This window comes from Jaculus jaculus, chromosome 20, assembly GCF_020740685.1.
Source record: "Jaculus jaculus isolate mJacJac1 chromosome 20, mJacJac1.mat.Y.cur, whole genome shotgun sequence".
NCBI classification, from domain to species: domain Eukaryota; kingdom Metazoa; phylum Chordata; class Mammalia; order Rodentia; family Dipodidae; genus Jaculus; species Jaculus jaculus.
The window spans coordinates 4,054,689-4,198,867 of record NC_059121.1 but is presented as its reverse complement, the minus strand read 5'-3'; the positions used below and the strand labels follow the sequence as shown (position 1 = coordinate 4,198,867).

Here is a 144,179-nt window from a genome sequence, read left to right as displayed (position 1 = left end):
GCGCCTTAATAGCTAAGCCATCCCTCCAACCCTTCAAGTTCATTTTTGCCAGCAGACGTTTTCCACAGTGTCAAGCTGTACCTGCATTCTGGGGATTCAAACTCAAGTATTCACTCTTACAGGGCAAGTGCTTGATCCACTGAGCCCCATGATCTTTCACTGCAAGTGTGTCTATGCCAAGTGCTGTGATTACAAATAGGCCCTGGTAAGTTAGGGAAAATTTGTCCCTCAATCATTAGAATTTTAGGCATTGATTGTATAGTTTTGACAAGTGACAAGTGTCTTTAAATATTTATTTATTTTAGAGAGAGAGACAGAGACAGAGGAAGAGGCAGAGAGAATGGGCACACCAGGGCCTCCAGCCACTTCAAATGAACTCCAGATGTGTGCACCCCCATGTGTATCTGGCTAATGTGGGTCCTGGGGAATCGGACCAGGGTCCTTAGGCTTCGCAGGCAAATGCCTTAACGGCCAAGCCATTTCCCCAGCCCCCGACAAGTGTCTTTAGTGTGGATGTCTGCTATAGAAAAATGTAGCTTTTGGAAGGAAATGTCATATATTCTTGAGGTCTTTTGCTTCACACCCAAAGCCCTGGACTGGAAGGAAGGCCCAGGTTCTATAGGTGACACTAGCTATAAGCCCCTTTTGGGCCTCAGTTTCTTTTGTGAAGTGGGTTCCTGGGAGGCAGACCAGGAACGGCTTCCCTAACATCCCCTAATCATAATGTGTGGACCCCAGGGCATTGTCTTTGCTTTCTTTGTTGAGGAATCTAGAGATTACATGGCAGATGGGGAGATGTTCATAGTCTTATTAATTTCTTCCCTTTCTTCTAACTGCATGTGCGCAATGTGTGTGATGGGGTATGTGGTGTACACACGTGTGTGTGTGCAAATGCACGTGCCCAAGGTGTGCCTGTACACAAGCTAGAGAAAGCTGGGTGTCCTTTTCGTTTTGTTTCCTTGAGATGGAGTCATGGCACCCAGAGCTGCTGTTTTCAGCCAGACTGGCTGTCCAGTTCGCCGCAGCAACGCGCCAGTCTCTGCTCCCCACGGGAGAGCCACGGCCAGCTGGAGAGTTGAGCTCAGTGTGAATCAGGCCCTCGCGGGTCTTCAGGCACACACGACAAGGGCTCTTGCCAGCCGGGCCATCTCTCCAGCCCCAGTTTACCTGGGGACATCGTGGTTCTCTCTACTAAGGGTGGTCGTGCGTACCTGCAGATGTGGTCGAAAGGGATGCTGCACATCTAGCGTAGAGCTCATATTCTGAATGTGCCAGGGGGGTTTTGGCAACGTGGCATCCTGGTAGCTGTCTTTAGTCACAGGTCTCAGGCAGCCTTGTCTTTGCCAATGATTTGTGACCTTCACCGAATAGAGAATCTTCCTCACCTCGCCTCAAACCAACAATGCGCAATCAGGAGGCAGATTTAACACTTGTGTGTGGCCCTGTGGGGACCATTCATTGCGTGGCGCTCATAAGTATCTGATTTGCCTAAACTTAGACTTTTCTCTGTAAGCTCCTCACCCATCAGCTCTCCCCTTCTCGGTGTTCCTCATGAGACCATGGGATTTTAGCCACAGCTTGTTCACCTAGGAGACAACTGCTCCCAGGAGAAGCAGTGTTATATTGGGCTGCCCAGTGGGATTTTTCTCTCTTGGGAACTCGTCCTTAAGGCTTAAGAGAAGCACGCTGGAAATAGCAGAGATGGGCCTGACAGGACCGGGCTAATGCGTACATGTGGCCATGGAACGCAGTAGAAAGATGACGCCTCAAGTCCATCCGGGTCCCCAGCTGCCTCCTTGTAACTTCCTCTGAGATCACTTTCTCTTTCGCCCTCATTCATTAGAGTCTGTTCCTATCTGAAAACCTCTTTCCAATTAAGATTTTATTTTATTTTTTAGGTTTTTCGAGGTAGGGCTTCACTCAAGTCCAGGCTGACCTGGAATCCACTACGTCGTTTCAGGGTGGCCTCGAACTCATGGCGATCCTCCTACCTCTGCCTCCCGAGTGCTTATTTAAAGGCATGAGTCCATTAAGATTTTACACAACATTCCTACTGCCCTTACCTTATCTCTTTTGCTAAAACGTGAGCTGAAAATTTCTTACAGATATGGTCTGCCTGTTGGTTTCTTTCCTATTTGTGAGGAAGTCCATTTGAATATTATTGGTACATGGTGCTAACCAGCGAGATAGATTTTCATCTCTTGGTGATCACACCATTCTTCAAACGTATGCTGGGTAATACCCGAGGATGAAGGTAGCAAAAAGAGGGAAGTTAGAAGTTAGGCATCTTTCCAAACACCTGCAGAGATTGGCGATCAAGTGGCCTTTGGACCACTGACTCTAGCTGCCTTGAATCACAAAATCGAATGCAGAGGTTAGGCTATTTGGGGAATAAAGAAGACGTGAGCATTTAAGAGTTTTTCTCACAGGAGTCTGTCATACACTATCTCTCACCCAAGGACAATTTGGTTTTCTGCCAAACATTCGAATCACTTTGGCTTTAAGCCAGGTTCACTGGAGGGGTGGGTGGCAGGGAGAAGAGCGTAGCTTTTGGCTTGGTCCCTAAGGGACACAGATTTGCCAGAGGGTCGTGAGACACTGCTTTGAGGAACTTCAGCACCTGGGCGTAAGTGAGCTGGGTCACAAGCACCTGAAGAGACTGCGTCACAAGGCACAAAAATGAAGATCTGAATCTAGGACGGTGCTGTCTCAGGCCCCAGGGATGAATTGCATGAGTAGGTGTCCTGGCTGTGGTGTTACAGCAAAGATCTGAGATCATATTTGGGCTTACCACCCCCGCCCCCTTCAGCATGCTTTGAAGAAATCGTGAAAAACAAATGCTTAGGCATTTGAGCTCGTATTAATGATAAAAGAGGCACTGTATATGTTTTTTTTTCTAAGTTCCTGGAAGCTGCATTTATCAGTTGGCTGGATAAGCGGTGGTAGCTCTTTTGTTCCTTTATAATAATAATTATTATTTTTAGATTAAGTAGGATTTTTTTGTGTGTGTTTTTATTAATTTATTTGAGAGCAACAGACAGAGAAAGAAAGGCAGATAGAGAGAGAGTGAGAATGGGTGCTCCAGGGCCTTCAGCCACTGCAAACGAACTCCAGATGCGTGCGCCCCCTTGTGCATCTGGCTAACGTGGGTCCTGGGGAATCGAGCCTCGAACGGGGGTCCTTAGGCTTCACAGGCAAGTGCTTAACTGCTAAGCCATCTCTTTGTACCCTAAGTAGGTTTTTTTTTTTTTTTTAAGATAGGCACTAAAGTTTTAAGAGATGAGAATTTGGCTGAAGTCTTGATTGTCAATCCTGTAGCAATTTCACTCACATCTTTGCAACTCTGTGTTGGTGCGTGATCCATTTGGTTCTGTAAGGAACCTATGCAAGATACTGGGGTCAAACTTGGGGCTTCATGGAGTCCTACTACTGAGCATTATCCCCAGATTGCATATTGTTTTAAATATCTTGATTTGCAAGCATCACCAACTGAAGGGAAAGGGGAGAAGCTAGAAAGGACATCTACAAAAGTTCCCTCAGTTTATACTTGTAATCTAAAATTTACAAACCTTGGCGGTCGCTGAGAACCATGGAAGTGGAAATCACATTTTAGTGAGGTGACAGCATGACTTTGCATGTTACTGATACACCCACCCATCACATATGCTCGGCATTATTGACATCTACGTCTTAGTGTTCATAGTGTAACTGGTGAAATGCCGCTGTTGGTGGTGGAGAGCATGCACGCCCAAACCGTTCCCTAATGTTTGACATATACTTCCATACTGAGCTCTGCAGTAATTCCTCTTTCTAGTTAGTCTTGTTTTACACTGATCCAAACTACAAAACAAAAGCAAACAAGAGGGCTGGAGGGACAGCTTAGCAGTCAAGGCATTTGTCTGCAAAGCCAAAGGACCAAGGTTCGATTCCCCAGGACCCATGTTAGCCAGATGCCCAAGATGGCACATGTGTATGGAGTTTTCAGTGGCTGGAGGCCCTGGAGCACCCATTCTCTCTCTATCATTCTCTCTCTCTCTCTGCTCTTTCTCTCTGTCAAATAAACAAATAAAAATAAAACATTTCTGGTCCAGAAAAACCAAGCGTCACATGTTCTCTCTCACATGTGGATCCTAGCTACAGATGATTGGACTTCTGTGTGAGTAGGAAGAAAACTCAGTAGCAAAGGCCAGTAAACTAGAAAAGATATAAAGGGAAGAGAAAGGAAGGGAGAGGGGGTACTTTGTAGGATGGTATTGTACATATGTAAGTAGAAGAATAGATTAATGGGGGTGAAAAGGCCCAAAGTGAGGTCAGGGGAAGAGATTGAGTAAAGGAAAGGTGGAGGGAGAGCTAATCAAAATCTAAGAGGATATAAATAAATCATATGGAACCCTACTTTTTGGACAATGGAACACTCAGGAGCCGTAGATTGTCACTAGAAAACTTTCAGTGCCAGGGATGGGATAACCTCCAGTGAGTTGTTGGCCAGGGAGGTCCCTGATGCCCCCCAAACATTACAGGCCACTGCCGAGGCCCTTAGTTTCCCACCAGGAATAGATGGTAAGACCCTATTGCTGAAGACTCCACATATTTGGGCAGCAAGGCCACTGAGAAATCCTGCTGGAACTGAGCTGATAACCTCCTTCATGTAGACCAGCTGACAGAAAGCTGGAAGAAGCCATTCTGGATGCAGTTCAATGGGAGAGAGAGAAATCACCAGTGAAGATACTCAACAATGGACACTGCAAGCCTTGTATTTTGCCAGCCAGCCCAAATGAGCCAACGGTGCAATAGTGGCACGTCTGTCATGGTGGAAACCAACTATCCTCTAATTGGACGGGAGGCCCACTCCATGGGAGGGAATACATCCCTGATACTGGAAACTTAAAACACGGGTAGTCATGACCCCTAGGGGTGTAATGTCGGCTGCTGTCTGGCTAAATGTATATACTATGCTCACCAAACTGCCCAGTAAGCACTTCTCTTACTGTTCATACACTTATATTAATGCTACTCTCACTTTAGGTTAGAGAGGCTTCTCTTTTCAGATGGCAGTGACCTTGGGATGACTCAGAAGGCACCATAGTGCTGAGAAGTGACAGAGGAGTGCTCAGCACTGAAATATCTTTATTACATCTTCCAAGGCTCAGGGTCCACTGTGGAAGAGGTGGTGGAAAGAATGTACGAGTCAAAGGAAGGGTAGGACTCCTTACAACATGCTCCTCCAGACTGCTTTCTTCTTCTTACACCCCTAGCCTGATACCCCTCATTTTCTGACTTGTGCCATATGATTTTGGTCACCCGATTCCAACCCTGACTTAGTCCTCAGTCTAGGGCTTCAGGGTCGACTTGTGACCCGATCGGGGCCTCTGACACCTTTATCACGAACCGGGGGCTCTCGCTCTTGTGTCCGGAACCTGTCTTCCAACGGGCTGAGAAGCCCATAACGCCTTGTGGAAAGTGAGATTGGAGAACGCATAACTAATTGACGGGGAATAAAACACTACCCCACCCGGCCATTAGCCTGTCAGCATGCTGGCCCTGGCCAGCTGGCTATGGAGAGCTGTTTCTCAAACCGGAGTCTGTATAGAGAATGGACTCCTTAAAGAGGGAGAGGAGGAGGGAGGGGGGAAGGAGAAAGAAAGGAAGGAAGTGAGGGAAAAGATAGAGGACAGAGAAGCAAGCCCTAATTCTATTATTTGAGTCCTGAATTCATCTATGAACTAAGGCAGATCCACTACAAATTTTTTGTTAGCATATGCCCGTAAGTTGGCTTTTGGTCTGTTTGCTGACTTCCAAAGAAAGCATCTTGATGGAACGTCTTTCTCTGGACGAGAAGATATGAGGACACATGATTTCCATCCAGTATCCTCCCAACAAGATTAAGGAAAACTACCATGGGGAGATAGACTGTGTTTTTCCCCAGGCCCATCCACCCTGTCAGACTGAAGTGTTCGGGGTGAAATAACTTTTGGCGCGGTTTCAATCTTCCCTCCTAGAGGAACCAACAGATTCTTAATATCTGCTAATGAGGTCATGGAAGATGTGGCTAATGTGGCATCACTTCTGCCCTGATGGAAGGGGTGGGTAGCTGGGCAGTGAAGGTTTTGTGACTCACCTCTGCGGCCGAGCTGCTTCTCTCCCTTTCTAGAATTGCTGTTTGGGAGGCATTCTCCGTTATGGGCTGGGCACTGAATCTACGCTAAGATAACGCACTCCCCGGCATCAATGGTGATCAGGTGAAGAATCCATGTTCTAGAACCTATCATACTCTGCACTGCAAATTTCCTCTTCTTTACTCATTTTTATTTTGAGTTATCCAAACCCATGGCCTTCTTCCCGAATCTAAGCTAGCGTCTTTTGAAAATCGGTCTCTTCGGGTGAAAGAGGGCTTGGATTTAGACCAGTTTCAGCAGGCATCTTTCCTTAGGGGATAGTGGCTAACTACCCCCCCACCCCCCGCCACACTCTGTTCCTATTCCTACAAGCCAATCCATTTCTAACCTACCCAAGACCCAAGACTGAGCTGAAGTTAAGAACTCTCAGGCAAAGAGTTTTCCAGCCTCAAGATAGGCCGAGCTATTGAACATTTCCCAGGAAGCTGCCTAAATCCCCAGAGCTTGTTTGGTGCTCAAATTGCCTCAAACTCCATATCAAAGCCTCTCTTCCTCTTGTATCTGAAAACTCATTTCAGTCTTTGTCTTCAGAGCCTTTTCTCCATAGACAGCTGCACTCTGCAGTTTTCTTGGCTCTCTGAGATGATGGCTGGAGAAGAGGTGCCCAGAGTCACCCCGGAACAAATGGGAGGGCCTGGGGCAGACTTGAGGACAGACACCCTGGTAGGAAGAAAGATGCCAGGCTGTGGAAGGGTCTGTTTGTTACAGCAGGCTACCTGATGGATGTCTTTCACCTCACAGACAAGTACCCATCTGATCACATGGGTCCCATGTTTGGATCTCACAGCTTTGTTTTGAGAAAGTCTCATCATGTGTGACATCAGGGTTTCCTTTCTGTTTGGCCAAGGGCTGGTGGACCAGTCTTCAGGACAGGGCGTACCTATATGTACCTTTGAATGACTGCTAACTTCTCCATACAGGCACAGGAGTGAGGTGGCCAGTTGTGAAGTTCTTAGAGTATAGCTAAAGATACAAGAATCCTGATTTTGCTTATTAATATTTGGACCCTACTTTGGGGCTCAGAGGATGGACTCTTGCTGAAGAAGCCAGCTGACCAGCCACGGGAGGAAGGAAGTCACTTCTGATTCATTGGAGGTTTGCGGTTGAGGTAGTGCATCCTGGCAGGATATTCTGCAGAAGGGGCAGAGGCAGGAGGATCAGGAGTTTGAGGCCAGCCTGGGCTACACTTATTCACTGGAGGCTTGGGCACATTCCATGCTTCAGGTGAACTCTGTGTTAGTTATTTTTCTTTACTGTTATCAAACTATCTGAAACAAAATACTTTAAAGAAGAAAAGATTCATTTTGGCTCACAATTTCAGATGGTTTAGCCTAGGGTTTGTTGGCCCCATGTGCTTGGGAAGAACATCAGAGGGGCAGATGTTGTGGGAGTGTGTGACAAGGCTGCTTACACTGAGATGGACAGGAAACAGTGAGTGAGGCAGGGACTGGGCGCCATGTATATGACCTTCAATGTCATGCTGCAATGACCTCCTTCTTCCAGTGAGGCCCCATCAGTGTCTGAAGTCTCCACAACCTTCCAACATAAGGTCACGTGCTGGGGGCCAAACACTGAATATAGCAGCCTATGGAGATACTTCAAAATTTTATATATTTATTTATTTTATTAGACAGAGAGAGAAAGAAGTAGACACACAGAGAGAGAGAGAGAATGGGTACACCAGGGCCTCCAGCCACTGCAAACAAACTCCAGACTCATGAGCCACCTTGTGCATCTGGCTTTCGTGGGTCCTAGGGAATCGATCCTGGGTTCTTTGGCTTTGCAGGCTAGCACCTGCTAAGCCATCCCCTATGGAGACATTTTATATTCAAGCCAGTACAGGCTCTATCAGTCACAATGATGAACCTTCTTCCTTCCCCCAGATCCTATTTTACCTAGGACTATCTATAAGGTCCCTGTTTAGGACCTGGTCAGATTTTGCATGCTCCCTGCTTTATTATAAACCAACAGAATTGTAAAGTTACTGGAAAATAATTCTCCACTAGCACCCTGATCCATTCCTCAGGCATTGCAGGTTCTCCTAAGCCAAAGGTCCTGGGGTGGTATTAGGGATTTCCTGGATAGCTTGTCCATTTGAGTGGCTCAGCACCACAACACATCCTCCATGAGCTTCCCTTGGTCTTCTTGTCGAGATTCCAAAGTTGCTGGTGGAATATTGTGAATGCTTGTATGTGTACTATATAGCCCTCAGCATTTCTGGACAGCATGGAAGAGGATAAAGAGAAAGGTCTCCGTCTCCCAATACATTTTGACTGGGGGGAATCCAGGTCACAAAACAGACAAAACTGAACAATGAAAAGTGTTATGTAGGAACGCAAGACCACAGTCCCAGAGATGTTCCTCAGCAGCTCGTGATTAGTAATTGGGTTTCCACAATAGAATTAGCCTTTCCTAGGAAAACAACTCCCTATTAGTATTTCGCATAACCTTAATATTCATCCTCACTCAAAGACAGTTGCAGATTTCCCGTCTAGAGGTGTACAGCACATGGTTTATTTTTGCGGCCAGAATGCAGAAACAAAGATGCTCTTGTTATTTTATTTATCTAAACTAAGAGTTGATGGAACTAGATTGGACATTTTTATGGCTTAGGAAATGTTTTGAGTCACTGAGTTATGTAGGGTAACACTGCTACATGTCTTAAGTCAAACAACATGTGTTTGTGAAAAAAAGAAAAAAAAAACTGGCACGAGACAGGACTGGCTGAACATCTGAGGTTTCTCTTGACCAACTGTGAACTTAGCTAATTTATTTCACCTCTATAATGTTCTCATTACGCACTGGGAAAGAAGGGATAATCATGTTTCTTTCAGTGACTCCAAGGGGAAAAATGATTTAATATACATACACCTAAATATGTAATGCCAGTAGGCATTCAAAATTCGTGGCTCTCAGACTGACATAAAGTATAAATGTGAAGCACCTCTCATTTGGAGTGATTCAGCATGGAGACATATGCAGGGGAGTTTATCTGGGCACCATCTTGACATGAGCTTTTGCAATTTTGACCTCCAGATATATAACTGTAAGACCTTAGGGTGCTATTGGTCTTGATACAATTTTAAAAAATCTAGATTTTATTCTTATTCATTGGTAATTTATAACTGTAAAAATAGCATCCATACTTTTTCTTTTTTGTCTATTTTTACTTACTATTTGAGAGTGACAGACAGACAAAGAAAAAGAGACAGAGAGAAAGAAAGAGAGAGAGAGAGAGAGAGAGAGAGAGAGAGAGAGAGAGAGAGAGAGAGAGGGAGAGGGAGAATGGCCACACCAGGGCCTCTAGCCACTGTAAACAAACTCCAGATGCTTGCATCACCTTGTGCATCTGGCTAACGTGGGTCCTAGGGAATTGAGCCTTGAACCGGGGTCCTTAGGGTTCACAGGCAAGAGCTTAACAGCTAAGTCATCTCTCCAGCCCACTTTTTCTTTTATAAACAAAAGCTGGGAACTATAATAAAATTGATGTTTATTATTTGAATATCATGTTTTATTTGAATAAAACTATGGTTCAGTCACAGAAAGCCTTGTCTACGTCATCAGAGATGGATAATGCAGAAATATTTGGGAAAAAGAAAACCCAGAAGTTCTCCACTCCTGATTTCAGGGTCAGGGAGGTCTATTTATCTCATATAACACAGACAATATAGGAAAGTACGTTGTTAGGCTATAGCTGTGAACTAAACTGTGCCTTGCCAAAATTGTTATGTTGAAGTCTGACTCTCAAGCACCTCAGAATGTAACTGTCTTTGAAGAAAGGGTCTTCAAAGAGATGATTAAAGTAATAAAGTCATATGCATGGGCCCTAATACAATACGGTTGGTATATTAACGGAAGAGGAAGTTAGATACCACCGTAGAGAAAAGACACAGGAGAGCAATGTTTACCTGAAAGCCCAGGTGGAGGGGCTGCAGGAGAAACCACCCCGACACGGTCATGAGCTGAGCTCAGCCTTCGAAAGTGAGAGCTCACGTCTCGACGGCTGATGCTTACAAGCTGTAGGTCTTTGTTCATGGCAAATGAACACAGATGCCAACAGCTTGTCTCAAGGGGTTGCGTGTCCTATCTAGGGGCCAGGGTCATTTTACCCAGATGCAGGAATTAACCATTTTTTTGTACAGGAAAAAGAATGAAACGGAATTTCAGTGTTGATTCCTGAACCACTCACTTCTGCTTATTGGCCACACCACACCCAGGATGGGAAGTTAAACACAGAAGCATGAAAAAAAAAAAACACCATAAACTGAGTTTTCCGCAGGAGTCATTTAAATGTGTGAAAAATCACCTCGACTAGCTGGGGGAAGGAGAAGTCATCACTGAAACAAAGTTTGAAGCCCTTAGCATTCAAAGTTTGGATGACAAGCAACATGGAAGAACTTTGGGGTAAGTAGAAAGACACGAACTTGAATTAAATTCTACAACTCATAAGGGGTGCGGTTTTAGTCAACTGGAATGGCTTTGTTTCTCTCATTTTGAAAAGGGGATGTTTCATTCTGTTATAAGAGTTAATGATAGACCGGTATGTAAATGTATAATAAATACTGTTAGTATTAATGCTAAAATATTAAAAACTTGCTGTAGGAACACTTTCGGGAGAACTTACAATGGCCTTATGATGATTTATGCAAATGGCTTTCAAATGGCATGGTGTGATGTGTTGTTTTCTATTAGTCATACAAACAGCTGGTGTGGAGGACTCTGCTGTTTCTAGAAGTTTCAAGTGCTACGGTGACAAGTTACCTTACATAGGAATATCCTTATTGCAAGCCGTGCGTAGTGGCATGTGCCTTTAATCCCAGGAGGATGGCCGTGAGTTTGAGGCCACCCTGAGACTACATAATTAATTCCAGATCAGCCTGGGCCAGAGTGAAACCCTACCTAAAAGAAAAGAAAAAAAGAAAAGAAAAGAAATATCCTCATTGCTTGAAAGATAACTTCTTTTGGCTGGAGTGGGCTGTGGTTAATGGCAATGCTCTTATTGATTCCTTGGAACTGTGGGTGGTTTTCTAGGTACCTGTATATTAGAGGAGATAGGATATAGTTAGTGACTTATTTTTAGCTCTTATACACCCCTTAGCATTGCCTTTGTCTATTATTGCAATTGCAAAGCTTCCTTGGTTGCAAATACCTCAATAGCTCCCTTTGCGTATTTATGGTAAATGTGGTAAATCAGTTGGTCATTGAAGCTTAACAGAATAAACCATGCAACATGCAAAGCTCATGGCTGAGAAATAGATGTCTTCCACACACTTTAAAGAAGGGCGGGGACTCAGATCTGGGCTGACACAAAGTCACCCAGGATATCTAAACCCAGGATCTCTTAAAATATTCTCCCTGGATTAGTTCTGCAGGCCTAGGAGTTTCTTTGAGGCCCCCCACGGCATTGTGTGGGCCCCTGCCCCGTTCTGGAGGAGTTCAGGGCCCTCTGTCACCAGGCACACACTTCCTGCCCACCTGTTAGAGTTGAGCTTCATGAAAGGGCCACAAGACAAGCCCTGAGGGGGAGGAGAAGAAAGGATAGCCGCACTTTCCCAAGCAACAAATCCCTGAGAAACCGATGGAAATACCGTGTAGCCCTAGGGGAATTTATCTTAGTAGGGCAAAGCGTCCTTTACCTAGCTTCAAGATGGCATACCACTGCCTCTCTTTAGTCCATAAAGTCTTTGCTGGGTCAGAGGCTATTTGCCTTGTAGTCAACGTTCTCTAGAAAATGACTGGAAGTTGTAACAGAGTATAAAAATTCTAAATATTTTATTTATTTATTTTAGAGCGAGAGAGAATGGGTGTGTCAGGGCTTCCAGCCATTGCAAATGAAGTCCAGTCTTATGTGTTGCCTTAAGAATCTGGCCTCGTGGTTACTTGGGAACCGAACCTGGGTCCTTAGGCTTCACAGGCAAGCACCTTTACCACTAAGCCATGTCTCCAGCCCTTGCTTGATTTTTTTTTTTTTTCCCCTGTTGTTGATTTTCCAGTCTAGAATGGAAGGCCTCATAACAGCCCTTTTGGTAGAAAAATGAATGAAGACTTTGGGGCCTCTTCTCACCAAGGGAGATATGAACGCATATTCTTCCTGGGAGTGCTAATTCTGGCCTATTCATGTAGAGAGGAAAAAAAAAAAAAAGTCTTGAGAAACCTGTATGGTTTAAGAGGAAGAGGAGAAACCTGGAAAGCAATGATGTCAAAGGGGAGCTGGTGTGATGGTGGTGGAAAGCTCACAGGGGAATGAAACTGCGGACAAGAGAAGGCAACCCAGAAGGCCAGGCCTATTTTGGGACATAGACCATGAATCATAGAGTCCTGGAGACCAGCAATGACAGCTGGCCTATCGGCTCCTCACTGAACAAGCACCTGGACCGAAGGCTCTGGGCTGAAGGGCGGAGAGCCGTGAGAGATTTGGAGGAAGAGGAATTGGAAGAGAGAAGGGTTCAGGAATGGGAGCAGAGGAAGGGTCAAAGGAGTTAAATAAGAATGACTAACGGAGGGGCTGGTGGTTGGCAATAGTTTACTAGTTCCTAACACCCTAGAAGCAAACACTTATTTTTATAACAGGAGGTACTATAAACAGAAGCTGGGCAGTGCAAGAAAAAGCTCTGGTTAATTCAATTAGTTGATACACTAGAGTCGCTTCCTCCCATGGATGGTGTGGTAGTTTGGGTGGACGTCCCCCAATAGACTCAGGTGTTTATTAAGGCTTGTAACTTATTAGATTTCTAGCTGCCTGGCTGGAAGAGGTGTCACTGTGGGTGGATCCTGGGGTCCAACCCTAAGGTGTTCCTGGGGGTGGGTCTGAATTCCACCCCGAGGTTCCTGGAGTGTGCTTGCTTCTTAGTGGTATTTCTCTTTCTGTGTGGACCTGTGAAAGGGGCCATCTGCCTTCACCATTATGAAACTTCCCCTGGATCTATAAGCTTCAAATAAATCCCCTTCGTCCCATAACCTGTGTCTGGTTTGGAGCTTTATCCCAGCAATATAAGGCTGACCATGACAGACAGCTAGTTTGTATGTGTGTGTGTGTGTGTGTGTGTACCCTATTACTTAAGATATTTGAAACAAATTTTTCAGTACCCATAGCACTGTAAGCTTCTCTTGACCAGGCACCATTATAGTACAAGATGAGCTAATCCAAAGAGCCCCAAGAACAGGTCCTACGTGAATATTTTATTTCATTCCTTGATCAATGTTGAGTTATGTCTGTGGTCACCTAACCTCTAAACTTGGCAACCAGAATCTATGTGCAGCTTAAATCTTGGCTTCTAGAATCTAGGGACTTAAAAAATTAATCTCAAAATATTCCTCTAAAAGTCAAACATCTTTGACAAGATATTGATTTGATTTTTAGGGTCCATTCTGTAATGAGAAAAGGAATCCTGCCAGGGCCAAGCAGTAGATGCTCAGCTCCTATTTTTTTTTTTTTTTTTTCTGAAGGTCTAAGAATGTGGAAGGTCAGGACCATTCTCTAGTTAAAAAAAAATCATCAATAACTTTGATAAATGACTCCTAGAGAACGCTTGTGGCACACAGGGCTCTTGTTACATGTTCCTGGGAACCTGGGTAAATTGTTGCAAGTCCATGGAGACACTACATGCCCACATAAGCATGGGTTTTGATTTGATGGAAACCAGCCTCCCTTTTCTTAATTTCAGTGCAGGGGAGCGTTCACCATAAGGTTTGGAGGACAGCTAGGAAAGGGCCTTTGGAACTGGATCCATACATGCCTTCTTAGACATCGGCGGCTATGACGGGCCAGACACTTTTGCTGCTCACTTTTATTTATAAGTAAGCCCTACCTGCCAGGTGCTGCAAATCTAATCCAGGCTGACAGATCTTGCTTGGGTGCACTGGCTCACAGTGGCCTAAGTCACTACTATTAATAGCAAACTGTATTCTTTTTTTAAAAATTTTTTTTTCTTTATTTATTTGAGAGTGACAGACAGAGAGAGAAAGAGGCAGAGAGAGAGAGAGAGAATGGGCATGCCAGGGCTTCCAGCCACTGCAAAGGAACTCCAGACACGTGTGCCCCCTTGTGCATCTGGCTAACATGGGTCCTGGGGAATTGAGCCTTGAACCGGGGTCCTCAGGCTTCATAGGCAAGCACTTAACCGCTAAGCCATCTCTCCAGCCCAAACTCTGTATTCTTAAAGAGCTTTCCTTTTTGGCTCTGCCTGTCCCGGGCAGACATCGGTAGGAAAGATCAAACTGGGATAAGGTTGGAGGAAGACAACAAAAGGGTGGCTAACCCAGGCATATTGGTACATGCCTTTAATCCCAGCACTCGGAAGGCAGAGGTAGGAGGATCACCGTGAGTCCGAGGCTACCTTGAGATCTTATAGTGAATTCCACGTCAGTTTGGGCTAGAGTGAAACCCTACCTTGAGACAACAACAACAACAAAATGTGGACAGAGAGATACTGAGAGAAGAAAATCTAGGAATTTCTTGAAAGAAAAATAATCTTAGGGCTGGAGAGATGGCTTAGCGGTTAAGCGCTTGCCTGTGAAGCCTAAGAACCCCGGTTCAAGGCTCTGTTCCCCAGGTCCCACGTTAGCCAGATGCACAAGGGGGCGCATGCATCTGGAGTTTGTTTACAGAGGCTGTAAGCCCTGGCGTGTCCATTCTCTCTCTCTCCCTCTACCTGTCTTTCTCTCTGTGTCTGTTGCTCTCAAATAAATAAATAAATTAATTAATTAAAAATATTTTTTTTAAAAAAGAAAATAACCTTAAGCTGGCTTTGTGATCAAAAGCAGCTTGTGGGAGGAAAGCGTTTATTTTGGCTTGCAGACTCAAGGGAAGCTCCATGATGGCATGAGCAGAGGGTGGACATCAGCTCCTGGCCAACATCACGTGGACAACAGCAGCAGGAGAGTGTGCCAAACACTGGCAAGGGGGAACTGGCTATAACACCCATAAGCCCTTCCCCAGCAATACACTGCCTACAGGAGGCTCCAATTCCCAAATTACCACCATCTGGGGACCTAGCATTCAGAGCACATGAGTTTATGGGGGTCACCTAATTCAAACCACCATGGAGAATGTCTTTGAGACATTCTTCTAGTGATTGGTTTTAAGGTCCACGTGGCAGGAGGAATGAAAGAGCTCAGAACAACACAGGGGTCGATGGAAAACTGACCCTCTCTTCCAGATGAGCTAAGGGACGGGGGGAGGGGGGAGTTGGTAGAACTGAAGAGATGATCTAGTCTAACCTCATCTGGCTCCCTCTCACTTAAACAAATACAAAAATAGTCCCTTCAGGTCTGGGGCTATGGCTCAGCAGTGGATGTCGCTTGCTTGCAAAACCTGATGGCTGGAGTTTGATTCTCCAGTGCCCATGTAAAGCCAGATGCACAAAGTGGCACATGCATCTGGGGTTTGTTTATAGTGTCAGGAGGCCCTGGAGAGGCCATATTCTCTCTCTCTCTCTCTGTCTGTCTCTTTCTCTCTCAAATAAATTTTAAAATAATTTAAAATATAAAAAACAGTCCTTTTGTATCCTCTTGCTAGGCTTGTCATTTGGTTTTCAAAATACCTTGTATGTTTGGAGAGAAATTTCAGTTAATTGTGGTGTTTTGTTTGTCTTATGTGTTTTTGAGGTAGGGTTTCACTCTAGCCCAGACTCACCTGGAATTCACTCTGCAGCCTCAGAGTGGCCTCCAACTCACAGCGATCCTCCTAACCTATGCCTTCCAGACTGATGGGGTTAAAAACGTGTGCCACCATGCCTGGCCTGTGGTGTTTCTAATGTCTTGATTATTTGTCTTATTGTGACAAATATCCAACAAGGAATACTTGATCCCCAAACACTTCACAAATAAAAATCTTTATTGTTGGAATTCTGGGAAAATAGAATTGTCACTCAGCTAAGTATAACCTTCCCCTCTTTGATCCTCAAACACTGTGTTTGCTTTTCTGCGTATGCATAGTCCCTGACATGACCTAATCTTGCTTTGATGTCTTGGTGCCTTGTAGTCCCTCAGTTCTATAGACATAGCATGATAGGGGTTCTGGGTGCAGTGGATTGAAATGGGCATAAGCCTGAGCTGGGAATTCCCTTTTGTGCAGTATTGTTGAACTCTTGAGACAGAGCGGGATACCTGGTTCTGTTCTAAGTTTCTGCAGACGGTAGGTAATCCCGAATGTTGCTACTCTCCTAGCTGGTGCAGAATAGCCCTTTGCTTCCAAGTTACACCCTCCTGAGAGTTACAAAACTCTGATGATCAACGTTACTGGGAAAGCTGTATCTATAAACATGACAACATCCTCAGAGCACTGTTGTCCTGGGACATGACTGAGGTCGGCCTTCCCTTTTGGGTTGAGGCTACGTGACCTTGAGGTTCTGCTCTACAAGAAACCTGCATGGCCCACAAGAACACAGGGGGCTGTCATTCTTTCTCAGCGCAGGCAGCTGCTGAGGTGCCAGTGGATTCGTGCACGTGGGGTAGAAGAGCCACGCTGCCATCTGTCTTGGTTCTCTTTGGGTTCAAGGAAAAATACTCGACAGAAACACATAATTAGGCCATCCAAAGACAAGCTTGTAAAAAATAAAATTAAATTAAATAAAAAACCAACAACTCTTGGTCTCACTCTTTCCATCTTAGCTACCACAGCGATGGTCACGTGAATCCTGTAAGAAGAAGACGGACGTGGTAGAGGGTCAGGATTCCTGTCTGCCTTGGCTGCATTCTCAGAGCCCATGGCTGGGAGGCTCTGCATTAACTGCTTTCAGCTGCAGGACTTACCACGTCTATGAAGTCGATGGCCAAAGAAATCAGAGCTGGGTCAAGGACATGAGGATGTAGCCAAGGGAGCCCTGTGGTTCCCGGCTTGTCATAAATGATGTATAGAATGAGGTAATGCGACCAAAATTAAGTGAGAGCTGCAGATTCACTTTTCACACAGCTGGATCTGAAGCCTTTTGATGACCGTGTGATTTTTTTAAAAAAAAAAATGTCCCGGAGCGTCAGAATCACATTACTTCACAGCCTTATGTCACAGGTCTAAGTGGCCCTGGGGAAGGAAGGGCTTTGCCCACGGGAAACTGCTTCGGCCGGTTCAGTGTCGACAGGTTTGGAATAACCTCTCATTCAATAGCTCTTTTCTTCCTACCTGTAGTCAGAGCCTCCCCCCGCCCCCCTAGCCTAGGGAATCGGAACAATTGCTGCTGGCATCTTGGGGGACGGAGAGCAGTGGTTAGGGAGGATAAGAAATACAAACTTGAAATGGAGCAGGATGCTCACAGGGTACTGATGGATTGAAGCAGTTTTGTAACAAGAGCAGCCTCCACGGTCCACTGAGGAAGAGAACTTTACCCACTGTGAGCTCTCCTCTACTTGTGGCTGTATTTCAGGGTCACCAGGGACTCTCTTTTCTGGCATGGCTCTCCCTCCTGAGGGTTATACCTTGCTCTGGTTACGTGGCCCTAGTCCTCATCTGAAGATTGATGGGGAAACATCTGCTGCTTAAAAAAAAAAAAAAGTGGTTTTGAAGATTGATGAATTATCACGTGATTTACCATTTTTTCCCCCTTTCCTTCTGTCTTTTCCTTCCTTGCTGTTTTTCTTCATTAAAATGCTGGTAGATGTCTGTCTAGCTCGAAGCAGATAAAAACCCTGCTTCTCAAGTGGGCTGCGGGTCTGCTTTTTTATTTTGAAATTCTGCTTCACCAAATAGGTCCCTTTGAGGTAAAGCATTCTAAGTATCGCTACAGGAGGAAAACCAGCCACTATGCAGGTAATCATTTGAGGTGCATACAAGAATGAGAAAAGTTGTAACAAAGGGCATAATTTCTTCACCATGAATAAAAATAGGATCTGATTCCATAATTCACTCGCCTTCAATGGAGTCCTGAACTAGCAAGATATGGCTTGAAAGACAAGGAAAAGGATGCGTTGGGACTGTGCTTGCCTGCCGCTTGATTTTGTTTTGCGTACTTTATTTGGACAGTTCCCCAGACAAGAAATTCTTACAGAATCACTATTGACTTGGGGGTCTGACAGAAGCAAAGCTAACCCTGTCGTGGTGGGAGAGACCCTCAGTGAAGGTCTCACAGGAGTCCCAGAGATGAGTTGCTTGACGGACAGAAGCTTCATAATGCAGAGGTGCAAAACACACAACATAAGCTGCCGTGAACATACATCAGTATGCATGAAAGTGCATCAGAATTAGCCCCCAACAATTTAAAGAGGATAGAGCCATTTTGTATTTTAAATTATTGTCATATTTGAAGATATCTATGTGTATTGAAGTAGAAAATAGTTCAATAGCATCTTAAGTGGTTAAAGACAGAATTTAAAACAAGAAGCTGTTTTAAAAATAATGAAAGTCATACTTTAAAAGAACTAAGTGGAATGTTCCGGGACTTCTAGAATGGAATGAAAATTAATCAAAATGGGAAATAAATCTAAAAAGATCATCCAGAAGTTGACATTGAGGAGGAAGAGGTTAGAATATGTAAGACAGGGGAGACTACGTGCAGAATAAATTGTAAAAGGCTTGTATATGCTAATTATAGTGCTTAAAGGACAGAATAAAAGAGGTTGGAAAAAGGCAGTAGTTGGTAAGATAATTATTAGAATTTTTGTGAGCTAGAGGTACACTTATTTTTTTCATATTTGGGAAGCACATTCTAAGTTAAAAGTCAGAATCTCACTTAAAAGTCAGAAGAGGGGGTGGAGAGATGGCTTAGTGGTTAAGATGTTTGCCTGCAAAGCCAAAGGATCATGGTTTGATCCTCCAGGACCCACGTTAGCCAGATGCACAAGGGGGCACATTTATCTGGAGTTTGTTTGCAGTGGCTGAAGGCCCTGGAGTGCCCATTCTCTCTCCCTCTCTCTCTCTCTCTCTCTCTCTCCCTCTTTCTCTCTCAAATAAATAAATAAATAAATAAATAAATAAATAAATAAATAAAACATACTTTAAAAAAGTGAGAAGAAATTCTAGAAACTATATAAAGGATGTATACTGCTTACAGTAACTGACAACAGACTTTTCAATACAATGAAAGAAAATGTTTACAAAGTTCAAGATAAAATTCTGCTTATTACACCCCTATTCTTTTTCTTTTAAAATAATGCAGGTGTGGTGAGCATGCATTTGAAGTTCTAGCTCCATTCCTATTTTAAAATTCATTTTGTTTTACTTATTTATTTATTATAGAGTTTTTTAAAATTTATTTTTTATTAGATATGGACATATTTTGTATGTAAACATCACACGTTGGTACCATCCTTCCCCTCCTCCCTGCCCCTTTTCTGAAGAGGCCTTTCTCACTGGGGACGCAGGTCAACTTCATGGGGATTGTGGGTCATGCATTATGGGGGCAACAGTCATGGGGTGGAGAGGCAATGCCTCTGTGCAAAATGTCCCAACTTGTGACTCTAACAATCTTTCCATCCCCTCTTCCACAAAATTCCCTGAGCCCTGTTGGGAGCATTTTAAGTCTACTTCAGTGATGGGCACTTAGGAGCTTCTGGATGTCTGGTCTGGTAGGTGTTGCGTGTCCTCAGTGTCTGTCTTCATCACTCTTGTGCTGATACCAGCTTAACTGAGAGCACAGCATTCTTGCTCATTTCCTCAGTTCCTCTGTGATTTCAGCTGGGGCCGGGGTGGAGTGCACTGGGTCATTTATCTCCAAATCCAGTTCCCATCTGAAAAAGAGAAGCAGATTCTCTTCAGACAGCCACGCCTGCCCACACACTGGCCATGCAAGGAACTCAGACCTGGGCTGTAGGAGGGGACCAGAAATGGGTCTGGTCTACTCACTCCAGATGACCGCACTCCCATTTTTTTAAAAAATATGTTTATTTATTTCTGAGAGAGAGAGAGAGAGAGAGAGAATGGATACACCAGGGCCTTCAGCTGCTACAAACAAGCTCTGGACACATGCACCACCTTTTGTGCATCTGGCTCACGTGGGTCCTGGGGGATCGAACCTGGGTCCTTTAGCTTTGCCAACAGCCACCTTAACCTCTAAGCCATCGCTCCAGCCCTACACCCCTATTCTTGAACACTGGTTTGGTTGAACATGGTATTTGTCACTGAGTCCAGGATCTCACAATGAGACGGACAAAGAAATCACAACTGAATACTGTAATAAGCGGGGTGGGGAATCTAAATTAGAAGCGTCTATACAATAACAGTGTTCACAATGGCATGGCTTGGAGGTAAATAAACAAGGGGAAATCATCTAATTAATTTATTTATTTGAGAGAGACAGAGAGAGAGAGAGTAAGAGGCAGATAGAGCAAGAAAGAATGGGCATGCCAGGGCATTTCGCCACTGTAGATGAATTCCAGACTCATGTGCTACCTTATGCATCTGGCTTTGCGTGGGTACTGGGGATTGAACCTAGGTCCTTTGGCTTTGCAGGCAAGTGCCTTAAGCATTAAGCCATCTCTTCAGATCAACAAGGGAAAATTAAAATCTGCACAACAGTAATATGCAAAGCAGGAGGGAACTAGATGGATTTAAAGTGTTCGAAGTTTAATGCATTTTAAGTATTATTGTTTTGGTGAAAGGTGGGCAAACACTTACATGTTTGCTTCTCTGAGTCCTAAACACTTCCTTTACTGTGTGCCTTGGCAATTCAGGCATTCCTAACTTCACCTAGCAAGGTGAAGCCAACTTAAATATTTTAGACTTTGTGGATCACAAACAAATTTATTTGTATATCCTTTTGTTCCTCTTTTATACTCCTTTAAAAAAAAAGTGTTAGAAACATTCTTAGCTTGAGGGATAAGAAGAGGCCATGGGCCAGATTTGTCCAGAAGACTATGGTTTATGGATCTCTGGGCTATAACTTTTACATGCTCTGAGAACCATCTGAGGAAGGAGTTTGCGTAGTCTCCCAGGGTCTTTAAAAGGCCCTCAGTTAAAATCCCACGTCTTACCAAAGTGCCCCTAAATCAATAGCCTCTCTCTTTAACTGCATATTCTGCGTCCCGTGAACCATCGCCCTCCCACTGCAGCCCAACTCTCCTGACACCGAGATCTTATAGTTTCTTTTTTTGTTGTTGTTTATCATTTATTTATTTGAAAGTGACAGACAGAGAGAGAAAGAGGCAGATAGAGAAATAGAGAGAATGGGCGCGCCAGGACCTCCAGCCTCTGCAAACGAACTCCAGACGCGTGCGCCCCCTTGTGCACCTGGCTAACGTGGGTCCTGGGGAATTGAGCCTCGAACCAGGGTCCTTAGGCTTCACAGGCAAGCGCTTAACTGCTAAGCCATCTCTCCAGCCCTTTGCTTTTCCTTTTACAGTTTATTTTTATTTTTTACTCTCTCTGCCTCTGCGTGTGCGCACGCCTGTGTGCTTTGTGGCATGTATGTGGTCAGAGGACAACGTTGGGTTGTTGGATCTCATTTTCCGCCACGAGATGAGGTCTCTCTTGTTTGCTGCTACGAATACCTGACTAGCTGGCCTGCGAGCTTCAAGATTCTCCCAGTTCCACCTCCACAAGGCATGTTGGGGTTACAGATGTGTGTGCTGCTTGAGTCGAACTTTACATGAACTCTGGGGATCTATAGTCCCATTGGCAGGCTTTCACAGCAAGTGCTTTTGACCACTGAGCCATCTCTCCACTCCACAGGCTCTGTTATTCCTCTAGCTAAGTCCTGGGCCTGATGTTCAGAATTTCTTCTTCGTGCAAGATGTGGGAGCCACATTCTATGATGCCACGGGTATCCTTTGGGTTGTTTTGTTGTTGTTGTTTGTTTTGATATTTGATTAACAATCATTTTCTCATCACTTTCTTATATCCTGTTCCAAGGATTGATAACTCTTAGGTGTAGCCCAGTTTTGCTGCTTTTTATATTTATTGCTTGTCCTATACTGCTCAAATGCCCGACAAATCACATGGTCTGGTGCCTTCATTCTTACCAGAACATTCTTTTAGTTTATCACTATTGGCAGTTTATTTTATTTTATTTATTTATTTTTGAATTTTATTTATTTATTTGAGAGCGACAGAGAGAGAGAGAGAGAGAGAGAAAGAGGTAGATAGAGAGAGAGAATGGGCGCGCTAGGGCCTCCAGCCACTGCAAACGAACTCCAGATGCGTGCACCCCTTGTGCATCTGGCTAACGTGGGTCCTGGGGAGTCGAGCCTCGAACTGGGGTCCTTAGGCTTCACAGGCAAGCGCTTAACTGCTAAGCCATCTCTCCAGCCCTGATTTTATTTTTTTAAAATTAGTTATGTGCACAGTGTGTATACAGCCATGTTGGCACCATCGTTACCTCCTCCCTGTCCTCCCCCCTCCTCAGGGACCCTCCTCATTGGGGACTGTGGGTTGTGCATTTTGGGGGTAGCCATCAGTTATGGGGGAGAGACAATACCTCTGTGCATAATGCCCCAACATATGGATCTAACAATCTTTCTACCCCCTTTCTGTGAATTTTCCTGAGCCATGTTGGGTTCGTTTTAGGTCTACTTCAGTGATGAGGTCTTGGGAGCCTCTGTGTGTCTGGATCTCTGGTTTGGTAGGAGCTGAGTGTTCTCTGTGTCTCTCTCCTTCACCCTTGTGCTGGTACCAGGTTCCCCAAGAAAGCAGCACTCTTGCTCCTTTCCCCTGTCACTCTGTGGTTTCAGCTGGGGCCCTGGAGAGGTGCCATGGGCTGGTTCTCGCCTCAAGATCTGTGTCCATTGGCTCTAGCGGGAAGCTCCATGATGGCAGGGAGAATGATGGCATGAGCAAAGGGTGGACATCATCCCCTGGCCAATATCAGGTGGACAGTAGCAACAGGAGAGTGTGCCCACTGTTGGCAGTTTTAACGATGTCACCCCTACATTGTTCCAGTGGCGAGCCTTCATTTTCAGTGAGACAGAGAGCAAAGCAACCTCAAAATCTCATCTTAGGGCTGGAAGGGCGGCTTAGCTTTTAAGGCACCAGCCTGCAACACTAAAGGACCCAGGTTCGGTTCCCCAGGACCCAAGTAAGCCAGATGTATAAGGTAGCACATGCTTCTGGAGATTGCAGCAGCTGAAGGCCCTGGCACACCCATTCTCTCTGTCTCTCTCTCTCTCTCGTCAAATAAAAATAAAAATAAAAATTTTAAAAACTCACATTTGCTTCCATGGACCAACACTCTTGGACTAAGCTCTCCAAGGAGCAGCCTCTGAGACAGAGACGAATGAAGGTTACTGGAGCATGCACTTGACATTTGTGGATGGGTCTAAAGAGGTCACAAGCGAATAGAGGAGGATTATGATGTGATCTTAGTGAAGCCACGCAGCTCTGACCTGGGGAGAGCCTTTGGCAGTCTCAAGTGGGTAGGAAGGTACCGAGTCTATTTCCTGTCAATCATTCTTTGTACGTGGGGTTTCCACAGAGAAATATGTGACCCTTAAGTAAGGCACTTAGTAAAGGGGGCCAAAACTGGTGTGTTGGGAGGTGGTATGAGTGCCAGGTTCCCATAGACTTATGCATGTGAATGCTTGGTCCCCGGGGGAGGGGAGATTGTTGTTTGGGAAGGTTGTGGAACTTTTAGGAGATGGAGCCTTGCTGGAGGAAGTGTGTCCATTGGAGCAGGCCGTGAGGGGGTACAGCCTAGCGAGGCTTGCTCTCTCTCTCTGTTTCCTGTGTGCTGATGTGATGATGTCATACTGGAACCCTGCTCTGTCCCGACCCGCGGGACCTCGTTATTCGTGGGGGCGAGGAGGACCCTAACCTGAAATAAGATGGGCGAGAGAGAGGAAGAGACTCAAGCAAATGTACACTTGTCAAGAGTCCAATTTTATTGAGCCACAGCGGCCTTTTTAAGGGTTAGGGTTAGGGTCTTGGGTGGGGGGGGGGGCTGGAGGAGGCAGGTGGTGGAAAGTTACAGAATCTTCTTGGCCTTTGGCCTAGGACAGTTTGCAGTTATTCCAAGAATTCACGGTATAGTTCTCAGGTCTCTGCAGTCACCAGGCAGGATGTTAATTAGTTAGGTGTGGCGGGGTGAGGGGATGGAATCAGTTAGGTATGGCAGGGTGGGGGGATGAGGAAAGGTCGGAAGTTGCTCAGGGCAGAAGTTATCTCAGGGCAGAGGTTATCTCAGGGCAAAGATCTGTTCAGGGCTCATCTCCTCGTCTCCAACACTGCTCTGTCAGGCTTTCTCTGTCATCGTGGACTCTACCCTCTGGAATTGTGAGCTGAAGCCAACGCTCTCTTTCCCTATGTGGCTTCCGGTGAGATATTGCTACTTGTCTATGGTGTATCCCGAGGCTGAGCAAGAAATCTTTAAGTATTAAAAGCATATCTGGGCATCTCATAGCACTCTTAAGATACCAATTCATTGGCCATGAAGTTAGAAAAATTATTCTTCTAGGGCTGGAGAGATGGCTTAGCAGTTAAGGCGTTTGCCTGCAAAGCCAAAGGACCTCAGTTCGATTCCCCAGGACCCACGTGAGCCAGATGCACAAGGGGGAGCACGCGTCTGGAGTTCATTTGCAGTGGCCGGAGGCCCTGGTGCACTCATCCTCTCTCTCCCTCCCTCTCTCTCTCAGATAAATAAATAAAAATAAATTTAAAAATATCTTCTAATTCTGATAATGTAGTGTGTTTGAGTTTCCTAGGTTATAGGAAATCCCGTCTCAAAATGAAAAACAAAAATGGAAAAAAAAACCAAAACTCATCACAGCAGAAAATCAGAGGCTGCTGAGATCTCAACTCTAAAGGAGGGTTATATCACATCCACCAAAGCTCAGGAAACATTCTGGAAGAGGGTGTGAAGAGACTATGAAACCTCCAGGGTGGGAAGGAGCATCCAGGGGCCTTCCTCCTCCCCCGCAGGGGTTCAATGCTGTATTCCTGACCCCACAGTGAAAATACCACAGCCTCGAAGAGGAGGAAGGACAGGAATGTGACCCGATGGGCCCATGACCAATGTGCAGCATATTCCTACTGTCATATTTATAATCATAAAATCAACGAAACATGCCCTTCAAGTGGTGATAGCTTTTAACAAAAGTAATAATACTTCTTTTTCTTTTTTTTTTGATTTTTCGAGGTAGGGTCTCACTCTAGCCCAGGCTGACCTGGAATTCACCATGGAGTCGCAGGGTGGCCTCGAACTCAGGGCAATCCTCCTACTTCTGCTTCCCGAGTGCTGGGATTAAAGGCGTGCATCACCACGCCCAGCTAATAATCCTTCTTGAAGCAAATCTAACACGTGTGTCAGACATTTGAAAACTCTAAAACTTTACTGAAAGCCATGAAAGTAGACCTAAAGAAATACATGTAGTCTCTCTCTCTTTCTCTGCCTCTTTCTCTCTTTCCCTCTCTCAAATAAATGTTTTTTTCTTTCTCACTTTTTTTTTGTTATTAACAACTTCCGTGATTATAAAAAGTATCCCATGGTAATTCCCTCCCTCCCCCCACTTTCCCCTTTGAAACTGCACTCTCCATCATATCCCCTCCCCCTCTCAATCAGTCTCTCTTTTATTTTGATGTCATGATCTTTTCCTCCTCTTATGATGGTCTTGTGTAGGTAGTGTCAGGCACTGTGAGGTCATGGATATCCAGGCCATTTTGTGTCTGGAAGAGCATGTTGTAAGGAATCCTACCCTTCCTTTGGCTCTTACATTCTTTCTGCTACCTCTTCCGCATTAGACCCTGAGCCTTGGAAGGTGTGATCGAGATATTGCAGTACTGAGAGTATTCCTGTCACTTTTTTTTTTTTTTTTTTGGTTTTTCAATTTTTTGAGGTAGGGGTCTCCCTCTAGCCCAGCCTGACCTGGAATTCACTATGTAGTCTCAGGGTGGCCTCGAACTCACAGCAATCCTCCTACCTCTGCCTCCCAAGTGCTGGGATTAAAGGCGTGCGCCACCATGCCCAGTTCCTGTCACTTCTTTCTAGCACCATGATGCCTTCTGAGTCATCCTAAGGTCACTGCCATCTGAAAAGAGAAGATTCTCTACCAAAGGTGAGAGTAGCATTAATATAAGTGTATGAACAGTAAGAGAAGTGCTTACTGGGCAGTTTGGTGAGCATAGTATATACATTTAGCCAGACAGCAGCCGACATTACACCCCTAGGGGTCATGACTACCCGTGTTTTAAGTTTTCAGTATCAGGGATGTATTCCCTCCCATGGAGCGGGCCTCCAGTCCAGTTAGAGGGCAGTTGGTTTCCACCATGACAAACGTTGCTAAAGACTCCACATACTTGGGCTTGCAAGGCCACTGAAAAATCCTGCTGGAACTGAGCTGATAGCCTCCTCCATGTAGATGAGCTGACAGAAAGCTAGAAGAAGCCATTCTACATGTAGTTCAATGGGAGAAAGAGAAATCACCAGTGAAGATACTCAACAGTGGACACTGTAAATTAGTATTTTTAAAAATAGGGATGGAAAGATGGCTTAGCCATTGAGGCACTTAACCTGCTAGGCCTAAGGACCCAGGTTCAATTCCCCAGTATCCATGTAAGCCAGATATATGCACAGGGTGGCACATGCATCTGGAGTTTGTTTGCAATGGCAAGAGGCCTTGACATGGCCATTCTCTCTCTATCTGATTCTCTCTCTCTCTCTTTCTCTCAAATAAATAAAATATAAAAGAAAAGAAATAGATGTGGGATATTTGGGTGGTAGCATAAGCCTCTTTTCCTTATAACACACTCAGTGTGTGGTGTGGTGTTATTAACAACAGTCTAGACTAGTATAGTAAGTCAACAAATGAATAGACAAAGGAGAAGAGACGAGATGATGCTCGAAAGATGAAACACAAATGAGTAACAAGCTTTTTTAAAACTTAATTTTAGTTTTATTTATTTATTAGAGAGAGAGAGAGATAGATTGGGAATGGGTGCTCCAGGGCCTCTAGCCACTACAAATGAACTCCAGATGCGTGCACAGTGTGCATCTGGTTTTTCATGGGTTCTGGGGAGTTGAACCTCACTAGGTCCTTATGCTTGGCAGGCAAGTACTTTAACTGCTAAGCCATCTCTCTAGCCTCAGTAATAAGTTTTTTATATTTTCGAGGTAGGGTCTCACTCTAGCCCAGGCTGACCTGGAATTCACTATGTAGTCTCAGGAGGCTGGCCTCGAACTCACAGCGATCCTCCTACCTCTGCCTCCTGAGTGCTGGGATCAAAGGTGTGCGCCACCATGCCCAGCCCCAGTAATAAGCTGTTTTTTAAAAAATATATTTTTATTTATTTATTTACAAGAAGAAAGAGAGAGAGAGAGAAGAGAAATAGAGAGAAGAGAATGGGCATGCCAGGGCCTCTAGCCACTGCAAACAAACTCCAGGTGCATGCACCACTTTGTGCATCTGGCTCTGTGTGGGTACTAGGAAATCGAACCTGGGTTGTTAGGCTTTTCAGGCAAGCACCTTAACTGCCGAGCCATATCTGCAGTCCCGAGCTTTTATGAACTGTTCAGTGACTAGGGAAAGTTAGTTGAAGATAATGTATTTTTACGTTTATCATGTTGCAAAAATGGAGGAGTCTGCCATTTCTAAGTGTTGACGAGGGGATATTTGTACTTGATTGGTGGGGATTTTGAGGGGAACATGTATTTTGAAAGTCATTCAATCATTGCTAAGTTAAAATGAGCTTAATTTTTACTCACAGAATTCTCTCAGTGTTAGAAAACTGTTTTGTATGTATGCAAGTGTTTGATACAGTGTCATTTGTAAAGGAGAGAGTGCCTTAATTTCATTCACTGTTGAATTATCTTTAAAAGTAGACATATTGTACTGTGGTTAATATTTTCTTGAGAATATTGCTCAATGTGAGTGGACCTTAAAATAAAAATCATGAATAATAATAACAACAAAAGAGCAAAGCAAAGACACTAGGTTATAAAATAATGTTGCATTTGTTTATAAATAAATGCATGTTGCAGGCAGAATATATAAACAGAAAAGGAAGTGAAAAATGACCAAATGGAAGGCGATAGTCTCTTCAGCAGAGGAGACTATAATAAACAGAAAATGGGGGTGGAGGGGGCAAACACAGTTTTTTTTTTTCTTTTGTGATTTGTACTTTTTTTCCCTTCTGGAAAAACCACCATAAACTTTAAAGATGGGGGGCTAACAAAACTGATTGGTGGGTACATGAATGCTTGTTATCTTACTTTCTATAATCCCCCCCTTTGGTATGCATTAACTACTTGAGAATTTAATAAAAGAAAAACATTTCAGGAATTTGTATAAATAGTCTGTCTAAAGAAGACTCCAGGATTTTGTGCTTTGATGAAAATTAAAGTTGCAAATCTTCGTTGCTGACCAACCAAACCCAATTTTATACAGGCCCTGGCATTTAGCCTGATAAATGCCACCTCAGACTCCGCGGGGGCCCTGCAAAAGGACAGTGAGGCAAACAGGCATGAATCAAGAGTACCGAGCATAATCAGATTCCGCCTCTCACCCATTCTTCTCTCAGAATCTCAGGGGTAGGAGAGAGCTGGTTTAGAAAAAAAAGCTTTCTGGGTCATTCTTTCTACCCACAGGACACTGTCTCCACTTGCGCATCTCTGTAGGGCTCATTTGCAGGATGCGCCAGGGGTTCTGAGCTAGGAAGTCATTCCTGGTTTCTAAGACCATGATGGTAGACCCAGGGAATTGACCATGCCCCTGGGTGTTCAGTGGAAAAGACATACAGGTTGGACTGGGAGAGCCATATGAGGAGTATGTTGGAGAGAAGGCCCCTGGAGGCTATTGCTTTTAACTTTTTTGCCTTTGTTTTTTTATTTCTATGCAGAGCATGGTGGTGCATGCCTTTGATCCCAGCACTTGGGAGGCAGAGGTAGGAGGATCATCGCCATGAGTTAAAGGCCAGCCTGAGACTACAGAGTGAATTTCAGACCAGCCTGAGCTAGAGTGAGACCCAATCTCAAAAAACCAAATATATATAATTTTTATTTGTTTAGGAGAGACAGAGGGAGAGAATATGGACACACCAGATCTTCCTGCCACTGCAAATGAACTCCAGATGCATGTGCTACCTTGTGCATCTGGCTTACGTGGGTCCTGGGGAATCAAACCTGGGTCCTTTGGCTTTGCAGGGAAGTGCCTTAACCACTAAGCCATCTCTCCAGCCCCCCCCTTTTTTTTTGCCTTTTTGATAAAAACTTTTATTGAAAAGTAGGTAAACCGTGATTGCGAAACTGCAATGATTAAAGCAACTCTCTGGGTCTACCATCATGAGACCCTGATCCTGCCAGGGACTCGTCATTCCTCTGGATGCCTGCAGGTGCTGTCCCCACAGCGTGTTTGCGCACAAAGGAGGCCTCGATGATTTCTGACAGTGGCTCCCCCAACCCCAGGTTCCCAAGAAAAGGATTTTTACAACTCACTCACTTTTTTTTTTTTTTTTTAATGACTGTTGAAATAAAAGACTTGATACTGGGGACTGGAGATGGCTTAGCGGTTAAGGTGTTTGCCTGCAAAGCCAAAGGACCCAGGTTCGATTCCCCAGGACCCACTTAAGCCAGATGCACAAGGGGGCACATGCATCTGGAGTTTGTTTGCAGTGGCTGGAAACCCTGGCATGCCCATTCTCTCCCTCCCTCTCTCTCTCTCCTTACCTATTTCTCTCTCTCTCTCAAGTAAATTAAATAAATAAATTTTTGAAAAGACCTGATGCTGACCAAAAAAAGAAAAGAAAAGAAAAATCCAGTGTCCTAGCTGATCATCTAAGACCTGGTTGATTTCACTTACATTAACTTCTCTGAATTCTTGACTGGCCCCATTCCTATGAAAAAGTCGTTGCTATTGATTTTCCTCTATGCCTGGAAAGTTTCTTTCTTAATCCTTCATGGGTTTTTAGTTTAAATGCCGCCTCCCTCAGAGGCGTCCTTTGGTTATCCCTTCCTAAGTAGTTTGGCAGCTACCATGGATTGGCTACTTAAACATCCATTCAAGCCGTCTTTGCTTAGGCCAAGAATGTGAAGCAAAAAAAATAAAAATAAAATAAAAAAAGAAAAAAGAAAACATTTTCCAGATTCTCTTAGAGCTTGGATCCTAGAAATGATTTAGTTTTCTACCAACAAAATGCAAAGCATCCTTTCTGTAGTTCAGAGGGCTTCCATTTGGATGGGAGCAAGCGTCACCCCACGGACAGGGGTTGTGTAAGGAGCCTGATGTGGGTGATGGCAACTGAGGCCATGACTGGACCAGGCAGCAGCAGCTTCCTGACGCAGTGGCTTTGCAACAGCGGCAGAAATGGTTCCTGGCATGGCACTGGGGTGTCGGAACGGATCAGCAGGGCAGCCGGGGTGTTCCACCTAACAACCAAAAAAGCTTCGTGTAACAGATTGTGCAAAACTGGAAATGGCTCTCAACAGGCCTTCCTAAAGTTTCCCCCGCCGTCTTTTCAGACATCTTATCATTACTGACCTCCCTGCGGCATCATCTCTTGGTATTCTTTGCAAAACCTTGGGCAGATAGAAAAATCTATGGATGCTCAAGTTCTTTATATGAAATGGCATAGGCCACACGTGGTTGTGCGTGACTTTAACCCCAGCACGCAGGAGGCTGAGGTTGGAGGATCACTGTGAGTCAGAGGCAAGACTGAGACTACACAGTGAATTCCAGGTCAGGCTGGGCTAGAGTGAGACCCTACCTTAAAAAAGTAAAAAAAAGGACTGGAGAAATGGCTTAGCAGTTAAGGCACTTGCCTGTGAAGCCTAAGGACACATGTTCAACTATCCAGGTCCTATGTAAGCCAGACGCACAAAGGTGAGGCAAGCGCAAGGTCGCACATGCCCACTAGGTGGCAGAAGCGTTTGGAGTTTGATTTCGGTGGCTGAGGCCCTGGTGTGCAAATTCTGTGTGTGTGTGTGTCTCTCAAAAATAAATAAATAAATAAATAAATAAATAAAAAGAATAAAAAATAATTTAAAAAAACCCAAAATTAATGAATGAAAATGGCCTAGTACTTGTCTATAACTTAGGCACATTTCCCCCTGTACTTTAGATCATCTCTAGATTAGTAGACTACTTAACACAAGGTAAGTAGTCATTTACTGTATCTGCTGTAGGGAAAATGACATGAGAAGAAATCTGTATGTGTTCAGATACATTCCCCCCGCCCCCAAGTACTTTGGATTATCAGATGTGGAAACTATTCTGCTTTCTGTGTCAACAAGATAGAGCGGATTCTATTGTCTGCAAGTAACTCAGGTCAGTGTGCTTTGTGTAAGTTACTCTTTGGTTGACTTGCCAAGTTTTTCTTCACCTTGATGGTAATCTAAGTTACACTGTTTCTATATTTTTGCTGTCCACTATAACAATGCTGTGGTAGACTATCTGTCTGTTTCACTGTTCTGTCCCTGACCTTAGGATAGTTCTAAAACAATGAGTGAATGGCCAGGCGTGGTGGCACACGCCTTTAATCCCAGCACTCAGGAGGCAGAGGTAGGAGGATCTCCATGAGTTCAAGGCCACCCTGAGATGACATAGTGGATTCTAGGTCAGCCTGGGCTACAGTGAGACCCTACCTCAAAAAAAAAAAAAAAAAAAAAAAAAAAAAAAAAAAGGAAAAGAAAAGAAAAAACACCAAACAAAAGGAAAATGAATGAACGGACCACAGGCGTATGTCGAGGTCCTGCGCATCACACTCCAGCGATGTGGCAGATAGGGTTGGCTCTGCGGCAGCAGCCTTTCATTTGGCTCACTCATTTGAAACGGGTCCAGCTCCAATTGCATTCTCCGGAGCCAGCACTGGAAACACGCAGTTCTGATGGTGATGACCGAGCGAGTCCTTGAGGCCCCCCAAGCTCTGCGTCAGGCGCCCTCTGCTACAAGGAACGGCGCCTTGCACTGCTAATCGGTGGCACGTGGCTCCGCTGAATCTCGCCATCGGCAGTGTCAGAGAGTGGACAAGAGAGGCCCAGCCCAGCTTGGCCACTGCAAGCTTTCCTCGCTTGCAGAATGATTTCACCAACAACGGCAGGTCTGAGCAATCTCCTGAACGACTGCTGGGGGTCATTGCATCCATGCTGGTTGCTTGCAAGTCTCCTTTCCCATAACCCAGCATGGTTTTATTTTGCCTTTCTCAGAGCTGTCATGAATTCAAGGCATGCCCTAGACAATTTCACACTATTTACTCTTTCGAAGGGCCCCACCTTCCAGATTGCCTATTCAAAAACGAGGCAAAGGCTCTCTGAAATGCAAGTCGTCTTTTTTTTTTGCTTTGTTGAATAAACCAAGTCGGTTCTCACCCTCAAACGCCGAATAATAAATTATTCACCTAAAATGATATATGCCTCATTCAATGTTTTGTCCTCAGTGCTGTGTTCAGAGTCTGGTACAATAGCAGGTGCTTGATAAATGTTTGAAGAACGATTGAATGAGCGAATCATCCTACTTTGGTATATTCTAATGTTTTTTTTTTTATTTTTCAAGCTGACGAAAGGTTAATATATGCTGAGAAGTTTTAGTATACGAGAACAAAAAAATTCCACATACGACTTCAATTCTATTCAAATGTGCTCCAGCAGTTAGCCAGGCTTTCATTAACATTTCCTCCGCAAGGTTTACAGTTGACAAGTGTCACTCTGGAGCCACATCACTGGGCCCAAGCAAGTATCTCTCCACGTGAGGTGTCTTTGTCTCCATCCAGACACAAGCAGGACAGCCAAATGTCAAGTGCTTGAGCTCAGAATTCACACACACAATGTTGGGTCTGCCAAGGTCAGCGTGAGCACCCAGTTCACGCTCCTGTGCAGGAATGCTGGGGACAGGTAACCTTCAAAGAAGTAGCCTGTCATGGCAGGAAGGGTGAAGGCTGAGAATTGAATCCACCTAAAAAAAAAAAATAATAATAAGTCACATCTGTTGCTGGCAGGAGAAGAGACTCATGTCAGGGCAGGAGGCTCACTGGCAACTGAAGCTTCCTGGTTACTGATTAAGCTGGGCAAGTCTTTTCAAGGTGAAAAAGCGCCTCTGAGTTCAGACCCGCAGGCTCTTGCAGGCCCTCCACGGGGAGGTGAGAGAAAGGACAGGGGATGGGTGCCCTTCCCCTGGAGGGAGACTTCTCCCCTGCAGGTGTGAGCAGGTAACAACCAGCTGGAGGGCAGATAGTCCTGCCCCCCAGGTTGGGACACCTCAGGGCTTTTTGCCAGCTGTCTCAAAGAGCAACGCGACATTCTCAGATGCAAATGGCACCCCACTCTCGTGAACGGTACACACACCGTGCACAGTTACCTTTGAATACCTTTGGAAGGCCAACTATTGCCACTCCGAAATGTCTGGAAACGGCTGCTGCCATTGCCTATTCCACAACAAACCTGGAGTTGCATGATCTGCAAACATTCTGCAGTGATTCAACCGAATCCTTCCAAACTGGTGACACGGATGTACTTATCCGGATTCTACAGCTGAATCACGGGAGGATCCAAGAGTCCAGGCGACTTGTCCCAAGTCACAGAGCTGGAAAGTGGCCAGATATATTCAATCTTGCCCCTTTCTAGGGGATGAGTCACTGAACAGTGGCTCTTTGTCAACTGTAGAAGATTAGGAGAGCTTGGGCTATTTTCCATAGTTGAGAATTAACTTTGTTGCTGCCTTTGTAACCTTCAAATGGTTTGTTTTATTAACCTAAGATCAGATTTTTTTTTATAGATTTAATTGAATGAAGCCAAGTGTGATTTGGTTGTAGGATGGGCACCAAGTCTCCAAGGAATGTGAAGTCGGCTTATGAATGGAGGAGAGGAAAAAGTCGCAGCTTGTCCATCTCTTCTTATTGCCCTGCCAGCCTTTCCTGATGGCCCCAAATGAAGCCGTTAGACTGATGTTCTTTTAAAAAATATAGCTTTTATTTTTACTTGTGTGTGTGTGAGAGAGAGAATGGTTGCATTAGGGTCTCTTGCCACTGCAAATGAGTTCCAGATGCGTGCAACACTTTGTACCTCTGTCTTTATGTGGGTACTGGGCAATCGAACCCAGGCTGTTAGGCTTTGCAGGCAAGCACCTTTAAACCACTGATCAATCTCTCCAACCCTAGACTGATGTTCTTAAAGTCTCTACTAAACTGCCAGTTTGTGTAGATCGATATGGTGGTAAAAAATAATAGGAACAGGGCTGGAGAGATGGCTTAGTGGTTAAGCGCTTGCCCATGAAGCCTAAGGACCCCGGTTCAAGGCTCGATTCCTCAGGACCCACGTTAGCCAGATGCACAAGGGGCGCACACGTCTGGAGTTCATCTGCAGTGCCTGGAGGCCCTGGCACGCCCATTCTCTCTCTCTATTTGCCTCTTTTTCTCTCTGTCTGTCACTCTCAAATAACTGAATAAATAAAAATAATAGGAACATTTCACCCATGCCAATTGCTTTATTTCACTTGATTCTGTTAGGCATTAACCCATGTTTTCCTTTGGGTATGGGTTAGTTTGTCAGGATGGACTGGTCAGCTTTGGTGGTGAGGAGAGGTGAGGGGTCAGTGTAAAGATGTGAGAATCCTGGGAGGTAAGGATGAGACTATGGAAAGCCAAGAAGCTAAGATGTGAGGGGTGTTTGGATATAGAGAAGAGCCTGTCTCTGGCATTGTGTATCAAATAAGTGTTAGGTAGGCTTTATCAAATTAGTATGGAATAATTATATTTTAGAGAAGAAACCATCTCTTTTAAAGTACAGTTTATTTATTTATTAGAGAGAGAGAGAGAAGAAGGGGGAGGGAGGGAGAGAGAGAGAGAATGGGCAGAGCGGGGCCTCTAGCAACTGCAAACAAACGCTAGATGCATGTGTCACCTTGTACATCTGGCTTACATGGGGACTGGGGAATCAAACGTCCATCCTTAGGCTTGACAGGCAAGCACCCTAACCACTGAGCAATCTCTCCAGCCCAAGAAACCATATCTTTTCATAATTCTGTCTTGGGAGTCCCACAGGGAGCAGGGAAGAGAAGCTGAGAAAGAAAAGGAGAAAGAACAAGGGGTGTGGAGAAAGTTGGTTGACGGCCAGTCAGTACAAGGACATCTGTGTCCCCAGCTCTTTTTTCCTTTCCTTTGAGGAGGCTCCTCCCAGAAGCTCAGCCACAGCTGCCACTGTGCCATGCACACCTGCCTCCCCAGGATAAGGGCCAGACGTGGGTGCCCAGTGGGACTTCTCAGGCCCCTGAGACACTCCATTCTCCTCACCTGGGGAAGCCAATGACTCCCACACCTTTGCTCTCATCCTGTCCTGCCCCTCACACTGTCAGCCTCTCAGCTCGTGTGTGTGTGTGTGTGTGTGTGTGTGTGTGTGTGTGTGTGTGTGTGTGTAAACGATGGTTCCTCTGAGGTGAGGGCATGAGAGATATCACCTTCAAAAAGTCACCCCCCCCCCCACGACTGGTCTCCCTTCTGGGAAGCAGAACTGGCCTCAGGCACTTTTATAAATCTAGCCAAGTCTGGTTTTCATTTCCTCTGTTCTTCTTGCTCCATTTCAAAAGCAGCCAAGTGTCTAGTGTCTGCCCCCCACCCCGTCTCGTCCCCCCTCAGCACTGACCCCCCTTAACTGGTTTTCTCCTGCTGCAAACAAGTCCATACTTCGGATCGTTCTCCTCCTCCTTCTTGGTCCACTTCTCCAAACTCGCCCGTCCCAGACCTACTTGTTTGCAAGCTGTTCGTTCTGTGGGTGACTCCAGGTCATGCATAGAAAGAGAAACTAATTAATATGTTAGCTAAGTCATATGTTACCTCTGTGAAGCAATAGCTCCAGGACTTCAACATAGGCTTTGTCTGTATCCGAAAGACCCGGGAGACACAAGCCCAGTGGAAAACTCCAGAGCTGTCACAGACCGAATGGGAGCCATTCAGCCACTGCCCACCTCACTGCAGGAGTCAGCTGTCCCTGGGGGTCTGCAGGAGACAGGCCCTGGGGTAGAGGTCTGCACTCAGGCTTCAGGTCTCCTCCAAGAAGACCTTGGCAATGAGCCGGAGGTCTCAGTAGAGCCCCGAGGGTCTTTCTGCAAAGTCGGTGTTAACCAAGAGGAGTAATTTCCTTTCTGTAAGTGGTGACCAGACTCATACCCCAAGATTTGGCCACTAAGTTATAGCAAAGTCCCCTGGAAAATACTGAGCGTCTGAAGAAGGCTTAAAAGATCTGGATGAAATTTCTCCAGTCGTAGGATGGGATCTGGAGGTGGGGATACTTGGCCCGGGTCGAAGGCTGAAAAGCGGACTTCTTGCAATGCATTTTTTAAAAACAGGGCTAAATGAAGTATTCATGGCCATTCGATGCTTTCTGCCCTGAAAAAAAAACAAAATTAAAAAAATAAAAAACACATCATGCCTGGCAAGTTTGAAAGCTAATTGCCATTGTCCAAGTTTGTGACGCAACCTTAAGGCAGTTTGGGGCCCAGTGTCCTGTGAAGGTCTTGGGCTGATGGGTGCACGACAGCCCCTCCCCCTTCTTCCACAGAGCTAATTGGACACACCATGCATGCACGCACAAGGTGGCTCAGAGATCCTGACCACTTGTCTTTTTCCAGAAACTTCCTAGAAGCAGATCTTAGTAGTTTTGACAGGCAGGAGAGAGGGTCCTGATTTAAAGACACCAAAGCTCTCATGAAGGCATTCGCATTTTTGTGTTTTCTCAGAACCTGGGTCCGAGACCATCACAGGTGATGGTCATTGCTCTGGTGTATATGGAAAAGCACCATTTTTATCCAGACCTTAAGGGTCACCTCTGCAAAGAGGCATTGGCTAAGCTGCACAGCAGCTAGGTCTGTATATCTCAGAGCAAAATCTATCCCACTTTTGGCAAATGGGTTCCAAAATTTTAACCAACAGGAGGTTTGGAGTTGAGGAAGAAATGCTAAAATGAGAACGCCTGAAGTGCTTTGCTTAGTATAAAATGAGCAGAATTGACTTTTCTTTTAATGTTTAAAAGTATTTTATTTATTTATTTGAGAGAAAGAGACAGAGAGAGACAGAATGGGTGCGCCAGGGCCTTCAGCCATTGCAAATGAACTCCAGACACATGAGCCACCTTGGGCATCTGGCTTATGTGGGTTCGAGGAAATGAACCTGGGTCCTCTGGTTTTATCCAGCAAGTGACTTAACTGCTAAGCCATTTCTCCAGCCCAGAATAGGCTTTTTGTTTTTTTAAAGAGGTTTCTTCATGTCTTGTGTCTGTATATCAAGACACAGAAAGGGAAGGCCAAGCGTTTGACCAGCAATTTGCCCTTCCCCTCTCCACCACCTTCTCTTGCTCAAGTTTCTCTGCTGAACTCTTCTATGGCTGTTCCTGACCTATGATTGTCACTTCTGGAGTGGGGGAGGGGAAGACTGTGACTTCTAGGTTCCCTGCAGAAGTAGATAGGAACTAGGACCTTACATCGGTGATAGGATGAATGTCTCATGCTCAGGGAAATTTGCAACAGGAGACTGTATATTTGGAAAATCTACTAAGCCTTGTTCCTAGAGTTGATGATTTTTGGCATGTACTTATTTTATTATTATTATTATTTGTTTTTTCAAGGTAGGGTCTCACTCTAACTCAGGCTGAATTCACTATGGAGTCTCAGGGTGGCCTTGAGCTCACGGCGATTCTCCTACCTCTGCCTCCCAGGTGGTGGGATTAAAGGTGTGTGCCACCACGCCTGGCGACCTGTATTTTATTTTTAATGTGTGTGTGTGTGTGTGTGTGTGCACGTGCATGCATGTGCATGCCTTTGAATCTTTCCAGTTTCTTTTCAGAAACCCTCTTTAGGGTCTTTTCATATTCAAATATGTTTCAGTCATCTCTCTTTTTTTAATTTGCTTATTTTTATTTATTTATTTGAGAGCAACAGATAGAGAGAGAAAGAAGCAGAGAGAGACAGAGAGATTGGGTGCTCCAGGGCCTCCAGCCACTGCAAACAATGAACTCCAGATGCCTGCACCACCTTGTGCAACCGGCTTTCGTGGGTCCTGGGGAATCAAGCCTTGAACCAGGGTCCTTAGGCTTCACAGGCAAGTGCTTAACCACTAAGCCATCTCCCCAGCCACTTCAGTCATCTCTTTAAGGAAGAGTTGGCCATGCTCCAAGAATAGGAAGTGACACGTAGGGAAAGAAACAGAGGTTATATTGGAATTGAAGTTTTGGTGATAAAATTGGATTGGGAAAAATATATGCATAGGAGAGAAAAGGAACAGTCAAAACTCAAGTCTCTGACTGGAGAGATGCTTAGTGGTTAAGGTGCTTGCCTGCAAAACCTAAGGACCCATGTTCGGCTCTCCAGATCCCACGCAAGCCATACGCACAAAGGTGAGGCAAGCGCAAGGTCGCACATACCCACTAGGTGGCGCAAGCGTCTGGAGCACAATTGCAGTGGCTGAGGCCCTGGATCGCCAAGTCCTCTCTCTCCTCTCGAAAAAGTACAAAAGAAAAAGAAAAGCCCTCAAATCTCTGTGAACTAGGACAGCACTTTTCAGTCTTAGAAATAGTACCTGTCCAGTGTTGGTGTCTGTTTCGATTGCTGTAGCAAAACGCCATAGGTTGGGCAGCTTACGAACAATAGAAATTTGTTTCTTACAGTTCTGGAAGCTGGGAAGTCCAGGGTCAGAGCGCTTCCAGCCCCAGGTTCGCGGAGGACTCACTTCCTGGCTTGTGGGTGGCCGCCTTCTCGGGTGCTCTCACGGAGCTGAGGTGCTAAGAGAGCCTCTCTGGAGTCTCCTCTGGTCTAATCCTGTCCATGACCTAATCATCTCCTAAAATATCATGAAATACCATCACATTGGGGGCTGGTTTTAACATGTGAATTCAGTCTGCAGTAGCTGGTTAATAAAATGAGCCCTTGATAAATAGCTGTGGATTTATCAGTAACATCTGTTATACACTGAGCCTTTTTTATTGTGTTCCTTCTTATTGTACTCCTTATCATTTTTATTGTATTCCTTTTTATTGTATTCTTTATCATTTTATTTAAGTTCATGTTCAAAAAGATTTAGAAGAATCAGAAGTGAGGCATGTAGTTACACCATCATGTGTAAATGTTTGGGAAATAATTTTTTTCCCCCCCACGAACCCAGTGATATTGAACCCTCTTTCCTCTGCTCTCGGAGCTTAATTGTTTTATTAATTAAAAGCGGCTCCTTCCGGGTGTAGGGAGAGGCTGTTTAGGCAAGAACAGTGGAATTTCCAGATTTTCTCATGGATGATTATGGCTGAGACGTGGAGGACAAGACCAAGCCTGACTAACTTGCTGTGAGCGAAGCCAGGTAGTATTCAAGTTTAGAAGGAAAAGCAGGACACAAGAGAGAACTTAGCCCCAAAGTCAAATTCTTCCCTGATGTACCACTTAATCCTTGTCTCCCAACCTTACTTCTGCGCACACAAGAGAGACGTGCAGACAGAGGAAGAAGCAAACGTTCACACGTGTGGTTTTGTTGCTTTTAATTTCCAAGGTGGTTTAACATCACCATGAAAGAACCCTTTTAAAAACTGGAAATATTTATAGTGATTTCTTCAGTCTCAGCTCATCCTGAATTCTGTAAAAATGTCTCTAATAATATGTACCATTAAAAAAATAAAACCAGATTAAAACATGTACATCTGTTTGGAGGTATTTTCTCTTTCTGTGTTTGTTAGATAAGCAAGCGTGGCGTTAGCATATTTAAACATTTAAAAATCTTTTTATTTATTTATATGAGACAGAAAGAAACAGAGATAAGGAATGAGGGAGGAAGAGAGAGAGAGAGAGAGAGAGGGAGAGAGAGAGAGAAAGAGAGAGAATATAAGTGTGGGCATGCCAAGGCCTCCTGCCATTATAAGCGAACCCTAGATGCATGTGCCACTTTGTGCATCTGGCTTTATATGGGTACTGGGGAATCGAACCTGAGAGCTCAATCTTTGTAAAGAGCCTTTAAAAGCTGAGCCATCTCTCCAGCCCCTATTTCAACATTTTTTAAAAAATACTTTTTGTTTTTATTTATTTATTTGAGATAGAGATAGAGAGACACAGAGAGAATCGGTACATCAGGGCCTCCAGCCACTGCAAACTAACTCCAGACACATGTGCCTCCTATGCATCTGGCTCACGTGGGTCCTGGGGAATTGAACCTAGGTCCTTTGGCTTTGTAGGCAAACGCCTTAACTGCTAAGCCATCTCCTTAGCCCCCTATTTCAACATTTGGATTGAGGTGATCTTGGAGTAGGTCCTGTACTTCAGCCTGGCCTGTATTCTCATGGTTTGTTCTTACAACTGGAAAGGAGGAGGAGAGAGGGTGTCCAGAGAAGCCCGTAGGGCCTCGTAACTTAAGGACTGGGAGGGGAAAGGCAAGATTATTGGCAGGTTGGACCTGCCTGCTATAGCTGACCTCGTGAATTATGCTGTGGGCACGGGGGAGGATGGCAGGTGGAATTCGCATTCTCTCAAGCTTGTCACCATTGGCACCCAGTGCTGGATACTCCCGTGTAATGGGGGTGCTGCCTTGGGTCCAGTATGTTTCATAGCTTTCCTGATGTCACTAGGAAACTAGCCCCTCTAGGTGCCAGTAACATTTTTACGACACCCAGAGACAGTGTGGGAACAAAATCTCTCCTGCTTGAGAACCACTAGACAAAGTAAATAAATAATCAGACCTTTTTTTTTTTTTAAAAAAAAAAAAGGGCTGGAGAGATGGCTTAGTGGTTAAGCGCTTGCCTGTGAAGCTAAGGACCCCGGTTCGAGGCTTGTTTCCCCAGGTCCCACATTAGCCAGATGCACAAGGGGGTGCACGCGTCTGGAGTTCGTTTGCAGAGGCTGGAAGCCCTGGCGCGCCCATTCTCTCTCTCCCTCTATCTGTCTTTCTCTCTGTGTCTGTCGCTCTCAAATAAATAAATAAAAATAAAAATAAAAAAAGAAAAGAAAAAAAAACAACTTATCAGTGGATGTCATTAGTGGGCAGATATTTAAAAGTGAGTGTTTATTGTGGTATCGCTCTGTGTCAGGCACTAGCATTTTCATTCATTTATTGCTCTGCAAAATAATTTTAGTGGGCTGGAGAGATGGCTTAGTGGTTAAGCACTTGCCTGTGAAGCATAAGGACCCCGGTTTGAGGCTCGATTCCTCAGGACCCACGTTAGCCAGATGTACAAGGGGGTGTGTGCGTCTGGAGATCCTTTGCGGTGGCTGGAGGCCCTGGTGCGTCCATTCTCTCTCTCTGCCTCTTTCTCTCTCTGTCTTAAATAAATAAATAAATAAATAAATAAATAAATAAATAAGTAACAAAAAATAATAATTTTAGTGTCCATCCTACTAGGAACAAATTCTATAGTGTGGACCAAAACTAGACCCAGCCCAGGAAGCTTCCCTTCTAGTGGGGGAGACACGTGTGTTAAAAGTAACTGCACAAGCATGAAATGGCAAGTGTGGGGTGTGCTGGTTTGAACCAGGTGTCCCCCATGAAATCACATGTTCCGAGTGCTTGGTCCTCAGTTGATGGCAATGTGGGGGTGGAGCCTTGCTGGCAGAGGTGTGTTGCTGGAGGTGGGCTTTGCCCTGTTATAGCCAGCTTCCCCCTGGCAGACCTGGGCTCCGTTTCCTGCTGCTCTTTTCCGCCTGTCGTGGCAGAGGTGATGTCCAGCTTCTGCTCATGCCATGCTTTTTTTTTTTTTATCTGCCATTTATGAAGCTTCCCCTCAAAGCTGTAAGTCAAAATAAATTCTCGCCTCCTATCACATGCTTTTTTAAAAATTTTTTAAATTTTATTTGAGAGCGACAGACACAGAGAGAAAGACAGATAGATGGAGAGGGAGAGAATGGGCGCGCCAGGTCTTCCAGCCTCTGCAAACGAACTCCAGATGCGTGCGCCCCCTTGTGCATCTGGCTAACGTGGGACCTGGGGAACCGAGCCTCGAACCGGGGTCCTTAGGCTTCACAGGCAAGCGCTTAACCGCTAAGCCATCTCTCCAGCCCTGATATGTTATTTTTTTTAAAAAAAATTTTTATTATTTTTATTTATTTATTTATTTGAGAGCGACAGACACAGAGAAAGACAGATAGAGGAAGAGAGAGAGAATGGGTGCGTCAGGGCTTCCAGCCTCTGCAAACGAACTCCAGACGCGTGCACCCCCTTGTGCATCTGGCTAACATGGGACCTGGGGAACCGAGCCTCGAACCGGGGTCCTTAGGCTTCACAGGCAAGCGCTTAACAGCTAAGCCATCTCTCCAGCCCCTATCGCATGCTTTAAGTCAGGCGTTTTATTCCTACAACAAGAAAGGACCTGCGACATAGCGCTCGTGTGGTCGCTCATTGGCCTTTGTTACAAGACCTGAGGATACCAGTTTGATCCTTCCCAGCAGCCATACAAAGTGGCATGCATGATCCCAAGACACCCATGACATTGGGGTAAAGAGCCAGGAGAATCTGGCTGAAGCTTATGGGCAAGATTTGGTATTCATTTACAGCAGCCAGAGATCCTAGCTCAAAGAAGAAAGAAGAACACAGATGTGTTGAGGTTGTCCTCTGACCTACACACACACACACACACACACACACACACACACACACACACAAACTGCATGTCCATCTCTATATACATACATGCATACACAAGCAAATTAATAATTAAAAAATTACAAGTGGGGCAAATGATATGGAGATGTGTTACTGTAAAAAAAAAAAAGGCCCAGGCTGGAGAGATGGCTTAGAGGTTAAGGCACTTGCCTGTGAAGCCTCAGGACCCAGGTTCGATTCCCCAGAACCCAGGTAAGCCAGATGCACAAGGAGGCACATGCATCTGGAGCTCGTTTGCAATGGCTAGAGGCCATGGTGGGCCCATTCTCCCTTTCTTTCTCTACCTCTGTCTCTCAAATAAATAATTTTTTTTTTAGAGAGGGCTGGAGAGATGGCTTAGTGGTTAAGTGCTTGCCTGTGAAGTCTAAGGACCTCGGTTCAAGGCTTGATTTCCCAGGACCCATGTTAGCCAGATGCACAAGGGGGCGCAGGCATCTGGAGTTCATTTGCAGTGGCTGGAGGCCCTGTTGCACCCATTCTCTCTCTCTTTCTCTCTCTGTGTGTCACTTTCAAATAAAATAAATAAAAATAAACAAAATTTTTAAAAAAATAGACCCAAGAGGGCAAGGAGATAGCTCAGTGGGTGAAGTGTTTGTCACACAAGCCAGAGGACCCGAGTTTGAACCACCAGCACGCATGTAAAGTCTGAGTACGGAAATCCATACTGTAATGCCGGGGCTGGGGAGGCCGAGGCAGGAGAATCCTTGGGGGTCCCTGGCTATCTTGTTCTCGCTGTGTTGCTGGGCTTCAGGTTCAAAGTGAGACCTTGTCTTTCTAAATACAAGGTGAGAGACAACTGAGGAAGCCACATGGCTTTTACACACATGCACGTGTTCACCCCCCCCACACACGTACCCACGTTCTTATGAAAATGCACACACACACACGCACACGCAATCACCTTACAAAGATCAAAGGTTTATTGCAGCTCACGGTTTCGGAGGTTTCCATCTGCCGACGGTTGGCTCCACTTCCCCAGGGCCTGGTGTCAAGCGGCACATCACCGCAGGAGCACGCCCCAGGACTGAGAAAAGAAAAGCCCAGATGCATCAGAAGGCGCTGGGAGTGCTTCAAGGGAACACTGCACGAAGACCTAAGCCCTCCACTCGGGCACACCTCTTAAAGGTGTTCTGCTGCCCCCCCAAGACGAAGACCAAGTGTTCAACCCATTGGCCTTTAAGGGGCAGTCTAGATTCCAACGGTAACAGGAGGCCTTCGGTGTCTATGATAAGGGCAGTTTTCCAGGGCTCCCTTACTAACTGGGCTCTGCCCTGAGACCATGCCATGCGCTGACGCGTGGGCTGCTGCAGCCATTCCATGCCGGAAGTCCTGCGTTCACCCCCACTCTGTAGAAACAGAGGGTGCATCCGAGGTGCGCCCAAGGGAAACCAACTGCAGGGGGCTTTGAATGCAGATGAATATCCACCAAGCCTGTGCTTAAAACCGGCACCTATGATAGCTTGAGCGTTGCCCTGAGGCCATGTCGGTTGAAAGTGGCGTTCAAGTGTTCCAACAGAGGGAGAAGCAAACTTGATGGGCTTTGGGGTAGGAAAGGGGGACCGATTAAAGCCATCGCGGGCAGAGCAGAGATGGTGTTTGGATGGGGGAACAAGAGAAGGTGGGTGAGGTGTGGGCGGGGAGGCGTCATGACATCACGAGACCTCACAGGCCACCATGGTGAGGCCATTTGTTACCCCCAAAGCAACGGTGACCAAGTGAGGGGCCCTAGGTAGGGAAGCAATAGGGTTAGGCTTTGCCTGTTATATTTATTTATTTTATTTAAAAAAAATTTTTTTTTTAAAATTTTTATTTATTTATTTGAGAGCGACAGACACAGAGAGAAGACAGCTAGAGGGAGAGAGAGAGAATGGGCGCGCCAGGGCTTCCAGCCTCTGCAAACGAACTCCAGACGCGTGCGCCCCCTTGTGCATCTGGCTAACGTGGGACCTGGGGAACCGAGCCTCGAACCGGGGTCCTTAGGCTTCACAGGCAAGCGCTTAACCGCTAAGCCATCTCTCCAGCCCCTATGGTTTATTTTTGATTTTTATTTATTTATTTATTTTTAGACAGAGGGAGAGGGAGAAAGAGAGAGAGACAGAGAATGAGAGAAAGAGAGAGGATTGGCACACCAGGGCCTCAAGCACTGCCATCAAACTCCAGAGGCCTACGCCACCTACTGGGCATGTGCGGCCTTGTGCTTATCTCCCTTGTGTGCGTCCGGCTTACATGGGATCTGGAGAGTTGAACATGGGTCCTTAGGCTTTGCAGGCAAACACCTTAACCGCTAAGTCATCTCTCCAGCCCCGTCTGGTGTGTATTGATCTCTCTGTGTGTGGACACAGACACCATCCCATGTACCTTCCACAAGCCTTGTTAACTCTGGAATTTGCTGGTCTCTGTTTGTTGTCTCTCATGTACACTCCAATTCACCCTTCTCTCCCATGCCCATCTCCCAGCCGTGTGTGTGTGTGTGTGTGTGTGTGCATTTTTATTTATTTATTTGAGAGAGACAGACACAGAGAGAAAGAGGCAGAGAGAAAGAGAGAGAGTGAGTGGGCGCGCCAGGGCCTCCAGCCACTGCAAACTCCAGATGCGTTTGCCCCCTTGTGCATCTGGCTAACGTGGGTCCTGGAGAATGGAGCCTCGAACCGAGGTCCTTAGGCTTCACAGGCAAGCGCTTAACCGTTAAGCCATCTCTCCAGCCCCGAGCCCTGCCACTTCTGTGCTTTGGGATATTGTATGTGTGGACTCTGATAAGAATCGCTCCTTTCAGAATAGCTGGCAGGTAGCTGCCCTGTTTGCTCGGCCCTGGGTGAAGGTTTCCACTACCCAGGTGCCCCTGTGCGGGGCTCTGGGACTGCAGTTTGGCCTTCCCGAGTGCTTTTCTTTTTTCCTTCCAGGAGGACATCCAAAGGAATGCTCATTGAGTATGAGCATGCGCATGTACAAGGCTTCCTGGGCTCTGCCCCCACTCTCTGGGGCTTGGCTGAGCTAGCCTTCCAGCTCACTGGGTTCACATGTTTCAACCACTCCAGGGCTCGCAGTGACGTCGGATGCTTCCTTTGCTGCCTTCCAGAACGTGCTGCAGAGCTAACCAAATTGAAATGGGCCCCCTCCATCTTACACACGGGTAATTAAACTTCAAGCACTGTTTATCTCTGTCCCCCAATCCTCAAAATGCAGAGGCAAATTAATTTTCAATCTATATCTGCTTTAAATAGTAATTGTTTAATCAACAGGCTTGATGCATAATTATACTCTTTGTTCCTACTCCTTGCAGGCTTGAATAGACCACATAATTCCTGGGTTGCTTTCATTTCTGTAATTAAGATCATGTGACAAGTCCTTACTATATTACAGTTGATGACCACGATGGTGGCTTCTCTCCCATCCTCTTTTAAATTTGAAAAATGGTTTCTCATGAGTACTTAGTTCATAACAGCTCCTCTTAACCGGAAGGTCTGAGTATTTAGCTTTAATCTTTACTCTTCCTCCGACTAATAATTTATTTGGGACAAGTGATTTTCCCCGGTGCTCTGTCCTTTCAGAGCCGAGAGCTCCTGCTTTTCTCTTCCCCAAAAGGAGCTCCCCTCCCCTCCTTGACTGCATGGAAATACACCCGTTTGAACCTGCAGAAGCCAACATTATCTTTATGGGAGTGATATTTCAGGTTCAAACTGAACATGCACACACAAAAAATTATATGCTGGGATTTTATTTTTCTGGCCATCTGGGGCTTCATGGAGGAGGGAAGAAGGAAGCAATTTTCCTTATTAGAAAGAGCAGCTTTGTCTCCAAGAATTTATTTTATTTGCCTGGATTCATCCCATAAAAATGAGAGCCGGACACTAGATAATTAGGTCAATGCTGAAATCTATTCTCTAATTGGACTTTGTTTGTCCCACACAATATGCCTGATTTTCTCTGGGTCTGTGCTGGGCACGTGATTGCTTAGCCAGTCTGGCTCTCCTAACTTCCTTTGGCTGTCGGATTCTTTAGCTCATTACCCGACAGACTTGATTTCCTCACATTCTTACAACTTTTAACATTTTTCTTAATTTTAATTTTAACTTTTTTTGCCACTGAGGTATGCAAAATCAGTAAGGCATTTTTGACTTTGAAACAATCAATACTGCCAATACATGGGGGGTAGGGAGAGAGAAAGAGAGAGAGAAAGAGAGAGAGAGAGAAGGTCATTTTCAACAGCAAATGAATACATGATTTACCTAAAGCTCACAATAATTAGGGTATTTTTTTTTCTTCCATTAAATTTTAAAATGAAAATCTAAATCCACACTTAGAAAATCACATTTAAGTTACAGCAAGTTTTGCACAAGGCACTCCTTGGTCTGTTTGCCTTTATTCATTTTAAATGGATTTTTACTTATTTATTTATCTGACAGAGAGAGAAAGGCAGATAGAGAGAAGAAGAGAATGGGCACACCAGGGCCTCCAGCCACTGGAAACGAACTCCAGATGATGTGCCCCTTTGTGCATCTGGCTTACATGAGTCCTGGGGAATCAAACCATGGTCCTTAGGCTTCACAGGCAAACTCCTTAACCACTAAGCCATTTCCCCAGCCCTCATTTCTTATTTTCTCTCCAGCCCATAGAGCATCTGCTTTTTGGCTTTTTCCTGTGCAGTGGTGTATTTCTATGGCAGTGTCTCATTTTGCTATTTTGATCTATTTATGCATTTTATGACTTCCACTCTCATATCCTACCCGTGTTATGAGCTGTCAGGTTTTTAAAATAACTGTTATTATAACTATATTTTTTGGGTATTTGTGAAATACACCCCAAATTACAACTAAGGAATTAATTTCTGCATCTGTTATTTGCCTTTCTTTAATTAATTAATTCATTTGCATTCAGAGAGTCAGAGAGAGAGAGAAGAAGAAGAAGGAGGGAGGGAGAGAGAGAGAGAGGGAGAGAAGGAGGGAGGGAGAGAGAGAGAGGGAGAGAAGGATGGAGGGAGAGAGAGAGGGGGAGAGAGAGGAAGAGAGAGAGAGAGAGAGAGAGAGAGAGAGAGAGAGAGAGAGAGAGAGAATGAGCACAGCAGAGTCTCCAACCACTGCAAACAAACTCCAGATATATGTACTACTCTGTGCATCTGGCTTTATGTGGGTGCTGGGGAATTGAACCCAGGTCATTATGCTTTTCAGGCAAACACTTTAACTGCTAAGCCATCTCTCCAGCCTTATTGTTCACCTTTCTAGGTCACCTGCATAAATGCTGAATTAAATGAGGCATACTAGGGCTGGAGAGATGGCTCAGTGGTTAGTGTGTTCGCCTGCAAAGCCTAAGGACCCAGGTTCTATCTCCAGTGCCCACGTAAGCCAGGTGCCCAAGTGGGCACGTGTGTTTGGAGTTTGCCTGTAGTGGTTGGAGGCCCTGGCACGCCCACTATCTCTTTCTCTACCTGTCTCTCTCTGTCTCTCAAAAAAAGAAATTGAAAAAAGATTAAATATGGCATGCTATATTCACAGGAGAGTATTATATTGGCAGGTCTATGACTCTTTTTTCTTGGACTGGAGAATTCAGAGCCAAATTTCTCTCCTCCTCATATAATGTGAATTCTTATGTTTCGAAGATTTAGAAACATACATAATCATACAAAAAATATTCCTAGGTATGTCTTGATTTAGATGCTGTATATATATCAGTTAAGGACTAGTCAAGAAAAATAAGCCACTTCTGGTATTTCAGTAGAAGCAATAAAATGTAGGCAAGTGGTTACCCAGAAGTCAAAGAGAAGATGGGTAAAATTCCCCCGAGTTTGGAAACGGCAGAAAACTACCCCACCTTAGGAAGTAACCCCCCAACTGTCCATGGTTAAACCTTCTCACCTGATGTTCTCTGGTTCTTCAAATGCAGGGTGGGCAAAATCAGTCTGTAAATGCCAGGAAATAATTTAGGCTACTGTAGTCCGGGCAACTGTTTGCCTGTGCCTTGTAGGACAAAAGCTTCCATTGGCAGCAACACTTTAAGTGAATAAGCACTGCTGCGTTCCAATAGCATTGGATTTATAAGCAGTGAAATTTGAATTTCATACAATTTTCATAGGAGCATGATTTGATTGTGTTTCAGCCATTTGAAAAATATAAAAATTCCTCATAGCATCAACCCCTGCTTAGCAGTTTAAGATGTTGCATTTCTGTAACGCCAGAGAGATTTATGATCCAGATGATTATTCTATGTTTTCACCACTTCTCTCTTTTCTCTTCCAAGACTCTACTAAAACAAGCACTTGCCTCCTCTGTCCCAGGATCTTTGCCAACTGGCTTGGCACAGCCATTCAAACCACTCTCCTCTAGAACCTTCCAGGGGCAACATCCTGGAAGTGTTTCCCACGCTGGAAAGCCATTCTAGCACTTTTCCTCGTGGGAAAAGGCATAGCCAGGTTCAGCCCTGAGTTATTCGCTCTGTGGAAACAACTAGAAATCTAGTGGATTTGGACAAAGCCTGCCCTCCGTAGAGAGTGGGAGTGTTTGGGGATCCCCTTTGCAGGGTTCCGCCGGATCATGCTGCCCAGGCCTGTGCACCTTTGAGGCTTTTACCAAGTGCCTTGGATTGCATCTTCCCTCTCTTTCTTGGGACCACGTGGTGACTCTCTAAGTGCTTGTCTTTGCCAAGGTGTTTCGTCTACTCCAACTAACACACAACTTTTATAGCCACAGAAACTCTTGCCCTTTTGACAAGTCTTTCTTTGAAAAAATAATTCCTTGCCCAAAGAAAGTAGTGGCTTTTCTTTTTCATTCTTGGCTACATGTTAGAATCACCTCAAAAACATTTTAAAATGTTGATGAATGGGACCAAGACTACAATAATTAAATTTTTAAAATATTTTTATTTACTTATTTGAGACAGAGAGAATGGGCATGCCAGGGCCTCCAGCCTCTGGAAATAAGCTCCAGATTCATGTTCCACATTATGCATCTGGCGTTATGTGGGTCTTGGGGAATCAGACTTGGGTCCTTTGGCTTTCAGAAAAGCACCTTAACCATTAAGCCATCTCCTCAGCCCAATAATAATTAAAAATTTGTCACCCTCTTCAAAAGCCATCCAGAGGGCTCTAGCACAGGATGAGTCTTGAGGATCTTAAAACTGAGAGGAGGAGCTGAGGAAGACATCTTCAGACTGTTGAGGGAGGTAAAGATGCATCATTTCAGGTCGTGGCCTCTTTTCATTTTACTTATTTTCCCATACCTATGGAAAGGTTGGCCGGAAGTGAACCTTTTTGTGTACCTAAAATGTATTGAATCGTATTACTTTTTTTTTGGTTTTTTGAGGTAGGGTCTCACTCTAGCTCAGGCTGACCTGGAATTCACTGTGTAGTCTCAGGGTGGCCTCGAACTCACAGCGATCCTCCTACTTCTGCCTCCCGAATGCTGGGATTAGAAACGTGCGCCACCACGCCTGGCCATATTACTTTTTACTCAGTTATTCTTTCATCCAAAATAATTTATTAAACTTTTACTTTGCAGGGCCGAAGAGATGGCTCAGCAGTTAAGGTGCTTGTCTGCAAAAGCTAAGGGCCCAGGTTCGATTCCTCAGCACCCATGTAAATCCAGATGCACAAAGGGGCACAGGCATCTGGAGTTCACTTGCAATGGCTAGAGGCCCCGGCAGGCCCATTCTCTCTTTCTCTCATGGCCCCCTCTTTCTCTTTCTCTTTGCTTGCAAATAAATTATAAAGTAAAATAAATAACTTCTGCTTTGTGCAGATAGACGATGTGGAATATTGACTTGTCTCAGCCCTCGTGAAACTTGGCATGCCTGTTTTTTGACTAATTCCACAATTATGATTTTTTACCACAAATATAACAGTTATAAGAAGTCTTAAGATATCAAAGGTGAACCTTCTTAGGATTTTTTTTTTTTAAATTTTTTCTTTCTTTCCTTATTTGAGTGTGAGAGAAAGAGAGAGACAATGGGCATGCCAGAGCCTCCAGTTACTACAGACTAGACCCATGAGTCCTCTTGTGCATCTGGCTTATGTGGGTACTAGGGAATTGAACTTGGGTCCTTAAGCTTTGCTGGTAAATGTCTTCTCCACTAATCCATCTCTCCAGCCCTCTCCTGGGGATTTCAGTGGGAGGAAATCAGGGAAGTTTTCCTCGGGCAAATGAGGTTCTATCCCAGCTCCATAGCATGAAGAAGAATAGACTAGACAAAGAATGGAGGTTTCAATGGAAGAAATAAAACGTAGGCAACATGGCTTCCCAGGCAAAGAGAAGAAAAGATGACTGAAGTGCCTTCAAGTGTGTCAATGGCTGGAAGCCACTCTAATCCCTAGCCAGCCATGGTTAACCCTTTTCACCTCACAGTCTCTGACTCTTTAACGCAAGAACGGACAAAGTCAGTCTGTAAATGGCCAGGAAATCGGTCAGGCTACCGTGGGCTACAAAGTCTGTGCAGGTCACCGTCCACACAAGAGAAGTCTTGGGCTCTCATTGGCAATGTCACACGAAGGAGTCGGTACTGCTGTGTGGTGATAGCCCAGGTCTTGGGAGGAGGAACCACGCCGAGGTCTCGTATGCCTAGCAGCTCAGAACACTCGAAGAGCCGAGGGAAGGAATTACTGATGTAATTCACAGGACATGGAGCAGTGATCGTGTGCGCTGGGACCGGCCCAGGCAGGGTCCTGGGGCCTCTTGTGACACGATGCGTGCTCCCTGCTCTGTTCGTCATGAGCACCCACATTTTACAGACCCAGCATTCATGGCTCCCTGGACGGGACGAGCTCAGGCCAGCACACCCCTGCTTCGGTACCTCTCCAAAGCCCATGTTCGTTTTTTTTAAAAAGTTATTTATTTATTTATTTGTTTGAGAGAGACAGACACAGAGAGAAAGACAGATAGAGGGAGAGAGAGAGAATGGGCGCGCCAGGGCTTCCAGCCTCTGCAAACGAACTCCAGACGCGTGCGCCCCCTTGTGCATCTGGCTAACGTGGGACCTGGGGAACCGAGCCTCGAACCGGGGTCCTTAGGCTTCACAGGCAAGCGCTTAACCGCTAAGCCATCTCTCCAGCCCCCCATGTTCATTTTTGTGGCTCTGTCTCCTTCCACTTTTCTCCGCCATTGCGGGTGAAACGGAAATGATAAGTCGGGCCTTGGCTTCTATGTGAAATCTCTCCAAAGTAGCTTTTCTTGCGTATCAACAGGGAAGAATGAGAAAAAACTAAATGTAAAGGAGCAAAAAGTATTAACCTTAGGGGAACTGAACCTCCCTTATGGAGGAAAAGATTTGCCTGAGCAGTATTTTGCAGAATTCAAAAGTATTACATTCCACCTGCTAGAGACATCGATAAAAATACACGACCTAGACGCTCGAGGGACTATCTTTTCTAGAAGAAAGTCAGCAACAATGTATTAGTGAAATGCGAACTCGGAAATTCTCAAAGATTGATAGGAGAGTCTAAAGTCATAATATTTTATTCTTCATGTTTATGCCTACCAGAATATATTTAAAAAATATTTTTATTTATTCATTGGTCATCATAGAGAGGAGAGGGGGACAGACAGAAGAGAGACAGACAGAAACAATGGGAGCCCAGGGTCTCCAGCCACTGCAAATGAACTCCAGAAGCACGCACCACTTTGTCCATCTGGCTTTATGTGGGTCGTGGGGAACTGAACTTGGGTTAGGCTTTGTAGGCAAGTGCCTTATCCATTGAGCAAGCTCTGCAATCCCATTTTTTTTTTTTTTGCTTCACTCTGTTATTCTAATGTTTTAAAAAATCACTACCCTAAAAAATCACGATCAATAAATATTTCTAGTTTTTTTTTTTTTTCTTTTTTACAGCAAGTGAGTTTTGTGAATGAAATTTAAGCAGCAGGTTAAAACATTCTGGAGTATGATCAATGAATGAAAAGTGCATAAGTCTTCAAAAAAACTTCTGATTCTTTTCCAAAGTCAACAATGTATATGAAATTGATCCAATCCTCTTCCAGATGGCTTCAGGAAATCTGAGTTGAGTCCTCAAAGTAATGGCTATAAAATGAACAAATAAAAAAAACTTTATTAAAATCTTAAAATAATACTAAAAACTATGCAGCAGATGGTATGGAAAACAGACAGTTGAATGTCTGACAAAGGCAGTAATGATTACTTCTTACCAGCAATAGGGGTTGTGGAGAGAGGAAAGGGGATTGAGCTATATGAAATTCCATATTGATTTTTGAAGATGGAAGGCAACTGATCTGACGAATACCTCAGGAAAACCTGGATTCCTGGGATTCTAAAAATCAAGAAAATACTTGTGTGTGTGTGTGTGTGTGCACGCACGTGCCAAAGGAGTTCACAGAAGAAAGAGGAGCATGATGTAATATTTTCATGTAGGACATATCTTGGAGCAAGCTGTAACTGAAGATAAATCAGTGAGGTCCTGCTAAAATACCGCTGCAAAGGAAATCATCCACATCGAAGACACTGACTTGAGTTGTCAGGCAATATTATCTGCTTTGTGAACTTTAATAAATCCGTTTATTTCCTCTGAGCATTAAGATAGCCAGGAAAGAGACATAGTGCTGTGCAAACAACAAGAAATGTGTCCAATGGGCCAGCTCCAATGCCAGCCAGGCAGCGCCAGCTCCAATGCCAGCCAGGGAGATCACCTGGGTACAGATGCTCTCCCTAAGGAGACTCAATTGCTACCAACACTTGAGAATAGAGCTAAGAGAAGGTGTAAAAATCTAGGATAGCGAGCCGGGCGTGGTGGCACACGCTTTTAATCCCAGCGCTCGGGAGGTAGAGGTAGGAAGACCACCATGAGTTCGAGGCCACCCTGAGACTCCATAGAGAATTCCAGGTCAGTCTGGGCTAGAGTGAGACCCTACCTTGAAAAACCAATAATAATAATAGTAAATAAATAAATAAAATAAAATCTAGGATAGCAACTCATAGAAGGTGGGAGATTCTGATATAGTCTACCTTGATTCCTCCTGTCCCTCTGACAGAATTGTGTCTAGACAAATGATTATATCTGCGTCTGAGGTGACAAGATATTTAAGAGAGAGAGGGAGAATGGCCCACTAGAGCCTCTAGCCACTGCCAACAAAGTTCAGAGGCATGTGCCGCCTTGTGCATCTGCCTTGCGTGGGTTCTATGCAATCAAACCTACGTGGTTAGGCTTCACAGGCAAGCACCTTAACCACTAAGCCGTCTCTCCAGCCCAGAGAACATATTATATTATTGCTACAGAAAGACCAAAAGTGCAGACGAGGAAAGTTCTGGTGAGTTGGACCTGGTGGGCAAGAGAAATGGAAGACAGCCCTTTGGGAAAACCAGCCCAGCAGGGGTGCTTATGACGGACCAGGGAAACAGCAGTGCTTGACGGAGATTCGACCAGCTCTCAGGAGAGCACATGGCCGGAAGGACCTGTGCCCGGCTTCCTTGGCACAGCTGAACACAGCAGTGTGTGTCGTTTGTCCGTTTGTTCTCTGCTGTACTTAGAACCAGCTTTCTGGGCTGGGGTTTGCTGTCTTGGGACGGTGAACAAAGACGGAAGGAGAGCAGACATGCCGAGCTTCACTGGGAAATGGAAGGGCTGCTGAACACGCACTGGACAGGCGCTTCTTAATACCTTGAGAATGTGCACGTTTGTAATCTAGACATGTTTGAATTTAGGCAGCAAGCCGGGTGTGGTGGTGCACGTCTTTAATCCCAGCACTCAGGAGGTAGAGGTAGGAGGATGGTTGAGAGTTCGAGGCCAGCCTGAGACGACATAGTGAATTCCAGGTCAGGCTGGGCCAGAGCAAGATCCTACCTCAATACAAGCAAACAAAACAAAACAAAAACAACAAAGACATTTAAATCTAGGCATCAAGGAGCTGGACAGATGGCTTACTGATTAAGGTGCTTGCCTGTGAAGCCTAAGAACCCCGGTTTGATTCCTCAGTACCCATGTAAGCCAGATGCACAAAGGTGGCACATACATCTGTAGTTCATTGGCAGTGGCTGGATGCCCTGGCATTCCTTTTTCTCTCTCTCTCTCAAATAAATAAATAAAATGAGGCATTCAATTTGGTATGACCCTGATTGGTTAATTTAAGGGCATGGAGTGTGTGGGGGGATCCTGATTGGTTGGTGAAAGAGTGCAGATTTAGAAAAAGCCTGCTAAAGTGGGGGGCGGGGATGGGGGAAATGTATCTAGCAAAAGTTCCAAAGAGAGGGAAGAACCAGGAAGTAGGAAAAGAACAAAGGTGGTGTGTCAACTGCTTGATGAGTCAGGCCCTTTTTGGGATTTCAGGCCCCAGGCTCTTTGTTCTTTGGGCTCATGATGAGCAACGTTCATTATCACAATTCTGTGTCCTTTGCCTTTGGCGGGGCACGTAGAAATTTTTGTTCGCTTGGGCCTGTAACTGTGATTTGCTGCCTCCAGAGCACGGGCTGCCTTGTTCCTGATTCCCACCCCACTCTCTGAACTTCCTCTACTGGTCTCTGCTCTGTGTATCTGCCCCCTGGATCACTTGCCCAGCAGCTTCGATGTGGATGAAGTTAAGCCACGGGAGACTGGAAGCATGTTCAGCAGGGTGGGAACAAGGGAGAAGCTAAGATTTTAACGTTTTTCTCCCCCTGCACTGGTAGCACCTTGAGTGACCACCCTTGGAGACTCCCAAGTCCAACAGACAACCAACACAGCTCCTCGGTGTTCTCAGCTCCTAGATCTGTCTTAGAGCCCCAAGCTATGGCTCTGGTGACATTAGCCCACATGGGGTCCACCCTGGGTTCAGTCCCTAGCATGGGGCGGGGCAGATCACAAAAGGACAACACCAAAAAAATAAAAGCCAAACAAACAAACAAAAGAATTCCAAAAGGAATTTGGAGGGTAGGAAAGAGGAGGACTGAGTGAAAAGAGAAAGGATAGTTAAAAAAAAATCATTGTAAGGCTGAAGAGATAGCTTAGTGGTTAAGGTGCTTGCCTGCAAAGCTTAAGGACCCATGTTCAACTCTCCAGATCCCACGTAAGCCAGAAGCAAAAAGTTGGGGCAAGCGCAAGGTCACATGTGCCCACTAGGTGGTGCAAGCGTCTGGAGTTTGACTGCAGTGGCTGAGGCCCTGGTGTGCCAATTCTCTCTCTCTAAAATAAATAAAAATTAAAACAATCATTGGATATCCTAAATATTAATCCCCTATCAGATATATAGCTGGCGAAGGTTTTTTTCCAATTCTGTAGGTTGCCTCTTTGCTTTATTCCCAGTGTCCTTTGCCATACAAAATCATTGTGATTTCATGAGTTCCCATTGGTTAATCTGTGGTTTTATTGCCTGAGCAATTGGGGTTGTATTCAGTAAGTCTTTGCCAAGACCAATAAGTTGAAGGGTTTCCCCTACTTTTTTCTCTAGCACTTTCTGAGTTTCAGGTCTGATGTTAAGGTCTTTAATCCATTTGGACTTAATTCTTGTGCATGGAGAGAGAGAGAGGAATCTATTTTCATCCTCCTACAGATACATATCCTGTTTTCTCAACACCATTTGCTGAAGAGGCTATCTTTCCTCCAATGAGTATTTTGGGCATTTTTATTGAATATCAGGTGGCTATAGCTACCTGGACTTACATCTGGGTCCTCTATTCTGTTCCATTGATCTACATGTCTGCTTTTGTGCTGGCACCACACTGTTTTTGTTACTATGGCTCTGTAGTATAGGTTAGAATCAGGTATTGTGATACCACCAGCCTTATTTTTGTTGCTCAGTATTATTTTAGATATTCGAGATATACAAAGATACACAAAGAACTCAAAAAGTTAAATAATAAGAAATCAAACAAGCCAATTAAAAAATAGGGTATGGAGCTAAATAGCGAGTTCTCAAAAGAAGAAATACGGATTGCAGATAAGCATCTAAAAATGTTCTACATCCCTAGTCATCAGGGAAATGCAGATTAAAACTACATTGAGATTTCATATCACTCCTGTCAGATTGGCTATCATCATGAAAACAAATGATTATAAATGCTGGCAGGGATGTGGAAAAAGAGGAACCCTTCTACACTGTTGGTGGAAATGAAATCTGGTCCAGCCATTGTGGAAATCAGTGTGGAGGTTCTTAAAACAGCTAAAGATTGATCTACCATATGACCCAGCTATAGTACTCCTAGGCATATATCCTAAGGACTCATTTCATTTCCTTAGAAGTACATGCTCAACCATGTTTATTACTGCTCAATTCATAATAGCTGGGAAATGGAACCAGCCTAGATGTCCCTCAACTGATGAGTGGATAATGAAGATGTGGCATTTATACAATGGAGTTCTACTCAGTGGTAAAGAAAAATGAGGTTATGAAATTTGCAGGAAAATGGATGGACCTGGAAAGGATTATACTAAGTGAGGTAACCCAGGCCCAGAAAGCCAAGCGCCACATGTTCTCTCTCATATGTGGATCCTAGCTACAGATGATTGGGCTTCTGAGTGAGAAAGAAAAAACTCAGTAGCAGAGGCCAGTAGGCTAAGAAATAGATACAAAGGGAAGAGAAGGAATGGAGGAGGGTACTTAATAGGTTGGTATTGTATATATGTAAGTAGAAGAATAGATTAACGAGAGTGAAAAGGCCCAAAGTGAGGCCAGGGGAAGAGATTGAGTAAAGGAGTATCTTCATTGGTGATTTCTCTCTCTCCCGTTGAACTGCATGCACCATAGCTTTTTCCAGCTTCCTGTCAGCTGGTCTACCTGAAGGTTTTTTTTTAGCTCAGTTCCAGCAGGATTTCTCAGTGGCCTTGCAGCCCAAGTATGTGGAGTTTTCAGCAATAGGGTCTTACCAACTATTCCTGGTGGGAATCCAAGGGCCTCACAATGGCCTGTAATGTTTTGGGGGCATCAGGGACCTCCCTGGCCAACAACTCACTGGAAGATATCCCATCCCTGGCCTCCTCCATTGTACGTGATGGAATTAATATTGGGCCCAAAGTTGTGCAGGCCTTTTATACAGGTAACAACGACTGTCATGAATACAACAGCCACTTAATGTCTGAAAGATAGCATTCCACTCTTCTCCTCATGCCCTGGATGTTAATCTTTCTTTCTTATTACTTTTCAAAAAGAGGAAGAGAATGATAGAGAGAGAGAGAGAGTTTGTACGGGACACCCCACTGTCTCTTGATGCTGCTAATAAATTGCAGATGCACCACCTTTTGCATTAGGCTTTACATGGGTGCTGGGGACTTGAACCTGGGCCAGCAGGCTTTGTAAGAAAGCTCCTTTAACCACGGAAGCTCTGATGCTCTTTTTGCCTCCTCTTCTGCAATGTTCCCTGAGCATGGAGTAGGCGATATAGATATCTCATCTGGCACCATGCACCTACTGCACAGTTTATTGCATATTTTGTAAACCTAGGAAGTATAGGGAGCCAAAATGGGCAACTTCCTTTCAATGACATTAATTGGTCATTAAAAGTTATGCATTATTTTGAAGCATATACTTGGATAAATATTGATTCTAGATTATTTTTTTTTTCAAGGTAGTGTCTCACTCTAGCCCAGGCTAACCTAGAATTCATTATGTAGCCTCAGGGTGGCCTCAAACTCATGGCGATTCTCCTACCTCTGCCTCCCGAGCGCTGGGATTGAAGGTGTGCGCCACCACGCTTGGCTCCAGATTTTAAAACACATCTCTTCTGACTTTATTTTCTCACAGAGTTGCATCATCAAAATACAATATTTCCGAAAACTCTGATGGTTCAAAATTCATTTAAGCAAGTGTAGACATTGTTGTGTCATGCCTGTAAAACGCTTTCATGTTTAGATTTAGAAACATTATTAGACATTAATTCAATTAAGATTTTGACATTCACATTGTCTATTTTGGTGCATTCATCCTTCTGCGCACACTTGCCTTAGCCACTTAGGACCCACATTAAGAGAATTTTGTTGTAGTAATCAAAGGACACAAGGCAGTCTTGTCATATTCTTTCCAGCTAAGCAGGATGGTCCAGGTTCTGCTCACAAGCACTGTGAGATGAAGTTCTTACTAACTTGTTGAGACACCATATTTCAGTTTTTGGACATTTGGAAAATGTTGTCACCTCATTAAGTCTAGACTGAGAAAATCCATCTAACATACCACCTGAAAACTCACAGTCTGAGATTTTGCTCACATGTAACCTCTGCCTTATGATTTGTCTAATAATTGTGAAACATCTTCCTTTGTAAAATTTCCTCTGTTTGTCAGTACAGGTATAAAATAAATATTATGAATTCACAGCTGTGTGATAAAACCCTGAAAAGATGATACCTTTAGTCTTCCTTTAAAGCTTCTTGCATAATACTACACTACTTGGGTCAGGATGGAAGGAAAACAGAAAACTTAGAATGGTTATGATGTATTTCATTATTGCATCTATTTGTTATTCAGTTCTGTGATTTTTCCATTTCACACTGTCTGGTGCTTTTTAACTTAGTTGGGAATAATTAGTGAATATTGATTGAATCATGACTAGGCTGATGGTTAGAAAAATATTTTACGATACAGAAAAAATAAACCCACTAAACCCCATGATACATTTTAGATGTTCAAAAATGACAAGATAAGGGCTGGAAGGAATTGCTTAGTGGTTAAGGCATTTGCCTACAAAGCCAAAGGACCCAGGTTTGATTCCCCAGGACCCATGTTAGCCAGATGCACAAGGGGGCGCACGTGTCTGGAGTTCGTTTGCAGCAGCTGGAGAAAGAGGAAGGGTGAGGGAGAGAGAGAGAGAGAGAGAGAGGGAATGGGTTCTTCACCAGCCACTGCAAACAAACTCCAGACACATTGTGCATCTGGCTTACATGGGTCATGGGGGAGATTGAACCTGGATCCTTTGGCTTTGCAGGTGAGTGCCTTAACTGCTAAGCCATCCATCTAACCTTATTGTTGTATTTTCCAGAAAGTATTTTTCTATTCTTTTGAACACTTCTAATAAAGACTAAAATCAGTAATGTATAAATCCCCACAAATACAAGTGCTCAAAAATAAAAGTTAAATACTAAAATGGGTGGTGGTGGTGGTGGGGGGGGTTCTTATACTCTCCAGAGTTATACCTACAGCTATTATGTGGTAGGAATCCTGCTAAGAATTTTATGACCGCAAACGAAATCAGCTGCTGTATCAAGACGGAGTTTCCATTTTGCATGAGGACAAAGCTCTGGCAGTGGATCGTGATGATGGTTGCAAACACGGTGACTGGATGTAGTGTCATGGAAACTGCGTGCTTTAGTATGGCTAAGGAAATCGTGCAATTATTACATATTTAATATTAATATTTAATTATTACATATTTTAATATTAATGTGTTAACGTATTTGTCTTATATCATATATATTATATAATAGATGTTACTATAATGGGAAAAACAGTTGTATTTAAGTCATCTAATGTCTGTTCCATCAGTCACCACCCCCATCATATGAATTAAAACACTCTCTCCACAAGTGTATGGGAGAGGTCTGCAGAGGCCAAGTTGCCTCAAACACACGTGGCCAGCAGCTGCCCAAGAGCAGAGCTTTGGCAGAAAGCCTCCAGAGCTGCCCATCACAACCACTTTTGCTACTGTGCTTGTGAGATGGGCAGCTTAAGGAAATAAGAGGGTCTGCTGCAAACACAACCCCAAACTTTTAGTCCTGGGCTGGTGGGTCGTGGGAAAAGCTGTCGCGGGGCGCAGCCACCGCTGTGCTGCATGGGACGGCTCGGAACGTCTTGGCCCCTGATGGAAGGAGGAGGGGTTCCAGTACCGGCGTCAGCGTGAGCAAAGCAAATGGCACGGGCAGAGAGAGGAGTCAGGTAATTAGGACTCAATCGTGGTTACGTGTGCATGTGCCAGGCAATGCAGGGTCATGGAGAGTAGCCTACAGAACATTTTGCAAATTTGGGGTCTATCCTGAGGGCGATAGGGAGTTATACAGAAGGGCTTAAACAACACAGACCTCTGTTGAATCTCACAAGTCATATGGCCAGGCTGGCTCACTGGATCATATTAACAAGAGAAGTCAGAAGTGGGTCAAGTGACTTGCTTTTTTGTTTGTTGTTTGTTTGTTATTAAGACAAAGAATACACATTTTAGGGCTGGAGAGATGGCTTAGCAGTTAAGCGCTTGCCTGTGAAGCCTAAGGACCCCGGTTCGAGGCTTGGTTCCCTAGGTCCCACGTTAGCCAGGTGCACAAGGGGGCGCACGCGTCTGGAGTTCGTTTGCAGAGGCTGGAAGCCCTGGCGCGCCCATTCTCTCTCTCTCCCTCTATCTGTCTTTCTCTCTGTGTCTGTCGCTCTCAAATAAATAAATTAAAAAAAAAAAAGAATACACATTTTATGTTGCTTAACCTGCTAGATCTGCCTTTCCTCATTCTTCCTTACCCACTGCTCACCTCTGCTGATGTTTGTAAGGGAAAGAGATGAGCCGTTTAACTCCAAGCAGGAAATGAGGGATGTTCTTGGAGTGAATTTATTTTTTAATTTTTATTTATTTATTTATTTGAGAGAGAGAGATGGAGGAGAGAGAGAAAGAGACGAGAGAAAGATAGAATAGGTGTGCCAGGGCCTCCAGCCACTGCGAATGAACTCCAGACACAGGCACCCTCTTGTGCATCTGGCTTACGTGGGCCCTGGGGAATCGAACCGTGATCCTTAGGCTTCTCAGGCAAAGGCCTTAACTGCTAAGCCATTTCCCCAGCCCCTTTTGTTTTTAATTTCCAAAGTCAGTGATTACAAAAGGGGCACAGATGTTAATGGCTTTAGAAGCTGCCAGTGAGCCTGCTCAGGTTTTGCAAGGGCAGCACAGGCCAGAAGAGACAGAAATTGGTAGAACTGGTTTCACACAGGGGACAAGAAAAGATGATGTGACTTTTCAGAGTAGAACGTGACATTTAGTTTTGAGCATTACCGGGTGATAATGGCTTATATCTCCAATAAATTTAAAATAAACATTAAATCAGCAATGATAGAAGAACGATGAAGACTGGATTCACACCAAACAAAACAAGAGGAACTTTATGTCAGAGAGATTAGAAAGTCACATATTAGAAAAATTGCTCAAATCACTTTTTAAAATGTTATTATTTATTTATTAGAGACGGAGGGAGGGAGGGAGAGAGAGAGAGAGAGAGAGAGAGAGAGAGAGAGAGAGAGAGCAAGCAAGCACACCAGGGCCTCTAGCCACTGCAAGAGAACTCCAGACACATGCGCCAACTTGTGCATCTGCCTTACGTGGGTCCTGGAGAATCGAACTGAGGTCCTAAGGCTTTACAAGCTAGCATCTTTTAACCACTAAGCCATCTCTCCAGCTCCTCAAATCACTTTTTGGGTTATTTGTTTTTTTGGTTTGTTGAGGTAGGGTCTCACTTTTTTTTTTTTTTTTTTAATTTTAGCTCAGGCTGACTTGGAATTCACTATGTAGTCTCAGGATGGCCTTGAACTCACAGTGATCCTCCTACCTCTGTCTCTCGAGTGCTGGGATTAAAGGTGTGCACCACCATGTCTGACTTTTTTTCAAATCACTTTTTAATAGAGTATTTTGATTGTATGCCCTCAATGTGATAGTTTCCGAGACCAAAAATTAAATTGTAGGGTTGGAGAGATGGCTCTGTCATAGAATTGCTTATTACACATGCGCGCGCGCACACACACACACACACACACACACACACACACTGCTTGCTACAGCTCAGGTCCTCAGAACCAAAGCAAAGCCTGATGCAAGTGGCACATCCATCCGTAATGCCAACACACCTGTGGCACTGGGAGGTCCTTCCTTTCTCTTTTATTTCTTAAATATCGCATTATAAATCTTCCCCCCAAATGTGTTACGACCACTTGAGGTTCTGTCAGTGTGTTTGCAAAAGAGCGAGTGTGCACTTGCCTGGGTCGGTCCCCTTTCACGTGGCGTGAGGCAGTGTCTCTCACTGCGTTTACCGAGCTAGCCCACCTTCAAGCTTCTAGGGGACCCTCCTGTGCCTGCCTCCCCATTTGCTGTAGGCGTGGTGGGCTTACAGATGCTAGCTTCTGGGTCTGGCTCTGGCTCTGAATGTGGGTTCTGGTGATGTGAACCCTGGCCCTCTCACGGTGCGCCAGGATTCTTTTCTCATGGAGCCGTCTCCCCGGCCCTTTGGCTGTTGAAATCCTTCCAGTTTCCCTGTGGGGATGCCATCACGTTGCATCCTGTGACCTTGACATATCCTTTCTAGACTAAGAAATAAGTGTTTGAACAAGGGGGGGGGGCATTATACTTCTCCTACTGGCACCGCAGAAATAAGTGAAAGAGTTAGAGCCGGGCGCGGTGGTGCATGCCTTGAATCCCAGCACTCGGGAGGCAGAGGTAGGAGGATCGCCGTGAGTTCGAGGCCACCCTGAGACTACAGAGTTAATTCCAGGCCAGCCTGGGATACAGTAAGACCCTACTTTGAAAAAAAAAAAAAAAATAAGTTAGATGACATGTTAACTAACCACAACATGAGATCTTGGATTAAACTCTGGGTGGATGTGTGCGCGCACACACACACACATACACACACACACACACGCCAGCTCCATGCAATAGTATGGACACACTAGCTGGGGAGTTAGGAAGGGGTTACATAGTAAAGAAAAATATTTTATCCACATTAAATGTCCTGCGTGTGGTCATTGGAATGAGGACCGTATCTTTTTGCTCTCTATAGATATCTTCAAAGGTACATTTGGAATGTCCTGAAGTACGCACAGGCTTAGTTGAGAGCAGCTGAACCTCCAGTGACTAGGTGGAAAGGCACGTGGGGTGTGGAGAGAGAACGGAGCCCACGTGAGGCAGCGTGAGCAGTGATGCATGTCGGTAAGCAGGATCGCCGTTCTTGCAGCTTTTCTCCAAGTTAGAAATTTTTCAGCATAAAGTGGGGTTGGGTAATGTGATGGGTTCAATGAGGAAGGCTATGTATAGAAGGCAAGCCTGGGCCTGAGGTACAAAGTTCAACACCTGCAGGATGTCCAGACCTAGGGGGTCCCAGAGAATGAGCCCTATCATAGTCAGGTTCACACTGCTGGTAGAAATCACCCTACCAAGAGTAGCTTTTGGGAAAAACAGGTCTAGTTTGGTTTACAGACTCAAGGGGGAAGCTCCATGATGGCAGGGAAAACGATGGCATGAGCAGAGGGTGGACATCACCCCCTGGCCAATATCGGGTGGACAACAGGGACAGGAGAATGTGCCAAACATTGGCTTGGGGAAACACACTATAGCACCCCTAAGCCCGCCCCCAACAATACACTCCCTCCAGGAGGCATTAATTCCCAAATCTCTATGAGCTGAGAACTTAGCATTCAGAACCAGTAAGTTAATGGGGGACAGCTGGATCAAACTACCACAAGTCTTATGTGACCATGTGGGACAACAAATACCTATTTTCAATGCTTTTTTTTTAAAAAGAAAAGATTATGTATTTATTAAAGAGAGAGAAAGAGAGAGAGAGAGAGAGAACGGGCATGCCAGGGCCTGTAGCCACTGCAAATGAACTCCAGATACATGCACCGCCCCATGCATCTGGCTTACGTAGGACCTGGAGAATCGAACCTGGGCCCTTAGGCTCCGCAGGCATGCACTTAATCTGCTAAGCCATCTCTCCAGCCCCAGCTGCCTATTTTAAATACACGGTACTATTTTAAAATTTACATGTACGGTGTTACTTCATTGCGCACCCATACCCCGCCCCCCCACAAAATCAAGGTCGTGTTTCTGCTCCGTTGCCGGTCTGCTTGGTGAGCGAGGGACACGTTTATTGGCTGATCTGGCCACAGCTCTTTGGGAGTCATTTCAGGGCCTCCTCGTTCGTCTTCCTGTGGAATTGTGGTGAGGCGATTGTGGAAGGGAGTATATCTGAGGTATCCGGGGATCAGCAGTGTGGCTTGTTTCTCTGTCCGGTGTGACTTCGTGGTTTTTATCTGATATTTACTTACCACACACAGTTTCCCCCAGAAACAGGTCCCCCAGCCCACCTCCTTGCTCTCCTCCGCAGCCCCAGCTGCAGGTTCGGATCCCTGGCATCGCACTTGCTCTCATCTGGTGAGCTTCAGAAGTCTCGTTTTTGTCCCCAGGAGTGAGGCAGGAACTGCTTTAAACTGATAACGACGTGATTTCACTGCCCTATAGACAGTCATTTAAGCTCTGTGATATGTGGCCACTGCCTTGAAATCCAAGCAATGCAAAAGACATCATTATCAGCCGACTCTTTATGATGAAAAATGACCCACATTAGGAAACAATCTGAACCCAGGGAAACTTGGGCGATCAATCATTGCAATTATAATGTGCTGGTCTTTTATGCAGATCCAACCCACAGCAAAGAAGCAGCCTGATTTGGGCGAGGGAGTTGGCAGACAGAAATTCAGTGGGGGAAAAAAAAAGGAGAACATTAGTACAATGTAATTAAGCAAAAGGGAAAGCTTTAGATAATATATGCCTCTCAGGGGACCATTGCATGCCTCGGGGACCCTGGCAGATCTAAACTGAAAAGATTGCATCATCATCACCATCGTTAAAAGCATTTGTTAAATGCCCAGAGCCAGAAATGGGCTGTGCTTCACGTTGCATGAAGTTTCTTGCCATAGGCCAGGGCGCTCCTCCAGCAACCCGAGCCCTCCACAGGCTGTCGGATTGATGGGAAGGAGGCAAGAACGTCTTACCACAGCAGTGATGGCCACCCAGAGATAGTGCCAAAGCTCGGCACTGCCTGGCTCTTCTCCGATCATCTGTCCTTCCTAGGGTCGTCTTGTGTGCCTCGTGGTGGCCCAAGAAGGAGATGGAGGGAACTGGGGCCACCTGCAAAAAGGCCAGTTGCTTTCACCAAGTGTGAGGGCTGGACCCTCAGGTGACAATCTTGGCTGTGCACGTGACTTGCGTGTGCCAGCCTCTCCTTTTCCACGTGGTCCTTAGGGTTTGCGTTCTGTCTGCCGTCCCCTTGGACCTGGAGAGAGGGAGCGTGCGTGTGCGTGCGTGCGTGCGTGCGTGCGTGTGTGTGAGCGGACGCCAGGGAGATGGGGCAGCACAAAGAAATTGTCCATGTGGCTGGGTTTGCGTTGGCTTCAGGAAACTGCGGAGAGCAGCGTTCTTGGGACATCTTCAGACGGTCTCTCCTCTTGGTCGTGTGAAAAGCACAGGGAAGGGGACCTTGCCTTGGCTCACTCTTCCTTTATGGGGACTTGCAGGGACCCTGAGGCCAAGTGAGAGGAAGATGGCCAAATACGATCTGCACATCCTGGTCTCCATGTGGTAATGCTGAGTCCTTATCAGATATATACATGAAATACAGCACCTGCTTATAATCAAACGGCACATGTATGTTCTTTCTATCTAAAAATCACTCAGGTAGTGGGCTGGAGAGATGGCCTAGCGGTTAAACACTTGCCTGTGAAGCATAAGGACCCCGGTTCGAGGCTCGATTCCCCAGGACCCACGTTAGCCAGATGCACAAGGGGGCGCATGTATCTGGAGTTCATTTGCAGTGGCTGGAGGCCCTGGCGCGCCCATTCTCTCTCTGCCTCTCTCTCTCTCTCTCAAGTAAATTAAAAAAATGAAAAAAAAACAACAAAGAAATAAAAGTCGCTCAGGTTGTGAGGCTCTGCCCCATACCGCTCCTCTTCAGTATTTCTTGTCATGATGTAAATAAGCCATTTCACCTGCAGACCAGTAATACGGGGATTCTCTTGAGGAATATCACTCTTCTACTGGTGACACTGCTCCTGGAAGGCGGCCCATGGATCATTGTGTGGCTTGGGATTTGGGATCTTATTCCATAGGAGAGCTGAAAACAGGCTTCAGAAGACTGAACAGGAGGCTGGAATGATGGCTTAGTGGTTAAGGCGCATGCCTGTGAAGCCTAAGGACACAAGTTCGATTCTCTAGGGTCCCACGTAAGCCAGATGCACATGGTGGCACATGCGTTTGGAGTTCGTTTGCAGTGGCTAAAGGCCCTGGCGTGCCCATTTTCACTCTCTCTATCTCCCTATCTCTTCCTCTAATAAATAAATAAATGAAAATTCAAAAAAAAAAAAAAAAGACTGAACAGGGCTGGAGAGATGGATTAGCAGTTAAGGCATTTGCCTGCAAAGTAGAGCGACTTGGATTCGATGCCCTAGTACCCACGTATAGCCAAATGCACAAGGGGGCGCATGCATCTGGAGTTTGTTTGCAGTGGCTGGAGGCCCTGGCGCATGCATTCTCTCCCTCTGTCTCTCTCCTGTCTATCTCTCTGCTTGCAAATGAATCAATAACTTTAAAAAGAAGACTGAACAGAGGAGCAGCCCAGAGCACAGGGTCCGATGGAGTCTGGGGTGTGGCGGTGGGGGGAAACACACCAAATTATCAACTTAATGATGACTGGATGCCATCACCCTCAGCAACAACCCGACTGGCTGGGTGGCAAGCTGCGTGGGTCCTTTTTCCCAAAGTGGAAAAATGTCTTCTTGCCTGTAATCACCTGGTTGGTGTGAGGAGCTGGGAGTTCGCCATCCTCTTCCAAGAGAAGGAAACCACCATGGGGAGAAATTCTGTCAGGCTTTCAGACTTAGGACTGCAGTCACCTTAGCCTTGCCTGGAGGCCATGGCACCTGTATCGTCTCTTGTACCAGACATGCGCGGGAGGCGGCAGGAGGCCATGAGCTGTCTGGAGACCCACCAGGCTTTCCAGAAGAGACCTCGCCGTGCCCTGCTCAGTTGATTCTAGAACAGCCATGGGATTTTTACCTTTGGCAGAATCCAAGAGCCCTGTCTGAGCCGCTTTGGATTTCTAATGCCAACAACTTCCTAACCTAACTCACCAAGCATTTTCTAAACCCAGCTGACAAATGGCTGGCTGATTTATTCATGGAGGTTAATGCGCTCATATCTCGGGATCTACAGACGTCATTGGGCATGCTCCAGTTGACCTCAATTGTGGTCCAGTCCAGTGGCTGCCTCCGGGGCACCCTGTCCACTCTCTCAGCTAAACGAGGGTGCTATGGTGACGGAGTGGGGAAGAGCTTGGCTTCCTGCATAGACAGCTCCCCTACTTCATCCTGGCATGAATACACCGACAGACAACCATTTTGGGACACATCCTCAAACACCCCAGCAGGGGAAACAAATATTTCTGGGTCTGTTTGTTCTGTTCTCATGAGCAGGGCTCTTTTTAAATTTAATTTTATTTTTGGTTTATTGGTTGTTTGAGGTAGGGTCTCACTCTGGTCCAGGCTGACCTGGAATTCACTGCATAGACTCAGGGTGGCCTCAAACTCACGGCGATCCTCCCACCTCTGCCTCCCGAGTGCTGGGATTAAAGGCGTGCGCCCTCATGCCCGGCTTCATTGCTGTTTTGACCAGCTCAGGACTTTCACGGTAAGCAACATGGTGGCCCATGCCGACTCTGAGAATTGGCATTGGAAGGGACAACATTTTATTGTGGATTGGAGCATAGAATTTGTAAGGAAGTACTGACATATTTCCGTTTCTCCAATGCCCAGTCATTTGTGCTTTTTTTTTTTTATTTTTTAAAGAATGGGCACGCCAGGGCCTCTAACCACTGTAAATGTACTCCAGACTCATGCACCACATTGTGCATCTAGCTCACGTGGGTCTTGGAGAATTGAACCTGGGTCCTAGGGCTTTGCAGGTGAGTGCCTTCCTTAATCACTCATCCATCTCTCCAGCCCTGAACTTTGGATTTATTTATTTTGTTTTATTTTTATATATTTATTTGAGAGCAACAGACAGATAGATAGAGAAAGAAAGAGAGAGAGAGAATGGGCCCACCACGGCCTCCAGCCACTGCAAACGAACTCCAGACATGTGCGCCCCCTTGTGCATCTGGCTTACGTGGGTCCTGGGGAGTCAAAACTGGGTCCTTTGGCTTTGAAGGCAAATGCCTTGAGCACTGAGCCATCGCTCCAGCCCTGTACTTTTTTTTTTTTTTTGATTTTTTGTTTTGAGAACATTATTTTTTGCCTGATGGCTAGGAGACATATTGTTATTGAAATTATTATGGCTTTTATTTTCATGGGATCACAAAATAAATTACCCTTCACGCCAAGTTTGTTTCTAAAAGCTGGAAGAAGAGAGAAGAATCTTCCCTAAGTTCTCGGGCTCTTTTCTTTCCATTAAGTTCTTTTTAGTATGATACATGGTCAAGATGAGGCTTTAGGACTAGGGAGGTGATTTTTCTTTATTAGTTATGTGCACAGTGTGTACACAGCCATGTTGGTACCATTGTCAACCTCCCCCGTCCTCCCCCCTCCGCAGGGACCCTCCTCCCTGGGGAATGTGGGTGGTGCATTGCGTGGTTAGCAATCAGTTATGGGTAAGAGGCAATGTCTCTGTGCATAATGTCCCAACGTGTGGCTCGGACATTCTTTCCGCCCCGTCTTCCGCAAATTTCCTTGAGCCATGTTGAGTTCGTTTTAGGTCTGCTTCAGTGATGAGGTCTTGGGAGCCTCTGTGTCTCTGGATCTCTGGTTTGGTAGTGTTGTGCCACGACCCCTGACCAGGAGCCAAGACCCCCGGTCACCCAGGAATCACCTAGAGGACCGCCACAGAAGCCGAGACACTCGAATGTAAAAGCAACAGGTTTCTTTTAATGTCAAGCTTAAGCAGGGACTCAATCCACACAGACCGACGCAGCGGGAGTGGGAAGAGAGCCTCGACCTTCTAAAAGTAGGGGTTTATAAAGGAAAAGAGTGGGAAGGGGGCAAAAGGGTTGCATCACATAGCATCTTTTAAAATGATTGGTTCCAAGAAGGCGCGCACGGGAACATTTCTAGTTGCTCATCTTTGGTCAGCAGACTGCTTGCAGACCCTATCTTTTGCAAGGGGCCGGAGGCCCCCAGAGCTAAGTATTTCTGGAATGTCTGTTGAGCAAGCGAGCATGAGTTTCAGAAGCAAAGGTCGGCCCTTTAATCAGTTAGTTCCTTATCTGAGCCGAGCCCGGGATCCTCCTTTGCTCACAATGGTTTGTCCTACAATGGCAGTGTCATTGTTTAATTAGTTACGTGTTATTTCTTTCTGGTCTCTCAGTAGGAGTTGAGTGTTCTCTGTGTCTCTCTCCTTCACCCTTGTGCTGGTAAGACTGGGGAGTTTTTGTATCTCATTATGTTCATTTTTATTTGTTTTTCTTAAAATATTTTTATTTATTTATTTGAGAGAAAGGGGGAGAGAGAGAGAGGGCACACCAGAGCATCTAGCCACCACAAATAAGCTCCAGATACAAGCACCATCTTCTCCATCTGGCTTACGTGGGCCCTGGGGAATCGAACCTAGGTCCTTTGGCTTCATAGGCAAATGCCTTAACTACTAAGCCATGTTTTCAGCCCATGTTCACTCTTTTTTGGGGACTATGCATTGAGCACACAGTGACAGAGGGTCTTGGTGAATGCTGAGTGGAGAATGTGATAAGGTTCGTGGTGACCAAGTCTCTCAGTGCTGGGATGGAAGATGATCAGGGCCAGATGGCCCGGGATCAAGAAATAACTTCAGAGCTGGAGAGATGGCTTACTGGTTACGGTGTTTGTCTCCAAAGCCTAAGGACCCACATTCAATTCCCCAGTGTTCACCTAAGTCAGATGTGCAAGGATGCTGGAGGCCGTGGCACACCCATTCTCTCGATCTGCCTCCTTCTCTCTCTCTCTCTCTTTCTCAAATAAATACATAATAATGTGTTTTAAAAAAAAGAAATAACTTGAAGTGGAGGGATGCTTAGTGGTTAAGGCACTTGCCTGCAAAGCCAAAGGACCCAGGTTCGATTCCTTAGGACCCACGTTAGTCAGATGCACAAGGGTGCACACATGTCTGGAGTTCATTTTTGCAATGGCTGGAGGCCCCGGTGCACCCATTCTCTCTCGCTCTCTCTCTCCCCCTCTTTCTCTGTCCAGTAAATAAATAAATAAATAAAATATTGAAAAAAAGAAATAACTTTATTAGCGAGTAACCTTAACCTTGATGTATAATTTTCTGAGTACCAGCTTATTACCTGGGCAGTGGAGATAGGAAGAGTTATTTTGAAAGGTTTGGAGAAGGTTCAAGACCTACCAAGCAGGGGGCCCGAGCCCTGGGAGCTATGACACATTAACCACATATAAGTTGTGTGGTTCCTGGGCTTAAATTGGATCAAATGGTTCTTGAAACAAGACGGTGTAAGTCTGGAGCATCATTTAAACAAATCCTTCTCACTGATTTTCCTCCTAAGGGGATTGAGCCGGTACTCTGCCTGGCTAAATTTTCAAGACCTGGGCTTGTTACAAAGACCCGTGACTCAGAGCTCAGCAGGTCCCTCACACTGGCCTGCCGGGCTCCACTTAATTTTGGTGACAGGCCTGCAGAGGCTTGGGGCCGAGGGCACTGCGGGGCAGGATTTGCAGGTCTCTAGAAAGAGAGGTGGTTCTGCATTTGGGGATACTATTCTAATTTTTAACGTTTTCTTTATAGCGTGTGCAGTGTTTATCTCAGCCTTCTATGTGCGTGGACCCCTCAATGCAGCAGCCCAGTGAGACAACACCACCCCCAGTTTATGGATGAGGAAATGGAGCAGAGAGAGCCTTAACCACCTCGGAGCAGAAGCACCATGGGGTAGGTCAGTAGTCCTGTGTGGGACTATCTATCTGACTGCAAAGGCTTCTGTTAGCTCAGGATGCTGCCCCATCTCTGGGGGTCCCTGGGTTGACAGGGCAGCAAGAGCTTAGGATCAAAAATGGTGTTGTTAAGGCTGGAGAGATAGCTCGGTGGTTGAAGGCACTTATTTGCAAAACCTGATGGCCTGGGTCCAATTCCTTAGTACCCACATAAAGTTAGATGCACAAAGAGTGGCATATGCATCTAGAGTTTGTTTGCAGTGCCAGGAGGCCCTGGCACACCCATGCTTTATGTCTGCCTCTCTCTCTCTCAATTTATAATTAAATAAAAGTATTTTCTTCCTTCCTCCCTCCCTCCCTCCCTCCCTCCCTCCCTCCCTCCCTCCCTCCCTCCCTCCCTCTCTCCCTCCCTTCCTTCCTTCCTTCCTCCCTCCGTTCCTTCCTCCCTCCGTTCCTTCCTTTCTTTCTTTTTTATATTTTTTGGTTTTTCAAGGTAGGGACTCACTCTAGTTCAGGCTGACCTGCAATTCACTATGTGCTGTCAGGGGGCCTGGAACTCTCGATGAATCCTCCAATCTCTGCCTCCTGAGTGCTGGTTAATCCCAGGCATGTGCCACTATACCCGGCTTTTTAAAAGGTATTATTATTTTTTTTTAATGATGGCATTCAACCTGGCCTTGGGGGTGTCCTCCCCTTGCTAGAGGGAGGAGAGGCACAGTATTGGGGTTTGGTGACTTCCATGTTGTAAAACGGATGGGATAGACCCAACGTCACTCCCAAACTGACAATGCTCTATGCTAACTGAGCAGGGTTTAGCTGGCTGATATAGTGTGGGCTCCTGGTATTGTTGCTCCACAGTCTACCCATTAAAGGCGCAACTGGCCTTTTACATTCATTTTTTCCTGGATAACTACACCCAGCGTGTGTGTGTGTGTGTGTGTGTGTGTGTGTGTGTGTGAGAGAGAGAGAGAGAGAGAGAGGGGGGGGGAGAGAGAGGAAAGGAAGGAAGGGTATGGGGGGAAAGCTAAATGAGGTCCGGGGTTCAGTCCAGTGGCACGGATCTGAGGATTTGAACGTCTCCACCCACCCAGTGGCATCTCGTAAATCTTTACATTGCATTTCATTGAACGTGTCAGAAATGCATCTGTGCTTGCAAATAATCGCTGCCATTGAAGGGGATCTGCCCGGCCATATCCATTTGAGCTCAAAATAACCCCCATAACCCAAGACTAAATCAGTGAGTGGACAGTCGGTGCCAAGCATAATCTCAGGCAACATTTAACTAGGTTCAATGTTTATTTCCCTGCCTTGAGTCACTTTGAAATGACCCGGGCTCTGTTCAGACAGGACCAGCTCCCCGTTTTTATAGTGTTCTTGGAATCCTTCCAGGAGCACGGGGGCTCAGATGTCAGGGAGTTCCAGAAAAGAAAAAGAGATCCCTCACAGATTTCACAATATCAGGCACCCTCCTGGCATTTTGCAACACGCAGGCCTTTGGACTGAAGATGGGGCATTTTGTGAGAGATCTGCGCACCCTTAAGCAGCATTGTTCCTGTTCAACTGTAAATCCTACCTTAACTATTGGGAACGAGGTGAATAAAATTAACCGGGTAACAGCTTACACAAGTAAACTCTCCGAATCTACAGGGAGGAAAAGAGGCAGACCATTCACCATTTTGTGTTTTCTTTTCAACCGCATGACATGTCCCCAGCCATTACAGAGGCCACATTTGGGAAGCTTCAAGTCACCTACCACGGCAGATAACACTCTGGCAAGTTTGATGATGGATTTAGAGACACAGCGCGTAAGTCACAAGCAGTCCTCAAGCTTTTTTTTTTAATCTCAAATGCTCAATCGATAGAAAACCCAACCAATTTTAGTGTAAACCAGAGATAAATCTTAGGGTGGCAGGACTGACTTATAACTCCCTTTTAAAGGGGTATTGAGCTGACACTGGCTGACCTCACAGTCGGCAATGACATTTATTATGACAGTGTGACTTAGTTAAGGGAAATGATTGATATCTGCCCTTCAAATGAAGCCTTTCCCTTTCTCTCTCTCTCAAACTATATATATATATATATATATATATATATATATATATATATATATATATATATATATATATACATATTTTTTTTTTTAGTTGGGGAAATGACTCAAGGTCCTTACTTAGAAAATCAGAATTTTCACTTGTATTTTCCTTCTTCTGTACATGGCTAGTCTTTATTCAACCTAACAGCAGGAACTCTGGGCTCTGTGGGGCCTAAATTCCTACTCTGAGAGTATCGTTTATTAGCTGTCGAGTGAATGTGTGGGCATTATCTGAGGTGCAGTTTCCTTATCTATGGAGTTTTGGAGGCTAGAGTGAAATAATGTATTTAAAGCAATTTGTAAAGTATCCAGGCATATATTCAAGAAGTGCTGTGCATACAATTGTTACAGCAATAATATGTATTCATTACTTTTATTGCTTAAGTTGTTTTGGCTCCTGACTCAGTCTTTCATAAACCATCATGCTATTAGCAGAGGTCATAATAGGAACGGCAATGTCTATTAGAGAAGTTTTGTGTTACTACATACTGGCTGCAGCACTGTGTTCCAAGTTTTTTTAAAAAATAATTTATTCATTTACTATTTGAGAGAAAGAGAAAGATAGAATGGATGTGCCAGGGCCTCTAGCCATGGCAAACAAACTCGAGATAGACATGTCACCTTGTGCATCTGATTTATGTGGGTCCTGGGAAATCAAACCTAGGTCCTTAGGCTTCTTGTGTTCCAGGCTTTAAACGTATTTTCTCATTGAATTTCCAAAATCCTCCAAAGTAAATGATAATATAGCCCACTTTTTAGAATTCAGCAAACTGAGGGTCAGGTGAATGAATAAGATTGCTCAAGATTATGCACAAGGTACAAACAGAAAGTGACCTCCTTACTCAAGTGATGCAGATTGTTGCTTTTTGTCCTGCTATGTGCTCAGAGGAACAGAAAACTTCTAACAAATTCAGAGAAAGTCACTTTATCTCTTTGGACCTTGGTCTTTTCATCTGTTATGAAAAATAAATTGTAATAAAAGGGATATTTTTGGAGTCCAGAATTTTAAAGGTTTATTTTTATTTATTTATTTGGCAGACATAAAGAGGGATAGGGAGAGAGAGAACAGGAGCACCAGGACCTTCAGCCACTGCAAACTAACTGCACACGCGTGCGCCCCCTTGTGTAGCTGGCTCACATGGGTCCTGGGGAATCGAACCTGGGTCCTTCGGCCTTGCAGGCAAATGCTATAACTGCTAAACCATCCCTCCAGCCCACGGATTAAAGCATTTTATTAATGTCTTTTGTTACTTGTTTTTATTTATTTATTTGAGAGTGACAGAGAGAGAAAGAGGCAGATAGATAGAGAATGGGTTTGCCAGGGCCTCCAGCCTCTGCAAACAAACTCCAGATGCATGCACCCCCTTGTGCATCTGGCTAATGTGGGTCCTGGGGAATCGAGCCTCGAACCGGGGTCCTTAGGCTTCACAGGCAAGCGCTTAACCGCTAAGCCATCTCTCCAGCCTCAGATTCCAGAATTGAAATGGAGTTGGTTCTTGAGAGACACAAGCTTGGGAAGTGTGTACATAGAATTAGATAAATGTGTGGGGTCCGTGTACACTGATAGCGTGTTCTGCGCAATCACCCCCTCCAGGGAGGCATGCCTTGACATCGTCCCATTCCTCAGCTCTGTCTCTGCCTTGTCCTTTGTAACTGCTGGGCGGGAAGCTGTCTTCTCCCGCAGAGTCCTCATCTGCCGCGTTCCTGGTTTGTGTTGCGTGAGCGGCACAGTTTTTAATGTGGATCAATCTTGATTTCCTACTCCTCACCTTGATCCTTCTGAGACACTGAAAAACAGCTCCCCTTTTTTCCCCCCTGATTCTAAAAATAAGTTTTCCTGCCATTCCAGGAATAATGTTGTGACTAAAAAGTTATTTACTTTTGGTCTTCACACTTCAGCATAGACAGGGGAAAAAAAGCCCATTCTGATGCTCACTGTTGGTGTAAGGTTAAGATGTTTAAAATATTTCACATTCTGGCCACAAGGTAAGCAGTGGCCGCATATAGTCTGTTTTGAGGCTTGGCTTCCGGGGTGCAGGTGGTGGGAAGGGCTAGGATGAAGTGGCGGAGGGATGGAAGGGGTTAAAGGAATCAGAGGGTATCTGCATCTCACCGTTTGGCTAGAGCCAGGACTAGGGACTTGCTGGTGGCTTGCTGCTGCAGCCCTGTGCCACAATAGACCCAGTGCCCTGGCCCTGAGCGCCTTCCTTCTCTTTTTATTTAAAGAAAAAAGACTTATTTTGTTTATTAGAGACAGAGAGGGAGAGAGAGAAGGGGCACACCAGGGCCTCCAGCCACTGCAAGCGAACTCCAGACGCGTGCACCACCATCTGCATCTGGCTTATGTGACATCTGGAGAATTGAACCTGGGTCCTTAGGCTTCACAGACATGCGCCCTAACCGCTAAGCCATCTTTTCAGCCCCTCCTTCCTCCTCTAGAACTGTACTTTGCTGGGCTGGATTCCCCTACTCACTGTCTGCCTTAGGAGCTGAAAGGGAATGGAGCCTGTATATGTAAAGTTAGCTCTTCAAAAGGAGTTAGGCCATTGCCACATTTTGACCTTCTACTTCGGTGATGTTCAGGCTGAAGAAAAACTCGAGACCAAAAAGAAATGTTTTACCCAGGGCTGGCGAGATGGCTTAGCAGTTAATGTGCTTGTCTGTGAAGCCTAAGGACCCAGGTTTGATTCCCCATTACCCACATAGGCCAGATGCATAGGGTGGCACATGTATCTGGATGTGTCTGCAATGGCTTAGAGGCCCTGGGGCACCCATTTTTTTCTCTCTATCCCAGCGCTTTGGAGGCAGAGGTAGGAGGATCTCTGTGAGTTCAAGGCCAGCCTGAGACTACAGAGTGAATTCCAGGTTAGCCTGGGCTAGAGGGAAGCACTACCTTGAAAAACCAAAATAAGGACAATAATAATATTTAAAAACAACAACAAAAAAAATCCAATGACCTTCAGTTTTTAGGCCCAGCACCTTTTCCTGTGTTTATGTCGACACTAATCTCTCAGGAGAATCACTGGAATCACTCCAATCATTGGATCGCATCGCTGGTTGTTGTTGGGAGGGGCATTAGAATTAATTAACAATGAATCGACTTTCCTCACCAGTTATATGGCAGGATTAGAAAACGTAAGTAAATGTGTTTGCTTTCACTAGCATGTATAGACAGAGAACATGGCGTCAGGGCTCAGTAGCCTCACAGAGGCTCCTGATCCATATGCTCTACCAGTATGAACACAAACCCAACTGGATGGGACATTCTGCAGAGGTGAGGGTGTGGGCAGGAGCTGGTGGTTTATGGTGTGTTGCAATACCACTTAGCAGTAACCAAAAAAACTCTGCAATTCATTAGCCTCGGCTCTGACCGTTTGTACCAACCATTAAAAAGTCAGTGGAAAGGCACTGATAATGGGACTTTTTTTTTCCCCCATGGGAGGGTCATTAAACAAGATTTGCTGTCCTTTAAATATATTATTTACCCAACTATGACCTGGCTTCTCAGGGAAAATGTACAAAGGAAATTTTTTTTTAAAAGAAGTCCGTTTCCTGGGCTGGAGAGATGGCTTAGCGGTTAAGCGCTTGCCTGTGAAGCCTAAGGACCCCGGTTCAAGGCTCGGTTCCCCAGGTCCCACGTTAGCCAGATGCACAAAGGGGCGCACGCGTCTGGAGTTCGTTTGCAGAGGCTGGAAGCCCTGGCGCGCCCATTCTCTCTCTCCCTCTATCTGTCTTTCTCTCTCTGTCTGTCACTCTCAAATAAATAAATAAATAAAAAATTTAAAAAAAAAAAGTCCGTTTCCTTTAAGATCTTCCTAAAACCTTGCAATTGATGTCTTGTCATAGATTTTAGGAAATCTCTCTTTTTAGGGGTTTGAAAATCTGCTCCCTAAAATTAACTGCTGGTTTTTATGTAAGTTCAAAACAGAATTCATTGTGGTTCTTTAAAAACTCTTATGTCTTTAAACAAAGGCCTAATGAAAATAGAACTTTCTGGATGTTTTCCTTCAGGCAACACAGCCTGTTTGTTTAAGGCTCATTAGCACTCAGCAGCTCTTTCTACCCCAGCAGCAGCCCCAGAAGGACACTGTATTTCTGGTTTCATTCAGAGCCACCCATGGAAAGTGCCCAGTTGTGTCTTCCCTCATCCTGCTGCTGAAAATTGTACTAAGAGCTCCATAAAGGTGTAAGATACCTTCACCACCACACAGAGCCTGAATTCCTGCCCAGATCTCCAGAACTGATGTTCCGATATGTGCTTAAGAGCAGCTCACATGGGCTGGAGAGATGGCTTAGCAGTTAAGGCGCTTGCCTGCGAAGCCTAAGGAAGGAAGGACCCAGGTTCGATTCCCCAGGACCCATGTAAGCCAGCTGCACAAGGTGGCACATGTGTCTGGAGTTTGTTTGCAGTGGCTAGAGGTCTTGAAGTGCCCATTTTTATTTTCTCTCTCTCTTTCTCTCTTCCCAATAAATAAATAAATAAATATTTTTTTAAAAAGCACATGTCACATGGCTCTTTGGGCCACCCTATGCAACACTCACACCATCCTATTAGGCTTCAGGGGCCATAACTAGCCTACTGCCTGCTTTATGTGATTTGGCTCCACAACAGAAGATGAACTTCCAAATTCATGTGTGATCTAGCTAGCTGAGTTCAGCGTGGCCCAATGGGGCCCAGACAGTTGCACATGGGTGTGTGTTACTTCCCTCATTCCTAAAGGAAGGAGGGACCGTCATGAATCACTACTGGTGGCAGCCCTTAACGACAATGTCAGGTCACAGTTGACCTGGTTATGGTGTCCTGCCTCCAGCAAGATTCGTTATTTTGTGGGAGGAGAAATCACATCACAGAGCAAACTGGGATCCATCCATTTACACAGTCATGCCAACACAGAGCGAAGATGCTCTTTGGAGAAGGCGCTGTGAAGCCCCCATGAACCTGGACCTGTGCATGAAGAGGTACGCCATTACTGGTCCTACGCGTGAGTCAATTCTGCATGCCAGGGCATTCTGGAGAAGATGGTATGTATGTATGCTGTGGTGTGGAGAAGTTTATGGAAAACTTCCTGAAGGGTGATTTGTGAGCAAGGGTGAGGTTCATAAAATGAGCACCCTGATGTAATAATCACACAGGGGTTGGAGAGATGGCTTAGTGGTTAAGGCGCTTGTCTGCCAAGCCCAAGGACCCAGGTTCAGTTTCCCAGAACCCACGTAAGCAAGATGCACAAGGTGACACATGCATCTGGAACTTGTTTGTGGTGGCTAGAGACCCTGGCATACCTATTCTCTCTCTATCTGCCTCTCTCTCTTTCATAAATAAATAAAATATCAAAAAAATAATAATCACAGTGAATAATTCATTTCCAAGATGAAGAGTTTGGTGGATGTAATTTAATCACAGAGGACATAGCTTTTCAGGACATAGCCTGGGATTCCCCAGCCGCACCCCCCCCCCACAGGCTCCTGGTTGTTTTCAAGGATTATAATATATCATTTTGTTCCCTGGTATCCAGTGTGCCCTCCTATTGGGCTTTGTCTCGTTTATGATCAAAGCCAAAAGATCAGATTACAACGTTGCCCACTCGGATGCCTGTCTACCTCTTGTTAATTCTATATATAGGAATGCCCTGGTCGTTGTTGTCTGCCTGGGTCACAGACGTCTATTAGGATGAAAGTTCTCACTGTAGATGCCCCCCAGGACGGTTGACCTACTTTTGACCTGTTCCCTACATATTGATGTCACTGTTCCACAACCACAGTCCCTGTGCACCGAGAACTAACAAGTGTGTGACATCAGAAGGGGCCCTTCTCCCAGAGTTCAGGCAGAAATCCAAGTGATGTCGCTTTGTAAACCTAGGAAGCCTTCTGTAGTCTGGGAGGGATTCTGACAGCCTCACTGTTTGACTTCACTGAAAACCAAAAGGCACTGACAACTATCCCAAGCGGGAAGCTAAGGTCTCCTCTAGTAGAGATGGCTTAGCGGTTAAGGCACTTGCCTGAGAAGCCAAAGGACCCAGGTTCGATTCCCCAGGACCCATGTAAACCAGCTGCACAAGGTGGCGCATGTGTCTGGAGTTTGTTTGCAAAGGCTAAAAGCCTTGGTGTGCCCATTCTCTCCTTCTCTCTCTCTGCCTCTTTCTTTCTCTCTGTCAAATAAAAATAAATTTAAGGGCTGGAGAGATGGCTTAGCGGTTAAGCGCTTGCCTGTGAAGCCTAAGGACCCCGGTTCGAGGCTCCGTTCCCCAGGTCCCACGTTAGCCAGATGCACAAGGGGGCGCACGCGTCTGCAGTTCGTTTGCAGAGGCTGGAAGCCCTGGCGCGCCCATTCTCTCTCTCTCCCTCTATCTGTCTTTCTCTCTGTGTCTGTCGCTCTCAAATAAATAAATAAAAAATGAACAAAAAAAAAAATTAAAAAAAAATAAATTTAAAAAGGGGAAAAAAATATTACTTTTGGTTTCGGTGGGCTTGAGCTTCTTGTTTCCCAACTTCCCTAATGTTGCACACAGCAAGCGAGGAAAGGCAATGGCTGGAGGGATGGCCTTGCAAAAAGGCCAGGAGGGACAGCAAGACAGTGTAGCAATAAGGAAAAGGACATAGGACCAGACATGGCCCAGGGACAGATACACAGATTCCAGAAGTAGGAAAAGTCAGGTCTGGTGGGTATCCTATCATTCTGTTGAACTAAGTTTCCTAATTTTGAGTTGACATGGACACGATAATTTTTGTGATAAGAAAGGACTTCACGAGGGCTGGCCAGATGGCTTCGTGGTTAAGGCACTTGCCTGCAAAGCCAAAGGACCCAGGTTTGATTCCATAGGACCCACATAAGCCAGATGCACAAGGGGGTGCATGCATCTGGAGTTCGTTTGCAGCAACTGGACGTCCTGGCGCACCCATTCTCTCTCTCTTTCTCTCTGTCTCAGCGTCTCTCTCACTCAAGTAAATAAACAAACACAGAAAGGCCCCTCTGAAGTCACTTGATAAGTCACTACTACAGTGTGGTCCTCATTGATGAGAATAGAGGTGGGCATCATTTAGTCCTTTTTTCTTAGAGGAGAACGGCACAGTTCAGTGGTAAGCAGCAGATGGCACGTCTGAAACCTACTTCTTGACTGCTTCTGGAGCTTTCTGTGACTGAAAATGATTCACTCTTTCATCTTTAAAACTGGGCTGGTGGCTTTCACAGCAACTTCAGGGTGAAACTCTCATGAGGTGGAGGTTTGACAATAGAGAGAAGCTGGGTGTGCTGGAAATGACTAGAATCCCAACAGTTGGGAGGCGGGTAGGCAGGAGGAATGCAAGATCAAGGCCAGCCTGGTATTCGTCATATGTGAGACCCTGTCTTACAAACAACAACAAGCACGCCACTACCAACAACAAACTAGTAAAAATGACCCCCCAGAGTTTTTTTTGCTTGTAAATTATTTGTTTTTATATATCTTATTGATTTATTTGAGAGAGAGAGAGCGAGGAAGAGTGATAGAGAGAGAGAAAGAGAGAGAGAGAGAGAAAGCAGCAGATAGACTAAGAGAGAATGAGTGTGCCAGGGCTGCTAGCCACTGCAAATGAACTCCAGACCCACATGACATCTTGTGCATCTGGCTGACGTGGGTACTGACAAATCGAACCTGGGTCCTTAGGCTTCACAGGCAAGTTCCTTAACCTCTAAGCCATCCCTCCAGCCCTATTGTTTTAATACTTTTTTAATTGATATATGATATATATTTATACGAGGCTGGGGAAAGGAAACTCAAGCCATCAAAGAAATTTCAGGTGGGCTGGAGAGATGGCCTAGCGGTTAAGCGCTTGCCTGTGAAGCCTAAGGACCCCAGTTCGAGGCTTGATTCCCCAGGACCCACGTTAGCCAGATGCACAAGGGGGCACATGCATCTGGAGTTCGTTTGCAGTGGCTGGAGGCCCTGGCATGCCCATTCTCTCTCTCTCTCTCTCTCTCTCTGTCTGTCTGTCACTTTCAAACAAATAAATAAAAATAAACCAAAATTTAAAAAAAAAGAAATTTCAGGTGACATAGTTTAGAGATTAAGGCACTTTTGGTTTTTGTCACATAGTTGGGGAGTCTGAGATATGGCAAGGTAAATTACGGTGGCTGAAGGTCTGTATCAAGGGCAATGCTGGGATCGATATGAAGCTCTTTTGCATCCTGAGATGCTGTTTTATCCATTAGCTAGTGACACTGTCATTAAATTTGTCTGGAATCCAAAGTAGTTGACCCCCCCTTTAACTTTTAGACATCTTCTGGATTTGATTTATAACATGTTGGACTCTTCTCTTGACACTGCATTTGAAATTATTCTTTGGCTACAGCTCTGCAGGTTTATTAGCACAGTCGCCTCCTAATAGCAGGTCAACTAGAAAGACTTTCACTTGGCCCTGGTTCTCAGTGATCTAACCGAGCTATTGAAAGCTTAGCCAGGGAGCCCAGCCACGTGTGAAGTTCTACCCCAGAGCTGATTGGCTGATGGAATCTTGGATCCTCGGGGAACAATGATCGCCACATCTCACGGGGACGCTACGATATGATGCGTCGGGCTTCATCTGCCCTTGCTCTGCCCTGAAGGTTTAGAGAATTCTAGTGAATTTAAACAACATGATTGAACTGGCTATACGAGGCGCTCTCTAAATACCCCCGCCATGCTCCGCAGCATGGAGAGATTGTTCTTCCTAAGTCCTAGGGGAAATCTGAAGAAAGACATGCGCCCCTTCATTCCATGCCCATCCACAAATTGCTGGCGTGGATGGAACGTGACCACGCGCTGTCCAGAAAGCCTTTAAGGATCTTCTCGATCGTTCGTGTTCAGTCCTTTGGGCTTCCTCGCGGTACCCTAGGTGAATCTGGTATATCCTTTCGTCTTTCGTCTTCTTTGTTCCTCACTACACGAATGAATTCCATCCCCTAGTGAATGGAGACCACATCTTCTCTGAGTGTCAACTGTGCGTTCTCTCCAGCATGACGCAAGGAATTCGTAGGTACCTAGGATTTGCGGACGGATCTAGAATGAAGGCACATGATTTAGGCAAATGGTCTCGTCTCCTGACACCTTTGCTCACGTACAGAAAAGTGAGCAGAGGAAGGAATGCTAACAGTAACATGTGACGAATGTTACTGATGTTTCCACAGTGGTCAACAGTGCTTTGATGCTGTTAAACACACCTGCCCAGGTGGGGTTGGAGGGAGGGTCCCCAGACAGTCAAACAGGAAAGCAAGGTTTCAAAGCATCAGGGGAGGCAGTATTTTGGGGACAGTGGGCCTGTGAGGACAGAGGGGACTGTGTGGACCTGTGAGGCATGGGAGATGAGGGCATTGGGCAAAGTCTTTGCCCGTCTTCTCTCTCAGTGCCCTCCCCGCTCCCCACCACCGTGTACGGGTCTGGTCTGTTTTCTTCCATCTGTAGGCCAATAGGAGAGCTGTGCAATGGGCATTTTAATATTTTATTACTTATTTTATTGTTTATTTATTTATTAGAGACAGAGAGAGGGAGATAGAGAGAGAGAGAGGGAGACTGAGAATGGCCCTGGCGTGCCTCCAGCCACTGCAAACGAACTCCAGACGCATGTGCCACCATGCACACCTGGCTTAAGTAGGACCTAGAGAATCGAACCTGGGTCCTTAGGCTTCACAGGCGTGTGCCTTAACTGCTAAGCCATCCCTCTAGCCCTGTTTATTTATTTATTTATTTATGAGAGAGAGAAAGACAGACAGGGAGAGAGAATGGGTGCGCCAGGCGTTCTAGCCACTGCAGAGGAACTCCAGATGCATGCACCACCTTGTGCATCTGGGTTACATAGGTTCTGTGGAATCGAACCTGGGTCCTCAGGCTTTGTAGGCAAATGCCTTAATTGATAGGCCATCTCTTCGGCCCCCTGCAATGGGTTTTTGAAAACTTCCTACAAACATTTCTGTCTGACCTCAGCAGGAAAGGGCTACAAGAGGACCTCTTGTCCACGACAGGCAATCTGGTGGTTATGGATCCAGCATCTTTTTGCTACATCCTTGTTGCTGAGACAGTTAGGCATATTAACAGAGAAAATCTAGAACTTTCTGGTGGATGACTCCTCTTCATTCAGAAGTCCCGGTAAAGTTCTACTCATTCACCCCATGGAAATTGTTGGATATTCTTTTTGGAAAAAAACATATTTTATTTATTTGAGACAGAGAAAGAGGGAGAGAGAGAGAGAGAGAGAGAGAGAGAGAGAGAGAGAGAGAGAGAGAGAGAGAGAGAGAGAAGAGAGAAAGAGAGGGTGTCCCAGGGCCTCCAGCCATTGCAAACGAACTCCAGATGCATGTGCCCTCTTGTGCATCTGGCTTACGTGGCTCCTGGAGAATCGAACCGGGATCCTTTGGCTTTACAGGTAAACACCTTAACTGCTAAGCCATCTCTCCAGCCCCGCTGGGTGTTCTTAACACCAGAAAATCACTCCCTTCCCGTACCCTTAAAGAGACTCCATGAGTATCATACTGTTTGCCAGTGTATTTTCAGCTCAGCTTCAAAAGCAATTGTCTTTTTCTGCCCCCAGCTGTTTCTTGCTAATCACATAGGAGGGTAAGTTTTCTACCCCCCCACAGAAAAACCAAAAGGCATTAACTGCCTCCATTACCATTCACAGGCCTCTGTAGCTGAATGGGAAGTTGGCTGCTGAAGCCAAATTGCTATTTTTGAAAGAATGACTATGTGTCCTTTGAGGATTTTGAAAGTGTCTTTCTTGATAGCCTTACGGAGAGAGAAGGGACGGGATGTTTCCCATTTAAATCGGCATGGAGCTCACTTCAAATGCATCTCTGAAGGGGGGGGGCTGGTAGGACTTCCTTCCTGGGTTTAACAGAACGGTAGTGGCATTCGCTCAGGCCCCAGAGTCCACTTTCAGCAGCCCCTGCCCCTCTTGTATTTTGCTTTTAAAATGGCTGTAAGGTAAAATTTGGCATTGGCGTTGTGAGTTCATCATCACAGAGGCTGCAGGATCCATTCCCTGCAAACCTGTCATCCACTGGTTACTGGAGAGAGCGAGCCATTGTGTGCAGAGACATTGTTTTACCTGGCTTCCTTTCCCACTGGCTCATCCCGTGCAGAGGAAACTAGGATGTCTTTTACCTACTGACCTCTGTAGGGTGAGGCAGAGGTGTCCAAAACAACGTAGGGGATTTTCTTTACTGATTTTAAATCAGTTTACGAGCTAATACTACTTAATTTATTGCTTCTATTAAAAAAATAATCGTTTCCGTTGCAGCATTACCTTCGGGCACAATGGCAAAGAATAAACATTTTATAACAAATAAGATGTTAAATAGCAACGGTGACTCAGCTGATTTTTTAAAAGGAGGAAATGATGCTTTCGGTTTCCCGTGGGGAGAGGGTAATAGAAGTGAAGAGTTCCCAAACTTCATGTCGATTTGAGAAGCAACCAATTCTGCAGTATTGTCAAAAAAGGGAGCGAGGTATGGTGGTGCACGCCTTTAATCCCAGCACTTGGAAGGCACAGGTAGGAGGATTGCTGTGAGTTCGAGGCCACCCTGAGACTCCATAGTGAATTCCAGGTCAGCCTGGGCTAGAGTGAGACCCAACCGCAAAAAACCAAAAGACCAAAACAAAACAAAACAAAACAAAACAAAAAAGTTAGTGGCCTCACCTAATGTGTTTCCTGGGCCTCAAGCCGTCCCAAAATGCTCCGCAGACCTGTGACTGGGAAAGAAATACCTGCTCTGTCATGAATGGGGGTGCAGTATTTTGTTTTCAGACATAGAGGTTCACAGAACTAAATCTTGCATTAAGAATTTGTGAGCACATTAACAAATTAATCTAGTACAACTCTGCAAAGCAAAGATAGTAAGGGCATGATATATTTCTATTTTAGTTCTGTTGATCATATATATATATGTATGTGTATATATATATGTATGTGTGTATATATATATATATAAATATACATATATATATATGTAAAATATATGGCAACTTTGCATGGGCACATCATGTGTTGCCACCGTCACTTCCTTTCCTTTCTGCTCCTATTCCACTGAGGTCCCTCCTTAGTGGGGTTGCTGGTATTCACCCTGGGTTTGTGGGTTATATGGAAGGCATAGAAACAGGTGGTCTGCAACTCTGCTCTTAGCAAAAATGGCAGAGATGCTTGTAGCACTGGGGTATTGTAAGAAGAGCATTATAGCTGTAATTCACTTGTTGTGCCTCAAGAATGTCAAAGAAGGGTCTTCTTTTTCACATGCCTGACGTCAACATCGCTTCAGGCACCTCTCAGAGGGAGCGCATGTTCTCTTTTGAAGTTGCCATCTGCAAAAGGGTGACTGGAGAAAGCAATCCTGAGGACAGGGAAAGTTAAAACAGAATGGGAAAGCTTTGGAAGGCTGGAGAGACTGCTCACGGTTAAAGGTGCTTGTGCCACACCTGATGCCTGGTTTCTGATTGCCCGGTGCCCACGTCAAACCAGATCTGGCATTTATGTGAAGTGATAAGACGCCCCGGTGTGTGCATGCTCTCTCCTTCCACCTCTTTCTCTCTCTTCTTGCAAATAAATATAGATATTTTTTAAAAAACCTGTTTTTTTTTTTTTTTTGGTTTTTCAAGGTAGGGTCTCACTCTAGCTCAGGCTGATCAGGATTTCACTATGTAGTAACGTGGCCTTGAACTCACAACGATCCTTCCTACCTCTGCCTCCCGAGTGCTGGGATTAAAGGCGTGTGCACCACCACGCCTGGCTCTTTTTCTTTTTCTTTTTCTTTTTCTTTTTCTTTTTTTTTTTGACTGGGGTAGTTTGGCTCTATCTCCCCCATACACTCAAGTGTTTTATTAAAATTGAGTTGAGCTTGGTGGCTCACACCTTCAATCCCAGGACTTGGGAGGGAAAGGTAGGAGGATCTCTGTGAGTTTGAGGCCAGCCTGAGACTACGTAGTGAAGTCCAGGTCAGCCTGGGCTAGAGAGAAACCCTACCTCAGAAAACAGAAGAAGCAGAGAACAACAAAAAAGTGTTTACCGCTTTAGCCCCTTGCAGGCTGGGCTGACACCCCCCCACCCCCGCTGGGTGTCCTGCTGGGGTCGTGGTGGTAAGAGGTGTCACCCGGGACTTCTGAATTCAGCCTCCAGGATTAGGGAGAGGCTCTGAGCTCTGCTTCTGCCTGCTTTGGGGCAATTATTTACCTCCCTGCTTGGGTTTATGAATGGGAGCCAGTTTCTTCCCCCATTTGATGGACCCTCTCCCCTCCACCCCCGGACCTGTGATCTTGCAATAAGTCCTTTCCTCTCCTAAACTGTGCTTGGTTTGGCTGTTCATCCCACCCCACCGGCACTGGGTGCTGACTACAGCAGTGACCCACTGAACTTACTTAGGATTGCTGTAATTAGCACAGGGGAGGCAAAATTTAGTGGAATTTAGACAACTTACCAGTGGCTACACCACTGGAGAAAGTGACTCTCCCTTGGTAAAACCACTGACTGCAAATACGTCCTGAGGGAGACATGGAACCTCGTGACGCGATGTCGATGGGCCCAGGCTTGTGCAGCTGTCACGCAGGTACCCACAGTGGTTGTGAGTTCATAATTTAACAACCATATCACATTCAGCGTTTCACAGCTCTCCTGCCCTTCCTCTAGCGTTTACATGCTTCTAAACTCTTTTTCTATAATGTTCTCTAGTCCATTTTTAAAATATCTTGTGTGTTCAGAAGAGTCTCTCTCTCTCGCTCTGTTTGTTTTTTTTTTTTTTTAAGGTAGGGTCTCACTCTGGCCCAGGCTGACCTGGAATTCACTATGTAGTCTCAGGATGGCCTCGAACTCACAGTGATTGTTATATCTCAGCCTCCTGAGTGCTCTAAGAACGCACCTTAGTCAATTTCCCTAATTTGTCAGAGCCTAGTGTTGAACAAACTCTCACTGAAGTCTTTATCCCCTCTTTTGTTTATTTAGTTATTTTAAAATTATTTCATTTTATTTTATGTATTTATTAAAGAGAGAGAGAGAGAGAAAGAGGCAGACAAAGAGTGGGTGTGGGCATGCCAGGGCTTCCTGCCATTGCAAATTAACTTGTGATGCATGTGCCACTTAGTGCAGCTGGCTTTATGTGGGTACTAGGGAATGGAACTCCAGTCCTTAGGCTTTGCAAGCAAGTACCTTAACCACTGAGCCATCTCTCTAGCCCTCAAATTTCTTTTATTTATTTGTGTGTGCATGCCTGTGTCTCTTGCCTCTGCAAATGAATACCTGTCCAGCTCTAGGTAGGTAGCTGAAGAATTGAACCCCAAGCAGGCAGGATTTTCAAGTAAGTGCCTTTTATCACTGAGCAATCATCCCAGCCCCTCTTTTGTTCATTTATGTATTGCTTTCTTCCTTCCCTAATTGCTTTTTTTAATATTGATTTTTATTTTCTACAGCAAGCCTTGAATCATTTCTGTCATTACTTCTCTGGATTCTGTCATTTGTTTAAAAAAATTATTTATTTATTTATTTATTTGAGAGCGACAGACACAGAGAGAAAGACAGATAGAGGGAGAGAGAGAGAATGGGCGTGCCAGGGCTTCCAGCCTCTGCAAACGAACTCCAGATGCGTGCACCCCCTTGTGCATCTGGCTAATGTGGGACCTAGGGAACCGAGCCTCGAACTGGGGTCCTTAGGCTTCACAGGCAAGCGCTTAACCGCTAAGCCATCTATCCATCCCTGGATTCTGTCATTTTTGTCTTCAACATAACACATCAGTGTCTAATGTTAGGTCCTGCATCTGTGGGTTAATGTGTCCATGGCAAACGATAACTTCCTGCTCTAATTAGAAAAGGTGAGTATCTATCATAGTTACAAAAGGAAAGTCTATCCCCCACAAAATGCAATGGCCTACTAAAAGCATAAATATATATCAGGACTGGAGAGATGGCTTACTGTTTAAGGTGCTTGCCTGCGAAGCCTAAGGATCCATGTTTGACTCTCCAGATCCCATGTAAGCCAGACGCACAAAAGTGAGGCAAGTGCAAGGTTGCACATGCCCACTAGGTGGTGCAAGTGTCTGGAGTTAGATGGCAGTGGCTGAGGCCCTGGTGTGCCTATTCGCTCTCTGTCTCTCTCACTGTAAAATAGAAAAAAATAAATACATGTCAGTCAGTTCAGTAATTTGGAAACCAATCAGACAGTAGCTGTTATACTGGTAAATGTACTCATTTCTTTTTTACATTAAGATTTCCTTTATTCTGGAAATATAGACCTGTAGAAAGTTAGCATAGTGTTGATTTTAGTGTAAGCCCAACAATCCCATTTTATCTTATTGATACAATTTATCTTTTTGATCCAAATTTGTAATTTCTATGTGCCTACGAGTGTTTCACTGAGCATTGTCTGACTAGAATAAAAATCAAAGCAACTTCCATATCTTCTAAAGCAGTACTGATTAAGTAAAATATGAAATATCCATACATTGTAGGAACATATGCAAATAAAAACAAAACATATCTACTTAGGCTGATAAGAACACATGGAGTATAGGTTATGTGGATCAGAAAAATTTCAGAATGAAAACGGAAACACAGCGCATCCAAAGGTGTGAGGTGCTGCAGAAACGCTGCTTAGGGGAAGTTTATTGAATTGAATGCATGCATGAGAAAAGAATTTTCTCAACCTAAGCAGCCCAGCTCAGGCTCAGTAAAGGAGACAAGGAGGGCAAAAGCTCAAAGTCAGCGGAACAAAGGTGTAGCCGACAGCTTCAGTTTCGCTGAGATGAAGGTCCAGACCAGGCACAGTTATGGAGGAAGGGGTATTTCTTGAAGCTTACAGATCCAGGGGAAGTTCCTTAATGCAAACACTAGTCACTCTTCGATCACCAGCAATGAGTCAGTGGAGTTTGAAATTAAAGTCACACTGTCAGTTCTATTACTGTTCTCTAAAATGTAACAGGCATAAATCTAACAAAGTATGTGTAAGATCTTCACAATCAATGCTACAGGACTCTGACGAAAGATATCAAATACTTAAATGCATATACATTCCACATTTGTCAATAGGAAGACTCAACATTATCAATAATAGCAATTTTAATTTTAATAAATTCTAATTTAAAAAAATTGTTTCTTTTTATTTATTTACTTATTTGAGAGCAACAGAGAAAGAGAGAGAGAAAGAGAGAGACAGAGAGAATGGGCGTGCCAGGGCCGCCAGCCACTGCAAACGAACTCCAGACACGTGTGCCCCCTTATGCATCTGGCTAACGTAGGTCCTGGGGAATTGAGCCTCCAACCGGGGTCCTTAAACTTCACAGGCAAGCGTTTAACCACTAAGCCATCTCTCCAGCCCATAAATTCTAATTTTAACTATAGATTCAAGGTGATCCCAGTCAAGTTATCTTGTGGATGTTGGCAATCTCACTCTAATATTTATATAGAGAGAGGCTAAAGACCTATTAGTTAATGGTAAAAAGTCATAAAACAGTTATTACTTGACCATAATGCAGCAGTAACCTGGCTAAAGAGACAAATAGATCAATGGGACAGAATATGGAGACCAGAAACAGATCCACGTAATATACCCAGCTGATCTTGAGCAAGAGAAGAAACTAGGTGATAAGAATATAGTGTTTTAAAACAATTGGTTTGGAAATAAATGGACATCAACATGAAAAATAATGAACTTAGAAAGCCGGGCGTGGTGGCACATGCCTTTAATGCCAGCACTCGAGAGGATTAGCATTATGTTACAATCCAAAGACATACCAAATACAGATCACATGTGTATATGTGTTCATCAAGATATGAGCAATGGGCTGGAGAGATGGCTTAGCGGTTAAGCGCTTGCCTGTGAAGCCTAAGGACCCCGGTTCGAGGCTCGGTTCCCCAGGACCCACGTTAGCCAGATGCACAAGGGGGCGCACGTGTCTGGAGTTTGTCTGCAGAAGCTGGAAGCCCTGGCGTGCCCGTTCTCTCTCTCTCTCTCTCTCTCTCTCTCTCTCTCTCTCTCTCTCTCCCTCTCTCTGTCTGTCGCTGTCAAATAAATAAATAAAAATAAACAAAAAAAAAACCCTTAAATTGAGGTTTAAAAAAAAAGATATGAGCAATGTCTGAATAAATTAGTAGTTTAATTGTTTTCGTTTATATATTTACTTGAGAGAGATAGAAAGATGCAGACAGAAAGAGACCGCGAATGGGTGCGCCAGGGCCTTCTGCCACTGCAGACGAGCTCCCCACTCATGAGCAGCTTCGTGCATCTTCTTTTACCTGCGTCCTGGCAATCAAACCTGGGCCTGCAGGCTTTGCAAGCAAATGCCTTTAATCACTGAGCAATTTCTGCAGCCCAAATGAGCAGTTTAATAAAAAAGAAAGAGAGAAATGGCTTAGTGGTTAATGTGCTTGCCTGCGAAGCCTAAGGAGACGGGTTTGGTTCCCCTGTATCCACGTAAGCCAGATGCACAAGGGGGCTCACACAGCTGGAGTTCATCTGCAATGGCTGGAGGCTCTGATGTGCCTATTCTCTCCCTTTCTCTCTAACTGCCTCTCTCTTGCTCTCAAATAAATAAATATAAATATAAATATTTTTAAAAAGAGAGAGAGAGAGATTCTCCCCCTCATGAGAATTTCAAGCGCTCTATATAGAAGCTACCATCTCCAGGACACAGAGCTCAATCCTGTCACCTTAACTGTGTCCTGAAGCTAGAGACCTCCTTCTGAGGAATGGAGAAGAAAAATACAGACTCTCCAAGTGCGGAGACCTGATAAACATCTTAACTAAGTGGTCAAAATTGCTATCAGCTGTGATAAGCCACACTGAAAATATATATTTCCTAATATGATATACCAAGTAGAATATTCTCTGTGATCTATTTGTTTTAGAATTTTATTTATTTATTTATGAAAGAAAGAGGGAGAGAGAGAGAGAGATGGAATGGGCATACCAGGGCCTCTAGCCACTGCAAATGAACTCCAGATGCCTGTGCTGTTTTGTGCATCTGGATTTACACGAGTACTAGGGACTTGAACCCTGTTCCTTAGACTTTGCAGGCAAATGCCTTAACTGCTGAGCCACTTCTCCAGCCTTCTTCTTTGTAAGTTCTTTCTTTTTTTTTTTTTTTTCAAATTTTTATTTATTTATTTGAGAGCGACAGACACAGAGAGAAAGACAGATAGAGGGAGAGAGAGGGAATGGGCGCACCAGGGCTTCCAGCCTCTGCAAACGAACTCCAGATGCGTGCACCCCCTTGTGCATCTGGCTAACGTGGGACCTGGGGAACCGAGCCTCGAACCAGGGTCCTTCGGCTTCACAGGCAAGCGTTGAACCGCTAAGCCATCTCTCCAGCCCTGTAAGTTCTTTCTTCTAGCCCACAAATCCAATGTCAACATGACATAGACATCAGAGAAACCCACGCTTGACTTTTATAAGTCTACCATGAGCATCAAGCCACTCTTGTCCTGCAACACTCAACACAGTTTTCAGAAACAAAAGGGAAGACATTTCATTCAGTCATGTGCTTAAGAACAGCTCTGGGCACGTAACCACACAACGACGTAAGCTAAATTCAGTTTTTGCCCATCACACAATAAACCTTCGACTCTGTATATCCCAGTCTAATGTTTTAGTGTCTCCTTATCTTATATAATGCCATAGTTATGTCCTTCAGACTATTTATCTGCTGAAATTCAGCAGCGCCCTTTGCTGGAAATTTATTCTAGTCCAAAACAATTATGTTCTGTTTCTATTAGTCACCTTTTTGAGAAAAAAAAAAAAATCAAATTTTGTATGTAGGTTGGCCCACACGAATCAATGTGGTGATAATGGAAACATCTCAGCCATATCAGCTTCATTTTGACGTCATGGATGGGATTGGAGGAGGACCTCCTCTCTGCGACATCTCCTTAATTGTGCAGGCAGAGGAGAAAATGATTATGTCCATTACAGGGTATTAAACTTCCAGCCACCTAAGCAAGAGCAGCCCCTTGGTATAATTCAGTCACAAATGGAAGTCAGAGCCAATCTTTTTCCTCCCCAAATGTAACTGAAATTGTAGTGTCCCGAGAGTTGATGGTAAAGTCAGGAATGGTTGATCATGTGTATAGCATGCACATTTCGCCTAAGACTGAGGTTGGGGCAAGGACAGGTTCGAGGTTGTTCACAAAAGAGGAGAGAGGAAAGGAGACCACTGTTGTGTACTTACACTAATTTTTTATATGTACTTCTCAGTGTTAATGGTCAAATCTCATTTCCAGCTAAAATCATTGGATTGTGGGATTTGGTTCTGTGGCAGAGCTTTTGAATTTTCTTACACTTTGTTCATTAATCTGCTTTCTTGTTTTGCTTTTTTAATGCTCTGGTCTGAATTTTTCCCCTTTTGGTTGTTGTAACCTCTCCTTGTAGGGTCTAAAGAGTGTCTCTTGTATTTGGGTCTTCATAGACATCCATGATGATAGTTTCTGGGGCATGCCCTTTGACCCCTCAGGTGATAGTTTCTGTGTAATCCACGAATAAGTAGTACAATTACGAATGCGATTTGATTCAGGTTCACAATTTATTTATCTGAGAGAGGGAAAGAGGCAGAGTGTGAGAAAGAGAGAGAGAGAGAGAATGTGTGTGTGAATGGGCACACCAGGACTTCTAGCCACTTCAAACAAACTCCAGACATGCGCACCACCTTGTGCAGCTGGCTTATGTGGGTCTTGAGGAATCAAACCAAGGTCCTTTGGTTTGGGAGCGCCTTAACCACTAAGCCATCTCTCTAGCCCAGCTTCACTTTTTTTTTTTGTTTTTTTTTAGGTAGGGTCTCACTCTAGCCCAGGCTGACCTGGAATTCAATATGGAGTCTCAGGGTACAGGTTCACAATTTTTTTTTAAATTTATTTATTTGAGAGCGACAGACATAGAGAGAAAGACAGATAGAGGGAGAGAGAGAGAATGGTCGCACCATGGCTTCCAGCCACTGCAAACGAACTCCAGACGCGTGTGCCTCCTTGTGCATCTGGCTAATGTGGGACCTGGGGAACCGAGCCTCGAACCAGGGTCCTTAGGCTTCACAGGCAAGCGCTTAACCACTAAGCCATCTCTCCAGCCCAGGTTCACAATTTTTAAAATAATGTGTTGTTGCTATTTCTTTGTTCCTGTTTTTTTTTTTTTTCATTTCTTTACCTCTTTTGGGCATTTTAATTGTTTTTAAAATGTCAATTGTGTTTTTATATATATTCCTATTTTAGTGGTTATTTTAATATATTTAAAGTCATTTTTTGAGAGAGAGAGAAAGAAGAAAGAGAAAAAGAGAGAGAAGAGGAAGACACAGAGAAAGAGAATGGGCATGACAGGGCCTCTAGCCACTGTAAACAAACACCAGATGTGTGTGCCACCTTGTGCACCTACATGGGTCCCAGGGAACTGAACCTGGGTTTTTAGGCTTCACAGGCAAACACATTAACCGCTAAGCCATCTCTCCGGCCTTAGTGGTTGTTTTAGAGATTACCGTGTAGATTATTAACTTTTCACAGTCTGCTTCTTAGAATTAATATCGCGCTATTTCATGCAGTGAGTGGAAATCATGTGACTGTATGAACCCATTCTTCCCTCCTAGCCTTTAAAGTGCTATAGTTATTGCATGTATTATATGAACACTTCCTCTCGAGACAATGTTATACCTTTTGTGAGTAGCTTTGTGAATTTTTAAAGGGGAAAAGGGTCTTTTATATTCCTTTCTGTGAATTCGTTTCTATTTGGTATTGTTTCTTTCAGCCTACAGGATTTCTTTTAGTTCCTCTTGCAGGGCAGTGCACTGGAAGTATTGTTTCGTTTTACATTAAAATGTCCTTTCTTTATCACAAAATATATTTTCATTGGATATTGAATAGAGAGTTCATGGTGTTTTGTTTTGCTTTGGCTCTCAGTCCTTTTTAAAAGGAGGTCTTACACTTCTGGTTTCTACACTTTTGCATGCATTGGAGCCATCATTCTCCAGCATACCATGTACTGCTTTATTTGACCCCTTTCAAGGTTTTCTTTTTATCTTTGGTTTTTAGCAAAGGGTTTAATCGTGATGACATCATGCATAGCTTTCTTATTGGAAGTTCACTAAGTCCTTTGAATCTACAATTTTAAGCCTTTTACCAAAATTGGAATTTTTTTTTGGCCATGATACCATTAAACAGTTTCAATGCCCAACACTCCACGACCTCGTTCTTTGGAGACACCAGGAGCGCATATGCCGTGTTGTGCAATTATCCCATGTGCCCAAGGGTGAATGAAGACGTATTCCATTTTCCCTGCTATTTACCCCCCACCTGTCTTTCAGATTGAATCATTTCTGTATTTGTACCATCGGTTTATTGATTCTTCTATAGCTCTTACCAATTATTATTAATCCTACATAGTAATTTTCAAGTTTTAGACATGGTACTTTTCAATCAATAAATTCTATTTACTCCTTTTTTTTTGTGATAAGCCCAATAGACTGGTCTTTTTTTTTTTTTTTTTAATGCAAGAGAGGGAGAAAGACACAGAGCGAATTGGTACTCCAGGACCTCCAGCCCCTGAGTAGAACTCCAGATGTATGCATCACCTGTGTGCACATGTGACCTTGCATTCTCCTTGTGCGTCTGGCTTACATGGCACCTGGAGAGTTGAACAAGGGTCCTTAGGCTTTTCAGGCAAGCACCTTAACCACTAGACTATCTCTTCAGCCCTTTCTTTTCTTTGTTTTTATTTTCTTTTCCTTTTTATCCAAGGTATTGTCTCACTCTGGCTCAGACTGACCTGGAATTCACTATGTAGTCTCAGGGTGGCCTCAAACTCATGGCAATCCTCCTACCTTTGCCTCCCGAGTGCTGGGATTAAAGGTGTGCGCCACCATGCTTTGCCTTACTTCTTATTTTATAATTTATGCTCACCAGCAGAAATTTCCCATCTCTAAGTTAACTTTAAGAATATTGTCTTATGGGCTGGGGAGATGGCTTAGTCGTTAAGGCACTTGCCTGCAATGCTAAAGGACCTAGGTTTTATTCCTCAGGGCCCATGTAAGCCAGATGCCCTAGGTGGCGCATATATCTGGAGTTTGTTTAAGGCGGCTGGAGGTCCTGACACATCCATTCTCTTTCTCTCTCTCAAATAAATAAGTTAAAATGAAAATTAAAAAAAAAAGAAAAGAATATTCTCTTATTTCATTAGGGAGAGTTTCTTTATCTGATAGGAGATTTGGGGTTGTACCCAGAACATTGGGAATGAGTACTTGTCCTCTCAAACTTATTCCCCTCTTCTCAACGTGGGCTGTTTTATTTCAGTAGGAAATGGCATGATAGGTGCAAACTACAAGCATCCTCTTGTGTGGTAACTTATCACTCCCCTTTTTGTGGTGTGTTTGTTTGTGGACTGACTTACTGTGGACCTTTGAGTCCGTCAAGTTAATGTGTGACTTGGGAGTCATTTGGATGCTTCAGAAGTAGAAAATTTGAGTCTCTGTCTTATTCTCATTTTTAGATTTTTTTTTGATAATTTTCCTACAGTTGTAGCTGTCTTAAAATATATTCCAGTGTCCTTTAAGAAAGAGCTGACTTTTCTGTTAGTCATCTGGGCGGCACTGGCATTCTCTTGCATAAAAAGAATAATTAACTCATCCTGCACCAATCCTTTTATTTTTATATATCAAATCTCAGCTTCCTTTCAGAATTTTTCTGCTTGAGTAAATCTTCCAGGAACGTTAGATATTTGATTTGTTTTTACATAAAGCGCCATGGAAAATAAAGTTGAGTTTTGTCTTTACCAAGCACTGCCTGTGTTTTGTGGTCACCTCTTAGAGGCTGGGATCTATCTGGTTATACTGGAAGTGGAAAAATAGTTCAAAATGAAAGTACTTTCTTCTCTTTTATGGGGGGGGGGGAGTGTGAGCTGAATATTTTCAATGGAAGTTCAATAATTTAAGGCTTTGAGTATATCTGAAAAAATATATATATATACAGTCGGTTAAGTGTCATGGGGTTTACTCATAAAAATCATCACTGGCGGGCTGGAGAGATGGCTTAGCGGTTAAGTGCTTGCCTGTGAAGCGTAAGGACCCTGGTTCGAGGCTCGATTCCCCAGGACCCACGTTAGCCAGATGCACAAGGGGGCGCACGTGTCTGGAGTTCGTTTGCAGTGGCTGGAAGCCCTGGCGCGCCCATTCTCTCTCTCTCCCTCTATCTGTCTTTCTCTCTCTCTCTCTGCCTCTTTCTGTCTGTCTGTAACTCTCAAATAAATAAATAAAAAATAAACAATTTTAAAAAACATCATCACTGGCCATTCCAGGGCCCTGCCTGGGAGGGAATCAACAAAACAACAAAAACAACAAAAACCCTGAAACAGTGGAAATTGGAAGAGAAAGTAGAGGGGAACTAAGATCCATAAATAAGAAGATAGCAACTGCCCACCAAAAGATGTGCCACCTCTACCATATCCTCCAGCACTCAGGAGAAACTGCAGAGAAAGTGGCGACATGATTGCTGCTCTCACTGCTAGCCTGACAGCCAGCTCCAGGGTGATGATGACAGACAAGGTGATTAGTCAAGACATATCAGAGCAGGAAATTCAGAGGCTACAGAGAACTCAACAGTAAATCAGACTGTCAACAGGCCAACTATAGCTCAGGGACCATTATGGAAGAGGGGACAGAAAGCTTTTAAGAGCCACAGAGTGGGCAGGAATATCCTGAGTACAGTCCCTGCTTCCCCACAGAGACTGACTGAGGCCTTTATGACTGCACAGTAAATACCATAACTCCACTGAGGAGGGCCCCCAGGGTAACAGGAGCAGGGACAAGAGGATAAAAGAGTATAATCTGTTCTAATGTATAAAATAAAAAGTGAAAAAGGAAAACAAAAGTCATCACAAAACAATGTAAATATGTTAGACACATAAGTATAAAATATTTTTAAAAACCCTCATTGCTAATATTTGGAGGCTTAGTCTGAATACTACAATGTTACATTTAGAAATAGAGAATAGAAAATTCTCCCAAGGCTCTTGAAAATAGCTACTAGCCCCAGGGATGCTCCAAAAATTCTAAATTCCCAGTGTGGACCTCCTATGAAGTTTTCTGCTCCTGGCTGTAACATGAGTCCCCTGAGCCCAGTGATGGCACTGGGAAGTGGTTACCTGCAGAGAGACGGCATACCTCAGCGGCAGCGTGCAGAGGGAGAGAGGAGAGCCACAGGACAACTGCTGTGTGAAGAGAAGCTGGAGAGGAAAGATGAGTGCACATCACTGGAGGTTCTGTGTGGGGCTCGTTCTGAGCGCGTGCCTTCTGAATCAAGTTGAAGGAAGAAAATACTTTAAAAAAGCAAAGTGAGGCTGGAGGGATGGCTTAGTAGTTAAGGGGTACACCTGCAAAGCCAAAGGACCTCTGTTTAATTCTATGTTCAATTCCCCAGGATCCACGTAAGCCAGATACACAAGGGGGTGCACGCATCTGGAGTCTGTTTGCAGTGGCTGGAGGCCCTGGTGCACCCATTCTCTCTCTCTCCCCTCTTTCTTTATGTCAAATAACTGCATATATATATATTGCTGGTGATGTATGAGATGGCTGGAGAGACGGCTTAGTGGTTAAGCGCTTGCCTGTGAAGCCTGAGGACCCCGGTTCGAGGCCTGCTTCCCCAGGACCCACGTTAGCCAGATGCACAAGGGGGCGCACGCACCTGGAGGTCCTTTGCAGTAGCTGGAGGCCTTGGCATAACCATTCTCTCTCTCTTTGGTGCTCTCAATTAAATAATTTTTTTTAAAAAATTAGAAAAAGAAAAAGAAATTATTGCAGCTGGAATGTTCTTGCAGGCCACAAGCTGGGGGAAGGCGAGGCGATCAGGGCACACTTCGCTAAGCTCGTCTGGCCAACGGCCAGCACGTGGCAAGGTGTGAACAGCATCTTGGCCAGGCTCCAGCAAAGTTCTGTGCTTTGCCCCTAGCGGGTCCCCAAGCCGAGTTGACCTGGAGGGCCTGGGGTTTTATTAGGAACTAGGGACCTGCCAGGACTCAGAAAGTTTTGCGAGCGCTCATTAGGGAGCCCGACCCTGGACGGGCGCTCGTGGGCACCTTCACCTCGTGTGTGTTCGTTGGCCTGGGGTCACTTTGCCCAGAGAATTTCTGCCTTTTTCTTTAGCCTGCCTTCTGGGGACAACCTTGCTCTTTCAGCTCCTTCTAGAGCTGAACCCTGAAGGCCTCGGTGGCGCTTTCTCTCTCTGGAGGACCATGGTGAGGTGGACTGAGGGTGTCTCACCCAGTGGAGTCCCCAAGTTTTCTGCTGTCCATCTTTTTTTGTTGTTGTTGTTAAAATAATTGTTTGATTAGCTTGTGAATTAATGGGATTCATTGTGACATGGTCATATATATTTCCATACACACAACACACACACACACACACACACACACACACACACACACACACACATATATAATTATGCTTTGCTTTTATCTACCCAGACATTTCCCTCCCACCTCTCCTCTCCTCTCTCTTGCTCATGTCCTTACTTCCACAAATTATCCTTTCTTTTGCTTGAGTGAGACATCTATTCTTTAATTAATTAATTAATTAATTAATTAATTTATGAGAGAGAAACAGGTGGAGAGAGAGAGAGAGAATGGGCACACCAGGGCCTCCAGCCACTAAAAACAAACTCCAGACGCATGCGCCCCCTTGTGCATCTGGCTTACGTGGGTCCTCGGGAATCGAATCAGGATCCTTAGGCTTTGCAGGCAAATGCCTTTACTGCTAAGCCATCTCTCCAGCCCCTGAGATATCTATTCTGTTACCTTCTCTTGCTCCCCTGTCCCACCATCTAGATTTCTCCCTCCTACCATGTCCAGTTCCCTTTCCACTTTCATATTCTATATTTGTGTACACATACATACACACAATTAAATCTAAGTTCTGTGTTTAACAGCAAATTTGCAGTATTGGTTTTTCTGATTTTTGCTATTTTTAAATTATTTGTTTATTTTTATTTATTTGAAAGTGACAGAGAGAGAAAGAGGGAGAGAGAGAAAGAGAGAGAGAGAGAGAGGGAGAATGGGCACGCCAGAGCCTCCAGCCACTGCAAACAAACTCCAGACGCGTGCGCCCCCTTGTGCATCTGGCTAACGTGGGTTCTGGGGAATTGAGCCTCAAACCGGGCTCCTTAGGCTTCACAGACAAGCGCTTAGCCACTAAGCCATCTCTCCAGCCCTAATTATATTTTTAATTAGTCAACAAAGAGGTGGGTTTTCCTCTAGTGTTTTCATACTAGCTTAAGTTTTAAAAATATTTTTTTTTATTCACTTATTTGAGACATAGATAAAAAGAGGCAGATAGACAGATGATCGATCGAGAGAGGGGGAGAGAGAATGGGCATGCCAGCACTCTATCCACTGCAATGATTGAACTCCAGATGCATGGGCCACCTTGTACATCTTGCTTTCTGTGGGTTCTGGGCAATCAAATCGGAACCCTTAGGCTTTGCAGGCAAGTGCCTTAACTGCTAAGCCATGTCAACAGCCCAAACCTTAAGTTTGGATGAAGGTCATAGACTGAAAAGGCTGAAGGGGAGAAGACATTACTCAATGTCCATAAAATTACCCTCTAAATATTTATGCCATGCTCATCCACATAGATTAGTGCAAATTGCACCTTTAGTCAGAGAAGCTTCTCTATTCAGATGGTGGTGAGTACTGGGGAGGCTCAAAATTTACCGCAGTGCCGGGAATCAGTGAGGGTTCAGAGCCCAGCGCTAACTGAGATGCCTTTAACATCCCTCCCGAGGCTCGGGGAGAATTGTGGGAAAGGAGGTGGCAAGATGCGGAGCGCTGTGCGATGCTCTCTTCTGGACACGAAGCATCTGTCAGGACCCCGTCATCACTGTTTGTATCTCTGCAAATGAGAGCTCATCAGCATTTTGACATTTATGATTGAACAGGGTGGGAAAAAAATCGCTGTCAAAATAGGAGCGAGTTCGTTGGAAAGAGGGGTTTCCGCGAAGGGAGCCAGCGGACCAGGGAAGGAATCACGAGGGGGTTATGATCAAATTACATTGTCTTCACGTGTGAAAATGGTCAATAAATATATTCCAACATCTCCATTTATTTTGCCTCAGAACCTCTCCTCTCAATTCTTTCTTCTGACTTCTGAGCTGATTCTCAATTTTCACCTGCTCAGATCGAGGCCTCAATTACAAGTCTTTTCTCTTGACATTGACAAGCTTTGATGAAATAAATTTTCCACAGCCACTCTGGGGAGATTGTTATCCTAAGTGCAAGAAAGTAAAAATGACAACTTGTTCTAGATTATAATGTGTTAAGTCCAAAGTCCTAAGTCCAAAGTCCAAAGTCATTTGTTGCATTAAAGGACAATAAGATAGATAATAAGATTGCTATGGGATTGTCAATTGGCATAAACTCTCTGAAGGGCAAAAAGGAAAACAAATTTTATGAAACCTTAAAATTGTGTCTTGTCTATAAATTCTCACTCTAGAAATTTATCTAAAGTTAAATGTGGCATAAAATATTTATGATCAATTCAATTTAATTAACATGACTGCTCCAAGTGGTAATTGATAAATATTAGGCTGAACCACATGAAATTACTAATAGTGGATAAATGTTGATCTATACAACATTTTTGTGTTTCAACCTAGTAAATTATGGATGTTCAAATGATAGACTTTTACGCAAGTATTAATAAAACATCTCTTAAAAGACTACAAGATGTTCAGAAAACAGGATATGAAAGTAAGCATATTGTCTCAGATCTCAATTTTATTTTATTTTTCCAGATGTATTTCCTGGACTATATGAATATGCATGATCCAAAACTGGCTTCATGCAAACGTTCATGTTGATAGTTCCTGTGTTCTTGTGTTTTGCTTTACTTTGTTCTTAACCCTTACTGTCTTTCCCCAAAGTGTTTGTGTATTCGCATTCTACATTTTCTCCTGAAATCCACGTGTACTCTTAAAATAAATTTCAGTATTTTATTAACAACTTTCATAATGTGAATCATGTATTTTGATCACAATCCCCTCTCATTATTTTCTTTAGTGACCTCCCCTCTTCCCATCCCTCTTTTACTGAATCCCTTCTTCCCAAGTAATCCCTCCACTATTTTGATATAATTCCAAAATTATTTTAGTAGTCACGTTAATATTCACAATATTCAGCTGAGCCTTTCTTGGTTTCTCTCTTTTCATCCCCCTCCTTCATTCTCTACTTCTAAATAAAAATAAGATCTCATATTAAAAAAAAAATTTTTGTTTATTTTTATTTATTTATTTGAAAGCGACAGACAGAGAGAGAGAGAGAGAATGGGTGCGCCAGGGCCTCCAGCCACTGTAAACGAACTCCAGACGTGTGTGCGCCCTTGTGCATCTGGCTAACGTGGGCCCTGGGGAATCGAGCCTCGAACCGGGGTCCTTAGGCTTCACAGGCAAGCGCTTAACTGCTAAGCCATCTCTCCAGCCCAGATCTCATATTTTTGAGATATATATGTATAGACAGATGTATACACAATATATCCATATTATGTTTTATTTATTTATTTGAGAGAGAAGGAGAGAGGAAGAGGCAAATAAAGAGAGGGAGAGAAAGAGAGAGAGACAGAGAATGGGTGCACTAGGGCCACTGGCCACTGCAAATGAACTCCAGACTCATGCGCCACCTTGTAAACTTGCTTATGTGGGTTCTGGGAATCAAACCTGGGTCCTTAGACTTCTCAAGCACATGTCTGAACCACTAAGCTGTCTCTCCAGCCCATATATACGTATATATATTTTTTCCATAAAATACATTGTTAGAAGTGAAGTCGTGTTATCTGTGGAGAGCTTTAGGGAGAGAACGAACTGGAAGCTGACCGTTAACTTTATTCCTTCTATCCCTGGACCCTGTCCCCTAGAAGGTGAAGCAGGCTCTGTTCTAATGCTGTCTCTTGTTAATGGAAACGTTGCCTCCCACAGCTCGGCTTCCAACGCAGCAGCAGCATTGTAAAGCCCAGCTCAGTGGGGGTTAGTGTTGCTTTCTTGCTGAACTTCAGAGAGAAAGCTCACTGAATGCCATGGCATGATTGTCTGTCTGTCTGTCAGCACATATAACTTCTCAGTCTTCATTCTTTCTCTTTGTTCAGGCAACATTGACATAAACTGCAAGGCCCAGGGGCATCCTTGGCCTAAATCTACCCGGGAGTCCATGGCTGAGGTTTCGGAGTAAGAAGATGTGACCATTGAGCCCTTTCATGTACGGGGACGTTTCGCCCATGTTGGTGATGGGGTGTGTGATGTGTGATGTGGGGGGGGTTGATCTGGGTGTGTTGCCCTGTTGGTGAGTGTGAGGCGGAGTAACGCTATCTGTTCTTTCCAAACGCTTTGGAATCAGGACGCCTGACAGCCTCAGAAGCTTTGATCTGACTTTCAACTGCTCTTGCATCGTGTTTGAACACAGAGGGCTTGAGGCAGCCAGAGGACACATAAGGGTGGCACCCCTAGGTGGCATGATGTCTGGGAAGCACACCACCTCCACGGCACATGCCCGGGTGCAGTCACAGGAAGAGAATTTCTAGAGAGGGCCTCTGGCGCAGCTAAGCAATAAGGCCCGCTGGGAGAGAACGTGGCATGCGGGGGAAGCTTCCAAGTGTGGGGTGAAGCTGGCATTGCGTGCGCGCCCATTCACAGCCACCTCCCAGTCTCCTGCTGGGTGTCTGCCGGCCGGGCTGGGCCTGGAAGCATCCCCTGAAGAGGGTGCACTTCTTGCCTTGAAGGCGATCCTCCCAGGACTGGCCGAGACAGGCAAGTAAGGGATCACTGGATACCCAAGAGAGATTACAAGGACAAGCCGAGGCACGAGAAAGCCCCGGGGACACGAGAAAGTGCTGGGGCCCGGGCTGCTCCCACGGGACACGAGGTCGGCTGCATATGAAAGACTTAGTGCTGGCGGATTGCAGCCAGGGGGGGTGAAGGGCGGGCAGAGGGCACCTTTCCACCGAAGGGCGGACACGCCTGCAAAGCCGGGCGAGCCCAGGCTCCCTCCGAGAGCTCAACACACATTGTCACCGGCCTTGGGTGGGTACGGCTGTCTTCAACTGCCTACGGGCCTTGACTGGGTCAGGGCAGTGCAAAGCATTTGGTGGACCGAGGGGAGCAAGGGACACAGGACTCCCGCCCAGTCGGGTGTCACTCTCAGTTGTAACCTGGGGCAGACTTAGCAAAAGCAAAGCTAAATACAAAACTGCATGTGGAATGGAGTCTTTACACAAGATGCTCTCTCTCTCTCTCTAATCTATAATATATATTATATCATATATATTAATATATAATATATATTATATATATACTTATATATATATTCATAGATGTAATTATATATAATTCTATATTATTCTAGTGTATATGTATGCACAAAATATAAAATTAAAGTATATATATTCATAATCAAAGCATGCCTTCTACTTTGCATACAGGCATCAATTTTCATGTGTTTGCGTGTATGTTTGTGTATGTGTGCAGGTGCACATGTATGTGCTTGTATATGCATGCATGTATGTAGGGGCGTGTGGAGGAAAGAAGGTAACTTCGAGTTCTGTATCTATTTTGAGAAGCATGATCTTCCCATTGGCCTGGAGTTCTCCAATTAGGCCCCACTGGCTGGTCAGAAAGTCCCAGGGATAGTCCTGTTTTTGCTTCCCCAGTACTGAGATTACAGGTGTATACCATGACTCCTTGCTTAAAAAAAAAAAAAGGCTGGAGAGATGGCTTCGTGGTTAAGGCGCTTGCCTACAAAGCCAAAGGACCCAGGTTTAATTTCCCCAGGACTCATGTAAGCCAGATGCACAAGGTGTCACATGCATCTGGAGTTCATTTGCAGTGGCTGAAGGCACTGGCGTGCCCATTCTTTCTCTCTGTATATATATATGTCTGCCTCTCTCTCAAATAAATAAAATAAATAAATAAAACTTTAAAAAACAATAAAAAACAAAGAAACAAAAATCATGGTTTCTAGGGATCAAAGTCAGATCTTCATGCTTGCGCAGGGAGCACTTTATTGACTGATTATTATTATTATTATTTTAAGATTTATTTTTGTTTATTTATTAGACACAAAGAGAGGGGAGAGAGAGAGAAAGAATAGGTGCCCCAGAGCCTCCAGCCATTGCAAACGAACTCCAGATGCGTGCACCCCCTTGTGCATCTGGCTAACGTGGGTCCTGGGGAACCGAGCCTCGAACCGGGGTCCTTAGGCTTCACAGGCAAGCGCTTAACCGCTAAGCCATCTCTCCAGCCCTTGACTATTATTTTTAACCAGTTACATATTGATAGACATTCAGTTTGTTTTAATTGTAGTATAAGCAATTCTGTGGAAAGACCCTCTTCTACACATTTAAGCTGTATGTGTCAGGATGAGTTTCTATAAAAATTACTGGATCAAATGATATGAATGAATCCAGGGCATGGCACTTGGTAGATGAATTCTTTTCCATCAAGTTACACATTCAGTCCTTGAAGTTTAAAATTTTTTTTTATTTTGGGGTGTTTTTTGAGGTAGGGTTTCACTGTAGTCCAGGCTGACCTGAAATTCACTATTTATTCTCAGGCTGACCTTGAACTCATGGCGATCCTCCTACCTCTGCCTCCCAAGTGCTGGGGTTAAAGGCGTGTGCCACCACACCCAGCCAATCCTTGAATTTTTTTAAAAAGATTTTATTTTTATTTATTTATTAGAGAGAGAGAGAGAGAATGGGCGTGTCAGGGCCTCTTGCCATTGCAAAGCAATTCCAGATGCATGCACCACCATGTGCATCTGGCTTACGTGGGACCTGGAGAATTGAACTGGGGTTCTTGGGCTTTGTAGGCATGTACCTTAACCACTAAGCCATCTCTCCAGCCTGCGTCCTTGAATATTTGGGCTTGTGATATTGCCCAGGCTAGACTCAAAATTCATCATCCTCCTGACCCTGCTTCCTAAGTGCTAGAGTTATAGGTGTTCCAGTCCTATTGTAATTTTAAATAACAATAATAATAATGATACTTGTCTATTTCTAATTAAGAAATGCTTGTCCCTAAAATCAAACAATATACAAAATAAATCATCATTGTTCTTTTTACTACGTGTTATTTCTTGCTCCCAACATGTTTTCTGGACCAGCAGCCTTCTTGGGAGAATTTGTTACCCAATTTCTGTCCCCCTTACTTTGAAGGTTATATGCCTATCTATAACCTAGTCATTATTCAAATATATTTTTTGACTACTAAGCGGGGAATAGAAACAGCATATAATTACCAGGCAGTCTTGGTTTTCTCAAGCATGACCAAGATACCAGAAAAGTTAATAAGTGAGAGATTATTTAATTACTTAACTACTCATGGTTTAATTACTTCACTACTCAGAAACGGAACCTTTTGGTGGTGCACCTGAGGATTTTCTGTTGAGTTATTTGGAAATAACCTGTGAGGCAGGAGAGGCCTGGCCTTTACAAAGGTCATTGCATTGGGGTTTCAGCATTATTGGCTTCACCTTGGGGTTCCATGAAAACATTGATGGGCTACTGACCACTTCAGAAGCGTTCATGCATCCTCTGTTTAGTAGGCACAGATTACACATTAGGTGACAATAAATAAATAAATAAATAAATACATAAATAGGGCTGGAGAGATGGCTTAGCGGTTAAGCGCTTGCCTGTGAAGCCTAAGGACCCCGGTTCGAGGCTCGGTTCCCCAGGTCCCACGTTAGCCAGATGCACAAGGGGGCGCATGCGTCTGGAGTTTGTTTGCAGAGCCTGGAAGCCCTGGCGCGCCCATTCTCTCTCTCTTCCTCTATCTGTCTTTCTCTCTGTGTCTGTCACTCTCAAATAAATAAATAAATAATTTTTAAAAATCTGCTTATTAAAATAAATGTTTGCACAACATTTAAAAAAAATACATAAATAAACAAACAATTCTGTGGTTTTTTTAAGTCCAGCTCCCTTGATCTATGAATTACGATTGAATTATAAATTACGAACTTTTCGAAACTATTTTTCCAAAGCTTGGAGTTGGGTCATATATTAAGATGGAGTAGAAAAATCTTGTGATCCATTTATGTTTGGGTATTTTTCCTCACTCAACGTCTCAACTAACTAACTCTCCCTGGAGGTATTTGCAAGGACCAGGGCCATCAATAATTCAGTGAGAGTTAGAAAGAAGTAAAAATGAAAACAATATCTCCCCAATTGAAAGACAAATTTTCTCATCCACACAGCAGCCAGAGTCTCTGGGCAGTATGACAGTCACTAGGGGCGGTGGTGTGTGTGGGGGGGTGCTTGTTAGAAAGCACGGGTCACTGGGTTCTGCCCTTACAGATCCTGATTTACTGGACTTACAGTCACCTTAAGGAACTGCATTCCCACACTTCCCATGTGTTACTGTTTGTGATTTTTTTTTTCTAACAACATGACCACACATTTTCAACACTCCTTCACTTCAAGCTATCTTATATTTTGCTTCTCCATCCCCTCTAGATGGCCTACAGAGATTTATACCCTGTAAATAAGTATTTCTCACATCTGCTTAATTCTTCTCACTACCGTTGACCAAATTCCTTCATCCCTCACCTGAACTATGGTAACTGCATCTTTGTTTTGTTTTCACGCCCCCAGAACTGCCTTCAATCCCTCTACCTCTCTGCAGATGGTGTGAGCACGTGAAACTAAAGGCAATGCCCTCTTGCCTTTCTTTCCTGTAAATTAAAATCCTCATCCATCTTTTCAAATTCAGTTCAGGCATGGTCTTCTTTAATATTTTTGTTTATTTATTTAGAGGGATGAGAGAGAGAGAGAGAGAGAATCGGTGTGCCAGGGCCTCTAGCCATTGCAAACAAACTCCAAACTTTGTTCTGAGATTTCTCTCCTTTGCTTACAGATAGTCTCCCCTATGTTATATTGGATCCAGTTTCTCTCCAACATCCACGTTCTCATTTAATTCACTTCTTATGACTTTATCTGCAATTGTAGTCACAGTTTGAATTACTGAGTGTTAAAGATTCAACCTGTGAACTGGGCGGATCATGGGCACATGATCCTGCCCGAACCAGTGCTTAATAATTATTTGTTGAATTGGCTGGGATTGTGCACAGCATGACCTTGCTGTCTTGTGCAGCATCGTTGCCTCTTATTTTTAAAAAATTATTTCTTGTTTATTTTTATTTATTTATTTGAGAGAACAGACAGAGAGAGAAAGAGGCAGAGGGGGAGAAAGAATGGGTGCGCCAGAGCCTCCAGCCACTGCAAACGAACTCCAGATGCATGCGCCCCCTCGTGCATCTAGCTAATGCGCCTCGAACCGGGATCCTTAGGCTTCACAGGCAAGCGCTTAACTGCTAAGCCATGTCTCCAGCCCTATTCTGCCTCTTATTAAGTAGCTGTTGTGTTACATCCTTAGGTGGCTGTGGTAGGAAAATGAGTGGCCTATGGTGTCAGCCTGAAGGGACCTACCTTTTGATGGTAAAAGTACACTACTCTGCAAACATTTTCAATAAATGGAAATAAACTCAGTTAAAAGTACAGTGGGGGGGGGGTGTGAAAGACAGAAGAGAGTCAACTGGCTCTGTAAGGGGTACAGGGAAGCTTCTTGAAGAATACCATTTCTTTTTCTGAGGTAAGGTCTCACTCTAGCCTGGGCTGACCTAGAATTCACTATGGAGTCTCAGGGTGGCCTCAAACTCACAGCGATCCTTCTACCTCTGCCTCCCAAGTGCTGGGATTAAAGGTGTGCACCACCACGCCTGGCTTTTAATCTATTATTGATGTACTGAAATCTCTGCATAGATTTTTCATCTCTTATCAATTATCAATTTTACTAATGTGTTGCCTTAACCACTTGGCAACCTTGTCCTGTGTGTATATTTCATGTGGATAGACATGTGTGCGTGTGTGTGTGTGTGTGTGTGTGTGTGTGTGTGTGTGGTGTGTATGTGGTGTGTTTGGGGTGTGTGTATGTGGTGTGTGTATGGTTTACCATATCCCTCTGCTCACACAAGTCCATTTATATGCAATGTAACCCTGCACAACTTCTCAGGACATGGGCATAACAGCAAGCCTCTCACACAAACTGCTGGTCCAGTCCAGGCAAAGCTCTTTCTCACCCTCACAAGCCAAACCTCACAGTCCACAGTTCTTACTGCATTCAGGTCTTTCAACTCTGACTAGAATAGTTCATCAAGCTGTACTTACAGCACTGCAAGGCATCTTTTAGGTCAAGGTTTCAAATCATTCCACATTCCTCTTGAAAATCAGCTCCAAAAGGCCAAAGCCACACAGTCAGGTGTCTAATAGCAATCCCATTCCTGGTACCACTTTACTGTTGCAGTCAGGTTCACATTGTGGGTAGAAATCACCTGACCAAGAGCAGCTTTGGGGAAAAAAAATAAAAGGATTTATCTTGGCTTATAGACTTGAGGGGAGGCTCCATGATGGCAGGGGAAATGATGGCATGAGCAGAGGGTGGACATCACCCCCTGGCCCATAAAAGGTGGACAACAGGAACAGGAGAGTGTGCCAAACACCAGCAAGGGGGAGCTGGCTATAACACCCGTAAACTCAATCCCAACAACACACTGCCTCCAGGAGGCATAATTCCCAGATTTCCATCAGCTGGGGAACCCGGCATTCAGAACACCTGAGTTTATGGGGGACACGTGGGTCACACCACCACACTGGGCATGATGAGGTTGCTCTACAATGTTGGGTAGGTGTGGGCACGTGAAAGGGTGGACTCTGAGAGCTCCTGGTTCTCGGTTGTAGCTGAGTCTGCCTGGGTGATTCATCTCACCCGTTTCTATTTTTCTATAAGCAGGGCAATCTTGGTCTATTACCCAGGAGTTCACAAGGGTTGATTGCATTCGTAAGGCCAAGAACAGTTTATGACACACTATTGTAAGGTGGCAGGCTTGTGATTTGTATTTCAGAAGGGAAGGGGGCACTGGGGGAAAAGATATCTCTACCTCTGAAAATACCACGTTGTGCATCTGGCTTACGTGGGTCCTGGGGAGTTGAACTGAGGTTCTTTGGCTTTGCAGGCAAATGCCTTAACTGCTAAGCAATCTCTCCAGCCCAGCCCCCCCCCCACATATATATTTTAAAGGAAATAGAGGTTGTAAAGGGCCTGGCAGTATCTTTATTCCGATGGCCCTTAAAATTACTGGCTGAATATATTATAAAACAAATTTTAAATCAGAGTTGCTAATAGATTGCCAAGCAAAGAATGTGTGGTTGATTTGATCAATACCAACCAGAAAAAAATCATGCAAAAGGAAATGAGAGGGCATCCTGAAATTGTGCAGGCATCTACGGCCAAGTCGGCCATGCTGAGGGACTCTGTCTTCAAGAAGACAAGACACACAATTTACCACTGGGTCACTTCAGGGCTGCCTTTCTTGTAAAGAGAAGAGGGCAAATTACACTTTCTCGCCAGATGTGTTGACTTTGGCCTGGTTATTTTTACCTTTTAGTATTGTTCCAGACATTTCAAGTCACATAAGCAAAGTAAAGACTGACTGATCGGTCATTTAGCTGCCAATTCAAAAATGAGGAGACTGGAGGACACGTGCCCTGGGAATTCCACTTACCTGAACAACCATGGCCCAGGTCCAGGGGAAGCTGGCATTTAAAAAAAGGCGTGGTGGCAGTTTGAGGCCACCCAGGGACTAAATAGTGAATTCCAAGTCAGCCTGAGCTAGAGTGAGGCCCTACCTCAAAAAAACAAACAAACAAAAAAAACAAAACAAAAGGATAAAGCCAGGTGTGGTGGCGCACGCCTTTAATCCCAGCCCTCAGGATGCAGAGGTAGGAGGAGGGCCAAGAGTTCAAGGCTACCCTGAGATGAAAGAGTGAATTCGAGGTCAGCCTGAGCTAGAGTAACACCCTACCTTAAGAAACAGAAAACAAAACAAAAGCAAAAACAAAATAAAAGAGGATAAATGGACTGGGAAGATTGCTTAGTGGTTAAGGCACTTGCCTGCAAAGCTTAAGGACCCAGGTTCGATTCCCCAAGACCCACGTAAGCCATGAGTACATAGTGGTGCAAGGGTCTGGAATTTGTTTGCAGAGACTAGAGGCCCTGCCGTGCGCCTTCCCTCTTTATTCTATCTACTGCTCTTTCTCTCTCTGTCTTAAATAAAAAGAAAAATATATATTTTAAAAAGAGGATAAATACTGTGTTTGTGTGCTGCCTTCAGTTACATGGCAACAGAATGAACAGGCTGAAAAAATAAAATAAAATTCAGGCCCATACAGACCATAGCAACTTCCAGTTGCTTAAAAAGAAAAAGAAAACAAAACAAAACAAAAACAATAAACCCCACCTAGCCAGGAGATGAAGTCTCTAGCAGGAACAATAAACAAAAAAGAGGAGGCAGACCTTTGAGACTTGGGGTTCCAAAGGCCGAAAAGATCATTTGCCAAGGGTTGATGTATGACTGTGAACCACCAAGTATTTCCTTGGCTACCCAAGAGCCACCAAATCTTGAGCACACTGGGGCTTCCTCCTGGATAAAAAGTGGGATTGCCTTGCTGAATGCTCAGCTGAAAAACTACTTAAAAACCCAACCTTGGGCTAGAGGGATGGCATAGTAGTTAAGGTGCTTGCCTGCAAAACTAAAGGACCCAGGTTTGATTCCCCAGGACCCATGTAAGCCAGATACACAAGGTGGCACATGCATCTAGAGTTTGTTTGCACCAGCTGGAGCTCTGGCACACACACACACACACACTCTCTCTCTCCCTCCCTCTTTCTCTCTCAAATAAAATAAAATAAAATAAAATAGAATATTAACCCCTCCAATTATTGAAAGGGTAGCGTAGCAATAACAGGCTGCCTTATTGGGAGGAAGTATTTGAAATGCTGGATTTAGTTAACTGGAGAACAGCTCTCAATATTCCTTGAAATTAGAAAAGCAGAATGCTAATTCTTTAAGGAAATCAACTGCAAGGCAGGAACGGCAAATAGCATTCGGATGTTCAATTTAATTTATTGGTTGTAAATGCTGACCTAATTGAACGGAGGCAGAAAGGCTGCAGAATCAGACGGTTTCCTCTGAGCTTTGTGGGGCCTGGCTCGTGGCTTTATTGGAGGGAGCTGTGGTACCGCAGGGGCCGCATGCATCCGAGCCCTTCTGGAATGGGGCAGCGCCCGATGGCAGGCACATGACGCTGTGAGTCATAAGCTGTGGGGCTGCCAAGTAGGGGATAGTTTTCTCCATGTAGGACAAGCCACACTAAATCAGCCCAGTCTGAGCTGGGAATAAAAGGTGAAAAACACCTAATCTCGAAGTAACACAGCATCTTAATAGTGATTCTAGACAACCTTTTAGAAAGACCCTGGGGGCAATGGGGGGTGGGGAAGAAATAAGGAAACATACTTTTGTTGGCAATTAGGACCTAGAGAGAGACATAATATGTAGACTGGGGGATGTTGAATATCAAAGTTGGGACCATAGCTATTCTTCTAGACGATATTTATCCCTAAGTCTGTTTCCATAGGGACCATTGTATTTCAAACTCATGATAATGCTGAATATCTAGTCCTTCAGGCAAAATAAAATAAAATAAAATAAAATAAAATAAAATAAAATAAAATAAAATAAAATAAAATAAAATAAAATAAAATTCCATGGAATTCAGCTATGATTGAATTCTCTGTATTTATTCCTTTAAAAAATATTTTACTTTATTTATTTGAGAGAGAGAGAGGGAGAGAATGGGTATTCCAGGGCCTCTACTCATTGCAAATGAACTCCAGACACATGTGCCACCATGTGCATATGTGGCTTACGTGGGTCCTGGAGAATTGAACCTGGGTCCTTTGGCTCTGCAGGCAAGTGCCTTAACCGTTAAGCCATCTCTCCAGCCCCTGTATTTATTCTTACCCGTGTAGTAAGCAGAGGGCTGCAGAGAGAAGGTGGCTTCCAGCCACCGCAGATGAACTCCAGATGCGTGTACCACCCTGCACATCTGCGTTTACGTGAAGACTGAGGAATCAAACCTGGGTCATTAGGCTCTGCAGGCAAGTGCTTCACCTTTTGAGCTGTTCCTCCAGTGCTCATTTCACTTCTGCGTGTGTTCTCAACACATAAACAGGGCTATGGTTTTCCCCTTTATGTAGTTTCCTTTTCAGGCAATGAAAAATGAGAAGAAATACATTTCTGTTTGCTCCAGGTATCCCAACCTTCCAACAATCTTTGTGTGCCTCCAAATTCCTTGTAGAGACATGCATCTTCTGGCTGAAGAGCGCCTTTAATTTTTTTTTTTTTTTTTTTTGTGGGTTCTGATGAAAAGTCTGCTGTAACTTGCACCTTCCTTTCTTTGCACTTCATGTGTTTTTTTTTTTTTTTCCTCCAGCTGCCTGAGTGATCTTTTTTTCTTTGCCATTGTTTTTCAGTAGTTTAATATCCTGCTGGTATGCTCTAAACTGTTGGGATTAATGATTTGGAGTCTGTCATTAATTTTATAGAACTCTGATAATATTTTACAGGTCTGAGTTGTTCTCCTTCTTCTTCTTTTTTAATCTGAGTTATTTCTATTGATTTATTTTTAACTTTCCTTTTTTCTTGTCTTCTATTGTGTCAAGTCTGCTTAGGAGCCCGTCGGGTGGGGGAGCATTCTTCATGTCTGTGTTTTTATTTGTAGCATTTCACAGTTTCTATCTCTCTAGTAAAAGCCGCCCTTGACCTTGAAGGCGGCCCCTTCTTCTGCTATTTCCATGAGCGTTTTCCTCAGGGTGCTTGACTTGCTTGCCATTTGTTTGGTCTGCCTAGCCTGCCGTTCGACCGCCTTGCCTTCTGTGTTGATTTCTTTTTTTTAAAAAATTTTTTTTTTATTTATTTTTTATTTGAGAGCGACAGACACAGAGAGAAAGACAGATAGAGGGAGAGAGAGGGAATGGGCGCGCCAGGGCTTCCAGCCTCTGCAAACGAACTCCAGACGCGTGCGCCCCCTTGTACATCTGGCTAACGTGGGACCTGGGGAACCGAGCCTCGAACCGGGGTCCTTAGGCTTCACAGGCAAGCGCTTAACCACTAAGCCATCTCTCCAGCCCATGTTGATTTCTTTTGAATAGTTTGTTTGACGCCACCTTGCCTTTGCATTTTCCTTATGTAATAACTATAACTTTTTTGTTTTCTTAATAGCTACTCTAGGATTTCCGGAACATGGTAAATAGTGCAGTTTTTCTATTCTCAGGATCGTCCACCTTCAAGTAACGTGGCTCTGGTTTGTGTATAGTGTAAGAAAATTACAGTAGTCTACTTCCAGTTTCTTCCTTCTTTGCACTAATGTTGTCATAGCTTTTCCAACTATAAATGCTGCATTTATGACACTGAGCGACTGAGCTTTAGGTCAGAGATTGGCAAACCAAAGTCCTGTTAGCTTACCAACAGTAAAATTTTACTGCAATACAACCAACCGTAATATCATATATATGTATATATGCATATATGTATATACTCACATATATATACATATGTATGCATATTTACATATGTACATATACATACATATATATACGTGTGTGTGTACATATGCATGTAATATGTGTGCATTGGTGCTGAGGACTAAAACCAGGGCCTTATTGCTATCCAAGTGCTTTTCCACTGAGCTAAATTCTCAACCTCGTGCCTATGTATTTTTCATGGAAATTTTGAATGGCACAGGTGAGAAACTGGTACAAAACTGACTCCTAGAAAAAAGTTCACCAATCTTTGTTGTAAATATCCAATTATTTTTTTTAACTTATTTATTTATTTATTTGAGAGCGACAGACACAGAGGGAAAGACAGATAGAGGGAGAGAGAGAGAAAGGGCGTGCCAGGGCTTCCAGCCTCTGCAAACGAACTCCATACACGTGCGCCCCCTTGTGCATCTGGCTATTGTGGATCCTGGGGAATTGAGCCTCAAACCAGGGTCCTTAGGCTTCACAGGCAAGTGCTTAACCGCTAAGCCATCTCTCCAGCCCAATATCCAATTATTTTAAAAATATTTTAATAGTACAAAGAAAGTCATGAATACCCATGTAATTATACTATCCGATGCTCTCCCTTTCTTTGTGTAAGAATGGCTTTCCGTCTTTGAATCTTTGTCCTTGGGACAGAAGGGTTTCTGCATTTCTTACAGTACAGGTCTAATGCCAGTGGAGTCTTTGGTTGCTGGGTATGTGACAGAGAATTCTCCCCAGGTTTAAATGACTCAGTTATGGGCTGGGGAGGTTCTTCAGTGGTTAAGGCACTTAGACCTACAAAGCCTAACGACCCAGGTTCGATTCCCCAGTGCCCATGTAAAAAGCCAGATGCACAAAGTGGCACATGCATCTGGAGTTCATTTTCAACAGCTAGAGAGCCCGGTGTGTGCCTAATCTCTCTGTCCTTCTCTACTTGCAAATAAACAAATACTTTTTAAAAATTAAAAAAAAATAAATGACTCATTTGTTAAAATGTAGAATCCTGTGTTGACAATTTAAAAAACGACTTTGAAAATATTCCACTTTTCATCATCTGCCCTGTTTTTGATAAGATACGTGCTTTTACCTGTCTCTATTTTCTATTTCTATTTTCAGTTGGACTGTTTCTCTTTGGACTGCTTTTAAGATTTTATTTTCAACTTTGATTTTGACAATTTGATAATGACGCATTGTGGTGTCATTTCCTTCATGTTTCTAATCCTTAGGGTTGAGTTGGCTCTGTGGGTTTGTAGTTCTCACTAGACTTGGAAAATTCTCAGCCATTACTATTCTTTCTGCCCCCTTTAAAGATTCCATTTATATACATTATAGACTTAAGCTTGCCCGAATCTCATGGGTGTTCTGTTTATTTATTTAAATCCTTTCTGTGTGTTTTATTTTTAAGTAGGTTTTGTTGTTGTTTTATTTTTTTGAAGTAGGATCTCACTCCAGCCCAGGCGGACCTGGAATTCACTATGTAGACTCAGGATGGCCTGGAACTCTCAGCAGTCCTCCTACCTCTGCCTTCCGAGCGCTGGGATTAAAGTCCTGAGCCAGCAGGCTCAGCTCTTGAGTAGATTTTTTTATTACCATATCTTCCAGCTTGCTAGTATTTTCTTCTGAAATGCTTACATAGCTTGGTTCTGTTCAGTGTCATTTTCATTTTTACTAAATGATCATCAAAAATATTTTCCATGGGCTGGAGAGATGGCTTGGCGGTTAAGCGCTTGCCTGTGAAGCCTAAGGACCCCGGTTCGAGGCTCGGTTCCCCAGGTCCCACGTTAGCCAGATGCACAAGGGGGCGCACGCGTCTGGAGTTCGTTTGCAGAGGCTGGAAGCCCTGGCTCGCCCATTCTCTCTCTCTCCCTCTATCCGTCTTTCTCTCTGTGTCTGTCGCTCTCAAATAAATAAATAAAAAATTTAAAAAAATATTTTCCATGTTTCTACTTGACATAGTCAATTTTTCCTCTAGCTTTTAAGTCTTTGTGTGTGTATAATGCAGTGTGTAATGTGTGTATGTGTGTGTGTGAGTGTGTGTGTGTGTGTCTAGTATTTTGTGGTGTGCTGTGGTGTGTGTATGTGTAACTATGGTATAGTATGTTGTGCTGTGGTGTGGTGTGTGTATGCATAAGTATGGTGTGGTGTGCCGTGGGGTGTGTATGTGTGACTATGGTATAGTTTTGTGTTGTGGTGTGGTGTGCTGTGTGTATGTATAACTATGGTGTGGTGTGCTGTGGGTGTGTATGTGTAACTATGGTGTGGTGTGCTGTGGGGTGTGTATGTGTGACTATGGTATAGTTTTGTGTTGTGGTGTGGTGTGTGTGTGTGTAACTATGGTGGGTGTGCCGTGGTGTGTGTATGTGTAACTATGGTACAGTTTTGTGTTGTGGTGTGGTGTGTTTGTGTAACTATGGTGTGGTGTGCTGTGGGGTGTGTATGTGTGACTATGGTATAGTTTTGTGTTGTGCTGTGGTGTGTGTGTGCGTAACTATGGTGTGGTGTGCCGTGGGGTCCCATGTGCTTGCCTGCAGTACGGTGCTCACCTCTGGCAGCCACAGTACAACAGCAGCCGTCCCGTTCCCTTCCTCCTCCACCCTTGGTCTTTGTTGCAGTCAGGTTCACATTGCTGGCAGAAACCACCCAATCAAGAGCATCGTTTGGGGACAAAAAACAAAGGTTTATTTTGCCTTACAGGCTTGAGGGCGGAGCTCCATGATGGCAGGGACAATGACAGCATGAGCAGAAGGTGGACATCACCTCCTGGCCAATGTAAGGTGGACAATAGCAATAGGAGAATGTGTCAAATAATGGCAAGGGGACACTGGCTATAACACCCATAAGCCACCTCCAGCAGGCGTTACTTCCCAAATCTCCTTCAGCTGGGAACCTGGCATTCGGCGCACTGAGGTTGACAGGGACACTTGATTCCAATCACAGCAGTCTTGATTTGAGCTAAAGTCTCATTACTGAGTATGGAGCTGGACGGGCCCTTACGACTGTCAGATCTCTCCTTCCCTGTGGGAATGAGGTCGCAGGCATGCGTGGCCACACTTAGCTGTTTGCATGGGATCTGGAGATTTGAACTCTGACCGTCTCAGTCCCCCTTGGCCCTCATGCTTGTGCAGGAAGCACACTTAACCACTGACCTATCTCTCCAGCCCTTCCTTATGTAGCTTTCTGATCCTATGAAGTATAGATTCGGTAACTGTGTTAAAAACTTTGTCCACTTTTGTTATTGCTGCTGTCAGTTCTGAGTTGGTTTTTATTGTTTATCTCCTCATCTTGGGTCATCTAGTCCTATTTCTTTGCAGGTTTAGTAATTAAAATTTTTTTTTCTTTATTTAAGAGTGACAGACAGAGAGAAAAAGAGACAGAGGGGGAGAGAGAGAGAGAGGATGGGCATGCCAGGGCCTGCAGCCACTGCACATGAACTCCAGACACGTGCGCCCCCTTGTACATGTGGCTAACGTGGGTCCTGGGGAATCAAGCCTCAAATTGGGCCCTTACGCTTCATAGGCAAGCGCTTAACCGCTAAGCTGTCTCTCCAGCCCAAGTTTGGTAATTTTTAAAATATTTTATTTATTTATTTGCAGAGAGAGGGAGAAGGGAAGAGAGAAAATGTGTGTGTGTGTGTGTGGGGGGGGTAGAATAGGTGCACCAGGGCCTCCAGCCACTGCAGAGAAACTCCAGATGCACATGCCACTTTGTGCATCTGGCTTTACCTGGGTACTGGGGAATCAAACCCGGGTAGTCAGTTACTGCAGACATGCACCTTAACCACTGAGCCATCTCTCCAGCCCATGTTTGGTGATTATTAAAATTAAATACCAGCCACTGTAAATTTTAGCTTTTTGGCTGCTAGATATTTTGTGTTCTTATAGGTATTCTGGAGTTTTCTTCTGGGATGTGGCTGTTTGGAAGTAGTTTGATTCTTTTAAGCTTGGCTGACTTGGTCCAGGTTAGCAGAACTCAAAGATGGTCTCTGTGTTTGTGTTCCTTGGTGTTAACTCTGTGAGCAATGAGATATGGGGGGGGGGAGGATATTTTATTTTCACTTGTGATCATTACTCAATGGTTCCCTTCAGGGTAGAAAATCAGGCCAGTGGTCCTAGCCTATATGGAACCAAAAGGTAGCTCTCGTTCTGAACGACTGCAGAGCCAAGCTGTTTCATACAGCAAGTAGAGAGATCCCACTTAACGGACTCGAGGGTGTCCTTCAGGACCTGAGGTGAATAGACAGCAAAAATGAGGACTTCAGTCTCATCCTCACAGGGAACAACCCTGTCGCTAAACAGAACAAACTTGGAACTAGCTGCTTCGAAAAAGTAAAGAGCCAGTGCCCTCGCTTTGGCCTCGTGCAGACCTGAGCAGGAGAGTGTGCCAAACACTGGCAAGGGGACACTGGCTATAACACCCATAAGCCCGGCCCCAATAATGCACTGTCTCCAGGAAGGCGTTAATTCCCAAATCTCCATCAGCTGGGAACCTGGCATTCGGAAAACCTGAGTTTATGGGGGACACTGGAATCGAACCACCACACGCTGATGTCGGCATCTCCTGAATACAGTTTGAAGATACCATAAAAATCTCATATAGTCAAGTCCTCGTCTTGGCTTCCTGGTCTCTAGAGCTGTGAAGTAAGAGTGAGCCAGATGCTATGGAAGCCATTGGCTTTTTAAAATTTTTTTATAAAGATTTATTTTTATTTATTGGATATAGGAGAGAGAGGGAGAGAGAAATAAAGAATGAGAATGGGTGCGCCAGGGCCTCTAGCTACTGCAAACAAACTCCAGAAGCATGTGCCCCCTTGTGTATCTGGCTTATTATGGGACCTGGAGAATCAAACCTAGGTCCTTAGGCTTCGTAGGCATGCACCTTAACTGCTAAGCCTTCTCTCCATCCTGGCTTTTTTTTTAAACTTTATTTTTATTTATTTGAGAGAGAGAGAGAGAGAGAAAGAGGCAGAGAGTGGGAGAGAGAGAGAATGGGCGTACCAGGGCTTCTAGCCACTGTAAATGAACTCCAGACACATGTGCCCCCTTGTGCATCTGGCTAACGTGGGTCCTGGGAATCCAACCAAGGTCCATGGGCTTTGCCGGCAAGCACCTTAACCACTAAGCTGTCTCTCCAGCCCCCCCTTTTTTTTTAACAGGTCAGATTTCCTATCCATCCTGGAGACAGGCAGACTCCCTGTTCTATCTCAGAAATGGTGATTCTGTAGTGATCTGATCTCTCCGCATGCTGGACCGTTCTTGTCTCCGAAGAGAGGCTGTGCTTTGGGCTCACACTCTGGTCTTGAGATTCTCTAGAAACGTTGCCTTGGATGCGCCACACCAGTGTCCTCTATGCAGAACGTTCCATGGCCAGGGCTGCAGGATCTGCACGGGGAGAGCAGAGGATGGAATACATGCCTATAAAGGTCTCTGGGTATTTGGTACCTGCGAACTACTTTGGGGTGTTAGTGCATGTGACCACGATGGTCACTTCCGTTGCCGTGCCAGGAGGAGCCTATGAGTCCATGTCGCCTAGGCCCACCCTCGGGCCACTCTCCTAAGGGGGTATATCTGCGTGTGTTTGAGGCCCGCAGTAAACTCTGTGTTTACTGTGAAAGGCTTTGAAGAAAGTGAGACGCTATAGAAGTGATTGTGTAATGCTTCCCTCACATAGGGCTGCGGCTGTCACACCATCACTAGGGCTTATAAAAGGAGCAGCTCGTGTGGAACTGGCCCAGCCACGGACCTCCAGACCCGGAGTGAATCTGAAGAGGTCAGGGCCAAGGTCTCCAAGTAGCGATTATAGTGAAGAGGCTTGCTTAATCTACCTCTGTGCTTTCCAGACGTGAATGTTCATGGGCGTCTTGTGAGAAACTTAGGACAATGTAGATTCAGCCTCACTAGGTCTGGGCTAGGACCTGGAATTCCATATTTCTCATAAAACCCAAGTGATACCTGTGCAGGTTACGCGTTGATGGGGAATGCTGCAAAAGAAAATGTTTAAGGGCTGGAGACATGGTTTCGAGGTTAAGGTGCTTGACAGCGAAGGCAAAGGACCCAGGGCACATTCCTCAGAGCCCATGTAAAGCCAGACGTACCAGGTGGCATACGTGACTGGAGTTCATTTGCAGTGGCTGGAGGCTCTGGCTTTCCCTTCTCATTCTCCTTCCCTCTCCCTCTGTCTCTCAAGTGAATAAACAAATAAAATATTTTAAAGGAAAATGTTTAAGAGAAAAGAAATGTAATTATAATATACTTTCTTTCATTCATTCATTCATATATATATATGAATATATATATACATATATATACATATACATATATATACATGTACATATATATACATATACATACATACATACATACATATATATATACATATACATGCATACATACATATATATGTGTGTGTGTGTGTGTGTGTGTGTGTGTGTATATATATATATATATATATATATATATATATATATATATGTATGTATATATTGCCCTTAAATGCCATGTTTAGGTTGATATGCCTTTATTTGTTTCTCCATCTCCAGGGTTTTGGATTAGAATACAGTAGATACCTGATAAGTGGTTAGTGAAAGATTAGGTCTGGAGGAATAAATGGAACCCACACGTGAAACATGAGGAAGGCATTCCAGGCACAGCCAAGGGCAAGGCCCAAGTTAGGGCATGACGCTGTAGGCTACATGCTTCTGTAAGCAGTGTGCTATGGCCTACAGGTTTTCTGTGAGGGTCAGCGTTTCATTTTGATTTCTGAGTTGGAATCTACATTGAGAGAGAAGTCACAACAGCTCGAGAATCTCCAAGAAATAAAGGTCAACTTGGAAGAACAGATAAAGAAAGAGACTGCTGCTAAGGTGATTATATTTGTTGGTCATTTTAAAAAGCAAGGCTATATATATGCTATATAGATCTCATTCATTTAGAGATAAAATATCGCTGCATATATATATATATATGTATGTATATACACACATATATATAATATTTTTCAATGAAATGGAAAAGAATAAAACCTATTGTAGAATTGACAAACTATAAGGAGATTAAAATGTATATAAAGCATAAGACTATATATGTAGGGCACTATAGACCCTGGTGGTTAAAGACACCTGGGCTCAGGCTGGAGAGATGGCTTAGTGGTTAAGACATTTGCCCGCAAAACCAAAGGACCCAGGTTCGATTCCCCAGGACCCACATTAGCCAGATGCACAAGGGGCACATGTGTCTGGGGTTTGTTTGCAATGGCTAGAAGCCCAGGCGTGCCCTTTCTCTATATGTCTGTGTCTCTTTTCTTTATCTCTCTCTGCTTGCAAATAAAATAATAAAAAAAAAAAGGTACCTGGGCTTGAGTCTTTTTTTTTTTTTTAATTTTTATTTATTTGAGAGCAACAGACACAGAGAGAAAGACAGATAGAGGGAGAGAGAGAGAATGGGCGCACCAGGGCCTCCAGCCTCTGCAAACGAACTCCAGACGCGTGCGCCCCCTTGTGCATCTGGCTAACGTGGGACCTGGGGAACCGAGCCTCGAACCGGGGTCCTTAGGCTTCACAGGCAAGCGCTTGACCGCTAAGCCATCTCTCCAGCCCTGGGCTTGAGTCTTTGTCTGTGAAAAATTGACCAAAAACTGATTTAACTACTAGGCTCCTCGATTTTCTCATCTGAAAGGAGAGAGTAATGATGGCACCAATGGCATAGGAATATTGTGAGGGGCAAATGAGTTGACATGGCTAAACATGCGTAGGCATCACTTGGCACACAGAAGGGGGTAGAAGGACTAAAATATTGCTGTAATGGCACAAGTTGAAAGTGAAAAAGCCACAAAAGCACTTGAGATACAATGTGATGAAGTTCAGTTCCCACCATTTGCCAGTGACCACTTCTTTCGAATCCTGAGTCTGAAAATAGCATTTATTTTTTCCCTCTGCTCCAATCAGGGAGGCACAGGGAGTTACTACGAGACCATTTCTGTCACAAGGACAAGCTGAGAGGGAATTTTAGGTGGGGGTGGGGGGGGGAAACAGAGCCAGGGAAAAGTTGCCATCAGTATTTCTTTATATCACTGATTTTCTTTCATCCAGAATATAGCTGATTCTGCTTTTGATTATCCAAATGAATGATGCATCTCTTAATATGTCTCCATCTCAGTCGCTCCATGTGCAGGTAACAATTGTCTGTGGGCAGGTGTGAGAATGAAACGGGAGAGGCTCTGTGTAATGGCACCTCTGAAGCTCTCTGGGCCTTAATCCTCAGACGCTGTGAATGTTACCTGTGGCCAAAGAGGCTGTGAGGCAGTGATCGCATGAAGACTCTTGAGGCGGTGAGATTATTCTGGATGATGTGGGTCAGAACAGAACAAGCGCAGGCGGAGAAGCAGAAGGCAGCTTGACTCAGAAGGTGGGAGATGGGATCACTGGCGAAAGATGCCATCTGCCTGGCTTTGAGGCTGCAATAAGGACCCATGGCTGCAAACAACATAGAAGTAGAAGGTGGAGAGGGGCCTAGAAACAGCAATTCTAGAGCCTTCCGTGGGAGGGATGGTTCTTCTGAGCCCTTGATGTTGACCCAGAGACACTGATTTCAGATAAATGATCTCTAGAGCTATAAGGGGACTTAGTGTTAAGCCACAGGCTTTGTGATAATTTGTTACAACAACCAAAGGGGAAATATATATATATATTTATGTATATATGTATTTTTTTATATATACATATCAGTCTTAAAGCACATAAAAATGCTGTTTTTCATCCTCTGCCTAATTTGAGAGCCATCCCCACCGTTATACATTGTTTAGCCAAAGCTCTTATAATGCTTCCCATTTTCTATGAAAAAGTCTGAGCTACAAAGTGCCCCCTTCTTGTCGATGAGGGTGTGACATAAAGGAATTGGCCTTTGTGATGGGCCTGTGAACAGGCGATCAGATGTTTCCAGTCAAAACACTTCTGGCTTTCACGTTATTCAAAAAGTTCCTTGTCTTGGTTTTACTTGCATCACATTTTTGTGTCTTTCCTTTTCTTTCTTTTTTTTTTTTTTAGCTTATTTCTTCTTTATTTATTAGAGATAGATAGAGAGAGAGAGAGAGAGAGAGAGAGAGAGAGAAAGGTGCACCAGGGCCTTTAGCCACCCCAAACAAACTCCAGACACATGCACCACCATGTGCATCTGGCTTACATGGGACCTGGAGAATCGAGCCTGGGTCCTTGGGCTTTGCAGGCAAGTGCCTTAACCACTAAGCCATCTCTCCAGCCCTGTATTTTTTTTTAATGTGTGTGTATCTTTGTAGGGAGGAGGTGTATGTCTGTGTGTGTCCACATGCACATGCACTTTGAGTGTATGAACAATCCTTGGATGTCACTCTTCAGGAATGTTGTCCCCCATTTTTAAATAATTTTTAAAAGCTTTATTCTTATTTATTTATGAGAGAGAGAGATAGAGAGAGGGAGAGAATGGGTGCCCCAGGGCCTCCAGACAGTGCAAACGAACACCAGATGCATGCACCCCTATGTACATCTGGGTAATATGGATCCTGGGGAATCGAACCTGGGTCCTTTGACTTTGCAGGCAAATGCTTTAACCACTAAGCCATCTCTCCAGCCCCCATTATCCCTATTTTTGAGACAAGCTGTTTCATTAGTTAGCCTTCAGCTCACCATGTTGGTTAGTCTGGCCTGCTGGTGAGGGTCAGCCATCTTCTTGTCCCTGTCTTCCCAGTGCTGGAATTCCCAGTGTATACCACAACACTCAGCATTCTTCCATGGGCGCTGGGGATGGAACTCGGGTCCTTATGCTTGAGAGGCAAGAAGTTCCCTAGTTATCTCCCCAACCCTAATCACACCAGATTTTATGGATATGGAGATGAAAGTGACGTAATGGAATGATTTCAGAAAGCATAACGGAATGATTTCAGAAAGAAACTCTAGAAGTGAGCCAACACAAAAGGATAATGATATGTGTAGGGATTAAAAAACATTATGATTAAGTCAGGCATGGTGGCGCACATCTTTAATCTCAGCATTCAGGAGGCAGAGGTAGGAGGATCACTGTGAGTTCAAGGACACTCTGAGGTTACATAGTGAATTCCAGGTCAGCCTGAGCTACAATGAAACCCTACCTCGAAAAACTAAAAAAAAATAAAATTAAATATATACATATAATATGATTAGAATGGATTATCCTTTCAAGTCTCAGTCTGGAGTGTGAATCACATTTTGTCCAAAAGGTCAGTTTCGCAATGTTGATATTGACAAGGCCTCAGTGTGTGAGTCAGAAAAGGGAAACACTTTGTGAAAAAGTTAATTTTACATATATTCATTTATTTATTTGAGAAAGAAAGAGGAAGATAGAGAGAATGGGTGTGCCAGGGCTTCCAGCCACTGTAAACGAACTCCAGACACATGCGCTATCTTATGCAACTGGCTTTTTGTGGGTCCTGGGGAATTGAACCTGGGTCCTTAGGTTTTGCAGGCAAGTGCTTTAACTGCTAAGCCATCTGTCCAGCCCTAAATTTTTAATATCCTTGATATAAGCTGGCTAGTAGTTCAATATAAGATTAAAGTATAAGCATTTAAAATACTAAGTAAAGTGCTGGAGAGATGGCTAAGCAGTTAAGGCATTTGCCTGTGAAGCCTAAGGACCCCGGTTCGATTCCCCAGGACCCACATAGGCCAGATGCACAAGGGGGCATATGCATCTGGAGTTTATTTGCAGTGGCTGGAGGCCCTGGCATGCCCATTCTCTCTTTCTCTCTGCCTCTTCCTCTGTTTCCCTCTCTCTAAATAAATAAATACATAAAATAATTAAAATAACTAATTAAATAAAATATATTTTTAAAAATGCTAAGTAAAATTGGTAAATCAACCCACTAATCATATAATATAATGACTTCTTCCTCATTCCCTAAACATCTAATTTGGAACTTCTCTCTTGGACACAGAGATGTTTAATGGAAACAAACATGCAAGTTAACAGTCAAGATCTCCCTGTATTTTCTAACACAAGATACTCTTTTCACACTCTACCAACTGATTGTCTTGAACAGAATTGTGGGTTTTTTATTATTGTTATTCATTTGAATCTCTTTGAGACTCTATCGTGTTACCCTGTTAGCTTTAACACCTAATTAAGCACAGCAGTCTCGCCAAGAGTTAAAGAGAGTTCAAAGTTCCCATAAAAGAAAAACATGGCATATGATAACCCTTTTACTTAGCCACGCCAGAGGCCTGGGATCCCTTTGAAAACCCTGATTGAAGGACTCAGAATTTAATACTCAAATGAGGCATTTGTGGTAGCCTTTGGGAAACTGTAAAGTGTTACATCAACATTAGTTGGTCATAATAATTGCAACAACTACATCCCACTGGGCAACATTTGGCAAAGTGTTTTAGAGCTCACAGCCACAGGGCGCTCTCCATCTTCTTGATGCTTCTTCCTTTTTCTTTTTTGGTTTTCCGAGGTAGGGTCTCACTCTAGCCCAGGCTACCCTGGAATTCACTATGGAGTCTCAGGGTGGCCTCGAACTCATGGTGAGCCTCCTCCGTCTGCCTCCCGAGTGCTGGGATTAAAGGCGTGCGCCACCACGCCCGGCTCCCATTTTTCCTTTTTCTTTGTTTTTGTTTGTTTTCTCCCTGCTTCTGTCTTCTACAAACAGAAGACTCTGGGGGCTCTGTGCAGGGCTGTGCTCTTGCTCCCACGAAGCTTGCCTTACTGGAAAGCGCTCACGTCCTGATTCCCCCACGGCCATGTCTGCCATGTGGCACCAACCTCAGGAATTACCCACCACCTTTCCATTACTGCTCCTGGCTCCTCTCTTTTACACTCGCTCTTGAGGCCGTTTATTCCCCAGGTCGCCCATCTCCACACCCTGATCTCTCATTTTGAAGATCACAGTCATGTTACTCTTAATTCTGTCATAGGAACAAAAGCTGTCTTGGGTCTTACCAATGTCTTATCAGAAATCTATTCATGTACAAAGAAACACTCCCTGCAGATCAGGTCAGAAAGGGAAATTTGGGCACATCCTGGAGAGGTTTTCAAGCAAAGAGAAAGAATTATAACTTCATTTTGAGATTAGGGTTTGCTTTTTTTAAAATTTATTTTTAATTTGCAAGTAGAAAGAGAGAAAGAATGGGCATACCAGGGCCTCTAGCCACTTCAAGTGAATTCCAGATGCATGTGCCACTCTGCATCTGGCTTTATGTAGGTACAGGCGAATCAAACTCAGATCATTATGCTTTGCAGGCAAATGCCTTCACTGCTGAGCCATATCTCCAGCCCAGGGTTTGCTTTTTGTAAAGTTTTTTTTAAGGGACTGTTATCTGACTAGTTTGCATTTTATGTAAATTATGTTGAAAGCAGTACAGATTACAAATTAATCTTCTATGGGATATAGGTTGGTGGGATACCTTTGACAGTGTGGTGAGGACAGGGGTGAGGGTTAATCTTCACTGTCAACTTGACTTAAGATTTTATTTTGTTTTTTTAATACATATTTATTTATGAGAGAAAGACAAGGAACACATGGGCATGCTAAGGCCACTGCAAACAAATTCCAGACACTTGTGCCCCCTTGTGCATCTGGCTATGTGGGTACTGGGGAATCGAACCGTGGTCCTTAGGCTTAACAGGCAAGCACCTTAACCACTAAGCCATTTCTACAGCCCAACTTTAGTTGTTGGATCACCTAGGAGATGCATTACTAGACATATCTTTGAAGGGCGTTTCCATAGAGACTGAACTAAAGAAGGAAGACCCAAATGGAATGCGGGTACTACCATCCCATGGATTAGCAGGCCCAAGCTGAATATCAAGGAAAAAAGAGAAAATGAGTTAAAACACCAGCATTCATCTTTTTTTGCTGCCTGACTTCACATGCAATGGGGCCGCTGCTTCATGATCTTACCACGACGCCTCCCCTCCTTGCTGGACTCTTGTCTTCTCAAGCCATGTCCTCAGATAAATCCTTCCTTCCTCCTTCAGGTTGTGGATTTCTTATTTTTTCTTTTTTCTTTTTGGCTGGGTACCATGTCAAAACAATACTAAGGCGATGCAGCCAACTGGGGCAGGCATATTAGTGAGAAAGGTTCAAATACACAGTAATAAAACTTTAGGTCTGGGGCTGGAGAGACAGCTTAGTGGTTAAGGCTTTTGCTTGCAAAGCCAAAGGACCTTGGCTCGATTCCCCGAGACCCACATCAGCAAGATGCACAATGTGGCATACGCATCTGGAATTCATTTGCAGTGGCTGAAGGCCCTGGTGTGCCCTCTCTCTCTCTCTCTCTGTCTCTGTCTGTCTTTCTGTCTCTCAAATAAATAAATAAATACATATATTTTTAAAAAAAGACCTTCGGTTAAAATAATCACAGGGCTGGAGAGACCGCTCAGCACTTAAGACACTTGCCTGCAAATCCCAATGATCCAGGTTCGATTCCCCAGTACCCATGTAAAGCCAGATGCACGAAGTGGTGCATGCATCTGGAGTTTGTTTGTGATGGCTAGAGATCCTGGCTTGCCCCTATTCATTCATTCATTCATTCATTCTCTCTCCTTGCAAATAAATAAATAAAATATATTTAAAAAAAATCACAGGGGGCATGGAGGAAAATGACTTAGATGTCATGTCACTCATTTCTGTGAACCAATTCCAAATCCAGGGCAATTTTAGAAAGGGAGGGGTTTACTCTGGCTTATGGTTCTTGAGACCCACAGGGTGGAGGAGGCAGGACAGGCACGGGCAGCAGCTGTCACCCTGTCACATCTGCAGGGCGGACGCAGACACTGAATGGCCAGTAGGGCCGGCCACCCCCAGTGACCCACTTCCTCCGGCGCGGCTCTTCCTCCCCGAGGTTCCACAGCCTCCCCAAACAGCGCCTGCAGCTGGAGACCAAGGGTCTGGGGAGGGGGCGTTTTACATTCAAGCACAACAGCTGGGAAGTTGCTGGAGTCAAGGCAGGGAGCTAAGTGAGGTACTGAAGGTTATTAGTATGGGAAAGAGGGAGTCGAGGGGTCAGAGGAGCAATCTGGGTCAAAGACAAAGGCCTCCAGGGAAAAGCAGCAAAACCCAATGTGTGCCATTTCCTTTTAGAAGGGAGGAACCCGTTTTGGTTTTAAGCAAGGAGGAGATGGCTTTGCCTGAGTTGTAGACTATGAGAAAAGAGGAGAGAGACGTATCTTCTGGCTGCAGCTGAGGGCAGACGCCTGGGTACCATCACACCATGTTTCCATAGGGCTTTCGAATGATCCTCTGACAACTGCGTGCTCTTGTGACCGAGTCAGCTAGGGTCACAGGTAGCAGTCTGCTGTGAAACCTGCATGTCCTGGCATGTCGCGTGTTCTTTCTTGTGCCTCTGACCTGCCTATCACTGGGCCTTTATAGTGATTGTATAAGTTGGTAAAAAGCTATGTGAAAATTCCTTCTTATTTTAAATGACTAGAGTGTTTGATTTTCCTGACCTGCCCACTCTCTGGAGAAAATGCAAGTGTTGCAAGCTGAGCTGACATGGTCTAGTTATAGAGGCCAGCAACCCCCTGATCCTCAGTTTCTTCCAGAATGTTCTGATGACACAACATGGCCTTATTTAGGAATACAGAGGAATGGAGCATGCATTTTACAAATGCTTCTACCCAAAGTGGTTTAAGTGTAATCCTTGAGTGTTTTGATGCTCGTAGGTCTCACATTCAGTATTTAGTCACCTGGAAACCTTGGCTCTTCCAATGCTTTCGTCCTCCCAAAACATTGGGACCAAGCTGAAGTTTTACTAGGGGTAGAGTGTGGTTTCATAACGTCCAGGAATGAAAGATTGCTAAGCTTGAAATTTCATGTATAGTCATGTTCAGATGGTTATTGATAGATGGATTTAAAACGAAATTTCCAGTAACCCATGGGTTGATGGAAAGACAGCCAAATGGGCTGGCATTTGAGTACCAAAAATTTCCATGCAGAATTCCTTTGGGATTTTTCCCCCCTCTTACAAATAAGTAAAGCAAAGATCTTGATGCTTAAAAAAAAAAATCTCAGACATTATGGTCACAGTTTGCAACAACATACAATTGTCTTTTGCTTCAACTTTTTTTTTCCTTCTCTGATCAATGTAGGTAATAAAAGTTCCTTGTCAGCCATCCATCGATGTTGATGCTGTTTCTCTGTAGCAAGCATTTCCTAGTCATCTGTGGCCTTCTGTTAAGTTTCTAGGCTAGACAGCGCAGGAGCAAGCATGGAATACTGGCTTCTGTTCAGCTCTTAATGTCTTGGCTGGGGGCTGCTTACCTTTTCTCAGGTCAATGGACTGCTGCCTTTTATGCACTGGGAGGCTGAGTTACTCAGTAACTATTTGTCATACCAATAGTCTTTTCAAGGCACGTAGGCAATTTTGGTGGTTAAAAGCCTTATTTCTCCACAAATATGCTTGACACTGAATCAGACCTTGATAGCCAGATTTTATTATTATTTTTTTTTATGAACTCTAGGGATGGGTCAACCTGGCTTTATACACAGTTCACTGAATAGTTCAGAGCTATTTGTCAAGTGTCCCCTGGATTGGCCAATGCCAAATCTACTTTGCCAAATATTTAGCTAATTTAATAACCAAAAAATACCCTCATCTTTATTTTAATGAAAATTTAATCCATATGCTTGATTTGCTTTTTGCACTCAATCCATCAAAATGTTTTGTAACAGTTATCTGAAGTCCAAGAGGCTTTCTATGTCATTTTTTTTCAAAGTAAGTTGTTGGCATCAACCTCTCTCCCCTAACATTTTTTTCCTCCTACTTAATAAAAAAAGTGTTTTTTTTTTTTTTTCCAGGCCCTAAATGACTTAGAACTTATCTCTATCCTTTCTCTGACTCACTAGTCCACAAAAACTGTGCTCTGGAATCTTGTTTTCCTGTGTTGCCCCCAAAAGGAAAAAGATGAAGGAAAATAGGCCACAAAGAAAGGCATTCTATATTTTATTCTGGGGGGGAGTCAAGTGACCCCCAATGCCAACCATGACCTATGTCTTCCATGTCCACGGTTGGCTGACGAAAGGAAGAGCCGTACTCATATGTCTATGCAAATCCATTCCATGTTGTAGGGCATAGGGGAGGTGGGCGAAGTTTTCCATATATGTGATCTGTAGAGGTGGAGCCATTAGGCAAAAGAAAAAAAAAAATCTAAAAGCAGCTAGGTAATTTCCCTTCACTTAAAAATTTAAGGTGGAAAAAAAATTAAGCTGGGGCTGGAGGGATGGCTTAGCGGTTAAGGCACTTGCCTGACAAGCCAAAGGACCCAGGATCGATTCCCCAGGACCCACGTTAGCCAGATGCACAAGGGGGCGCACGTCTGGAGTTTGTCTGCAGTGGCTGGAGGCCCTGGGGCACCCATGCTCTGTCTCTCTCTTCCTCTTTCTCTGTCAAATAAATAAATAAATATAAAATATTTTAAAAAATTAAGGTGGATCTGGGTCAGAAGATGCTCACCGAGCTCTCTGGGGAAAGAGATGATGGGAGTCCGAGCTCAGTCAGTTTACCTTGCAGAATAGCGCTGCTTCGCCGGGCACCTGGAGACCAGCGGTGGCCAAGGAGAGAAGGGTGGGCTTTGGAAGGGAGGGCCAGAGACGGAGGTCGGTGGCCTTGGCTGGGCTCTTCAATGAGGTCATCGTCTCTCAGGGCTGCCCTGCTGTTTCTGTCCTGCTGCCAGGATCTGAAGAGCTCCAGATGCAATTGATCTCATTACAGATTAGCACAGACTTGGCCCAGACAGCCTGGTACTCCTCTAGTGATTAGGACATAGCGTATTTTTCTCCACGCTCCCCCCCCCCCCCCAGCCCTATCTTAGTCCCTTGGCTGAAGGTTCTTTTGTCTTTGCATGAATCTGGAGTTGATGGAAAGGTATGTGCTTGCTGCATGTCTGAGCTGGCAAGGTAGGCATGGTCTTCCAACATCTCTGAGCTCCGCTCTCACCATCAGTGTGTGCTCTGATTTGTTGAACCTCTGTCTACATTGGACTCAGACCAACCATGAGAAACCTGGCACCTAGCTTGGTAGGATTAAATCAAAGATTAGTTCTGCATCTTATCGAAGATGTAATTCTCATTTGGATGCCGGACCTGCTAGGAGGCTACTCAATGCTTTCTTTCTTTTCTTTTTTTTTTTTTTTCTTGGAATAAGAAAGGAACTATAGATGTCTTGTGTGCCTTGGTTCCAATGACACTGTACTTAAAATAGTCCCTCCAGGGCTGGAGAGATGGCTTAGTGGTTAAGCACTTGCCTGTGAAGCCTAAGGACCCCAGTTCGAGGCTCGATTCCCTGAGACCCACGTTAGCCATATGCACAAGGAGGCGCATGTGTCTGGAGTTTGTTTGCAGTGGCTGGAGGCCCTGGTGTGCTCATTCTTTCTCTCTCTGTCTCTATCTGCCTCTTTGTCTCTCTATCTGTTGCTTTCAAATAAATAAATAAAAATAAAAAACATAGTCCCTCCACCAAGAGCTTCTCTCCTCTCATAGAGCTCTAGAAAGCGACCCACACACTCCTTGCTAACACAGTTGATATCTCTACTATAAGGTGATGTCCTAATGAGGTCTAGGGGGTGGTACTGGGTGACTAAAGAGATGTCTTTGCCTCACACACAAAAGCAAACAAGAAATAGAAAGCAAAGCTGGGTTGGAGAAATGGCTTAGTGGTTCAGGACCTTGCCTGTAAAACCTAAGGACCCAGGTTCAATTCCCCAGTATCCACGTAAGCCAGATGCACATGGTGGTACATATGTCTAAAATTCGTTTGTAGTGGCTAGAGACCCTGGTGTGCCTATTCTCTCTCTCTCTCTCCCTCCCTCTGACATGCACTCTCTGTCAAATAAATAAATATAAATAAATTTATTTTTAAAGCAAAAACTGAAGACAAAGTAGCACTCTGCTCAGGCTGCTACCTGGGCCCAGACCCATACTCTAGTTTTTTTGTTTGTTTTTAGACTTATTTTGTCATTTATTCACTACAACATTTTATATAGAGATAAGCCAGCTCCTACTTACAATGTGATTGTTTTAGTTACAGTTAATAAAAATTCAGAAATGGTGTAGAGACTTTCTATCTACTTGCTTAGTTTCTGTCAGTTTCCTTTTTTTTAAATTTTATTAAGTAGAAACTTTGTATGGACATAGCATGTATTGCTGCCTTTATTTCCCTCCTCTGTTTTTCAAAATAATTTTCAAAATATTTCATTTATTTACTTGCAAGGAGGGAGAGAATGGGCATGCCAGGGCCTCTAGCCACTGCAAATGAACTCCAGATGCATGAGCCACTTATGTGTCTAGCTTTAGGTGGGTACTGGGGAATCGAACCTGGGTTGTTAGCCTTTGCAGGTAAGTGCTTTAATCACTGAGCCATCTCTCCAGCCCATGCTCTAGTTTGCTTAAAAGTTAGTGGCATTCCCCATTTCCACATCAGTGTTCTTTGTATGAGGAAGATAATTCCTTGAGCTCCTTTCAGCTCTCAAATTCTTCTCGCTGAGATTTAATTCTCTTGAGAAATAAGCTTCCAGGCCCAGAGGGAAAGTGCAGTCTTGGCCCGCAGGTTCTTTCATAGCTTCTGAAACCTCCTTAGACAAACGGCAAAATGTCAGAGAATTTTGTGGTATATATGAAAGTTCATTCTCAGAGTTGCTCATAGAGTCTCTTAACTTGCTACCACCAAATACAGACACAAGAAGGGAAAAAAGGGGGACTGAACAAATGGCCCTTGGAGGCTGACAGTGTGCGGGTCTCAGGGGAGCAGTTGCTGTGGTCGACATGCACATACTTGTAGATCTCTCATAAAGGACCTCTGCCGCCAAGGAGACCGGGCACGCTGATCCTCTGCATTGTACCCTCCTATTTTTGTTTGTCTATAGATAGTAAATTTCAAATAGACTTTCACTTCCAAGGGAAAATATGTAATAACCAGGGAAGCCATGGTTTTTAAGTAAAGAAAATTCCCTGGTGTTTTAAGATGATTGATTTTAATATTCTGGTGGAATTACCATTGCTAGGCCGTGAGCTCAGGGAAGGCAGAGTTTCTACTCAGGTCTGAGAAGTGCTGAGCAAAGCCACTTACAAAGCAATTTTAAAGTTATGAACAGAAAGTGCAGGCATTGTGTAACTTGAATCATAAAAGAGAGGCCTCATAAGACAGTGCCATATGAGAAACAGTCCTTAAAGCTAGCGTCTAGAAATCCCTTGAGGAGCGGATGAGTCACATCAAATAAATGACAAAAATTATCATCTGGTTTTAAAATAAAACATATTTTGTAATTTGTGAGATTAAGACTACCATCATGTGATATCACATTGAGATTTAGGCCAGACTATACACCCAAGGACTTATCTTTTATTTCTTTGTTTCTTTTCTATTTATTAGAAAATTCTGGTACAAAATTATAGAACCTTGGAAATGGGCAGCAAGATGGTTCTTGGTTGAGAATTTGGGGAGCGATTTCTCACTGAATATTGCTTTGAGTTTCCTATTATACGTGTGTCAATGAGTTCTTCACACTAAAAACTAGTACCCCGATATTTGTATGACTTCATCCATAAGGCACGAAGGAATGCATCCCAAGTCCACTGGGATAGCATCAGTTTCTGTCAGCAGTTCTCCATGTTCTGCCATAAAAATTGAATAAGACTTTCCAAAAAAATAAATTCTTAATGATATGCTCACAGATTTTTTTTCATCTTTGCTGGATGAAAAAAAAAAAAACAACAACAAATTTTGGAAACAAACAAACTGAGCTAGAGCCATTTGATTCAGAGGATTTCTGATACTGTATACACAACATTAAAAACCGAAAATTTGACACAATGGTAACGGATTCAACCTGTTACATGCTGCATATGTATCGTCGATATACACCATTCCAGATCAGAGCATGCGGAAATGGTTTGATGTTGTTTTTATTTAAAAATGACTTTGGCCACCATGAGCCCTCCACCTTTCATGTAATAGAACAATTCAGGTGGAAAAATACAACTTTGAACTTTGGTTTCATGTGTTAGGTTGTGACTTGTGTGTGTGGACAAATTTCAGTGGTTCCATGAGCATCAAATCAGCATCACATTGCTGCTCACTAACTGTCTCTTTGCAGAAACTACTTCATGGACTTGTGTTCAGCCTAGTCCGTTGGTACGTAATGACTGTTAACAAAGTAACCTTCGGTCAGCTAACGATATGTAACTCTCATCAAATAATACGGAGGGAAACAAGCAACCAACTGCACATTTTCTCCTGCAGCCGAGATTTTTAATAAAATTTCAAAAAGGTGTTAACAACTTATTGCTAATGAATGTGTTATACTTAAGGCAAAGGCTAATGTAAGCTCATTCCTGTTTTTATTTTACCAAATATCTTATGAAGAAATGCAGGGCTGGAGAGATTGGCTTATCTATTAAGGCATTTGCCTGCAAAGCCTAAGGACACAGGTTTGATTTCCCAGTACCCACATCAGCCACATGCACAAGGGGGAGGCACAACATCTGAAGTTTGTTGGCAATGGCTGAAGGCCCTGGCACCCCATTCTCTCTATGTATCTGACTCTCTCTCTCAGATAAACAAATAAAAGAAGCACATGTTGCAAATCTTTATCAAGCAAAACCATTTGACATAAGAACTCTGCTGCACAGAATGAAAATTGTCATCACCTTCATGGGACAGGTGCAAGATTCTTGGCAATGTGATGTTGGATATCTTTTTAATAGGAGTATACCTTTGAAATTATTTGTCTGCAATTTTTGTCCCCTCTCTGTCTTTGGCCAAACAGTAATACATTTTGGCTTGAAAAGTATAACGTTGTTCTGAATCACAGAACAAGTCAGTTGGTTCCTGCCTGGTTATTGGACTAGAAAAAATACAGATCTTAAATTGGCCTTTTGTTGTGCTTCAACAAGTAGATAAAAATAACCTTTAATGGATAATACTTAAAAGAAGAAACAGGGAGGCTGGAGAGATGGCTTAGCAGTTAAGGCACTTGCCTGCAAAGCCAAAAGACCCCGATTCGATTCCCCAGGACCCACGTAAGCCAGACACACGGGTGACGCAAGTGCACAAAGCTGCACATGCCCACAAGGTGGCACATGCGTGTGAAGTTCGATTACAGCAGCTGGAGGCCCTGGTGTGCCCTTTCTCTCTCTTCCTTGCTCTTTCTCTTATTCTTGCTCTCACTCTCTTACATAATTAAAAAAAAAAAAAAAAAGATCAGTCTGTTGGGCTTGCCTGAAAAAAAAAATAGGAATTTCTTGTTTGCAGTTTAAGAAGTGTGGGAAGCCTTAATAATATGTTCAGCTGTGCTCATATGATATAGTAATTAGATCTACATATTTAAGACTTTGAAATGATTTTGTCTAGGAATTTACGGGTTTGTTTAACTGAGTATATAACTGCACTGAGAATATTTATTTGGAGAGATGGTGCAGAGGTTGAGGCACTTGCCTGCAAAGCCTAATGACCCAGGTTTGATTCCCTAGTATCTATGTAAAGCCAGATGCACAAAGTGGCACATGCGTCTGGAGTTCATTTGCAGTGGCTACAGGCCTTAGCATGCCCATTCTTTCTCTCCCTCTCTTGCTCTCTATCTCTGCAGATAAATATCATTTTTTAAAAAGAATTATCTATATGGTATATTATCATGTAAGACATCTGTTTGGTGTAATAGTGCATATGATATTTTAGAAGGGCAAAATAGAAGGGTCAGTTAAAGACAACTGTGATTTATCAAGAACTTAAAAAATATTCATAGCCTCTTCAGGAGTAGCTACATGACACAGAATTCCCAGTATGACAACTAAAGACACGCATGCATTTATGTTACTTCACATCCCCCCTGTAGTTAATGCTGGTCTCTGCTGAGAATTTTTGTCACCCATTTCCACTTGAAGCACTTCTAGACACCTACATTTGAACTTCAGCTGTGTCACTTAATGTGTGATTTCTTTTTTGTTGTTGTCGTTTTGTTTTGTTTTTCTCTGAGGTAGGGTCTTGATCTAGCGCAGGTTGACCTAGAACTCACTACGTAGTCTCAGAGTGGCCTTGAAGTCTTGGCGATCCTCCTACCTCTGCCTCCCGAGAGCTGGGATAAAAGGCGTGCGGCACCACTTTTGGCTTAATGTGTGAACTCTTTATGTTTCTGATTCTGTAGCTCTAAGTGTAAGAATTCAGTAACTTGGTGACCTGTGATAAGGATTATTATAAGATCTTCATAAATAATTGCACATAGAGGGTACCACACAAAATGCATCCAGTATGTTCGATAGGGGCTAGCCACTGCCACTGTTATGGCTTCAACTTATGTTAGGAATATTTCAAAAGCCAGCTTTCTAGGAAACCTCCCTAAACCCCAAGTTAGAATTTTCTTTCATTTGAAAGCATTTCTTATACAGTTTTATGAAAATTCTCCAACATATGTACATACATACATACATGCCCCCACTGGGGTAGTTAATTGGTAGTATGTACAGTAAAAAAAATGACCATTTTGATATACTTTTGGACTTTACTTATAGCATATAAATATATAATCACATTGAAAATCTGATACTCTTCCATATCATAGCAAATTTTACATTTATTTAGTAGTTCATGTGTCCATGTCCTAAATTGTATTTTAGATTTCCTTCATTTTATCCAAGTTCCTTTCCTTTTTTTTTTTTTGCATCAAGATCCTCTTGGCATTCAATAACCCCTCAATAATAAGTATTAAATGAATGAATAAGTGGCCCATCACAGCAAACAGGAAATTGAATTTACACCTCATCAAATACTACGTTTCCCATGATATTTTTCCCAAATCATTTCTTAGATCAGACTTCGAGGCTCTTAGATGTGTGAGGCTTAACCATAAACTGCCTGGCGTTATGGTTTGTTTCAAGTGACTTTTCAAATCATTTCCTATTTCCACTGCCTAGGGTGTGCCTTGATGATGGGAATATGTTTCCAAGGCCAAGGTCCTCCTCCACACACACACACACAAATGCTTCTAGTATTAAATGAGAGTGGAAGAGTTGAAATCTACCTCACTAGTACAAATTAAACAGAGTCACTAGTATGAGTCATGGGATGAAGAGAAGGAAAAGGAAACGCAGTCCGTTTTCTAGGTCACACTAACAATTTACACAACTCCTTTGGGAAGTATAGTGACACCATCATGAATGGCAGAGACACACGAACCTCCTAAGAAAATCTGGATTTTCCCAAGGCTCAGAGGGAGAATAAAGCCCATGTGCGAGAGAAGATGAGAGTTTCAGAGCTTGAGGGCCCAGGTGTTTGCCTGTATCATGTCTCTTGCACGTACCATCTGTAGGTTCCCTAGAGATGACCCATCTTGCACTGGGAAGACGGTGTGATGTGGAGCCGCAGCTTTCCACGAAGCTCCCTTTGCACAGAGTCTAGTCTATTTGTTTTCTTTCAGAGTGGTCACAGCAGGGAGCCAGTGCTTGTTTCTCAGTAGGTTGTCCGTAATTAGTGAATGTTTGAGAATATTAAAAATTTTTTTTTCAGCTAACAGACTCCAAAAATACAATGTGTTTTCCTTTCCTGCACTCTCCTCTTGCTCTGACGCTTTAGTGTGGGATTTTCATACCTCTGACTCAAGGCTAACTAACTTTCCAAAGCCTCCCTACGGTCCAGAAACATCGCACGCCCTTCATGAATCATGGCCATTCTAATCAAATGACTAATAATGTTAATGACATTTACTGGACACCTGCTAGGTGCCAAATACCACATACTAAGTTCTGTTTGTACACTTCTCATTTAGCTGTCACACAACCCTAGTAAGGTAAGGTGCCGTGATGTTCGTTTTGCCTCATATTTTTATTTATTTACCTGCAAGCAGATAGAGAAGGAGGGGGGCGGTATAAGTGTGCCAGAGCTCCCTGGGCTGCAAATTCTTGTGCTACTTTGTGCAACTGGCTTTTCTACATGGAATCTTGGATGCAAAGAAGTTAAGTAACTTTTTCAGAGTGATTTACGACCATGGAGGATATAAACCTTTGAAGATTCCCAAAAGAAAATTTCACAGAACCCCAAAAAGGCGACACAAAAGTATTTCTTAGTCACCAATGGGCAAAACATCACTTGGAGGATGGTGATAGTCAGCTTGATGTGTCAATATGGAAACTTCCATTTAAAACCAGGCTTGAGCCAACTCCCTGCTGGCTCACGTGGGGCTGGGAAGTGCTATATAAGCTGCTGGTGGATAATGGTTACCAACATGTGAACAAATGGGATCCTGCAAGCTACTAAATCAACCAGCTAGGTAAGATGTACACACCTGTCCAAGAGTGGCACACAGGCTGTGGACTTACTCAACTGCTGTCTGATTGGATATGAGTGAGGCTGACTCGGTGGGATGACATTTATACCTGGTACTGAGAACCAAGACAGAAGCCTGTGGTTTGGAAGGTCCAAGACCCTAAAGGGAAGCTCCCACTATTCCTTGGCTGAAATGAGAGGATTTTCAAGGGTTTTCCAGATGCCTATACTTATCCCCTTTGATCCGTGCCGTTCTCACTCTTGGTTAGCCAACATTCTTTTTACAGATAACAGCAGAACTGGGAGACCCAAGATCCATCAGTTCAATGACAAAAATTGAAAAAGAAGGCTGACTGCCTTAGCACAAGGCAAGTCACTTCTAGCATAGCTGCCAGAGCCCAGGAAATGTTACAGAGGAAGTGGTGGAGTGAATGTGTGCGGTGCTCTCACTGCTGGCCTGAGGACCTCCTCTTGAGTCTCCTCAGTGTCTAGACACTGAGGAGACTCAAAACGCCAAAGCGGAAAATCGGAGGCTGCCGAGAGCGCAACACCAAAGGAGACTTGTTGTACGCCCTCCAAGGCCCAGTGAACCTTGTGGAAGAGGAGCCAGGAAGATTGTAAGAGCCATGGGGTGGGAAGGTGTATTCTGAGGCCAGTGTTCCCTCCGCAGAGACCAACGCATGCATTCATGATACCAAGATGAACGCTAATAACTACTGTGGCAGGCCCTCGGTGGAGTGGGGGAAGATGATTAATATGTAATGCGTTCACACAGTAAAGTTCACAGTTAATTAAAAATGAATAAGAATATGTAAGAGGAGTGTTTTTTTTTTAAATAGGCTCATGGCCTTATAATCTTATTGCTTCAGTTTCTTTTCATATTTCTCTACCAAAAATAGTGATTTTTTTGTTGTTGTTTTTGATACAGAGTCTCACTGGGTAGTCTAGCCTGCTAGGCTCATCTCCAGCTTCTGATCTTCCTGCCTCAGCCTCTAAATTGCTGTGATTTTAGACACACACCACCATGCCCACCTTAGGGTATTATTTTTAATAAAGTAGCGACATGGTGTATGTTTCTTGTCTAATATATATTCAAGTTACATCTTAAAGGGTTGATTTTCAGTAACTGTGGTAGTGGGAACTCTCTCTCTTTCTCTGTATCTTTCTTTTCCTCTGATATTGGGAATTAAACTTTGGCTTCAGACATGCTAAGGAGGCACTGTCCCAATATATTCCCACCCATCTTTATCCATTTCTGAATTCTCTGGGGGTGAGCATGTGCACGGGGGTGTGCATACGTGTATGTGTGTTCATATGTATGTGGACACACATGCCTGTCCAGGTGCATGTACGCATGTGTGCACGTGTGTGCAGACTGGAAGTCAATGTCAGGTGTCTTTCTCTACCTTATTCCTTTGAGACAGGGTTCCTCATGTTAACCTACAGATCATCACTTCAAGTAGCCCCAGGGATTCCCTGAGACTCCCTCCCCAGAGCGAGTATTACAGGTGTGCTCCACCATGCCCAGAATTTTCATGTGGGTATCTGGGGATCCAAACTCAGGTCCTCATGCTTACACAGCAAGCATTTGGCCCACGGAGCCATCTCTCCAGACCCCTTTTGTTATTTTATAAAATGTTTTATTTATTTGTTTAGTTATTTGAGAGACAGAGGGAGAGAGAAAAAGACAGATATATATATATATATATATATATACATACATACATACACACACACACACACACACAGAATGGGCATGCCAGGGCCTCCAGCCACTGCAAACAAACTCCAGACACAAGCACCACCTTGTGCATCTGGCTTACGTGGGAACTGGGGAATCAAACCTGTGCCCTTAGGCTTTGCAGGCAAGCGCCCTAACCACTGAGTAATCTCTCCATCCCTCTCTCATTATTTTTTAATTCTGAGACAGGTAAGCTGGTTAGGTTGGCCTTGATCTTACTGTAGGCCTGGAACTTCAAATCCTGCCTCACCCGCATTGCAGGCCTATGCCACAAAGCCTAACTTCTTTCTGTTGAGTATTAATTTACAATTAGAAAATAAACATTGGAGAAGACACTCCAGCGAGTGGAGACAGTTCCTGATGAGTGGGAATGGAATAAGCCAGGGACGACAAGGAAGATTTCTGGCCTCCAGACAGGTGAAAGTGATTCTCTGCTGGTTCTTCCCAGGCTAGTTTTCTTGTTCTGCTGTTGGGTTTGACTTTCTCAATACACACATGCACACACACACAAACACACATACCGCACACACCATACACACCACACACCACACACACACATACACACACACAACACATACAACACACACAGACACACACACACACACACACACACACACACACACACACACACATACAAGGAGATATAGTAACTAGTTGATGTTTTAAGGCTAAATGTCCAAGTTCAAGTTCATCTTAGGCAGACTTGAGAACCATCACAGTGATAATTGTCTTCCCGAATATGATTCACGTGATACCCTAAGGTCTCCTTCTTCAAGGCCGGTACAACCCCAAACATTTTTTTTGGTTTTTAGAGGTAGGTTCTCACTCTAGCTCAGGCTGACCTGGAATTCACTATGCAGTCTCAGGGTGTCCTCGAACTCACAGTGATCCTCCTACCTCTGCCTCCCGAGTGCTGGGATTAAAGGTGTGCGCCCCCACACCTGGCCAACCCTAAACTCTTAATCTCCAGTCTGATTTCACATTTTTAGGGTTTTTAAAATTTTTACTAAGACCTCTTGCTCAATTATTTTGAGCCTAGGTAATTGATACCCTAAAAATTAAAAAAATATATATGGAAATCACTCTGTAACATTTCAAACAGAGGAATAATGTTAGATTTAAGATTGCACAGAGTAATGTGTTTTGCCTATAGGCCAAATACATTTTCATTGGCTATTATGTTTTGATGAATAAAAATGAGGTAATGAGTTAACTATTGCTCAATAATTTCAAACATTTAAAACAAGAGTACTTGAGGGCAATAAAGTTGGTCTATGATAAATGAAACATTGCCCTGTATTTAATAGTGTTCCCCCCAAAAATTGTATCAAGTGAAAAACTAAAACAAATTCTGCTTTTAAATCAGTAATCATGCTCTTTCAAAGTATAAAAGAAGTGTTGATTCAAATAATCTTAGTTTTAGGCTGAGGAGAAGGTTCAGTGGTCAAAGCACATGTCTGCAAAGCCTAACGACCTGGGTTTGATTCCCTAGCACCCACATAAAGCCAGATGCACAAAGGGGCACAGGAACGTCTGGAGTTCATTTGCAAGGGCTAGAGGCTCTGGTGTTCCGTTCTCTTCCCCTCTCTCTTTCTTTCTTTCATGTAGGCACTCTCCCTTTCACTCTGTCCTTGCAAATAAATAAATAATAATATTTTAAGCTGGGTGTGGTGGCCTTTAATTCCAGCACTTGAGAGGCAGAGATTGGAGGATCTCTGCGAATTTGAGGCCAACCTGAGACAATATAGTGAATTCCAGGTCAGCCTGGGCTAGAGCGAGACTCTATCTCCAAAAGCCAATATATATATATATATATATATATATATACATATATATATATATTTTTTTTTTTTTTTTAAATGATCTGAGTTGTAGTAAAAACTGTACAATAGAGGAATGTGGTTGGCTGTCATTAAAGTGGAGTCCACATGGTGAGAATGGGGTCCAAGGACCTGGATCACTGTATTCTGATCAAGTGGAAGCTTTCTCAGCTAAGCATGGGAACTCTTGGGTCTCATGAAAAGAAGTTTCAAAACTACTACCACTGAGCCCTTCCCAGGCCTTTCCTCTTTAGCTCATCCTTGCCCTGTTTCAGTTTGAGCTGCTTGTTGGAGCAAAACCATTTCAGCAAGCAGGTGAACAATGATATCCCGCGAAGAGGAAAAGACGCTGAGTTAGTTACAGTTCCCCTGAGTACAAGCTGGGAGTCCAGGGTCACATGTCATCTGAGTTTGGTTTGGGTTTAGCACTGGGTGAGAATAACATTGCATGTTTTTCCCTGGTGGCTGGGGGATGGCTGACGTCCTTTGGAACTCCCTGGCCTGCAAAAGAATCACTTTGAAACAGACCTTCTCCACATGACCGTCTGCCTTGTGTGTGTCTGGTGTCTGTCTCCAAACTTCCCCTTTCCCTAAGGACACCAGAACTGACGGATGGAGGGCTGCTCCAAATTCTCTCCTTTGACCTTGATTATGTCTGTAAACATCTGACCTTGGAATGAGGTCATATTCTGGAAATTAGAACTTCACTATATAAATTTTGGGAAGGCACTCGTCAGTTTATGACAGATATCTTTACAATTGAAGAAAAGAATTAGCCTGGTGTGGTGATGCACAACTTTAATCCCAGCACTCGAGAAGCCAAGGTAGGAGGATCGCTGCGAGTGTGAGGCCAGCCTGAGACTGCGTAGTGAATTCCAGGTCAGTCTGGGCTAGAGTGAGACCCTACCTCAAAACTCCAAACAAAGAAAAAAAAATTTAAATTTGGGCTGGAGTGATGATGTAGCAGTTAAGGCACTTGTCTGTGGAAACTAAGGACCCAAGTTTGATTACCCAGGACCCATATAAGCCAGATACACAAGGTGGCACATGTACATAGAGTTCATTTGCAGGGGCTAGAGGCCCTGGCACACCCATTTTCTCTAGCTGCCTCTCTCTCAATCTCTTTCCCTCTCTCAGAAATAAAATTTTTCAAAAATCAATAAATAGGATGTGGTTTCCTTCAACAGCAAAGACTCAGAGAACCTCCAAAACAGCATTCCAGGATGACTTAAGTCTAGGGCTTAAAACCATCAATGGGCAGTTTTAAAGCAAAGTTTAAGGATGCAAGCTGTGGGCTGGAGAGATGGTTTAGTGGTGACGGTGCTTACCCATGAAGCCTAAGCACCCTGGTTTGATTCCCCAGTACTCACATAAGCCAGATGCACAAGGTGGCACATGGGTCTGGAATTCGTTTGCAGTGGCAAGGGGCCCTGGCATGCCCATTCTCTCCCTTTCTCTCTGTATCTGCCTCTTTCTCTCTTTCCCTCTATATCAAATAATAAATAAACACATGAATAAAAGATTTCTTTTCACAAGCGGTGACTGGAAGGATGGCTCAGCAGCTAAGGCACTTGCCTGCAAAGCCTAAGCGCCTGGTTTCCATTCCCCAGTACCCAAGTGAAAGCCAGATGCACAAAGTGGCAAGTGCATCTGGAGTTTGTTTGCAGTGGCTATGCGCCATGGTGCTCCATTCTCTCTCTCTTTATCTGCTCTTCATCTCTGAGTATGTGTGTGTTCAACAAATAAATAAATACAAATTAAAAACAAACTGTGGACTACAGTAGCAGCTCATACCTGGCACCCTAACGCTTTGGAAGCTGCAGTAGGAGACTTCTCGTTCAAGAGCCTGTCTTAAGGAGAGATTAGGGCTGGGGATGTAGCGAGGCAGGGCCGTGGCAGAAGGCAAGGCCAAATAAGACAAAACACAAACAGCTAAACCATGAGCACAGGCTCTGGGGCCCCACTGCTGATCCTGATCTCCTCCTGCAGTAGCCCGTCGTTCTTGGCAGAGGTGCCTCTAACACTCTGCGTTTCTCACTCGTAAATTGAGAACGTAGCAGCACCCACCTTGGAGGGCTGCAGAGAGCACTCGGTGAGTTAGTCATCACCAAGGGGTGCTTGGGGCTGGGCTTGTGGGAAGCACGTTTGATTCTGGATTGTCGTCTGAGATGACTGGGCAGCAGTCGAATGGCCCACAGACACGTCCACTTACTAGAGGTCTGAGACCTCTCAGCTTCCTTTGTCCTTGAATAGTGTGCATAACTGACAACGTGAGTGATTTGTCTTAGTCCTGTTCTTTTAAAAAAATATATTTTATTTATTTGTTTGCAGGCCGAGAGAAGTCACACATATGCATAAGGTGGTGCACACATCTGGAGTGCCAAATCTCTCTCTCTGTCTCTCTCTCACACATACACACTCTCTCTCTCATTTAGTCTCTCACATGAAAAAGGCCAGTCTGCTGGGCTTGCCTCAAAAAAAAAAAAAATAGTAACTGTTGTCATCAATCATTTTTCTCAGAAAGACTGGAGCATTTTTTTTTAAATCACAATTTTACCATGTAAATGACAACTCTTGTGGCAATTTAAATGCCATTTTAAATATTTCTTATAAAGTTCTTTTTACTGTTTCACTTATTTACAACTATAATTTTATGGGTCACATTAAGCCTCTCAAATAATGCATTGTAATTTATTTCACTATGTCCTTATTGGACTTTTGAACAGGTTTTTTTAATTGCTGTCATTACAAATAATGCTGTGATGAACAT

At 44.2% G+C, this 144,179-nt stretch overlaps 1 long non-coding RNA gene across 2 annotated transcripts; it reads left to right on the top strand.

Moving 5' to 3' along the window:
- Positions 1 to 45,589: 45,589 nt before the first annotated feature.
- LOC123456254 lies at positions 45,590 to 102,381 on the top strand. Of its 2 annotated transcripts, none has more exons than XR_006634418.1 (3): positions 45,590 to 45,700; positions 70,957 to 71,097; positions 102,267 to 102,381. It is a non-coding gene; the product is annotated as an uncharacterized LOC123456254 (long non-coding RNA). The 2 variants fall into 2 exon arrangements; XR_006634417.1 differs by lacking the exon at positions 45,590 to 45,700 and adding an exon at positions 63,235 to 63,345.
- The last annotated feature ends 41,798 nt before the right edge of the window (positions 102,382 to 144,179 follow it).